The following is a 115,899-nucleotide window of genomic DNA, read 5'->3' on the forward strand; positions in this document are numbered from 1 at the left end:
GAATTTATTAAACTACTTCAAATGCAGTTGTAATTCTGCACCAAAATTATAAAGCAAACTTACATTTGACATTCTATTTATTTGATAATGTCAAATTTTAATCCGTGATCGGAGCAGTAGCTACTTACTGTCACTTGCTGTTGCGTTTAGTAAATTTCAGAGTTATTTCGTATGCTTTAAATGTTGAAGCACAGGTAAAGAACCCTGGACTCAATTGTAGTTATACAGTGATGAGCGCGCTGATAACCGGCAAAATAACGCAAAAGATGGAAAACATAATACATTGCGAAACAAAAAGAGATGAAACTAGTGGAGGTGGAAATTATCCTTATAAACGTATAAATTAACATTACATTACATAGTTTCCCACCTTTACAGGTATCAGAGGAGCATGACAACTGTCACCATGACAGTAAAATTTTATAAAATACTCCTGTCACAGACGTCTAGAGGTGGGAAACTATGTAATGTAATGTTAATTTATACGTTTATAACGATAATTTCCACCTCCACTAGATTCATCTCTTTTTGTTTCGCAATGTATTATGTTTTCCATCTTTTGCGTTATTTTGCCGATTATTAGCGCGCTCATCACTGTATACATTAGTGAAATTGGTTCCTTAAGATAGAATTCATTAAATTATTATTAAGTCATATATCCTGGGTACAGTGTGCACCGGTACTCAACAGGACGTGTTTCGAATCTCTTCAGGAGCACTAGACTAGGTGGAATGTTCAAACTGAAATGAAATGCAATGTCGTTTTGGTAGTTTTATAAATAAACTGACTTCAGTACACTAGGTACCATCTCTATATGAAATAACGAGAAGTAATTCTCTTTGGTAGCGACGAGAAATCTGAATTCAAGTTTAATACAAAGCTATATGAATCGATGTAACTTTTTGCCTGACAATACACCTACAATTCGCCGTTCAATGTTAACCATTCCGTCTCTTACGGGAGAATGCCGTAAAATAAGAAATAGACGATTGCATTTCATTTCTGTTCGAACCCCACCGGTGCTTAACAGAACGTGTTCCGATTAATATCAAACCTCGTCAGGAGCACTAGGTGAAATGTTTGAATTGAAATAAAATGTCGTTTAGGTAGTTAAAAGTTGCTATTTTGACCACAATAAGTGTCTCCCCCATTCTGCTTACGTGGTTATTCCATTCGTTTTTTCTATTTAGTATCCATTCGTTAATATAATGTACGTTATATTTTCTTCTAATGGTTTCACTCCTCTTTCGATCTCTCAGTGAATTTCCAGTCGCTTGCCAATTGTTTTAGTGCTAGTACGCCTCTTATACAGCGTTTTCCGTTCTCCGATAACAATATTGCTCAGCATACAAGGCGGGCTGAAAAGTTCGTAGGCTAACATAAAAATAATTTTTTTTTGATAGAATTTGATTTTATTATTCAAAATGTAATTATTCTTGACAACTATTTGAGGTTATATGTTTATTTGTTTTTAATTAAGCGTTAAATGAAGATATTAAGACAGCATTAAATTAATTAAGTATGCTGGATAATTTGTTAATAAATTATTTATTAGTTTCATATATATGTTGTTTTAGTTTTGACACAGTAAGTAGGTATGGTATATAACTAATGAAAATTCTATAATGTGAGGGCTGGTACAATCATGCAGAATAAATGTTGCTTCTTGCGCACAAGCGATCTTAAACAAGTGGTAGTATATCTTCGACACATGGGACGTACGTAAAAATAAAATATAAAATACGTAAAAAAACGTAGATACGATTACGTTTTAAAATCGTCACAATTATGACGTCAAATCGATGAGACAAATACACGTGATTTTCAACGTCAGTACTACGTCATAGAAACACGTCAATTGGTCATTTTTATGACGTGATATCTACGTTATATAAACGTCGTTTGGTTGCCTGGGTTACGTAGATACCTAAACATAGATTAGTGCACTAATTTACGATCAAGTGAACGAAAATATTTATTATTTAAAGGAGAGATACTCATTTTCTTCATGTATATTTGCGTGTTGCATATGAATTCGTGATCAAAAATAGATGCAGCTTATTTTAGTATTCAGAAAAGCTCCGAAAAGTCATCAGAAAACTAAAAAAGTGCGATAGAAAATGTGCTGCTAGCGCAACATAAGAATTATCATGTTTTTTTTTAATGCTTTACACTTACCCAATACCAGCATAGCTGCAGTTACGCCTTATCTTTTGAAAGCTACTGAACAGTGGCAGATCTACGGGGGAATAGGGAAATTCCACAAAGATGGTCCAGAGTTTAAAAAAAAGTGTTGAAACACAAAAAATACATTAGTTAACATGAAACTTAAACTAGAAACAGACAAATTTAAACTAATAAGTTAGAGAATTTAAGTTATTGTCATGTTTTTTTATATCGTTTGGGTTTATCTATTTTATGTCTTTTGGTTGGTGTTTTATTGGAAATCACCCCCCCCCCCCCAAGGCAAATGTTCCGATACTGCTACTCAAGCGCCTTCAGAAAACTGAAGAACAACCACAACAAGTGCCACTAGAGCAGCAAAAGACATCTCACGTTTTCCCGCATGCAGAATATAAACTTGATCTGAGCAACAGCACCATTAAATTTTCAAAAAAAATGCTGAATCATAATTAAAAAAAAATGAAGAACCGCGGCACTGACACTTGCTTTATCGACAATACCTAAAATATCACGTTATTACGTAGAGACTGCATATTATACAGAATTTCTTTTAAGATTTTTTTCGAAAAAAAAAACATCAAATACAAGGAGCTATGGCACAACTAGATTCGATCCCATGTTTTGCACAATAAACCTTATTTGAATGGGTGATGTTCTAACACGACATGGGCGCCCATATACAAATTTTTAGGGGTGACAGACGTGAAGGTGTTTCACATTACATTTTGTATACCTACTTTGGATGACAATATATAGGGTGAGGCAGATCAAGGGCCTATTAGAAATATCTCGAGAACTAAAGGCAACAGAATCACGAAAATTGGAATGAAGGGGTTTTGAAGAGTGATCTATTTAAGGCCGGCCGTTGTATGAAAGAGAGGTCCCCTACTTTCGGTGCAACAGAGAGAAAAGATTCTTTCCCGAGAGATGCTGCCTCTATCGGAGAAATAACGCACTAGATATCTAAGTGAGGCAGCATAGCCGGCCGATATATAGTTTAGTTTGGTTCTTAATCAGTACAGAGAGGTATGCACGTGCGGTCTCGCTAAGACGACTCGAAATCGTTTTATATATCAGGTGCGAACTTTTAGTTTTCTAGGTGGTCTCGCTGAAAATTTTACTCGGATAAATACTGTGCTCGTATCTCGTGGTAAAATCTAAACCAAAAGTATTGGAGAAATCTATTTCGCATATTGGTTCATCATAGTTTGTTACCTACTTCTCATGTCCCAATATTATAAAATTATACCAGGGAAGAACAATTATATCACTCAAATATGTCTTAATTGTCTATTTTAGAATGAAAATGTCTATGTATTTTAATGAAAGCTTATAACCAAGGATGGTACTAAAGATGAGAAATTTGACCAAGGATGTCTGTCCATCTGTCCCCCCAACCGCGAATGTAACTACTCCGTCATTATGCCAGGTAGAATGACAAATGAGGTGTCGAATGAATGGTTATAATCCAACGATGGTACTAAAGATAAGCAATTCCCACATAACAATTTCATGTTCTTAGTAGATTCATAAAACATACTTTTCAGAAAAAGTATATACTTAGAATATGCGTAATTACCATTGCGAATGTGCAGAGCATATACTGAGTATATACTACATTACAGTACTTAAACGTTCTATGTATATACTTAGAATGTACTACCGCACTTCTTTTCAGTATATACCAAGAACATACTTTTTAGAAGATTCTAAGGAGGTGCTATAAACCTTCTATTTATATACTTAGAATGTACTATCGCACATATTTTAGTATATGGGAAGAATATTCCAAGGAAGTGGCATACCTTCTAGTTATATACTTAGAATGTACTATCGCACATATTTTTAGTATATGGGAAGAATATTCCAAGGAAGTGCTATATACCTTCTATGTATATACTTAGAATGTACTATCGCACATATTTTTAGTATATGGGAAGAATATTCCAAGGATGTGCTGTATTTCTCAGAAGTATGTTTTCAACATATCACCCAATCTCATCCTATAGGTTCTACCAAAGAATACTAACACACCCACAGGGTGTGTTAGTATTCTTTGGTTCTACTAATATATTATATTTACATATTCTAATTGCATATGAGAATGTAGATATTACATTCTACAATATTACGTAAAAAGTAAGTATAAAATATATAAACTTTAGTTAGTTATATAGGTACCTATGTATAATAAATATTATATGGGTAAGTAGCCTATATATAAAATATAAGTAATATATTTAGTTATTATGTGCACATCAAAATAAAAATGCTGCTTATATAATTATATAATAGCCAAATATATTATAATATGTATGTAAATTACTAAAATTTATAGGTATCTATATACATTATACATACTTTTACTTACTAGGTATTTAGGAAATATTGAAGTACCAATATGAATTTATTATTTTCAAACTGCTTTTTATGTTCTTAAAAATGTTTTAGTCCTTGTAGCTAGAAATACTTGGTCCTACCTAACAGCGTAGACATAAATGCATAACTGTACTGGAAACTATTTTCATATTTTGCTCTTTTGTTACCTACCCCCTTCCCTTGTGCAGGTATAAAATGCAATGCAAGGGTCAGAATGACAATGAATGGCCGTTTCCGGATTCCCGAAAATTATTTTACTTATGGTATAAACTACTTAAATCAAAATGGTATATTCATTTCAACTGAAAACGAAACGAGAATTTCTCATTTTTCTTCACAATAGAATTAAGTTTTAAACTTTTTACCATAGAATTAAAACGGTTTAAAAAAAATGAATTAGATAGTTCAGTAGTACCTACTAAAATACATAAATTTTATTAATTATTCGAAGTTGATAATCTATAGGCTCACATTATTCTTCTTCCTATAGGTAGGTACATACAGTATATTATTTTTTAGATATTTTAAAAGTATATACAAGTAGGTATGTGTTAAGTATATACTTTTGCATATACTTACGCATATACTAAGAATATTCGATTAAGGTATATTCTAAGAATAAACTTTTACGAACATTCCGAGATACTACGTACCCGAATGTGCTCAGTATATTCGGTGCAAGAATATTCTTTGAGGCACATGCAAAGAACATGAAATTTAGAATGTTTTTTATGGTACATGCTATGCTTGTACTACGCATATACTAAAAAGGATATACTTCGACGAATGTTGGTAGGATATGCTTAGAACATGATGCGAACATCATTGTTATGTGGGTTAAACGTCGGTCTGCCTGACCGCGAATATAACTCCTCCGTCACTGTACCAGGTAGAATGGCAAATAAGGTGTCGAATGCAAGTTTATAACCGAGGATGGTACTAAAGATGAAAAATTTGAGCAAGGCTGTCTGTCCATCTGTCCGCCCGACCGCGAATGTAACTACTCCGTCATTATGCCAGGGAAAATGAGGTTTCGAATGAACGATTATAATCCAACGATGGTACTAAAGATCAGCAATTTGGTCCGTCGGTCTGCCTGACCGCGAATATAACTCCTCCGTCACTGTACCAGGTTGAATGACCAATAAGGTGTCGAATGAAAGCTTATAACCAAGGATGGTAGTAAACATGAGAAATTTGACCAAGGCTGTCAAGGCAATTAGCGCCATTTACTTTCGTACTTCTTATGTTGCACAGTAAAATATTCGTTGTCGAAGTAATCCAAAACAGGCGTATGTTCGTGGAATGGGCCATACCATCATTGGATTATAACCGTTCACTGTACACTCGTCACCTCATCTGTCATTCTGCCTGGCATAATGACGGAGTAGTTACATTCGCGGTCGGACGGACCGATGGACAGACAGCTTTGGTCTAATTTCTCATCGTTAGTACCATCCTTGGATTATAAGCTTTCATTCGACACTTCATTTGTCATTCTACCTGGTACAGTGACGAAGGAGTTATATTCGCGGTCAGGCAGACCGAAGGACCAAATTGCTCATCTTTAGTACCATCGTTGGATTATTGCCGTTCAATCGACACCTCATTTGCATTCTACCTGGCATATTAACGGAGTAGTTACATTGGCGGTCGGACGGACAGATAGATAGGCAGCCTTGGTTAAATTTCTCATCTTTAGTACCATCCCGAGTTATAAGCTTTCATTCGACACCTTATTTCTCATTCTACCTGGTACAGTGACGGAGGAGTTATATTCGAGGTCAAGCAGACCGACGTACCAAATTGCTTATCTTTAGTACCATCGTTGGAATATAACCGTTCATTCGATACCCCATTTGTCATTCTACCTTGCATAATGACGGAGTAGTTACATTCGCGGTCGGACGGACCGATGGACAGACAGCCTTCGTCTAATTTCTCATCTTTAGTACCATCCTTCGATTATAAGCTTTCATTCGACACCTCATTTGTCATTCTACCTGGTACAGTGACGGAGGAGTTATATTCGCGGTCAGGCAGACCGACGGACCAAATTGCTCATCTTTAGTACCATCGTTGGATTATAACCGTTCATTCGACACCTCATTTGTCATTCTACCTGGCCTAATGACGGAGTGGTTACATTCGCGGTCGGACGGACAGATGAACAGACAGCATTGGTCAAATTTCTCATCTTTAGTACCATCCTTGGTTATAAGCTTTCATTCGACACCTTATTGGTCATTCTACCTGGTACAGTGACGGAGGAGTTATATTCGCGGTCAGGCAGACCGACGTACCAAATTGCTTATCTTTAGTACCATCCTTGGATTACAAGCTTTCATTCGACACCTCATTTGTCATTCTATCTGGTACAGTGACGGAGGAGTTATATTCGCGGTCAGGCAGACCGACGGACCAAATTGCTTATCTTTAGTACCATCGTTGGATTATAACCGTTCATTCGACACCTCATTTGTCATTCTACCTGGCATAATGACGAGTAGTTATATGCGCGGTCGGACGTACCGACGGCCAGACAGTATAAATTTCTCATCTTTAGTAGCATTCTTGGATTATAAGCATTCATTTGATAACTTTATTCGGCAAAAATATTTCTTGGGGATTTTTTGTCCGAGATTCTTTGCGGGGATATTTTGCCAAAAAAAAAATTGTGGGGATTATGTGTCCGGGATTTTTTGTGGGGATTTTTTGTCCGGTATAATTTGAGGGGATTTTTTGTCCGGGATTATATTTGTCCGGACCCCTAGTAATCTTATATTCGTCAAATACCGAAATTTCCAAAGGAAAGTTTCAAACGGGCCATTACGCTCCTGAATTTTTTAGGTTTTTATAATTTTTTTCGTAGCGCCATCTTATACATAATGGCTACATTAACAGAGCTTAGATTCTTACAGATTCCTATACTCTTTTCGTATTATATGTCCAAGATTTACGTTTCACATGCCAATTTCTATTAATTGAAGAAATTTATTTTAAAAGTACACCACGCAAAAAGTACTTTATTACTTCACATTTTTTTAACATTACTTCCTTCCATTACATATATATTAGTGCTAGACGAAATTTTATCATGAAATTCATTTAAATACTTGAGTAATTTAGATATAAACGCTCTTATATTTATTGAGAAAAAAGCAAAACTTTCACATTTTTTTATAAACAGTACACAACAGGTAGGATAGCAAAAATATGGCTGTAATTAGCGAGATATATTGTTAGTAGGTTAAGCATTTTTCGGTATACATATATGCTCTAGATTATGAGTGGTGTACTTTATAAAGGTGATGGGATCGCCTATACTTATAACATTACCAATGGCCGGCCTTAATGAAAATATTTTCATCAATTTTCTACTTCCGGTTATACCGGAAGTTGCTTATAAGTTCGTTTTTTTAATTGGGACACCCTGTATATTTTGACATTTTTGGATTTTCCTCGATGTCTCCTTTCTTAATATATGAGGTTTTAGATTATTATACAGGGTAGTTTAAAAGATAAATACGTGTTTTTATTAATTTCGTAGCAACTTTCACACCCTGTAGAATTATAGTACTTTGACATCAAAAACTCTACTTACGTTCAGATGATTTTCATTATAGACTACTATTGTTAAACAATATTAGTATAGCCATATATTGAATTTTAGTATACAGGATTGGTCAAAACACGGAATGAATATTTTCTGAGTTTTCTTAAATGGAACACCCTGTATTTTAGTATTGTAATGAAATGATATTTTATGGTACTTTTTTTATTTTATAAGCATTCCCTATACCTAACTGCTTTAATTTGTGAGTTATTGGTAATTCAAGCCAAACATTAATTGCAACAAAAAATACGTGAAATTTTATTAGGTTGGCCTTGAAAATATTCAGTCACAAATAATTTTTCGGAAATAAATAGATATTAATCTAGACTGATCGTTAAAATTCCCAATATTGGTTGAGCTATCAAAATACTTGCGTAGTTAAGGTTGTTGGTGCGATTAACAATTAAGCACAAATTAAAGCAGTTAGGTATAGGGAATGCCTAAGAAATAAAAAAAGTAATATAAATATCATTTCATTACAATACTAAAATACAGGGTGTTCCATTTAAGAAAACTCAGAAAATACTCATTATGAGTTTCGACCAACCCTGTATACTAAAATTTAACAATTAGCTATACTAATAATTTCTGACAATAGTAGACTATATTAAAAATCATTTGAACATAAATAAAGTTTTTGATGTCAAACTACTCCAATTCTACAGGGTGTGAAAGTTGCTAGGAAATTAATAAAAAAACGTAATTATCTTTTAAACTACCCTACAATACAAAACCTCATATTTTAAGAAATAAGACTTCTAGTAGAATCCAAAAATGTAAAAATATACAGGGTGTCCCATTTAAAAAAACGAAGTTATAAGCAACTTCCGGTATAACCGGAAGTAGCAAATAGATGAAAATATTTTCATTAAATAGATCACTCTTCAAAACCCCTTCATGCCAATTTTCATGGATCTGTTGCCTTTATTTCTCGAGATATTTCTAATAGGCCCTTTATCTGCCTCACCCTGTATAGTTTAAAGCAACCGAAAAGCCAGTGGGGCCACGGCCCTCCTGTCCATGGACATGAGCGCCAATGTAACACGATCTACTATTGTACTAACAAATTGTTGCTATTACTGACTACCATATACTTTGGTCTTTTCGTATTAAGATCAAGTACATTTTCTCTACTTATAGCTGATCTGTGGGACATTAATCTTTGCAAACCATCTAATCTATTTGCAAAAACTACTGCTTCGTCGGCATATCTAATGTTTTTAGACGCACTGTCAGTTGTTTTCTAAAGATAAGGCGGAACTTTTTTAATCTACGCACTGAGAACTATCATTGACCGAACTGTCGTTAAATTTGATAGGAACCACTTTTCCATAAGAAGTGTTGCGGGGTCCTTTATCAGTCTTAATCCATTATCGCTAGTAATCTAGTAATGTTGTGTAGGGTATGCCTTCCTAGAGTGGGGATGAAAACTCACTCTCGTTATATCTTGTATTCTATACATACGTATACAGCAGTGGGATTACCAACACTCGATACGAATCGTATCCGCCATATTTTACCATAGTGCCTTATGGTAAAACATGGCGGATACGATTCGTATCGAGTGTTGATAGTCCCTATGCAGATATGAAATCCCAAAATTATATCTGGAAAATAAAAATGATCGATTTCGTATATTATTTAAGGCCAGGATAAATAAAACAAAATATTAATGTAGACAATTTTATACACTTATCGTCCTAAATATATTAAAACCACTTTCTGCTGTACTAATTATAACGCCGGGTATTTGGGGATGCCAATGTAATTCCTTAATATTGTTTTGACCTTGGTGAATAAAGAGCAATTGTGGTGGTACTCCCTAAAACAAACAAAATTTTTAAAAATGGTGATGGTAAATGGTTTCAATGGTGAAAGATAAAACGTGGAAAGAAAAAAAACATCATTTAGATAAATATAAAGGAAGAAACAGCGAAAACAGCTCTACAGACCTTACAGGTCTATGATTCAAATGTTTCAACTGCTTTCCTATTCGCCGTGTGCAAGTACTTGGAGGGGATACGAGAAACGATCGTGTGCGAATAGCGGAGAAATCTTGCAACTTTCTTAAATAATTCATTTTCAATTGAAATTGTCAAATTGACGTATATTTCATATCTACTGTCAGTGAAGAAGAAAAATTATATGTTGCTCCACAATATTGATATATGTGCAATTATTATATAAAAGTAAATTTAATTAATTGTATTTTGCTTGTAGTCGTGCATTTTAATAATTAATTTTATTTACTACATACACTAAGCATCAAAATTAACGCACCACTTTAAAAATGGGACTTTTTGACGTTTCGTATTTCCTAAACCTGTTGTCCGAAATGAGTGATTTTTTTAGTATGTTATAACTTTATTCTTCAACAATATCGATGTATTATTATTACTACCAAAGAGATAAGTGTCATTGTATACCGGGTGTAACAATGATAGTGTGTTTTTTCCTCAAAGTTTGGAACACCCTCTGGAATACTGTAGCGTATATAAAATATTGAAATTAAAACTCAACTGTAGCCTTAGGTTCCCTTAACATTTTGATTTTCGATTCATTTGATTATATTGGATAATAAAAAGTTAGGCACTTTAACAACTATCAATGTTATTCATCAATACAGGGTGTTTCTAAATTAGTGCGACAAACTTTAAGGGATAATTCTGCATAAAAAAATAATGACCTGAGCTTCACCGATGAGGCATAAGGATGCTGAAATAGCTATATGGAGATGGTGGTCCAACTCTGAATCAAATATAAACAAAACCTGCCTTGATCTTTTTTATCTTAATGACCTTTTGCTTTATAAACATATGTCTGCAAATGCTTTGTTTCCGAGATACGGGATGTTGAATTTCTTCCTACAAACTGACGATTTATTTATTGCTCTAAAACTGGTTGAGATGTGAAAATGAAATTTAGTAGGTTTTAAGGGGTAGTTATTGCGCATTTTTTGACATACAATTAAAAATTTTATATTCACCATTGGCGTGCATACGGGTATAAACATTTTAAATGCATCCCGTATGCACGCCAATGGTGAATATAAAACTCTTGATTGTATGTCAAAAAGTTCGCAATAACTACCCCTTAAAACGTACCAAATTTCATTTGCATTTCTCAACCAGTTTTAGAGCAATAAATAAATCGTCAGTTTGTAAAAAAAATTTAACATCCCGCATCTCGGAAACAAAGCATTTGCGGACATATTATTATAAAGCAAACGGTCATTGTTTTTTTCATGCAGAATTACCCCTTAAAGTTTGTCGCACTTATTTAGAAACATCCTGTATTGATGAATAACATGGCTAGTTGTTAAAGTACCTAACTTTTTTATTATCCCACATAAGCCAATGAATCAAAAAGCAAAATGTTAAGAAAGCCTAAGGCTACAGTTAACTTTTAATTTAAATATTTTATATACGCTAGAATATTCCACAGGGTGTTCCAAACTTTGAGGAAAAAACACCTATCATTGTTACACCCGGTATACAGTGACACTTACCTGTTTAGCAATAATATTATTACATCGATATTCTTGAAGAATAAAGATATAATATACTAAAAAAATCACTAAAATCGGATAACAGGTTTAGGAAATACGAGCCATCAAAAATGTCCCATTTTTAAGGTGGTGCGTTAATTTTGATGCTGAGTGTACATTTGTTTACCCTTTAATAACATAACCTTAATATTACTTTTTCTTCTTATAATTTTTTTTGGGCTATGGCCTTGACAATTGTCTACAGCTGTCTAAGCTGTACAGCTTAAGTATATGTTGCTCCACAATATTGATATGATATGCAATTATTATATAAAAGTAAATTTAATTAATTTTATTTTGCTTGTAGTAGTGCATTTTAATAATTAATTTTATTTACTACATACATTTGTTTACCCTTTAATAACATAACCTTAATATTACTTTTTCTTCTTATAATTTTTTTGGATTGTCCAGTAACCAGGACCAATATGATTGGCCAATATAATTAAAAGTGCGGATTTGTGTGATTAAAAGTGCCGAGCTATGAAACCAGGTGTCGCTTTTACGAACTTGCACGGTTTCGATACTTTATTCTGTCCTATTCTTATTTTCATTTTTCGTGGTTATTCTCTTCTCTTGTTCCCGTTGCCTCTCAGTAATGCTGGGGCCACACTAGCGTCTAATGCCGTTAATTATCGCATTATTTGCCATCTCTGTAATGCAAATAATGCGATAATTAACGGCATTAGACGTTAGTGTGCCCCCAGCATAAGGAATATTTGGTCCGATGCGATGTTTCTTTCCAGTTGTCTCCAAGTTTTCCGAATATTTGCCTTAAAAGCACTCCGCACGCAGATATTTTTTTCACACAATTTACAATATTAAAATGTGAAAACCTTAAATTATCCATACGCATTTGTCCGTCCGTGAAGACAACTTCTCCGTTATTTGAACAGACAGAATGACAAATAAGGAGTCGAATGAAAGCCTATAACCCAAAGATGGTATTCTTGCGAAATGCATATGAATAAACTAGCTAACGCGAGAAACTGTATATGTAGAGGAAATTTTGTTTTGGTAAAGTCAATCGGTAACGTCGCGAGATAAATTCGATATTACGGGCGCGGTATTTGAAACGTAAAATAACTTGTCTTCTTCGTCTTCCTGCTTCCTTAATAGGCTCGCTTCTGTTCCATCTTCGGATGCCTCCTCATCAGATATGCAGGTTGTCACTCCATCTCTTTCTTGGCCTTTCTATACTCCTTCGGCCGTTTGGTAATCTGTCTCGTGCTATCTTTACCAGTCTTCTTTCTCCCATTCTGCTTATATTGCTACATCATTCTTTTGTTCTTTTGAGTGTCCAGTGATTTATGTTCTCTATATTACAGCTTTGCCTGAGGTCTGTGCTACGTTGTCTATCCCATAATGATTTTCCTGTGATATCTCGGACTATTTTCATTTCACACGTTTCCATCACTATTTTTGTTCTTGTGGTATCAGGTCTTGTTTCCGCAGGGTGTCATAATTGGCCTAACTACTGTCCTATAAATCTTGACCTATGTTTCTGCCCGTAGATGCTCTTTTTATTTGTTGGGCAACTTCCGCTTCTGTATCTCCATAACTGTGCATTAGTACTCCCAGGTAGCTGATACTTAATAGCTTGTAATTAGATATAAAAATAACTTCTAATTAGATAAATTATATGTGTTAGTTTTAGAATATGTTTTAGTGTAATATAAATTATTGTAAATATTAAATAAACTAAATAACGAGTGTGTGTGTGTAAAAGAATGTAAATTAAGAGTTTTTATTTAAATGGACGGGATTCTACAGAAAGGAACCAAACCACAAATATGTATTTTTCCTATTAACAGTCTCATAGGTTGTAAAATACCCTGTAGATACTTGTGCAGAAAAGAACCAAGCCACATACGATATATACCGTCCTCCAAGAGCGAAAGAACCAACCAACATTATCGTTGCAGCATGACAGCGTTCTGCAGAAAAGATCCATGTGGGTTGGTTCCTTTATGCAAATTCACTTAAGTTGTTTTGCAGAAGGGAACCAAGCTACAAAAGTGGATTTTTTTTAAAGCAACAACTGTTTTCTTGAATTCACGGGACTTTTAGAACAAAAATGATTAAATCCCAGTAATTTCATATTAACATTTTTTTAGATTATACGCCTTATTATGTAACTCAATAATGGAAAATAAATGTTTGTTAACTTTGAATTCACTTAAAAGTTGTTTTACAGAAGGGAACCAAGCCACAAAAGTGATTTTTTTTAAAACAACTGTTTTCTTGAATTCACGGGACTTCCAGAACAAAAATGATTAAATCCCAGTAATTTCATATTAACAAGTTTTAAGATTATACGCCTGATTATGTAACTCAATAATTGAAGATAAATGTTTGTTGACTTTGAATTCACTTAAGTTATTTTGCAGAAGGGAACGAAGCTACAAAAGTGGATTTTTCTTAAAACAACAACTGTTTTATTGAATTCACAGGACTTCCAGAACAAAAATTATTAAATCCCAGTAATTTCATATTAACATTTTTTTAGATTATACGCCTTATTATGTAACTCAATAATGGAAAATAAATGTTTGTTAACTTTGAATTCACTTAAGTTGTTTTGCAGAAGGGAACCAAGCCACAAAAGTGAATTTTTTTAAAACAACTGTTTTCTTGAATTCACGGGACTTCCAGAACAAAAATGATTAAATCCCAGTAATTTCATATTAACATTTTTTTAGATTATACGCCTGATTATGTAACTCAATAATTGAAGATAAATGTTTGTTAACTTTGAATTCACTTAAGTTATTTTGCAGAAGGGAACGAAGCTACAAAAGTGGATTTTTCTTAAAACAACAACTGTTTTATTGAATTCACGGGACTTCCAGAACAAAAATTATTAAATCCCAGTAATTTCATATTAACATTTTTTTAGATTATACGCCTTATTATGTAACTCAATAATGGAAAATAAATGTTTGTTAACTTTGAATTCACTTAAGTTGTTTTGCAGAAGGGAACCAAGCCACAAAAGTGGATTTTTTTAAAACAAAACTGTTTTCTTGAATCAAACAGTGTGTGTTAAATCAAATCTAATGCATATATTGACGATTTTAATGTTAAACCATGATTATTTTTAAGTGAGAATTTTAAAATTTATCGTATTTAATAAGTTTTTGGCTAATACATATCTCAGTTTTAACAAAGTGTGGTTTGGATCCTTTCTGCAGAATCCCGTCCAAATACAAATATTAAAAATATAAATAAAGCAAAATTACATTAGAGTATTAAGAGCGTAGGTGCAAAATTTCGGGTCAATGCTTTTTAAATACATTCATTTTTTTCGAATCATGAAAAAACTAATAAATATTTGTGAAAAATTTAAACGCAGAATGAAAGATTGCATTATTGCCGAGGGCTGAAAGTCCCTTAGAATAAACAAAAAGTTTCTCTTGAATGAGATATTTGAAATTAAAAATCACACTCAATTTTCTCTTCCTTTTCACCCCTGTAACTTATTAAAATAAACATTATAGAAGTATTCAGGGACTTTCGGCCCTCGGTAATAAGGTAATAAATCACTCTGCGTTTAAACGTTTCAAAAATTAATATTTATTAGTTTTCTCAGGGTTCGAAAAAAAAAATGAATTTAAAAAGCATTGGCCGAAAGTTTTGCGCCTACTCTATTTAACGTGAGAAATTTGACCGGTAATCGGAAGTATTGTTTTAAAGCTGCCGAAATAGTGCAAGCGAAATATTATTCGACGCGTCCTAACAACACGAGAACAAATACATTATACTTCCGGTTAAAAAGTTGCAAACCGGAAGTGTCACATTATAGATGCAGAAATTGTACATGTGATATATCAATCGACTCGAATTAAAAAGTAGAGCTCGAATGTTTAGTTCCGCTTTTGATGTCATTACCGGTTAAAAAGGAATCGAAGTTTGGCAAAAATAACTCAAATTTAGTGAAATTGTATATCAATCGAAGCAAAGTTACAAGAAGAGTTCAATTATCGACTTCCGGTTCTCCTTCCGGTCATGTTAAGTGAAAACCTACGACTTTTTTTGTTTTTCTTCATAAACCAGGTTTCGCTGCCATAAAGGACCATATCACCACTGTTTGATATGCTAGATTTGTGCTAATGCACGATAACGCACGTCTTCATGTCGCTAGAATAGTGAATACTTACCTTGATGAGATTAAATATATTGGCCACCATGTAGCTCATATCAGATTTACATCCGATTACAGCATTTATATGATACTTTAAAACATATATTGCAATGTATGTTTGTGTACAACATGCAATATTTTTTTATGAAAAATGTATATATTGTGTGCAAGTAGGTATTCGGCAAAAGCCTTGCCAACGCTTTCGATTTTAAACCAAAATGGCGTAAGGGCAGAAATCGTTAACTTACTTTATGTTTTTCTATGCCCTAGCTGGAGGAGTTTCGCCATGCCCTCGCTATATAAGGAGATTCATAGCCAAATAATTGAGGCAGAAACTACAGGAGGCAAAGGCTAAATATGAATAACTAGCACCGTTGAAAAAGGAAAGGAAGCACGCAAAAAAGTTTGGCTGTGTATTCAGTTTAATTATTATACTAAGAAATTATTTTCGATACTTCGAAAAAAATTTCAATAAAACTCTTACCGTAACTTCTTCATTATTGCTCTCTGAATCTTTTTCTACTGATAAATCCCATAAAGCAATTTGATTATCCGCGCCCGCCGATGCAAAAACGGCTGAATCTGTATTGTGCCATTCTACACTAACAACAGGATCTGTATGATGTTTAAAGATGGCCAAAGGAGTATTGCTCTTAAATTTCCTTAGATCCCATATGTGTATAACACCATCATCTCCACCTAAAAATATTTTTAATATTTGATTATATTTATTAAATTTAAATTAAATATCTGATTTTGTTAATTGTAACAAAAACAAAACTTATCTGAAAATAATTTTTATCTGTGGCACTGACAGATATTTGTGAAATTTTGAATATAATAAATGTCGTAAATCTATATTTTTCGACCTTTGAAGGGAAAACACACCATATATTATATTACTTTCATGTAATTTTATAATGTATCACTTTAGAAGACCAAAAATAAGCATTTTTTCAAGATTTTTTTTCTCAGAACCTTTATTAGAAATGAACATAAAACTTTTTACATATTAATATCTAACTCTTGGAAAATACAAACAATATATCTTTTTTCATTTATGCACGTACACTAATATTGTATAGGGCGCCAAAGTCGAGGCCTCGAAAAAAAGTAAGTTCCGATGGCGGACAGTTAATCTCAGGATTGAGATCTCTGAAACAAAAAAATCGTACGGCATTTGAAAAAGGAAGGTTTCTTACGTGACAATTTACCACCGTTAGTGAAAAATTGCGCAAAGAAAAGATTTAACGGAAATTTGAAAAAATTTTCTGAAAAGATCGCCCGTTTTTCTTCAGTTTTCCATGGTTAAAAGATATTTATTTTTTATTTTTTGGTCAAATTGTGGTAAATTGTCACGTAAGAAACCTTCCTCTTTCAAATGCAGTACGATTTTTTTTTGTTTCAGATATCCCAATCCTGAGATTAACTGTCCGCCATCATTTTTCGAGGCCTCGACTTTTGCGCCCTCTGCAATATTAGTGTACGTGTATAAATGAAAAAATATATATTTTTTGTACTCTCTAAGAGTTAGATATTAATATGTAAAAAGTTTTATGTTCATTTCTAATAAAGGTTCTGAGAAAAAAATTCTTGAAAAAAAATGATTATTTTTGGTCTTCTAAAGTATACTAGTACCTTTTGGTCTTAATTTTTATGTTTGTAAATAAAATGTATATTATTTTTCTTATGTATTCACTTACCATACTATTAATTTACATAAAAATAATATTAATGTTACGGTTAAGCAAATAAACTTTATTATTAATATTTATGTATCTTACTGGAAAAAATTGATCAAAAAATCATGAACTATTTAGCATTAAAAATAAATAACAATAGTATACTTACCACTAACTATAAAAGGTTCATTTTTATTCCAATTAATAACATTCACATCACTTTCATGGGCATTTTCTGCAGTTAACATGCATGCTTTACTAGGTGCTGCTCGAACATCCCATATTCTTATACTTTTATCAACAGAACATGAAGCGAGAACATTTTTTTCATTGGGAGACCATTGAATGTCTTCTACTGAATCTGTGTGACCAAGTAAAGGTCTCTGATCTACAGTCCAGCTACCTGCACTAGTTGGTTTCCAAACGTGGATGTCCCTTTTACAGTCACCAGTAGCTAACATCTAAAATTAATTAGTATTATTGTACTCGATTTGAAAATACACGATAGAACAGTTTTTATAACGAAGACTACAACAGACTGTAAAGGGTGATTGATTAGTGTGATAAAGCTCAGTAGATCCGCTATAGTAATAGATAGCAATAAAAGTTACTAACAAAAATTGCAGCCAACTTTAAGCTTCACATTACAAAAGTAGTTAGAATGTTACAGGATGTTCGATAACATAGTGGCAGACCAAACTTATTTTTTTTTTAATGGGACACCCTGTATTTTATGTTATATTTGAAATCTTCTTAACTTCCCCATCACAAAAATATAAAAGGTTGTTATGTTATACAGGGTATTTACAAAGTTATATCCAATTTTCTGTGAATAGTGTGTATTTGGATTCCGAGCAGTAAAGACGTACCATATCGCTCTCGAGATCCAAGTTCCAAGTTTTTGTGCCGGTCTCGGCTATCGGCCGGGACTAGTTTATGGTAATTACTGAAATAATAATTAAAAAACGATTTGAGTGATTAATTCTAAATTACTATTTATGTGATTAATTTTTAACTCAGTGGCGTACTATATTAAGGAAATGTACCACCAAAATCAAGTGCCAAATGGGGGGTTGTATAATGTGCCCCAAATATATACACAGCCTCAACAACCTCCAGTAATATCGCCCCCATTTTATGGATTCCCGAGCAGCCAACAGACAACAAACCAATATATCCCGCCTACTCCATTCCCAAACAATAATCACCAATATAACCAAAACCTCCCTGCACCTCAAATGGATCAACCAAATACATCAAATGCTTCCCAATACATCCTCAGTGGAGAGGAACTTGTCATGGAAAACTCAAGCGATGAAGACGACGAAACCATAGAAAATGTCCATGATTGGCAAACAGTCAAAAAAATTACAAAAAAAAAAAGAAAAGCAAACCCCAAAGATGATAACACAACAACAATGCAAGTGAGTACAAACAACAGATTTGAACCATTAGAAAACCTAACTGATAATAATAACACACCAGTAACACCTAAACCTCCACCTATATTTATCTATGGGGTAAATGATATCAAAAAGATGACTGAAAACCTATCGACAGTCATTAAAGCAGAAGACTACCAGTCGAAAGCTCTCCCAAATGACACAATAAAAATAAACACAAAAACTATTGAGTCATACAGAAAACTTATACAGCATTTAAATAGTAGCAAAATAGTTCACCACACATACCAAGCAAAACAAGATAGAGCTTATAAGGTAGTTATAAGAAATTTACACCACTCGATGCCAGTTGAAGAAATAAAAAGTGAACTAGCTAAATCAGGGCATACTGTCCGTAATATCATTAACGTATTACACAGAGTCAATAAATCACCACTGTCAATGTTCTATGTGGACCTAGAACCGAAAGAAAACAACAAACACATCTATACACTGGATTCTATCGGCAATATGAAAGTCAGCTTTGAACCTCCTCACAGAAAGAAAAATATAACACAGTGTCAGCGCTGTCAACGTTATGGACACACAAAAGCGTATTGTACAAGACCTTACGCATGCGTGAAATGTGGAGGAAGTCATCCAACGCCAGAATGTACAAAACCCAGAAATACACCAGCAAAATGTGCCCTGTGTAACGGAGAACACACTGCAAACTATAAAGGCTGCGTAATTTACAAGGACTTGCAAAATGTAAGAAATAATAGACAACGCGGAAATCAGTCAACCCATAATAATCAGAACCCACATCAAAATGTTAACCCAGCACCAACTTCACAGTATCAGAGTCAACAATCACAGTACCAACAACAGAATGGAACCCAATCCTATGCCCAAGCAGTAAGAGCAGGAAATCAAGTAGCTGACATAGGGTCTCAGATGAACTTATTCTTAAACGAATTTAAAGCAATGTTCACCCAACTAATGAATCAAAACAGCATGATCCTTACCACGCTAACAACATTAATTAATAAAATTCATTAGATCTGTTCGAATAGCCGAATGGAACGCAAATGGTTTAGCAAACCATAAAGCAGAAGTAATCCAATTCCTAGAGGACAACATAATAGACATCCTCTTTGTATCAGAAACGCATTTCACAGAAAGAAGCGTAATTAAAATACCTCAATACTCAGTCTACCACACTAGTCACCCAGATGGAACAGCCCATGGAGGATCTGCAATAATTATAAGGAACAATATACAACATCATCAAATGCCGGAACATAAAACAGATAAGCTACAAGCAACAATACTTAATATAAATGCCAGGCCTTGGAACTTCGAAATTGCTGCAATATATAGCCCTCCTAGACATAGAATCACAACTGAAGAATACGAAGAACTATTCAACAAGCTAGGTAACAAATTCATTGTTGGAGGTGATTGGAATGCTAAGCATACGAATTGGGGTTCACGACTCATTACACCAAAAGGCAGAAGCCTACTAGATGCCATCAACAACACAAACTGCACCTACTTATCGACGGGACAACCAACGTACTGGCCGTCCGATACAAATAGACTACCAGATCTACTCGACTTCTTTATCCTAAAAGGAATTGCAGCAAACTACACAAACATAGAAGCAAGTTGGGATCTCTCGTCTGACCACACACCAATCATAGCAACAATCAGCACCCACATAATCAAACGACCTGAAATACCCAAGTTGACTTCCCCTAAAACTAATTGGTGTGAATTCAAGTACCAGCTTGACACGAATATAAATCTTGGAATCAGACTCAAAGAAAAAGATGACATAGATAAGGCTATAAACCACTTCACCTGTCAAATTCAGCAAGCTGCATATCGAGCTACACCATCAACTCCAAAGCAAGAAAACAAAAATACCACTTCGAATTATATTAGACAACTAATAGTCGAAAAACGAAGAGCAAGAGGTAGATGGCAAAGAAGCCGCAACATTAATGACAAACACGAATATAATCGATTAACCAGACAAGTAAAAACAGCGCTAAATGAAGCACGCAATGCCACATTTGAACACTACATTAGTACCTTGTCTAAAGAAGATCACTCAATATGGAAGGCAACAAAACACTTAAAGAGACCTACAGAACACAACTCGCCAATTAAGAAAGATGATGGTACTTGGGGAAGATCAGACGAGGAAAAAGCTTCAGCATTTGCAGAATACTTAGCCGGTATTTTTAAAGAACACCAAGTAGAGAATAATGATGATGGAAACTTAATAAGAGACTTCCTGGATAGTGCTTGCCCTATGACGCTTCCAATAACACCATTCAATACATCAGAAGTTAAACTAGAAATAGAAAAATGCAATAACCACAAAGCACCTGGATTTGACCTAATAACAGGATTAATACTGAAACATCTTCCGAGAAGAGCATTGGTCATGCTAACTACAATATACAATAGTGCAATCAGACTGACATATTTCCCAATCACATGGAAATTTGCGCAAATAATAATGATTCACAAACCGGGTAAACCTCCAAATAAAACATCATCCTATCGGCCAATCAGCTTGTTGCCGCTAATGTCTAAGATCTTCGAAAGACTACTACTTGGTAGAATGAAGAATGACATTAACCTAGATGTAGAAATACCCACACACCAGTTTGGTTTTAGAGAGAGACACTCCACAACACAACAGACTCATAGAATTATAACAAAAATCCTTACTGCTATTGAGGAAAAAAATATTGCACAGCGGCATTCTTAGATGTAGAAAAGGCATTTGATAGAGTATGGCATACTGGACTTTTATACAAACTCAAATGTATTCTTCCAACCCCCTACTACCTAATCATGAAATCCTACATTGAAGATCGTTACTTCCAAGTAAAATATAACACAGCAACTTCCACATATTTTCCCATTAAATCAGGTGTACCACAGGGTAGTGTCCTGGGCCCTCTCCTTTACCTATTATTTACCGCAGATATCCCAACCACTGAAACAACCCAAATCTCAACATTCGCTGATGACACCACCATAATCGCTGTCAATGAGGACCCTATTATCGCGTCTGCACAACTGCAAAACCACCTTGACCAATTGGGAACATGGCTCAACAAATGGAAGGTGAAAGTAAATGAAACGAAGTCAACCCAAGTTACATTTACAAACCGAAGAGATGTATGCCCAACAATAACACTAAATGATACACAATTACCAGTCAGCACACAAGTCAAATATTTGGGACTAACCCTTGACAAAAGATTAACATGGAAGCCGCACATCCAAGCCAAGAAAACCCAGATCAACATCAAAATACGACAAATGAGCTGGCTTATTGGTCGAAAATCAAAACTCAATATTGAAAATAAACTGCTCCTGTATAAAACTATGATAAAACCAATTTGGACCTATGGTGTTCAACTCTGGGGATGCTCAAAGCCATCAAATATCAAGATAATACAAAGAGTCCAATCAAAAATATTGAGGATGATATTCAACGCACCCTGGTATGTAAGCAATAAAACCCTACACGAGGACTCAGCTACACCCTTGGTAGAGGAAGAAATTCCAAGGATCACAAAGAGCTACCTTGATGGACTGAGAAGTCATCCAAATGATGAAGCAAGACTGCTGAACACTCATCCCGAATTCGCAAGACGACTGAAGAAACTATGGCCAACAGATTTAATAAATTAAATATATACATATTGTGATCAAATGTAAAAAATTATAATAGGAGGGTTGCCACAGGGCAGCTTCTCCCTCATGTATTTAACATTCAAACTATTTGCTTATAGCTTCGATGAAGCAGATTGTAAATGAAAATATGTAATAAAAAAAAAAAAATTTCTGTGAAAATCGTAACTAGTTCAACTCTCTGTATTCGCGGTGTGCAAGTACTTGGAAAGGGAAACGAGAAACGACCGTGCGCGAGTCGCGTAGAAATATTGCAACTATCTTAAATAATTCATATTGTCAATTGAAATTGTCAAATTGACGTATATTTCATACCTTCTGTCATTGACGTAGAAAAATTATATATTGCTCCACAATATTGATATGATATGCAATTATTATATAAAGGTAAATTTAATTAATTGTATTTTGCTTGCAGTACTGCATTTTAATAACTGATTTTATTTTCTACATACAATTGTTTACGTTTGCTAAACATAACCTGCATCTTATTTTTTCTTCTTATTATTTTTTTGGACTATGGTCTTGACAATTATCCAGCAACCAGGACTAATATAATTGGCCAATATAATTAAAAGTGCGAATAAAAGTACAGAGCGTAGAAATAGAGGTCGCTTTGCCGAACTTGCACGGTCCCAATAAATAAAAACAAGCAAAACAGCAATGGCTTATTGATGCCATATTTTTTATTGGTTGTCAGAATTTAAAAAAATGGTTGATATTGCTAATTTTCTTTATATCGAATACAGGGTGAGTCAAAACGCAAGTACATTATTTTTTCAGTAATTTTAAATGGAACACCTTGTATGTTATGCCACTATTGAAAAGTACCATTACTGTACTTTAATTTTTGTATAATATTCCCTATGTCTAAATCTATTAGTTTTTGAGATATTTTAATTTTTCAGAGCAAATTATTCATTTTTATCCTATTAAGAAATAAAGTAGCGTGCCAACCCAGATCACCAGATATACTTTCTTTAATCTAAATAATGTCTGCATAACAATTATGAAGTTTTTCAATAAAGGACACTTACTCCTTGTTCGGCAGAACACCAGTCTATTGCAAATCCTTCTTTCTGGTGTCCTGTAAATGTAAAAAGAGGTGTAACTGAATTTGCAGTATTTTCTTTATTATACTTTGTCAAGGCAGCTTCATTGTCTACAGCTTGTAACTGAGCAGAAAGGTTCCATATATTAACTCTGCCTAGTTCACTCCATGATGCAGCAATAGTATTTTCACCCATACAAGTAGCCTAAAACATGATATTTAACATAAGTACATAACTGATAAGCTAAATTTAAAATCATATACACAGTGCCGGATTAACCAATAGGTAAAGTAAGCAGTTGCCTAGGGACCTCGGCCCCAAAGGGGGCCTCGCAGGGCCCAAAATGAAAAAATAATAATTAGAATTAAATAAAAACTATAAATCATATTATGTTGAAAAATTCAAATATCGCGCAATACCATAAAAGTGATGGTAAACGTATAAAACTACATTAGAATGCATACTTTTGATCACATAGAAAGTCTATGTTGTGAGAATAAATCGCTAACGAATGCGCTTTGGCAGAAGGAACAGTACTAGATGGAAATAAGAAAAAATATTAGAGAGTGGAGCCGAAAAACACAAGAAAAATCAGGAGAAAGAAAAGATCCTTAAACAAAATCTAAAAGAGAACCAAAACTTATTTAAACTTAGTTTCACACTGAAATCCATAGCTAGTGAAGCTGCAACCAATGAAAATGCACGTAATGCCGTAACCGTAACTGAAGAATATGAAAAACATGTAACAGCAGCTCTATTCCAGTTCAAGAAGTTAAAAGAACTAGAAACCGAAACTAAGTTGGAAATTCAAGTTAATGATAAATTGAATATATTTTTACGAATTGGATTACGGAATACAATAACTGAAGAAGTTCGAAAATTTTAAATTGGCAAAGGTCTTTAGAATGTAAAAACCTTGATGGAAGTTTTTCAGCATCAAAAGGAATTTTTGTAGGCATTAGAAGATTTTTACACAATCTATGGTTTTTCGAAAACATATCAGTGGAACAAAAATTATAAGAGATTGGCTAACGTATTCTCCCTCAAATGGAATATCGTATTTTGGGTTTATTCAGTCCGTGTACAACTTTTTGAAGTTATACTTCTTTACGATCGAGAGTGAAATTTTATAACGCCGGGCGCATGCGCACACAGACAGTATGTAGTTCGTTGCTAATCTTTGCTCTTCGTAGCGCTGTCAGCGCAAATAAGTCATTAAAGGATATATTTGTGTTTTTAGTAAATGTATTATTTATTATAATTTTTGTGTCTTTGGATTTGTCTTCCTTTGGAATAATATATTTTATAATAATAGTAAGTATATTTAAAGTATTTTCACTTTTGGTCTATTAAATTTGTCAGTATGTATGAGAAATCTTGTAACCTCTGTGACCGGAGATCGAGAGGTCCCGGGTTCAAATTCCGGACGATTCATATTCTTTTTTTTTTTATTTTTGGTATCGTTTTAATAGCAAAATTTTTAAAAGTGATAGGTAAGAAAGTTAGTATAATATTTAAATAAAATACAAATAAGCTGTTAAGTATATTAATTTCATTGAAATCATAATCATAGAAGTATAACTTCTTACGTGCGTACAAAGTAGACACACATTCTTTTTTTTCAGCCTGTACCCACCGTTATGAGTCATGATCAAATGCTTAAATGAAACTCCACTAAGCGATCTCATTCACCACTATCTAAACCTTAAAAGAATAAGCAGCACAAAATGGACTGCAAGGACACATGCAACAAGACCTTTGTCTAAAGTCTAAAGGTTACAACGCTTTCAAATCTGCTCTTCATAATCTTGCTAAAGGCTCTAATCAGAAAGCTATAACAGTTCATGAAGCTAAGTGTTTTTTGAGAGAAATGCCAAAAAAAAGAAGCTTTCATAATTAATGAGGTTTGGTCAACAATGATAGAACGTATCAACGCTGTCTGTAAATCATTACAGAGAGAAGATATTGAACCTAAAACTGCAGTTCAGCTTCTAAATTCACTTTTGGAGTTCTTAAAATTCCTAAGAGATCATTTTGCTTACTACGAGCAGAAGGTCTGTGACCTACAATACTCTGCCGACGAGAGCAAACAAACGCGAGCAAGAAAACTACATTTTGATGATGCTAACTCCAATTAAGTTTTTCTACAGGGTGGAGAAAAATTAGAGGTTGAAACGAATCTACCAATTTTGGATAAGCTATAATTATGGAGCTGAGTCGTCAGTTGACAGCGTATGTCGTGTCAGTAACTCAGTATATGGTGTTTTGTGTGTTTTTCCAAAACTGAATGATACTCAAATAAAGGAATGTGCTTCAAGACTACATGAAAACTATACTGATTATATTGAACCTGAAATTCATGATGAACTATTGCAGTTCAAATATTTTATAGCCTCGAAACTAATATCATTTCTAAACAAAATTTAAAACCCACAGTATGGTGGAGATATGTAGATGATGTGTTTTCAATATGGCCTCGTAGATCAGAATTGTTGGATACATTCCTGAATATTATAAACGATCAAGAAGAGACAATAAAATTTACAATGGAAAAGGAATACAATAACACTTTGCCTTTCCTCGATGTTTTAGTCTCAAAGAAGGATACTGGATATGAGACTCAAGTGTATAGAAAACCAACACACACCAACAGATATCTCAATTACAAATCAAATCACAACATCAACGTTAAAAAGGGAATCATTAAATCCTTATATGATAGAGCCAAAATTACTTGTTCTAACGAAAATTCATTTTTAGAAGAAAAACAATTGTTAACATCTGTTTTATTAAAAAATGATTATCCTTTATCGTTTATAAATAAGGAATTGACAAGATTAGATCGAATGGAACAGAACAACTTAGAACGGGATCCTACAACATTCACAAGAAATAATACGAGGAAAATAACAATACCATATATAAAAGGACTATCCGAGAAACTTAAAACGATAGGAAATAAATTCAACATTTCAACAACATTCAAAACAACAAACACATTGAGATCTATTCTATCTAAAACTAAACCTAACAATCAACAAGAAAGAACAAAGAATTGCATTTATAGAATACCTTGTGAATGCGAACAATTTTATTTAGGTGAAACATCAAGACCATTAAACGTTAGAATAAGTGAACATCAGTCTTATATTAAAAACAGAGATTTTGATAGATCTCAGATATGTCAACACGCATGGGATAATGAACATAGAGTTCAGTGGAGAGATTCAAGTATAGTCCTGAAAGAATCATATAGTAAAAAGAGAAAAATCAAAGAAGCGGCTCTAATTATGCTAAATGAAACCAATTGTGTCGCAAATTCCTCGGTAGAATGCAGTAGGATGTGGTTACCCATACTGAAAGAGGAAGTCAATAGAAAGAAAATACCACGATTAGTAAGTCAATAACATATCGAGTTAGTACAAATTTTATATTTTAGTATTACTTATTGTATATCTATGTAATATTAATATTATTTATAATTTAAACATATTAAAGTCAGAATTTGGTATTAGTTTTTTGAAGGTAGATTAAATGTAAGACCAAATACTTACGATGTCGGGATAGTATCACGAGGTTTTTTCCTGGTTTTCCCTCGTGATTTACTATGGAATCTCTAACGCGAGAATTTTACTGTCATCGTTGCATTTGGTTGTCTTTTTAAAGACAGATCACATGCTATGATTTTTTTGCGACGGATATTCTTGAGTTGGGATTGATTTCATGTAATCGAATGAACTATCTTTTAGTAAAGTCGTCCCAGGAACGCAACTCATAAATATTGGCGATATCAGTTTAAAGTCTTCTACTTTAAAATGTATAATATACGTCTGAATTGCCAATATAAATGAGTCAGATTAAATAAATTTAGAAGAATTTTTTTACTTAGCAACAACATGTTTGTTTTATTTTAATAGTATTTTGTATTTTGACAACGAAACCCGATTTGGGCTTCGAAACGTTAATAAATTCATTTTTTAGTAAAATTGTGGCTTATTTCCCATAAAAAATACGTAATTTTATAGCCCATCTTCAAGTTCTTCAGGACTGGTAGCGAAAACAATTTATCCATGCTTCATAGTCTTTTTGGGTTCAAATCGAAGTTTCGAAATTTTTCAGTAGCTTGTAAGATTTATCTTACGCTAATGATTACAGATGCAACAGGCGAACGATCATTTAAACAAATGAAAATTATTAAAAACTAGCCGTTCGACAGTGGCACAAAATAGACTTAACACAGAAATACCTCTCGGAGATGGAGGGGTTATCCGAGGTTTTGGAGGGAAAGAAAAAGTTTCTTAAGGGCCTCCTAACTTGGGTTGCCTAGGGGCCTCAAGATTCTTAATCCGGGACTGCATATACATACATGTAACAATACTATTTCTTATTAGTACATACTCTCTATGAAAATAAAAAGTAATATATAAGGAAATACAAAAGAAATAATTCTATTCAAATTGACTTAAACAAATTAGTGGGGTTTTCCCCACTGACTTCAAATCAGTATACATGTACATATATTTAGGTTGTTCATCTAAAAATCAATATTACAGTGGTAAAAAGTACATATATGATCACAAACCCTTTTTTCAGCGCGTCATAGTTTGTTGAATTCACTCTAACGCATTAAAGTTGGAAGGGACAGAAAAACCGTGATTATCATAGGTACATAGAACTTCGAAAATTATGTATTCGTTGAAGGATATTTTTATATCTATAAGTATGTCTTAAGTATAAGTATTATAGATGTATAATTGGTTGACAATTACAATACTCTAAATACATGAACAATCCAAGATGCGAATAAAGATAATTTGAAACAAAAGTCATATATCGTGATAGTACTTTAAACATGTTTCACAATTTTAACAGATAAAATGACAATTTTGTAATTCTAGGTTAGAAATTTGTCAATGACATAAATATAAATAATTTATGTCATTGGTATATTCGGACATTGTATACGCTCTGAGCTTCGCTGGTGTCGCTCCTAGCGGTTACTAATTCAACTTTCACCGGTAATTTTTAAATTTATTATTTAATTGTTACCGCTTAATATTTACAACGCTAAAAAGTAATTAAATTGTAATAGATTTTTTTAAGATTTTGCTAATCATTTTGACGTTCTATAGATGAAATATTAATTTCTTACTTCGGATACTTTCACAATTATCATGCAGATGGCGCCAAGATTAATTTATAATTACATATTACAGAACATTAAAAAACGCAAATTCAGTATTTAAAACGTAAGTATATTTAAGGTAAAAATATAAACCACAGCTTTGATCAACTAATATTTTTTATAATTAATGTTTTTAATTTTAATTTAAAATTAATCACTTTGACATTTATGTCAAATTTCCGGTAAACGTTTACAGACTTGTCACTACTGGCGCTCACGAATTTATAAATATCCCCTCTACGTACGAGCTCACAGCGTATAGTAAAATTGTATTCTATATTTATTTATTTTTTTCTTAAAACATTTGAAATATTAACACATTGCCTGCCACGTCACCCAAAATGGACTGACAGAAATATTTTGCTGTAGGCATGTCGGTCATATATGAATGACAACGTTGTTTCACTGGGGGCCACAGGAATTTTCTCAGGGTTGAAAAAAAAACATTTTTTTTTCAATTTTATACAAAACACATGTTTTTTTTTTGTTTTAAACGTTTTTTTTTTGTTTTAAACATATTTTATTTTATTTTTAAATGTTATGTTTTAAACAAATAAAACATGTTTAAAACGCATGTTTTTTTTTATTTTAAATTGTACGTTTTGAACAAATAAAACTTAGAAAGAAACATTGTTTAAATCATATTTTCTTAAACATAATATTAATAATTTTGATTTTAACTTTTCCTTAACATAATAGATAAGAAAACCAATTGCAATTAGGAGCTATCGCCTGGGGAACCCCAGACTTACTATTTACAAATTCGCATTGCAAGTTAGCTATTATTGCAAGAACGCCCACTGTAAGTTATTTTGTGGTGTTTTTTTACACATTTTACACAATTTTTATACATGATACGAAGGAGCGTATGGAAATGGCTTTGACCCCAGCTCATTTTTTGTCAAATTTGCTTGATAAGCGCTTTAGTGGAAATAAACTTACCATCCATCCATTATAAATTAGGCAAAGTGTGTACCCTTTAAACCATATACGTTTTCTGAACATTTAATTGAGAATGTAATATGTACCAGAGACTTGGTGGCGTTCTATGAAAAATATAAATACTATAGCATTGGAACTTGCTCAACAGCTCCACACAGCTAATACATTGTCAGCCAACATAGAAAGACTCTTCTCCTCAACATACGGTTTGTCATTCCAAACTACGTAATCGGCTCGGCAATGTCAAAGCTGCTAAGTTAGTTTCAATTTTTAAAGAGCTTAATTGCATTAGTGATGACGTGACTGATCATATATCAGATTGACAATTTTAGATTACAAGATTACTATGAGACTGGAACAGTTTTGAGAAATTTATTAACTCTTGTATGCAAAATGTTTTAAGTTTTCCAATTTTTGTTAAGTTCCGCTTATAAATAAATAATATGTATGTTGAAAAGTTTTTATAATGTATTTGAGAATTTTTTTTTGCTATTTATTTATTGTTTTAATCAAGACAATGAGAAAAAACGCTTGTTTAATTTAAGTGTTTTAAACATGTTTTAAACAAAAAGCGTTTTAAACATATACACATGTTTAAAACAGTTGTTTAAAACAAAATGTTTAAAACGAAACAACCCTGCATTTTCCAATAAAGTTCGTGGAAGGCCACAGCAAAAAATAAGATATAGGAAAAGATTATCATGTTTTCAGCAAAAACTTATTGCATGATAAAAAACATTAGTTTTGTTTATTTAAAATCGTCATCCAATTGTGACTGACGTGGCCTGCCTGAAAACTTATTATGGTAGAGGCCATGTCATTCGCATTCACGTGACGATTTATCGTGACATATCTGACCAAATGTCTTCTCATGCGACAACTTTAAGAAAAGGGGTAAAGTGGTTCAGGAAGCTGGCCATGGAATATCTCCTTGGCATTAGTGTAGTCAATGCTTATCTGGTAATGAAATTGGTTTCAAAGAAAAATAAGATGCAAATACGAAGGTTCAGATAACAGCTGGTTCAACAAATGTTAAGAACCAAGAGAAAAACCCATGAAAAAACAGGACATGCATTGAACAAAGACAAAAAAATTCGACGTATTTGCAAGCCTTGTTACAGGCAATTTAATTGGTTCTCTAGGAAGATCGTAAGCCAGAAAGAAAGTGAAAAAGAAATGACTTGTTGCTGTGGTTGTCCTGATCAACCTTATGTCCATGGACCGCTTTAAAAATATTCATACGTAATAAATCTATATTTTCCTGTTTTTGTTTCACTTTTGAATGGCGAAAATAAAAACTATTTTTTTCTTTTAATTTTTCATTATTTTCTCTTAGAGCGCCAGCAATGTGTTAATGAAGCATCACTGGACGCCACAACAACAAAATTGCATATAAAAATCCATATACGCTGTGAGCTCGTACGTAGAGGGGATATTGACAAATTCGCGAGCGCCAGTAGTGGCAAGTCTGTAAACGTTTACCGGAAATTTGACATAAATGTCAAAGTGATTAATTTAAAATTAAAAACATTAATTATAAAAAATATTAGTTGGTCAAAGCTGTGGTATATATTTTTACCTTAAATATACTTACGTTTTAAATACTGAATTTAAGTTTTTTTAAAATTATCACTGTGGCGCAGTGGTAAGAGCGCCTACCTTTGAAACGAAAGGTCGGGAGTTCGAATCCTACCAGGGGCAGAAATTTTTCATTTATTATAAATTAATAAATGGAAAATAGTTTCTGTCCTTGTGGGATCGGTACTCACCGGAGGGACCGCAGACGTTCGGAAACAATTAGCGTCTCTTTGCAAAGACAATGACGTCGACTTTGCAAAGTAACAAGACACTTACTCAACACACACACTACACATTACTTCCCTGACTTAGTGATAAGTTTACAATTACGTGGCTAAAGGTTCTAGTTCTAAACCAAAGCCAGAATCAGAGAAAAAAAAAAGTTTTTTTAATGTTCCGTAATATGTAATTATAAATTAATCTATTAATCTTAGTGCCATCTACACGATAATTGTGAAAGTATCCGAAGTAAAAAATTTATATATTATCAATAGAACGTCAAAATGATTAGTAAAATCTTAAAAAAATCGATTACAATTTAATTACTTTTTTGCGTTGTAAATATTAAGCGATAATAATTAAATAATAAATTTAAAAATTACCGGTGAAAGTTGAATTAGTAGTCCGCTAGGAGCGACACCAGCGAAGCTCAGAGCGTATAATCTCACGTAATTTTGAGTGATAGAAGGGTATTCAAAAGCTATCGTGTCAGTAATATATGACTGACATGGCCTCACCGTAAAAAGTTCCGTCGGTCATATCTGTCCTCCTGACATGGCCTCCAAGAGTTGAAAAACTTTTTTGGTGCAGCGCCCCATGAAACTTTTTGAGAAAGGCATGTGGCAGGCAATGTGTTAATATTCTGGCAAATATTTATATAAATATTGATATTTATATCAACATAAATATAAATATTCTGACAACTGTCAGATTTAAATAAAATGTCATGCATTGATTCACGACACGCTTAAAATCTTATATGATATCAAAATTAATGACGCACTGAAAAAAAAAGGGTTTAGGATCAACTGTACCTAAATATAAAATTTTATAAACAAAATCTAATAAATATATAATAGTAGTGGAATATTTATAATATTTGAAAGCGAAATTTAATTATCCTTCATTGAGAAAAGTAGTGAAAAGTATGAAGGCTATTAACCTTTCAAGTAGTCACGTGGCATGTGACATATATGTTGAAACAATGGTAAAACAAACACAGTAACAGCAACATTAAAACATAGCCGGAGCAATAAAGGTAAGAATACCTATTCCATAATTTTTAAAATAGATTTTGACTTCAAATAAACCTTTATCGTTGGGTGGTCGTGTATGGAAAGATATCGTAATGGAAGTAATATTGGAAAAACTTAATAAGATGGATGAAAGAGTAGAAAAGGGTAGAAAGGGTAGAAAATTAAATAGATGCTATTTCGATTGAACTAAATAAGCTAAAATCAGAAAATGAAAACCTGGAAATAAATGCTGAGATGAAATTGCAAGAAAGAAGAATCGAGGCTCTAGAAAAAGAAACAAGAAGAAAAATATTGTGATACATGTTATAGATGAAACAGCAAATGAAAATATGGAACATACTAGAAAATAAAGTCAAAGAAAATACTAATAAAATGAATATTTCAATAAATGAAAACGAGGAATATTAAATATACATTGAGTAGGGAACCAAATTAATAGAAACAGCCCTATAAAAATAGAACTTAAACATGAGTCCAAAAAGATAGAAATTTTAAGCCGTACATGTATCCTCAAGGGCAGCAAAATATACATTAGAGAAGATTTATCAAAAGAAGAACGAACAGCAAAGGAAATTTTTAAGCCAGCAACTGAAATTAGCTAGAGAAAAAGGCTACAGGGCGTACCTAAACTATAAGTATTTTCAGATGAAGAGTGGATCAAGCATGGGTTGCTTGAGCCACTCATCTGAAAATACTTAAGTAAGGGATAACTTTAATGTAATAAAAGCATTTTGGTAAAATTGTGGGTTGTGGGTTAAGCTACTTTGCATCTCATAGCATCATATATACCCTCGAACAGTTGGGTTATAAAAAACATAACACTGGGGACACTCAATCAGTTAATAGAGCAGAGGAACAAAAAACAAAAGGGAGAAAAGCAAGTGAAAGATCCCCAGGAAGCGGAACACAGCAGATACCAAAAGCAATAAGAATGGGAGAAAGAGGAGTTATAATCCAATAAACTTATAACACAGGCACTAGTAATGTAACGAATGTCATTTTTTGAACATTCGCGAATACGAATGCGAATATCTTTTTTTTTTTTTTTTAAATTTGTGTCTATTTTTGACATGTTTTCTAAATTGTAGTGAAAAGTTAATTGATATTTAGTGTAAATCAATCTGAATCTTAGCTTTACTACATAATATATATATATATATATATATATATATATATATATATATATATATATATATATATATATATATATAATCTTTAGACCTTCTACCCTCTCGGGTGTAGGTATTACTACATAATACCAAATAATAAAATAAAGTGAAGGCTGATAATGTGATTATACAAGGTAAAGTTACCATTTCTTAATATAAAAAAAGATAAGAAATTAACAGATTTTGATTTTATCAACCTAAGATTATCTTCAAATTATTTTTTTTTCCTGATATTTATATTCGCAAAATATTCGCACAAATTTCTCGAAAGCGAATACGAATGCGAATATGCAAAAATATGCGAATATTCGCGAATGCGAATACGAATATTCGTTACATCACTACCAGGCACCAAAAACTACAAAGATAACTATAAGTACAACAACGCCAATGAAAAAGATCAATGGAAGTAATGGACAGGAAATAATATTAAGAGGAAACAGTAGCGATCAACAGGTAGCGAAAACGCGTTCCATGATTGCGACTGTAATTTTGAATATTTTTTCGAGATATTTGGCACACGTATTCGTAATATAATAAAGAATGGCGGTACAGAGCCCAATTTAAAAAATATATTAATATGTGGAAATTACTCTGTAATTAAATACAATATTAAAAAAACGAGCCTGTAACGCCATTAAGAAGAACAAAAAAATACACTTTCTTCAAATAAACTTTTTTATCCGATGCCTAGATTTTGTGTCATTTTGGAACTACTAATGAAATAAAAAATTTTAGTAGTTCCAAAATGACACAAATCTAGGCATCGGATAAAAAAGTTTATTTGAAAAAAGTGTATTTTTTTGTTCTTCTTAATGGCGGTACAGGCTCGTTTTTTAATATTGTATTTAATTACCGAGTAATTTCCACACATTAATATATTTTTCAAATTGGGCTCTTTACCGCCATTCTTTATTATATTACGAATATGTGTGCCAAATATCTCGAAAAAATATTCAAAATTACAGCCGCAATCTTGGAACGCAGTTTTGCTACCTGTTGATCGCTACTGTTTCCCCTTAAGAGCACACAGTAGCGATCAACAGGTAGCAACAAACGCGGTCCAAGACTGCGAAAGTTTTGCGAACTTTCAAAAGTGAGGCAACAGTGCGTCGGTAATTCGACACTGATAGTGACGTTTATACTATCAAAAACAATAATTTTTATACACATAGGCGCGAAACGTTGCCGTCAGTGACGTTCGATTTCTTGTTATAAAAAAATCGATTTTTAGTAGTTCCAATGTGACACAAACTCTAGGCACGGGATAAAAAAGTTTATTTGAAGAAAGTTTATTTTTTTGTCTTTCTTAATGGCGGTACAGGCTCCTTTTTGCAATATTCTATTTAGTTATAGATTAATTTCCACATATTAACATATTTCTGAAATTGGGCTCTGTACCGCCATTCTTTATTATATTACGAATATGTGTGCCAAATATCTCGACAAAATATTCAAAATTAGAGCCGCAATCTTGGAACGCGTTTGTTGCTACCTGTTGATTGCTACTGTTTACTCTTAATAGGTACTTTAAATATCACAAGTTTTTATGGTAAAGAATTCAAATTGACAGAGGAAGTGAAATGATCTGATGATATTTGCTTACTTTCAGTAAAAACACTTTAATTTCTGATTACTACAGTTTAAATATTTATTTACTGTAAATGTTATTGGACAACCTACATGCCAATAAATGACATAAAAGAGAAGTATAAAAATGTCCATTGTAATATCAGCCATTTTATAATTTTTATAATGAACATGCGTTTGGCTCACATATTTTGGTTTATTTCCTATAATACAAATGGAGACTATGTGCTAAGCTACAGTGGAAGAACTATATTCTTATACAGTAGACTCCCTCTAAAACGAGACCTGAAATGCCAGACTAATTACCTTGTTATAAGCATATCTCGTTATATCAGACAACAGTAATATTGTGCATGCATTTGCATATGAATTATGTAGTTTTCTAAGACAATAACTTCATATAGTGAAGCCATTCCGAGCATAAGATGCTAAATGTTGTTTGGATCAAGTTTTTTAAAAAGAATTGGTGAATAAACAGGAAGAAGTTGACAGGCGGTGGAGTTTATTACATCACTCACCTCTATAAACACACAGATTTTAGGCATTTCTGTATACAGGCAGATGGGCCATCTGCCATCATAGCTATCATAGCCATTACCGCGAAAAAATAGGTACAGAAACATGTTATTCGATCTTATTTTCTCTCGTTATACCAAATATGCCTCGTTATAGAGGGTTATAGTTCAATAGGAATTTCATGAGACACCTAATGTACCTTGTTATAAACGAAACGTCGTAATACCCATGTTTGTTATAGAGAGAGTAGGTATACTATATTTAATATTGTAGCAAACAGTATTTATTATCTATTGTGAGTGAGTAAATCGAGCAGTCCAAAGTCATTAAATAAAAATAAATAATTCACATTTTCAGATCAGTGTCCCTAATGCCTAGTTTGCACTATGCTCAGTGCACAGTTAGCTTAAGTTGTGCTCACTATGGAGAGCAATGGATTGTATCCTCGCTCCAACCATTGCTCCCTGGTATTTATATTCCTTATATTCGTGAATTCTCGCATTTAAAATAATGTATTTATTTTACATAGCGATTGATAATATAGTTTCGATCGCTATGTAAAATAAATACATTATTTTAAATGCGAGAATTCACGAATATAAATACCAGGGAGCAAGGGTCGGAGCGAGGATACAATCCATTGCTCTCCATAGTGAGCAAACCCTTAGGGACACAGTGGACAGCTGTAGCTCAGCAGCATGATACTGTATCAAGCGTTAGAATGCAAGAGTTCAATTCTCAGCAACAACAATCCATTTTCATTTCTAAAAATGATACGAACCATTCACTGTGCCTCGGAGAGTATGTTAAGCCGTCAGTCCCCCTGGGCTAATGATACATCAGCAATAGTTACTTTAAACAGGGTTAAAGATGCAATTGGCACCTGAACAATCCGAAAGGATCTCTCCGTCAAAACATGCCATACAATATTATTATTATTATTCACTATGCTATAGTGTAGGAAAAAAAGGTTGAACCTTGCAAAATGGACACAAGTCCGGTTTTATTTTTTTTCTGGTATATCAAGGGGTGCTTTTTATAAGACTAACTTTTTCTGAAAAAATTTCGCCCCGGAAGCCCCCTTTTCACCCCTTTAAAGGGGGTAATTTGTGGTTTTTGTGGAACGTAGCCCTTCCTGTACCTTTTACAAAAAATTTCTTTTATAGAAATATGAAGAGAACTATATTTTCTACGATTTATTTCCCGACAGCATCTGTCTATCATCCACCGTTTAGCGGGGGTGGCGCCTCAAAGTTGACAAGTTTTTAAAAAAGATGTTTTTAAAAAATATATATTTTTCCCTAACTGTAACGGAAATTAAGAAGAAATCCTGTGGTGATTATTCACAAATAATTGATTGATTTTTTGGTATAGGTTTCACTTAAGGGTAATTGACGTTTTTTTAATTACAGGGTGTTACATTTTAAAAAACCCCTTTTTATACCATCTGAACCGTTTATGCTAGAGTAAAAAGACTTTCAGCGATTACCCATGTACTGGTGCTATTTACAAATATGTATAATGCACCCCCATTTTTTCCCCGGAACCACCCCAAAAAAAAGAAGAATTAATAAATAAAGTGATTTTCTTAGAATCCTTTACACACAATGCCCTTTATTAATATGCTTCATATATCATCTTGTGCACGTTATTATTACCCATGCATGGACACCAAAAGCGATTTCCTAGTGCAACCCTTGTAGCCAAGAAAAAATAAATAAAATGGGGGGTTGAAATTTTTTTTTTGTTTTTTGCTTTTTGATCCATATGGGCATATGCTTCATCAATAGTGCTTTTCAAAAATATATATGGTTATTGCAACATCCCTGCGGAAACCACCCCTATCCTTGAAAATATACTGCAGAAACTACCCCTATCCCTTGGCGAGCATGTTTTTACGATTTTCTCATTACCTATGCATTCTTTTTAAACAAAACTTATACAAGGTTAAAGACCACTATTTACTCTAAAAATTAGGTCCTATTTATTTTTGTTGTATAAGCAACCGTTACGGCACAGTGGTGCCGTAAACCTCATATATGCTTTGGCGGGCTCCAGCTTTTGTTTTTTTCGTCATCTGTTCGTTTTATTGATAAAGTACTTATGTAAAATAAAACAACACAGTGTAACCTACAAATTATGACTTATGCACATTTTACAATCTTTGCGCCCCAAAATCAATTTTTTCATATTTTCGCCACCTACACGCATTTTATTGCATTAATGCTACCTTAATAGCACAATACTTACCCTTAGGTGGTCGCTAAGCAGTGGCGGATCTAGGCAGGGGTGATCACCTCCCCCCTCTCAAACCAAGTGATATTATATTCAAAGATTATAAAAATATTCTTTTATTTATATAGAAATTCAGCCAATTGGCACCCCCCTCTTAACGATGCTGGATCCTCCACTGTCGGTAAAGCATAAAAAGTATGCCATTCTTATAAAAATCATAATATAATATAAGTATTTCTATAAAAATAAATTAATATTTTTATAATCTTTGAATATAATATCACTTGTTTTGAGAGGGGGGGAGGTGATCACCCCCATTACCCCTCCCTGGATCCGCCACTGCTTAGCGACCACTTAAGGATAAATATTGTGCTATTAAGGTAGCATTAATGCAATAAAATGCATGTAGGTGGCGAAAATATGCAAAAATTGATTTTGGGCCACCACTGTGGCTTTGGGGCGCAAAGATTGTAAAATGTGCATAGGTCACAATTTGTAGGTTACACTGTGTTGTTTTATTTTACATAAGTACTTTATCAATAAAACGAACAGATGACGAAAAAAAAACAAAAACTGGAGCCTGCCAAAGCATATATGAGGTTTACGGCGCCACTGTGCCGTTACGGTTGCTTATACGAAAAAAATGAATAGGACCTAATTTTTAGAGTAAATAGTGGTCTTTAACCTTGTATAAGTTTTGTTTAAAAAGAATGTATAGGTAATGAGAAAATCGTAAAAACATCCTCGCCAAGGGATAGGGGTAGCTTCTGTAGTATATTTTCAAGGATAGGGGTGGTTTCCGCAGGGATGTTGCAATAACCATATATATTTTTGAAAAGCACTATTGATGAAGCATATGCCATATGGATCAAAAAGCAAAAAACAAAAAAAAAATTTCAACCCATTTTATTTATTTTTTTTTTTTGGCTACAGGGGTTACACTAGGAAATCGCTTTTGATGTCTATGCATGGGTAATAATAACGTGCACAAAATGATATATGAAGCATATTAATAAAGGGCATTGTGTGTGAAGGATCCGGGGAAAAAATGGGGGTGCATTATACAAATTTGTAAATAGCACCAGTACATGGGTAATCGCTGAAAGTCTTTTTACTCTAACATAAACGGTTTAGATGGTATAAAAAGGGGTTCTTTAAAATGTAACACCCTGTAATTAAAAATAGGGCAATTACCCTTAAGTGAAACCTATACCAAAAATAAGTCACTTATTTGTGAATAATTGCCGCAGGATTTCTTCTTAATTTCCGTTACAGTTAGGGAAAAATATATTTTTTTTAAAAACATCTTTTTTAAAAACTTGTCAACTTTGGGGCGCCACCCCCGCTAAACGGTGGATGATAGACATATACTGTCGGGAAATAAATCGTAGCAAATATAGTCCTCTTCATATTTCTATAAAAAAATTTTTTGTTAAAGGTACAGGAAGGGCTACGTTCCGCAAAAACCACAAATTACCCCCTTTAAAGGGGTGAAAAGGGGGGTTCCGGGGCGAAATTTTTTCAGAAAAAGTTAGTCTTATAATAAGCAACCCTTGATATAACGAAAAAAAATACAACCGGACTTGTGTCCATTTTGCAAGGTTCAACCTCTGTTTCCTACACTACTAGTATTTTAGTAAAGTAGCAAGTAATTTAGTAACTAAATGTATCTGAACAACAAAAAATTAGTCCAGTATATTAGTAATTTAGTCAAGTGTATCCATTTTATTTTATATTTTTGGGAGAGTAGTGCCTCAACCTCCCACTAAGTATCCATGCTCACTAATTCATTGCTTCTAACTTCTAAAACAGCTGTTATACTGAATTCACTCTATCAAGATTCACTTTGACACTGAGGTTAGTAATTTCTTTTTTGGGAAGTTCAGTTGTCAGAAGTGACTGGAAATTACTACACAACCAACACACCTGCTCATAGCCAATATTATTAATAGTAAACAGACATAAAAATAACATATGCCAATCAATAATTATTTATTTACACCATTATAATGTATTGATAACAAATGAGAAAATTATTTATTGTACAAAATACAAATATTTTGTAGAAATAAACTCCACAAAATTTTATGAGATTAGTAGACACTCCCACTATTTCTAATAGGTCTGTTCGTACAGGAATCTGAAACTATCACTGACTATCAGCAACTGCACGACGCATGCGTGTTTCAATATTAGCGTTTGCACAATTGAAACATGCATGCATCGTGCAATTACTGATAGTCAGTGATAGTTTCTGATTCCTGTACGAACAGACCTAATAATTCTTCTTTTTATAATGAAAGATTTAGTTGATTTTATCAGTTAATAGTGAGGTAGGAATTTTTGTGTTGTATGTTTCCTATTCCGAATGTGTCAAAGTGAATCTCGGTAGAGTGAATTCAGTATATGATTTATTTACTTTATTGCATTGTAGGTGCTTTATGGTGCAAAACACAACTTATTTGTGAACTATACTTAAACAGTGCGAGCGATTTTGGTTAGTAGTGTCTATTTTAGTTACTAAATTACTCACTACTTGACTAAAATACTAGCATATTGCGAACTGGGTATAAGTGTACCTTTGCCAGTCCACAAATATAGAATACAAATGTCTTGCATATTGAATGTACTAACCCTTATCCTATTAACTGTGCCTTGATGTTTAATTAATGCACCAGCCATTTTAGGACTCTGGTTGTTGTCCTCTTCATCATCATCTTCATCCGATTCATCTTCTTCCTCATCCTTACCAGTTTGATGCATGTTGGAAAGCTTCATAACAATCACATGGTTGGCGTGAGATTGTGGAGCCTGTGTTCCGGCTACTAAATAAGTTGTCAAGGGAAAAGTGTTCCTATCGTTTCCTAAATTATCTTTAATTATATCAAAACTTAGACATGGTGAGCTGGTTTGTGCTTGATGATACATTACATATACAGAGGGATCCATCACTAGTTCTTCTCCTTCTTCTAAAGGTTTCCCAGGTAAATACACTTCAGAATTTGAATTGTTCTGGGTTTCACTACTTTCTGCCATTTCACTGTCGTTAATTTCGTTGCTTTCCGCAACGTCCATTTCCTCAGACATTTTGTTTTAATTTTATGCCAATTTTTTCTTGTTTTTTGTGCAAAACATAACCTACACGTGTGTTCGTATAACCTAACTTTTTAGTTTTTATTTTGCCTCTTCTTTTTCCGCCTTTCTTATTTGTACTACTTTTTGTAAAGATTTTCAATTTTCAATTAGTCAACCTGCAAACAATCAAACAATAAAACCAAATTAACACAATATATATTAATAAAAACTAAATATAAAAATTAAGCAATGCATATAATCTTTAAAAGGTTTGTAGCTGCATCGAACAGCGAACATTGTTTTTGCATAATTATTTCTTCGGTTCTAAAGTTTAGTCTGTGGAAGTTAGATAATTCATCACTCACTAAAAATATTTGAAAAGAAGAGGAAGAGAACAATAAACTTCAACAAACTGACAGTGACAAATAGGTGATATTTTGTTATTAACAAAATCTATTTGATTTTTCTCTAATCTATTTTAAATGTTTTATGTACAGTTTAAGTAATTTACACTTTTTGAATGTTTATCTAAATTAAATCCGTCATTTATGCAATGAAAGTGTAATTACAAAATGTCAGGAATGTCACCATCAGAGGTATTTACTATTTGTAGTATAATGAAATATCATCTTTAATCTGTAGGTTTATTTAGTAGAACCGTATCTGAAAATAATTGATATCAAGTTACTTATTTGAATTCTCTTGCTGATTATATTCTGTTACAGGCTTTAACCTTACCAGAAATGATTTTCTACTCAATGTTCAATTAGTTCATAGTTCATTCTTGGTCTGCATGTTATTTTTCTGAATTTTGTTCAACAACACATATTGTTTCTTTAATGTTCAAACCACACATCCACATACTATTAAACATGATAAAATGAAGTATATTTTATGCCTATTTACAAAATTAACATATTTTATTATTTTACCCACTAACCATATGTGTACAAAATTTAGTTTCTTTTTAGGATTATTGCTTGAGTATTATCAGTCGTTATCTTTATTTTTGAGCCTCGATTGTGTTGAACTTTATAGCTATTGTCAATCCATTTTTTTGTTTTGTTTATTTTATTTTTGCATACTATTGTTTCTTAGCCTTAACCTTCATAGGACAAAGCTTAAAATTTTACAAAAAGTATGGACTGAAGTCCATGTGAACCCCAGGCTTAATAAGCGATATACTACACTATTTTTCGGATATATCATGCAAAAATAAGTTTACAGTTTTATTATTAGGATATTAAAATCCAAATAAACAAAACAAATGGCAATTATCTAAATAACTACAGTTATAAAGTTATAAATAACTACACTTATAAAGTTAGATCATAAAGGACAGACATGGGTCTAAACAGACCCCAACTCAAAATTATAAAGTTTGAACTTAAAACAGCTCCTAGATGTTAACATTTACTTCATGATTTATCAAAGAAATGAATAATATCTACTGCAATTGCCAGTTAACTTGGCGACAGAATACACACAACGTCACAGAGACTGATGACCATCCCCTAAGCCACTCTGCAATTTTGGGTTTGTGCGTCTCGCCAAGTTAACTGGCGATGACTATAGATAGATGAGAGGTCAACACTTAAAATTACACATAGGTAAAGATAGAGCTAGTAAAGTTATATGCACATATTATAAAGTTAGATCATAAAGGATGGATCGGGGTCTAAACAGTCTCCTTAAAAATATAAAATTTTAACTCAATCCAGTTCCTAGGCATGTTTACTTCATGATTCATCAAACAAATGAATAATGTGTAGATAGATGAGAGGTAAATGCTTAAAATTACACTTATGTAAAAATAAAACAATTATGTAATGGGGTCCAAAAGGACCTAATTCAGTCCTATGAAGGTTAAGAGACGAAAATCTCTACCAAAATGGTTTGTACAAATTTATGGCAATTACTGGTGACTTAATCAATCTGATACTGTATTCCAAGTTTGACTTGCCAGTATCATGAGCACCAGCAAGATTAACTATTGTTTGGAGAAAGTGATAATTTCCTACTGAACAATATTGCATGACTTTTGTTCACATGCTTCGAATTACTAGTTTAATATGACAGTTTGTTACAATATTCTCAGCATTAATATTACAAGAGAGTGAGAATAAATTGAAAATATTGCTACAATTTTTTGAAAACTTGTTGCAATAGGCATGAGAGCCGACAGGGCTTGAGTGACTATTGCCGAATGAAATCAAGTTTGAGCATTATTTTCTTATTTATTCTTACTATTGTGTGATATTCGACAGATTATTAACCCATTTACGGCCAAAGGTGCGTAAACGCAACCTTTATTGTTAATTTTTTTGGCCCAAGGATAATTTTTTTAATGTTTTCTTTTTGTTTAAATAACATCACAATAGATTGAGGTATATACTTAGTATCATTTTTCTTTTAACAAAAATATTACTTTTTAAATATTTTAAGATTATTATAATTTTACATAATAATTATTTATGCACTTCTTCCATACACAATTTTTTTCTGAAACTAATTATAAACATAATTCATATTTTGGATGCTATAGTTATAAATATATGTTGAAATTTTTATTATTCTAAAACTTATTCACTTATTCTTAAAAATAAGGCATATAATTCTGTACCGTAGAGGTAAAGGGTAGTAACTCCATTTTTTTCTAATTTGGACTTAATACTTTCATTGGCGTAAACAGGGGGGTTTGGGGGTTATAACCCCCTCCCATTTGGATGTACTTTGAGCTATATACGCTTAACACCATTACTATTCCATACCCCCCAGAGACCATCAATTAGTTGTAACCCCCCCTTAGGATCATCCTGGTTACACCTCTGAATAATTTTGCTAAACTTAACATGTTCCAATTTTAATTTGTGGCAAAAGATGGTATGCGAAGTATTACTGGTGGCCTATATATTCTTATAAGAAAAAGTAGTACAGTAGAGCGTCGATAATCCGAACCCTGGTAATCCGAATGATCGCTAATCCGAGCGCAAAAAAAATATAAAATTAAAAAATATGATCGTGGACTGAATTTTTGGATTTAATATGAAAATATGGGCAAAATATCACCGCGAATTTTTGTAATACATACAATATATTTGTTTATTATGCAGTTGTTTTATTCCTTGTAACTAAAACGTATGTACATATGTACTATGTTTATGAGCTTTGTATGTATTTTGAACATATGTTCGATAATCCGAACAATTTGATAATCCGAACTACCCCTGTACCAATTAGTTCGGATTATTGACGCTCTACTGTATATCCTTTGGAGAATGATATAAAGTGTGGTAACTCTATCAGCTGTCGGATTTGTTTATGGGGCACGCTATTTCGCACGTGGTAAACAGCAGTATCTCCATACAAGTGTAAGTCACTTTGACTGACAGAACAGTTACCACTACATTATGAAAAACCGAAAGGTATAACACGAAACGAAAAGGATCACATACTAATCCTTTTACAGTGGATCCCCAGTCAGTTTCATGAGTTTTATAGAAATTTAGTTGTTACCAAAAAAATGTTGATGTTGGCGATCATGAATAAAACATGTTTTTTATGATTTTTGTGTTTTTATTTGCGCTTTTTTATCTGTTGGTATATGCTGAGGCAAAAGATCTTAAGTTACAATATTATCCAATATATAAACAAATTTTTTATCACAGTAGGACAATATTGTTTAACTAATATACAACATTACAATTATATAAATACATAATTTCAATTGTCTTCAGACTAAGAGTGATTGCAATAATTATCTGGAATTCATCTTATTTTCCCATTGTCTCAAAACTTCACTAGATGGATATACCTCCTCTACTCTATATACTACCTCTACGGTACAGAATTGCATGTTTATATGATGGGTGCATATACGCATCTTTGGCCGAAACCATACTATATTTTTTTCGTTAGACGTCATTACGCTTTCACTATTTATAGAATTTCTGTGTGCTGTAAACGTTATATTTGTTTTCTTTTTATCTTGAATCAGTTTGACAGTTTTCTTGTGTTTATTTGTTTTACATTCCAAATAAATTAAAATGAGGTAAGCTAAATTATTATTATGTGGATGTGTGCATAGTAGTGTATTTTTTTGTTTCTTTTAGTAAATTCGCGAAATATGAAATGAAGAGGGCACTAACGACTAAAGGGTTAATGGCTTTGTTAGAAGACGATTGTAAAAATGCTGACTCACTTGAACTGGTTTATATGCAATGAGAAACAGATGAAATTTCTGATGTAGAAGACATTGATGATATAGACAAGGCGAAAACGGCGGGTTCGTTGGGAAGAATATTCCCATGAAATTTTTATAATAATGACAAAAATTTTTTTGGGATCTTGTAGGGGAGGCAATAAACTTTGATTTAGTCACTTTCTGACTTTCATAATAATAACTTTTAACCGAGTTATTAAGCCTTGAAAATCGCCATTTTTCGTTTTTTTTTTCAATTTTAAATTGCTTATAACTCGAAAACGATCAACTTTAGAGAAAAATTATAAGAGATCTTTTTTATCCAGAATGGTCCAAAAAACCTAAAAAAAAATTGTCCGGGCCAAAAATATCGATTTGTGCAATTTGATTAAAAAAAATTGTTAAAAAGCATTTGGCCCACTTTTCACGTGGGCGACTTCTTGAACCTTATTCTGGGATGTCTCATGAATGTAATTATGCAAAAAAATCTCATAGGAATATTTTCCCCAACGAACCCGCCGTTTTCGCCTTGTCTAATAATATTGTTGGTGAAGAAGGAATAAAAACAAATATTGCAGGCTTACATATGAAATGCAAATGAATGGGAATTCTGACGATTCTGATTATGATATTCCTCTGAACTACAGATCAAAAAGTCCAAAGAAAGAACCAGGCAAAAATAATACATAAATCCAAACTTGTCCAAAGTTGGGTAAAACCAGATACTGCTTCGTACTCAGCAGTAATTCAACATCAGTCTGATTGATATTAAAAAATATAAAAGCTAAACATGGAGGCAAGTCACCCATAAGTTTTTTCACTCTTTTTTTGAAAGAGAACTAGTTGAGAGCATTTGATATTTTACAAAAAATATTTCTGCATCGCAGAATGACCGTCAGGATTTTGAAATGAATAGAATAGAATAGAATACTTTATTGGTATAGCTTTACAGCTGCCATCATAAAGATGGATATACACGTCAGATATACAACACAATATAGTCACAGACACATAATCAAATACCTATACATACACTTAAATTTTAGATTTAACATAATGTACATTGATAAATATGAAAATTATTAATATTAGACAGAACTCATAACAGCAATCTAGTTGCTAAGTATTCTTCTACACTGTAGAATGCATGTTTACATAGTATACTTTTCACAACTCTTTTGAATTTCACCGGATGCAAAGATCTAACTTCATTTGGAAGATGATTATATAGCCTGACCCCCACATAATCTGTGGACTTCTCAAATTTGGATAGTTTGTGACCAACAGTAACAAACTGATTGGCATTCCTAGTTGAGTATGCATGCAAATCAGAATTTCTCTTGAATGAATGTAAATTATGCTTAATATACAATATGGATTTCAAGATATATATGGAAGGCAACGGTAAGATATTGTTATTAATGAAAACTTGCTTACAAGTATGCCCAAAAGGAATATTGAAGATAAGTCTAATAATTCTCTTCTGTTTAATAAACACTGTGTCTGATTTTGTGGAATTACCCCATAACGTAACATTATAAGTAAGGTGACAATAAACCAAAGAATAATATACATTAATGAGAGTTTTAATACTGAGTGTTCTCTTCAACTGTACTAAAGCATAGAATGAACAATTTAGTTTCTTATTAACATATTCAACGTGAACATCCCAACTCATAAACTGGTCCAAGAATACACCTAAAAATTTTATGTTTGGAATATTTACAATTTCAGGAATAGACACAACTGGCATATTTCGTTTGCATCTAAAATGTATATACGATGTTTTATCAATATTCAGTTGTAGCAAGTTTTGTGTACACCATGTTTGGAATAATCTGATAACCCTTGACACTCTATTTTGAAGCTCTACGTATGTATGTGCTGATACAATCACAGATGAGTCATCTGCGTACATTACAATGTGGTCATGAGTAATATGATCGGGTAGGTCATTGACAAAAATAAGAAATAGCAGTGGTCCCAACACAGATCCCTGCGGCACTCCTACATCTACACTGAAGATGTCTGACCTTTCCTTGTTTAATTCAACATAGAATTTCCTCTCCAGAAGATATGAGTTCAATAAATTTAACATGTTACCTCTTATTCCGTGGACATACAATTTGTTAAGGACAAATTCAAATTTAAGACTGTCGAATGCTCTGGAAAGATCAAAGAAGATACCCACTACAAGAAGACCATCATCAAGATGCCTATAGACAGATTCCATAAATACTTCAGTAGCCCCCTCTGTTGATCTTCCGGATCGAAAGCCATGCTGTTCTGAACACAGTGCATTATTTTTGTCCAAAAACTGTATGATCCTAGTGTAGTAAGCTCGTTCAAAAATTTTTGAAATTACATTTAACAAAGAAATAGGTCTATAATTATCAATACAAGTGTGATCGGATTTTTTATATACTGGAACAATTTTACTTAATTTTAGGTTTTCAGGAAATTCACCTGTGTTGTATACTAGGTTAATTAAATATGCCAGCGGTTCTGATATAACATCCTTGATGTGTTTGATCATTCTTGTGTTTAATTCATCATTTCCAAAAGAATGTTTATTTTTAAGACCACAAATAATATCAAGAACTTCATCAGATGTTACTGGAAAATAAACAAAACTGTCTATAGTCCACCTATGTGATAAAGTACAGTTTTGAGGGTTATTGTCAAGCCTATTTTTTAGTGCATTATTTTTGTCATTGAAATGGCATGCAAAATATTGAGCTAAATTTTTATCATCTGATATTAGTTTGTCTTCAATTTTGAGTTTAATTTTATTAGTACTTTGCTTTCTCCCTATAGTTTTATTTACTATACTCCACATAGTTTTTTGTTTATTATTACTACTTATAATTTGAAGATAATTGAATTCCCTTTTCTTTTCAGCAATAAGATTATTGTATTCCTTCTTGGTAGCTTTATACTCATTCCAGATGTTACTATTATTAGAGTTTTTAGCTTCATTAAATAGGTTTTTTAATGGTTTACTCCTAGCATATACGTCATGATCAACCCAACCTTTACTTTTATGCACGTCCCTACCTATTTTACTTTTAAGGGGACAGTTTGAAGTAATAGCAAAGTTTAAAGTATCCATAAATTCGATAAAAGCGTTATTAATATTACTTTCATTGTATACCTCGCAAAAACCAATCCTCATTAAGTCTTGTTTCAGGATGTCTAAATTATTATCATTTAAACACCTAAAACACTGCTGTTTTATATTAGATTCCATCCTATCCTGATTACGACTTACAACAATGTCAAAAATAATGGCAAGATGGTCACCCATATTGGGTTGATTGACTTGACAAGTATGATTCATAGTGATATTATTAGTAGCAATGTAGTCAATTTTTGTTTTAGTTACTTTATTGTTATTCATGAAAATACGTGTTGGTATATTTGGGATATTAAGAGACAAACCAAACGATTGAAAAAGATCATCTAATCGAAGTTTTTCATTGCTCTGAATTAAGTAGTTGATATTAAAGTCTCCACAGAGATAAATTTTATCAACACGGTTGTGAAAATGACCTAAAATATTAAAACAATTATTTATAAAAGAATCTAGATTGCTGTTAGGCGTTCTGTACACATTAATGACTAGAAATTTACAGTTACTGATTAAAATAGTCACAGCACAACATTCAAAGCTTTCTTCCTCAGAGAATTTACGGCAATCAACGACTGAGACTGCATACTTGTCTGTCCCAGATTTAGATAAAATAAGAGTTCCACCATGTATTTTATTTTTTCTAGTAAAATGGGTTACTAAAGTGTACCCTGGGATATAAATAAGATTAATATTATCCTCATTACACCAGTGCTCCTGAATACATAGAATGTCAGGTTTTTCAGCATTAGAAAAAAGCTCAAGATTTAAAAGTTTGTTTGTTAAACATTGTACATTAACCGAGATTAACTTCAATTTAAAGTCATTTACTATACGTGAAATAGTTGTATTGCTTGAGGACCCACCTAATGCGACAGCGTCCTCCTCATCTTGAAAAACGAGACTAATGCTCCGCTGGGCCAGATTTCTCGCTTCCATGCATTCTTAATTAAGTCTCGTCTAATGGTCACTTTCATGGATGCATATATGTCAGGTTTTTTGGACTGATGGATTTCGCATTTTACGCCATCTAAATGATTTTCCAGGAACTTTTCTAATTGCTCCGGTTTTGTGTCAGGCTTTAGGCGAGTCACATGTAGGTTGATCATTTGTGGAACAGCCTCAATGTTGCAAGGTGACTCGGTACTTCCAACTAAGAACTTCCTCTTTTTTCTATGAGCTACCTGTGTCCACGCACCGTTGCTTGAAGACTCTGAAAGAACCGGAGCATTATTTTCAGTGTTCAACAGATTATGTAAAACAGTTTGAGTTTTGGCTTCTTGCATTGCGGCACTCATTTGTCTTGATGTAATGTATTTTTTTTCATTTGGCACTTCATTTCCAAAGTTTGTCGATGTTGAGGATCGCGCTAGCGTTCCGTCTGCAGGATTTTTAGTCACTACTAATTCAGTTTGTTTACTATTAGTAAGGTCATTAACATTTTGTAGTTGTTTATCATCTTTACCAGGGGAAGTCCAGTTTTTTCTTTTGTCAACGTTAATTACCTTGAATTCAGGTTCTTTAGTTTTTTGTTTTACTTTTTCTTCAAGGAGCTCGTTAGTTCTTTTTAACAATTGATTATTATCAAATAAAATTTTATATTTTTCCTCTTTTTCACTTAAAATTGTTTTTAGAAAATCAATTTCCAACTGTAGGATATGTGCATTTACCTCTTGAGTATGACTTACTGAGTTTCCTTTGGGATTTTCAGATTGTTCACATGTCTCACATACAATTCTAGTATCACATAACTTTATACATTTCTGCTTTTTTCTTGATGAACAAGATAAATGAAAAATACTTCCACATTTTATGCACACTATAACGTTAGTAGTTTTCTGGCAACATTTGAATGCTTTTTCCTTAAAATTCTCATCATTTACAGAGAGGAGTAATTTCACGTGCGCATCGTTCGGCGCCATCTTGATATATATGTCAATAACATATATTTAAAAAAATTGATTGGCATATGTATATTATCTGGTTATGACACTCAAGTTGATATGTATTGGTCGAAGGATGAGGATAAAGAAGCATGAGCATTATAAGAGAAAGCATGAGCCGACATAGATGGAAAATTTTTAAAGTTGAGAATGATTCTAAAATTTTCCAATTGGAGTTTCTTTCGAGATTGGTTCTTAACTTATTAAAATATAGTGCACATGCAGAGAATAATGAAGAAACCGCTACATCAGTGTCAAACTCAGTAAATGGATGTATATCAACAATTTGCTTTACCAGATGACACTAGGTTCTACAACATTGGCCATATTATAAAAAAATATGATAATAGCACAAGAAAAAAATGTAGGATGTATAAAAGTAATACTATTTATTTAAGTAAATAGAGTGAATGTTTCGAAAATTTTCATCCTAAAATTTAATTTACATTTAAGATACAATATGTTCCTTTATTAAAAATTGTACCCGTATTCCACCAAAAGAAAAACAAATTTTTTTGGTTGTAAATTAGTCTTAATTTATGTGTTTTTAATCCATTCTAATAAATAAATTGTCCAATTTCTCTTTGTTTACTGCCTCGGCCGTTAATGGGTTAATGCTTACATACAAAATTCAAGTCTTTGTAAATAAACATTCAGTGACATTAATAATTGTAAGAAATTTTATATTCCTATTAATATATGAAATTTGTATTGTATTCAAAACTTTTTGTTTGATTTCTATTTTAGAGGAGATTGCAGAAGGAATTGATGTCTCTCATCAAAGAACCCCCACCAGGAGTCTCAGTAGATACTGACATAACCGAAAAGAATTTACTACAGTATGTATTTTTAGAATAAGTAAAGTAAATTTAAAAATAGTTGTCTATGGTTCAAGTATAATAAAATACAATAGAAGATACTAGTGCCTGAAGGGTATATTATGCAAAATTTACTAAAGTTTGTTTTGTAAACCAGGAGGAGTAAACTAAAAAGACAGATTCACACTCAAGAAAGTCATTAGAAAAATCACCAAATACATCTTCTTTTTTAGTTGATCCGTGTCAGCTTTCGATAATAATCCATAAATATTATATGTATTATACTAATGCGTTGCTAAAGAGTTCTAAAAACAACTGTTTTTTTATATAAAAGCAGACTAAAAATCTAAAAATTAAAGGAATAACGCAGAAAACAAAAAAAAATTGCAGACATAACTTAATTAACCTATGAAATGTATTTGTCAAAATATGAGTGTCAAAATTTCATAAATGTCATAAGTGTCAAAATTTGATAACAGTGGAGTAAACTTGTCTGAGGTTGGACCAATTACAAACAAACATTACGGCACGGTAAATTTGAATTACTCCTCTTGGGTTACAGACAGATAGTAAAGTTTTTTATTACAAATCTTTTGTATTAAAAAATTTACAAATACCAAATTTACAGGATCTATATACATGCTTAAAACTAATATCTTGTAAATTATATCCTTAAAAAATATTTTATTAGATGAAGATATTGAATTTTAAGAGCGTAGGCGCAAAATTTCGAGCCAATGCTTTTTAATGCATTAATTTTTTTCGAATTCTGAGAAAAGTAATAAATATTTAAAAAAAATGTAAATACAGAATGAAAGATTACATTATTGCCGAGGGCCGAAATTCCCTTAAAATAAACAAAAAATTTCTTTTGAATGAGATATTTGAAATTAAAAATCACACTCTCTCTTTGACTTCCGGTTCTACTTTCGGTCACTTTGGTTGAAAACCTAGGACTTACGAAGTCCAATTACTTGTTAATATTTAGATTTTTGAATTGGATTAAACTACAATTAATTATCGTTTCAATTTCGGTAGGAAGATTCTTAGAACCAGAGGCTTTATTTGTTAGTTTTGAAATTACTTATTTAACTTATGCTTCAGTCGGAAGTGAATTTTTAGCGTTTATAGTTACTTCCACTATAGTAACCTCTCTCGAGTCTATCTTATGATTACCATTTAGCAGTTCTTCAAAATGATTTAGCCATCTGTTTAATATCTGCCCTTTCTCACAATTTATAAGCTCATCTTTGTCCATACAGGCTGTTATTCGAGGCTTAAACTCTTTTCTACAGCTACTTTATCTGTTGATAGAATTTCCATGGGTTCTTTTTCTGTTGTTATAACTGGTTGAACTGAAGCTACTTGGCTTATTGTACATCTTCCACTCGTGTAACCTTCTGGCTTAGGTTTTTTAGTCTTAACGACTACTTACGTAGCTGGACTGGCAGCTTTACGTGCCCGCTGAAGTACGGTGTCGGCTTAGTTAAATAAAAAATGAAATATCTGCCAGTATTGAACTCTGTTTCTCCGGTTTGACAAGTTAGGACGTAGCTACTGCGCTTATTGATTATGGTTTGACTCAGAGCGTTTTTGTACTGCTGCTTTTTCCTTTGAGCGTTCTCTTTTCTGTTCGCCCAAGATTTTCGCAATCTTCCAGAGTTGATGGCGTTTTACGCTACTGACGTTTCTTGTGAACTGAACCCTCTTGAGCCTAGACAAGCTCAAATAGAAAAAACAAGGGACGAGAAGAAATCTGACTAGTGTGGATCTTTCAGTTAAACCAATAATAATTATTATCAACCTGAATACTGATAATCGCAATAATAGTGGTCCATTATCTGACAAATTTTTTTCAAAAAATAATTAACATTTTAACTTCCTGAGGATGTTAAAATACTTTATCAATATTGCTTTCATATCAATATAGGGAAGTGCATTTTATTATTTTATACATAGACCAGGACGGATCTGTTTTGAGGTGGATGTGAGAGGTGGCATTCGGATCTTTGCAGAAAAAGTTAGGTGATAACTTCAATAATAATAATTGACTTATGCTTCTTCTCAAATATGCCCGGAGAATGATTTAAAAAAATTAAAATTAATAAACATAAAAAAATTATTGATATTTCTTGTATTGTTCCCGCGAATTCATATGTCTGCAAATTTTTATTCATTTGCATTGAAGAAAAGACAATCAAATTAACGTCTAAAGATTTGACCCAAACAATTGAACTAAAGAAACGCGTTTAACAATTCATTTTGGAGCAACGCCGTACGGAAAGAAAATAAAGATAGGTAATTAAATTTTATATGATATAAGATTGTTTAAAAATTTCTTAATTTATTATGCTTGCTGCAAAATTGCAATAAATACAAATCAGGGGGAAACAAGCCTGTTTTTATTCAGTGTTTTTCAACAACTTAGGTTGCACTTAGGACCTTCGTAATTCACTTAGGAAATTTTTAGAATATATTTAAACTCTTCACTAAATTTCATTAAAATCTACTTAATAGATTTTGCATAATAATTTTGTAATATAATTCTTTGCACTTAACAGAATTGAAATCGGATTATTTCGACGGCCTCAGCAATGTTTTAAAGTTAAAACAATTTTTGGCTTATAAACAAATAGAATATCTCGGTAGCTATTATACCAAATTAAATTTAGAAAACAGTAATGGAAAAGATTCGTCAAGAGGCTTCTTTTAAAAGAAAAAAAGTTGAATGGTCAAAAGTAGTCCCTGAGATACAACCGGTCAAACTTGAATAGGATGGTAATCTTTGAACCATTACCTTATTATTTCAGTCCTTTTTCTCCATACAAATTTTCATATGTTCAAGACACTCATAACATATATGATAATAATAAAAACGATCAATATTGCGCGATTATTTCGTATTAAACAACAAAAATACCAAAAGATATAGTAATAATATATAAAAGATATAATAATAACAATAATGTTGAAGAAAGTTGAATTTTAAAGTTCAAAATCGGTATACGTTTAATCCGAAGTAACTCGAATAGAGCCACCTAAATCATTTAGTATCAAATCCTAAGTATGATTCAGTTTTGTTTTAATAAATTAATTTATTTGTAACAAAATAAAACAACATATATTTTTTCCTATGTTGTAGACTTTTTTTAGAAAAACTTACCACACGTGTACCTGTTAACCTTCTAAATACATATATTCTCATTTGAATGCTGTATAATTGTTTAAACAGTCTCTGTTTAAACAAATTAAAATTTTTTGTTAATTTTTTTTTACCGGACGGCGCACTGTTGTTCCAAATGCTGAAAACGTCATGAGGCGAAAAAAATGTCCCTATCTAGGGATTTTCATGTTGACAGTTATTTTCTCATACTATCGTAGAGTCGTAATACCCAGGTATAAGGATTAGACTGGATGTATTCTGGTTCAAAGCTCAGGAACAAGTGAGCCATGTCCGAGGTTATTTTGGCCGACAGAGAAAGTGAAAAAGAACGCGTATATTGAAACGCTGTAAAACGTTTTGTAGTTTATCAATTCTATTGCTGTAAAGCAGATTCTTCTTTTTTCAGTATGTAGTAATGTAAGATGTACAGTAACTTAAGATTTAGTAACAATAAATGCCTTAAATTTGTTAATGCATAAATAGTGAAAATATATTTGAAATAATCAAAATTTTGTAAAGATACATTTAAAAAGTATAAAATTCTGCAAAATTCTGCTACTAATGTTTATTAATCTTAAAATATATAGTTTAAAATATATAGTAAGAATATACAGAATCACTTTGATTTAGCTACCTACGCATTGCTGGCAGTTGTTTGAATACAAAAGTGGGAAATTACGTATATTACATGATTCTGGCGATTGTTGAGTATGTCTGGGCGGTTGTACACAAGTAACAGGTTCTGAATATTGTACTTCATAAATAGAATGTATTGGTAATCAGCAATTTCAAAAGTCCCTTGTAATATAAAATTTTAAACAAATGCGTTTAAAATAAAATTTTCGAATTTCTTTCGGCCATATTGGATCCGCCATTTTCTTTAAAAAAAATTAATGGTAGATTTTTAATCAGCTACCTTAAACTACCAAATTTGACAAAAAAATGCGTTTTCATTGATATTTTCAATTTATTTCCGCCATGTTGGATCCGCCATTTTGTTTTTCAGAAAATATATTGTCAGATTCGTAATCAGCGGTGCAAAAACCCTTAAGAACGAAAGTAATTCCGAATTGTGTAAACAATCAGCCCTGTGATGGATGACCGAAGTTATTTTTAACATAAAGTTATCCTGTTATAATCCTCGAATTCATGTGATGTATCATATTTAACTTAACTACTTTAACGTACGCGACGTTAAACCTCAAGTTATGAGATAACTCTGTAGTTATGTAAGGTTAGGTTCATGTTTTGACGTGTTTTTAGATAGAAATCAAGTGAATATTCAACGAAGAACGCTGCTTCAGGTTGTCCTAGGATGTTGTGCAGCGTGTTATTAATTTAATATCAAATATAAAACAGTACAAAATTAAAAATATAAAAAAATAGACCTCAAATAACAATTCAAAGCACGTAGGTAATAATAAGATTAAAACAATAATTAATAATAAAAAGTAAAGCTAATAATTTAAGAATGGAAGGGTAATACAATTTTAAAAATTATACAAAAATCTAATCGAGATATAATTGTTGATTATAAGTTGAAATTTATAAACATATGCAGTGTTGCCAGAGAAATTTTTGTAAATGCACTCGAATGACTGAAATAGTGACACAAAATGTACTAAACCAACACATTTTGTACAAAAACTTAAAAAACGTCGTTTAATGTTATTTGAAGCAAATTTCTTATATCACAAAATTTGAGGTCTTTACATTAAGATACTTTAGTATCAAAAGTTTGGTTGTTAATTGTATTAAATTGGTACAATTGTACCAACTCTGGCAACGCTGCTTTTATGATTATCTTCCCATCCTGTCAAGTCTGTGCCATGTTCCGATCAATCTCTCGCACTCACTCCAACTTGTACTATTTCTACATAAGGTTCTCTTTGTTACTTCAAACTTTGTTGCTCAAATGTTATTTCTCTTTTTTTTAAGAAATAACTATCTCGGAGCGGTAACGGATACATCACACCGAATTTAAGTAAATAGTTATGGGCATCGTTATCCTTGAGAGTTCGTCATCATCATCAATGGTGCTACAGCTCTATGAAAGAGCCTCAACCTTCCCAAGTGTATTACGCCAGTCAGTCCTATCCATTGCCAACCGTTTTTAGGTTTGCTGCGCCTATTTTTCTCCCATCCTCATCTACACCATCCTTAGATCTGAGTTTTGGCCTACCCCTATTTCTATTTCCCACAGGTTGTGACATAAGGATTCTTCTATAAGGGTTGTTCTGCTGTGACCTTGCTAGATGTCCTGCCCATCTTAGTCTTCCTATTCTTATAAGAGATACTACATCTTTACCACCAAATTTTTGTTTATATCTGTGGTATACGTCGTAGTTGTACCTCCTCCTCCAAACACCATTTTCACAGATACCACAGAATATTCCTCTCAGGATCCTTTGTTCAAATATAAGCAGAAGGTTTTCATCTGCCTTGGAGATGGTCCATGCCTCGGATCCATATGTCAACACTGGTTGTATGAGGGTTTTGTATATGGTTATTTTTGTTTTTTGGCTTAAGTTTCTGCTTTTCATATGTCTACTCAGTCCAAAATAGCATTTGTTTGCTAGGATTATCCTTCGCTTGATTTCTTCCGTCATGACGTTCTCCTTGGTGATCAGGGAGCCTAAGTATGTGATCCCTGAGAGTTATCGTAACTTTAACTCAAACGTTAAAGATAACTTCGGTCATCCATCACAGGACTGATTATACGCTTTTAAAAGTTCATGACCACGTTTTCGGCATTTGGAACCACAGTGCGGCGTACTAAACAGTTTCATTCAACGGCCCTGATTTCGCTTCAGTACAATATCAATCTTAGAATACGTTTTGCACTTGCCTTTGCGAGAGGCGACATGTTACATTGCAAATGTAAAATGGGAAATATGTGTTTTCTCTTTATCTCTTGTAGCTAACATATTTCGTATACACTCAAGAGAACTAAAATTCTTTCTAGCAAAAGGTACAGCTTGTCCGAAAAGATTTAAAAAGGAATATTTACAAAAATGTGAACTAAATAAAATTAAATGTTGTTTTCACAACAGTAGATTTGTTAAAAACTTAATATTAATGATATATTTTAATTTTTTAGTTGGGTTATAAACATGGACGGAGCCGCCGGTACCCTGTATGAGGGTGAACACTTTCAACTTCAATTTAAATTTAGTAATAAATATCCATTTGATTCTCCCGAGGTAAGTGCTAAATGTTTTATGAACTTATATGTTTTATCATACAATTATGAGTTTTCTTTTTACTCCCCCTCCCCTCACTCGTGACGTACTAGCATCACAGGTCTCTAGCGGCACTGAAGTTTTAAAGGCAAGCGTCCACAGGGCCGCATCGGATGCATCGTACGCAATGGATTTTAGTTTGCCTTGTACAAAAACTTATGTAACTGCGTCCACTGATCCGCATCGTACGGATCGCATCATCGACAACGCCGAAGCGATGCCTCCAGAGTCAACTTTTGCGATAGCCCGGGAGGTAGTGTCAAATTTAACGGAGCATTTTAGCATGGCTGTTTTCTTTTTATTCAGTTAGGTGTTCCAAAGCTTATTAACAAATCATGTGTCAGCTGGCCCAAAACCGGGAATTTTAGACAAGAAAAGGTAAAATGTGAAACTTGATGGAAATACGCTACAACTTATATGTCAAATATTTATCTCCGTGACTTACGTGTATAATAGCCAAGAATACCTAGCTACTGGCTTTCACCCAGACGACTTGGGTTCAAATCTTGGCCCTAAAATCTTTTTTGTTTTTAAAATTGACATTTTGATTTGAAAAATAATTATTTTTTGATAATACCACGTTTTTATTATTTATACGACCCAATATAAAAAAGTCTGTATGTCTTATAGAATCGTAAACTTTGCATTTGATCATATATATTCAGCTGACGATTTTTTCTTACAATCTAAAATTATTCATAAATAAATGATTTATACTTTTTAGTCTTTGTCAAACTACATAGTTCAAGAATATTTTTTTAATATTAACTAGTTGACCCGGCAAACTTCGTACCGCCTTAGAACTAAAAAATAATGTTTAAAAGTTAAATAGGTACTTAAAAATTACCAGAAAGCCAAAAAATACTCAAAAATATTGCATATACTTTTTTCTAATAAACAATATTGCTTTTGTGGTGTCTGCGTAAATAATAATCGCTTATATTGGTCGTATTTACTCAGAAACCATCCCGGTTTCATGTACAACAACTTTGTTAGAGGTCATCATAACTATGATCAAATGCATAGTTTACGATTCGATAAGGGGCATACAGACAAACATTCATTTTTATAAGTATATTATAGAGAACAAGGAAATATTTAGATTAATAAGGGGTTGGTGATAGAAAGTGAAAAATTATGGTCCAATAAAAACAAGAACGTCGGGGGGGGGGGGGCAACATCCTTTTTCACTTAGATTGGTCGTACTAACTAAGGAAGCTTTAGGGGATTATGTACAACAACTTTGTTTATTAAGGAGCTCAATCATAATAATATTATGATATTATCATAATATGATCAAATGCATAGTTTACGTTTCTATAAAATAATAATAATAATAATAATAATAATAATAAAGGACTTAAGCGCGATAAGGACTTTATTTTTAAGGCATATAATGAGAGATTGGAAGACTAAAATCCACCTCCAAATACCTGGTGAAAACAATATCGAAACCGATAATATCGCAATCAACCGGGGCCTGTTTCAAGGAGACTCGTTGAGTCCATTGTGGTTCTGTTTAGCTTTGAACGCCCTTTCCCAGCTATTAAACTCCACTGACTCAGGTTTTAGCATTAAAAACAATAATACTGTGGTAGCGAAGCTCAATCGTCTGTTGTATATGGATGATTTGAAATTAATGGCTTCCACTGGAGAACACCTAGAAAAGATGCTAATAACTGTAGAAACATTCCCTAATGATATTAGTATGCAGTTCGGTCTAGACAAGTGCCGTGTTTTGAATATAGTCAGAGGAAAGGTAAAGCCCGGTGGATTCGATATGCAAAATGGCCAGAACATCGAGGCCGTGGGCGATAACGATATGTACAAATATCTTGGAGTAAAGCAGGCGCGGAAAATTGAGCATAAGCAAATGAAAACTGAGATAACTACTGAGTTTATAAGAAGGGTAAAACAGCTGCTTCGTTCACAGCTTAACAGTAAAAATTTGTTTAAGGCACTAAACACCTACGCTTGTTCCGCGCGTAGCTATTCATTTGGTATTGTTAAGTGGACAAAAACGGATATAGAAAATCTTCAGCGAAAAGTACGAACACACCTCACAAAGGCACAAAAACACCACCCTAAAAGTGCAGTAGAACGAACGACATTACCCCGGTATTTAGGAGGAAGAGGACTTATGGATATAGGTGAGCAATTAGATAAACAGATTGCTAATTTACTTTTAGACGCAGGCTGAGACATCTACTCTACACCGCGCAATTTGCGCAGTAGATGACACAACACCGATCAAACTGAGGGAACCAGAAATACGCATAAACCACCTTACTAAGGACGAAAAACTGCGCACCTGGATGGGTAAACCTCTGCACGAGCGACATCCCAATGAGGTCAGAAAGACTATATCGACAATACAGCGTCGAACTATTGGTTGACATCAGGAAAGATGTTCCCTGAAAACGGAGGGTTCGTTACTGGCCATTCAGGATCAGGTTGTACCAACCAGAAATTACCTGAAATATATCGTCAAAGACCCTCAGGTTCAAAACGACAGATGCCGATATGGATGTCAAGCCCAAGAAACCATCCAACATATTACAGGGGGCTGCCAGGCATTTTCTGCAACTGAATACAAGGAACGGCATGACGCAGTGGGAAAAATCCTTCATCAGGAGATATCTATCAAGCTTGGCCTTCTCCAAACGGACCATCTCCCATATTATCAATACGTTCCTGAAAGTATGCTTGAGGATGGCAACTACAAGCTATACTGGGACCGCACTGTACTCACAAACCAAACAGTGACACATAATAGACCAGATCTCGTACTATTTAATAAATTAACAAGACAAACAACACTAATTGATGTGGCGATACCTAACAACAATAATCTACGTAGTAAATTTACTGAAAAGATCGCCAAGTATAGAGATCTGGAAATTCAAATACGGAGACAATGGAGAATGTAAGGTACCCAGACAATACCGATTATTATGTCTACTACTGGAGTCATTCCGAAGACACTCCTCGAAAGCATAAAAAAGCTGGGTCTCAATGAACATCTTTATAAGACCATGCAGAAAGCTGTACTACTCGCGACGGCCAGAAGTGTACGAAAATTTTTGGGAGATACACCTGCATTACAAGTCACCTAGGGCTCGATAACGCGGAAAGAGTTCCACCAGAGCTCAATCCTTTTGATACCGTAGGTATCTGGGATGAGTCAATTTTCCCCTTAGAGGGAGTGTGAGCCGTATGGCTAAATCTGGATAAGGATTTTATTTAAGGGAAAAAAAATTACAATCAGTTACAATAAAAAAAATGTTCCCTATCATGTCCTGGTTTGGCGCAAGTCTAGCTCAAGGCTACTCAACTGAACCAAACCAGAACCCTAATACATTTCTATAAAGCCTCATAAAAGACATACAGACTTTTTTATATTGTGTCCTATAAATAATAAAAACGTGGTATAATCAAAAAATAATTGTTTTCCTCGTAATATTGTAAAATCCGGAGATACGGGATGCAGCCAGAAAGCAGTTTATTAACGAAAAGTCTTAGATTTAAAATATTGTTTATTATATTTTTATTTCAATTATTCTAATTGTTTAAAATGTAGTAAACTTTGTATCTGGGGCTTTTCGTTGTTTTCCTCGTAATACGAGAGATGTCGCTAAATTGCATCTCAAAAGGTGGGTTCATTGAATTGCGATGGTTTGCCTTAAAATAGGCAGAATGTTTGTATTTCCTTCAGAGTTGTGACTGCATAAACTTCACTGATGATGCATAAGGATGCTGAAATAGCTATATGGAGATGGTAGTCCAACTCTGAATCAAATATAAACAAAACCTGCCTTGATCTTTTTTATCAAAAAATAATTATTTTTCAAATCAAAATGTCAGTTTTAAACACAAAAAAGATTTTTAGGGCCAGGATTTGAACCCTAGTCGTCTGGGTGAAAGCCAGTAGCTAGGTATTCTTGGCTATTATACACGTAAGTCACTGAGATAAATATTTGACATATAAGTTGTAGCGCATTTCGATCATGTTTCACATTTTACCTTTTCTTGCCTAAAATCCCCGGTTTTGGGCCAGCTGACACATCATTTGTTAATAAGCTTTGGAACACCTAACTAAATAAAAAGAAAACAGCCTTGCTAAAATGCTCCGGTTAAATTTGACACTACCTCCCGGGCTACGATGCGTGCCGATGAGTCATACGGAATGCCGATCAGTGAACGCACCCCGCGCGTTTAATATTTTTAATATTACGTACAAAAAGTCATATCTTGTTTTTAATACAGTACACTCCCTCTATAACAAGAACTGAAATGGCGGACTAATTACCTTGTTATATGCGGATCTCGTTATATCAGTTAACAATAATATTGTGCATACCACCACCACTGAAATCTTTTGATGCCTCATACGTAGTTTATTAGGTGTTAATGTTCGACCTCAACAATGAAATTTGGCCATCGTAAATTGCAAATTTCCTACAATATTTAATATTGGTCGATAGATAAACAAGAAGGAAGAAGTTTATTACCAGCGGTGGAATTTATTACAGCACTGGTCTCAATAAACACACAGATGTTGGGCATTCCTGTATACAGGCAGTTATGGTATTTATGTATGGCCATCACCACGCCAAAAACAGGTAAAGAAACATATTCTTCGGCTTCATTTTTTCTCGTTATAACCAAATATGCCTCATTAGAGAGGTGTTATAGTTCAATAGGATTTTCATGGGACATCTGTGTACCTCGTTATAAGCGAAACCTCATAATACCCGTGTTCGTTATAGAGAGAGTACTGTATATAACTTTTTGTACGTAGTCAAACAAATAAACTCAGTTTTAACTTTTATTTTATATGTATTATATACGTATATTCAGAAAAATATCACCGGCCATGATAAGTTGCTTATGGGGAATAAAATATCATAAATATTACCCATTCTAAGACGTTTTTATATACTTGGCTTCGTCTTTGTCACTATCTCCGCAAATTTTGTAATCCATTTTAAACAGAGTTCTAGGCTACCTAGTCACCTGAAATTTTCAAAATAGCTCAGAACTGGCTAACAATGCAATATTTAACTGCTATTATATGGATTAATCTTCTTCTTCGTGCGACTAGGATTACTCCTGTTTGTCTGCCTCTTCTGTTTCAGTTGTTGTTGACTGTACATTGTCTTTCCACCTTTTCGGCGGCCTTCCAACGGGTCTTCTGCTGTACGGCTTGTTGTTTTTACAGATGTTCGCTATTCTATCTGGTTCCATTCGGTTTACATGTTCGTTCCAGTTTTCATTATGGATAAATCGATTTTTTTAATTTCAAACTACACACACCGCCAAAATTAGCCGAACACCTTAAAAATGGGACATGTTTGATGTATCAAATTTCCTAAACCTGTTGTCCGATTTGAGTGATTCTTTTAGTATGTTATAGCCTAATTATTTAAGAATATCGGTGTAATAATGTTGTTGCTAGACAGGTAAATATAATTTTATGCCGGGTGTAACAATCATACTGTGTTTTTTTCTTAAAGTTCGAAACACCCTGTGGAATATTCTAGCATATATAAAATATTGAAATTAAAATTCAATTATAGCCTTAGGCTTTCTTAAAATTTTCTTTTTTAATTCATTGGCTTATGTTGGAAAATAAAAAAGTTATGTGCTTTAACAACTAGCCATGTTTTTCATCAATAAATCCTCATAGTAGTGGAGGAAAGTATGCGAAATTTGCAGTTACTTGAGTGTTAAGAGGACCTATTGGATTGTGAAGAGTGGGTGCTAAAACCAAAAAAAGTTAAGTTAAGTTTTCCATACAGTGTGGGACTCTCAATTTTTTAATTTAATTTTACATTTCCACCAATCGTTTTTTCCGATTATAGCGCCATCTATCCATAATTTAAAAAAATGTTGCGAATAAAAGTTGCTTATTTTTACGTCAAGAATCCAAATCTGCATTAAAAATTGGGGGCTCCTATTTAAGATTTTAAAGTAACCCCCCACCCCACCTCCGTCGGGGGTCGTGTTTGGTGCCAATCGATAGATTTTTGAAAAATATTGAATACGTGTATTTTGCAGTTTTACGATCTGATGTTCATTTCGCGAAATATCGCAGGGTTCGTATTTAAAATTTTTAATTTACCCCCCACCCCTCTCCGTGGGGTGTCGTGTTTAGTATTATTCGATAGATTTTTGAAAAAATTTAAACAAGTTGTTTTTTAGTTTTTCGATCTGACGTTTATTTCGCGAAATATTCGCTTTTTTTTATGAAACTTTGTGACTCGCTCATTCCCTTATGCCCCGCTCAAATCGTCAGATTTTTGAAATATACACTATTTTGCATGTACTTAACTTACCTTATTTAATCTGACGATTTCGAGTTTTTCTAAGAACAGATTTTTTTCGGTCCTTCATTAATGAATTTCCCGGTGTTAAGAAACAATATATGGTATAGTTACCTATAGGGTATGGTATAGGTACCTACATTTACAGGGTACAATGTTTCTCCCCATGTGATAATCTGACTTGATAATATCATTTAAGTTCAAATTGTACAATAAAGTTAATGTTTTAATTTAAGGTTTTTTCGTCTTTCGCGTCGTCAGTTTTTTGTCCCCCCGGAATCCTTGGGTCAGACTGATAGATTAATGTGAGATTTTCGATTTCTCGCTATCATGTAATTATATATATAACAGCACTACAGGCCTAGAGGCCCTTGACTTATCTTATCACGTAGTTACTTTTATAAAAAAATAATGTAATGTGTTTTGGTATGAACAATAAGAAATTAACAAAATCATAATTGTTGCACTTTTAAATATAATTGGTACCTAATCGCTATTAAAAAAAATGATGTAATGTTTATAGGTAACCTTCGTAGGAACAAACATTCCAGTTCATCCACATGTATATAGTAATGGGCATATTTGCTTATCAATTTTAACGGATGATTGGTCGCCTGCCTTGTCCGTTCAGTCAGTTTGCCTGTCAATAGTATCTATGCTAAGTAGCTGTAAAGAAAAAGTAAGTAATTAATGATTAATTGATAATGTAAATGTCAAGGTTAATATTGTTGTAGTTCAATTATAGTCATTTTTTATTTGAATAGGAGATGATTCATTATGAATGAACATTGTCTATATATGCAATCTGGAGACAACTATCATCAAATTATAATGTTTCAATGTTTTAAATACACTTGCAAGAAGATCGACTAACATGTAAAATAAGTTATAATATTTTTTGACTACGCTGCCGCTGTTTGGCAAAAGTGTCTATCCACATATACAGGGTGAGGCAAATAAAGGGCCTATTAGAAATATCTTGAGAACTAAAGGCAACAGAATCATGAAAATTGGAATAAAGGGGTTTTGAAGGACGATCTATTAAATGAGAATATTTTCATCTCTTTGCAACTTATATAACTTCGTTTTTTTAAATGGGACACCCTGTATATTTTTACATTTTTGGATTCTCTTCGATGTTTTCTTTCTTAAAATATGAGGTTTTGAAATGTTATACAGGGTATTTTAAAAGATAATTAAGTTTTTTTATTAATTTCGTAGCAATATTCACACCCTTTAGAATTGTAGTAGTTTGACATCTGAAACTCTACTTACGTTCAAATGATTTTTAATATAGTCTACTATTGTTAAGAATCATTAGTATAGCTAAATTTTTTTAGTATACAGGGTTGGTCGAGACTCGGAATGAGTATTTTCTGAGTTTTCTTAAATGGAACACCCTGTATTTTAGTATATATATATATATATTATATATATATATATATTATATATATATTATATATATATATATATATATATATATATATATATATATATATATATATATATACCCCACCATGTTTCACTCTTCCATTCATTGACATTTTTCATATGTTAGGTCGTCCGACCGACATAGCTCCACAGTATATTGAGGAGCGAAAGAAATCAATGTAAATCGATTTAATTTATCATATTTCACCTTTCTACAACTTTTTAGAGGGACGACTTATTATGGTTTTTTTAACATTTTGTATAATTTAGTTTGAGACATGACCGAGAGTTGCGGCGGCGCCACCTCTCTACGTATATTGACTGCAGTATACGAAATGTAGGTATTTCCGATGGTAGGTCTTCCGCTGAATATATGTTTATATTTTTACATAGCATAGGTATTCCGCAAATCGGGCAACACTGCATGCAATTAAATCTACGTTAGGAATATTCGACTGTTGGTCTCTCGCGTCGTGTATCGCCTAATATCTTGAAGTATTAGCACCGTTTATTTATGACTACCTATATAGTGGTTTCATAAATAAATGCGTGTATAATTTTTCAGTGTTTTTCTATTTTTAATGTTTTTTGTTTCTGTTTTTTTTTGTTTTGTTATTTTTTTCCATTGTTTATTAAACTATGTTTATTTGTGTGTTCATTCTAGTTTTTTAGTGGATTTAGTAGTTATTTTTTATATTTGTTTTATTTTGTTTAATCTTACATTTGATTTAGATGTGTGTACATATAATTCTATAATATAGATCAAAACATACATTTCGCTATTCTTACTATTATATTAATTAAAATTAATATAGTGAGTTTTAGTCCACGACAAACGCATGGGCATTTTAATTCCAATTATATTTATGTAATGTATTATCGTTTATTAGTAAATATACCTGTATTTTAATAATTAATACATACATACATAATCGATTGCCTCTTATACCCAAGGTTATATGCTGCTCTCTGCAAATTTCCCACTTCTTCCTATCTGCTGCTAAAACTTTTGCTTCTTTCCACGATGTTCCTCTTTTCTCCAGTATTTCGTTTACATTAGTGTTCCAGCTTTTGCTTGGTGTACCCCTCGTGCTTTTATCCACTGCTTTGGCCTCCCATGCCATTTTCACTTCTATGTAACCAGTCATTCTTATCATGTGTCCAGCCCATTTAACGGCTTTTCTTCAATTTTTTCGTTGAACGATTTTACCTGTAGTTCATGTCTTATATCTTCGTTTCTTCTTTTGTCTAATCTTCTTGCTCCCAAAACTATTCTAAACTATCTCATTTTTGTAGCTTGTAATCTTTTTCTTTGTCTGTCGTTCAGTACCAAGTTTTCTGCCCCGTATATTTTAATTGTCTGTATAATTAATAATATTAAATATAGCGTGTATATTTATCTATCAACGGTATTATTTATATTATTTTAAAGTGCGCATGCTCTACTTGTCGTGGACTAGTCCTTGACTGTCTCCGCGAACACACTTAGGGCCGGTTGTTCGAAAGCTAATCAACAATGATCATTATCAAACATTTAATTACTGCCACCAACTGTCAATGTCAACTTTGTTTGGGTTGGTGAAAACATAATATGAAATTACTTAATCAATTATGTTAATAATTGTTATTTTAATTGATTAACTAATCTCATAATTTTAATCAATTATGTTTTCAGCAACACAATAAAAGTTGACATTGACAGTTTTGGTGACAGTAATTAAATATTTGATAGTGATCATTGTTGATTAGCGTTCGAACAACCGGCCCTTAATAGTACGGGATCCGAATAGGAGGTCGAAATGTACCCATCTGCTTGCCGGATGAAACATTTTTGTTTTTTGTTTTTTATTGTTTTTTATTAAATTTCATACATAGACAAACACTACCAGCATGGGTTGCCTATCAAAATCGTGTCATAGCTATCCTTAAGGGGGGCCGTAGGGGTTGAAATCAACATTTTAAGCACATTTTTTTGAATTTTTTTTTTGAAAGTATGAGAGAATAATTTTATTTTTAAATTAAATAAGCATATTAAGTATAATTCGAAAACTATTTAAAAAAAAATTCAAGAAAAAATATTGAAAAATAAGCCAACGGTGGACATCAGAATTTATGTTGTTCTGAAGCTATTTCCTTGTGGCATTTTTATAATTAACTATTTTCTATGGGAAATAAGCCACAATTTTACTAAAAAAATGAATTTATTAACGTTTCGAAGCCCAAATCGGGTTTCGTTGTCAAAATACAAAATACTTCTAAAATAAACAAAAATGTTTTTGCTAAGTAAAAAAATTCTTCTAATAATTTATTTAATCTGACTCATTTATATTGGCAATTCAGACGTATATTATACATTTTAAAGTAGAAGACTTTAAAATGATATCGCCAATATTTATGAGTTGCGTTCCTGGGACGACTTTACTAAAAGATAGTTGATTCGATAAATAGGGATTGATTTCATGTAATCGAATGAACTATCTTTTAGTAAAGTTGTCCCAGGAACGCAACTCATAAATATTGGCGATATCATTTTAAAGTCTTCTACTTTAAAATGTATAATATACGTCTGAATCGCCAATATAAATGAGTCAGATTAAATAAATTATTAGAAGAATTTTTTTACTTAGCAAAAACATTTTTGTTTATTTTAGAAGTATTTTGTATTTTGACAACGAAACCCGATTTGGGCTTCGAAACGTTAATAAATTCATTTTTTTAGTAAAATTGTGGCTTATTTCCCATAGAAAATAGTTAATCAGAATTTATCATTGGATCATGGTAGACAAAAAATTCAAAAAGATTTTATTAGCTTATGACTTCTCGAGGTAACGCTGTCAAGTTTATTTTAGTTTTAATGATCTTTGACTTTTTAGTATCACTCAGAAATCAAAACAATGAAATTTTTTACAGAAAAAAGGGTGAAAATCAACATATTCATTATTGTTAAACAAAATATAAACATAAAACAAAGTGTATTACGATATCTCGACAGTGTTACCTAAAGGAATGTCTAACGAAAATATGTACAAAATTCCAGTTGAGTTGGTCAAGTGGTTTTTGAGTTACAATGTCTAAAGTCTTTAAAAATAGCAGTTTTGAGAAAAACGCTTTTAAAGTATTGTCAACTTTTATTTTCATTTTTTTTTTGTCTGTCAAATCATAAAGTGATGCAAACCGGAATGTTTTTGAATCGCGGGGTAATTTACAAAAGAAAATGAGAACAGTTGTTGACCGTTTCACACTAAGCTCAAGCGCGCTGGCGCGAAGATACTGCAAACCGAGTCGAAGGTAGGAAGATAGTGTTGAATATCCTCGCTTTGCAGCAGGTTCGCGTCAGCACGCTTGAACGTAGGAACAACGGTCAGCAGCTGTTCTCATTTTCTTTTGTAAATTACTCCGCGATTCAAAAAGATATTCCGGTGTACATCATTTGACGATTTGACAGACAAAAAAGAAATTGAAAATAAAAGTTGACAATACTTTAAACGCCTTTTCCTCAAAACTGCTTTTTTCAAAGGCTGTAGACATTGCAACTCAAGAACTACTTGACCGACCCACCTGGAATTGCGTATATATTTTCTTTAGACATTCCTTGAGGTAACGCTGTCGACATTTTTTGCTTTATGCTTATTATTTACCAATAATAAATATGTTGATTTTCGCCCTTTTTTGTGCAAAAAACTACGCCCTCCCCCTTAGGGATTGCTATGACACGATTTTGATAGACAACTAATGCTGGTCGAGTTTGTCTATGTATGAAATTTAATAAAAAAAAATGTTTCATCCGGCAATCAGATGGGTACATTTCTACCTCCTATTCGGATCTTAGACTATATGTCTGTATAACAAATTTAATCAAAAATGGCAAATAAATATTACATATTAACGTCAAATATTTCAAATGTGTATATGTTTAATGCCAAATTGTGGAGTCATGCACGGAGCGAATAGTTAATTTAATGTATATTTTTTTTCGGCGAGTACCTACTCAAATCTAAGCGTTCAAGCTTAAATAACGAGAAAACGGTGCATTTTATAACATACACTTACTTAGCACTTGTCAAAGTACTTTGAAATACCTATTAACTGAGCTACAGAAGAAGTTATAGCATCCAAATTTATGTTCCAAACATTTTTCCAAGCAAATGTTATTGTTTTTTTTTCATAACTCCGTTAATTTTTATTATATCAGGTTGATCCAAAAACCATTTGAAAGGCAATTTTAATAGCTATAAAATTTTATTAAATTTAAATACTTTTTTAAGATAAAAGGATTAATTAAAAGGTCCCGGTTACATGGTTTTCGCAGTAAAATTTAGGCTTCAAGTGTTTTTGTATCCTTCAAAAATAAAAAAAGACAAGTAAAATCTTTGCTAACAAAGAAACATAAATTTCGTTCTGTGTCAAAAAAAACTCTATAAACAGGTCAAAATTTATGATGTCATTACTTATGCCAAAAATAAAAAAGTCGCATAGGGATTACTAAATATTTTAATTTTTGTGGAAATGGCGTCTGTTTTATTTTTCACTTTTTCCTAAAAAATCGAAAGGTTATTCTATTAAAAGTTTTTTCAAGTAAGGAATTTATTAGATGTTTAATAATTAATTTTATTCATTTTAAGTTCAATTCTCTCTTAAGGCTGGAAGATGAGTAGGTTTTCTTGAGAGGGAGTTGTAGTTCAATAATCAAAATGCGCGAATTTTAAGAGTTTAATCTTATACTTTATATGCTATACGAATTATATCTGCGGTACGATAAATATTTTAATCTTTTTCGACGTTTTTCTCTTTCTTGAATCAATTAAAGGGTTGTTTGGGGGGTTAAGACAACGATGACAAGACTACGATGATATCTGTTACATGACAAGAAAGCTAATAGAGGAATATAGGAAATGGAGACTAGAGATCAAAGAGACAAATATATGAATATCGATGGAACGCAGCAGGACTTGCTACTAGACGGAGGAGAAACAATTAGTAAATGTAACGATTATAAATACCTGGAGCTAAAACCACGAAAATCACGAACACTGGACGGAACCATTAAAAACGGAATATTCAGGGCAGGAAAGCAATTACGCTTTTAAACTCAGTACTCTGGGACAAGCAGATAAACAATCAAAACAAGAAATAGATCTATAACGCCACAGTATAAAGCATTATAACGTACAGCTGCACAGTATGGCATATGAAGGAAAAATCAAAACAAATGTTAGAGATCACCGAAATGGATTTCTGGAAGATCAAGAAGAGAACATGTCACCAATGAACGGATACGAGAAATAATGAAGGTCACACATACAATAAATGAGGAAATCAACTAAATATAACTAAGATGGTTTGGTCACGTACAAAGAATGGATGAGGATAGAATCCAAAAACAAGTACAAAACTCTCATATATAGCTCGTAATTTATCGTAGTTGTTTTTTAATTTGTGCAAAGTGGGGGGACCAGCCCAATAGGGGTATGACAAATACCTACCACAAGAATAAAGAGAACTTATGAATAAAAAACTGATGATGTTTTCTAATAGAATCTTACGAGCTTCCAGGATCTGATTATAATACACATATTTATAAATAGAATAGATGCCTACATTCTTTATAAGTATGGATTTTTCTAGTTGAAGAATTAATGTTTTATCAATAACTTTAAGATTCCAAACTCGTTTTAGGACAAATGCTGAAGTAAAACATAATTTACTAAAATATCTTTGTTATGTTGATTCAAATTTACGGAACCCGAGTTAAATAACAAAAGAATAAACTAAATTTACACCTTACAGACATTAATATTATTTTAGAAATCGACTTTTTCATTAACGAAAGTAGGTACATAACGCAATTAAACTAATACAAAATATACCTATAACATTTTAAAAACAGATAATAATATATTTATAATAATTATTATCAGATTCACCACAAGTATTAATTTCATATAAATGTTAAAAACCACAAAACAAAACCAAATTAAAGCAAAGGTATAACATCAAAAATAAAACTTAAACAAACGTATCACTATGAATAAACAGGTGATTTCATGACGTCACGGTTCCTTTAAAATTTTGCCATGGCGAGACAAACGTCTAAATCTGGCAACACAGGTTGGTTAATCTATTAAATGCATTTTGTAACAAAAATATACTCAGGAAGACCGAAACCTGTTATAAATGGATAATGCAATTATACACGTGGAAGATTCAACCATTGCACAATGTAAGGAGGAGAGAAAAATAGTAGATTAAAAAAATAAGAAAAAAAATGATTTATATTTTTCCACACTGCATATCATAAAGGTGTTTCAAGCGATATACTCAAATCGAAAAGTACATATACTCACTCCTTCTGGGAGACGACTTATAGCTGCTTTCCGAAAGGAGGAGTTAAACATACTGGGGTGTATATATATATATATATATATATATATATATATATTAGAGCGGAGTAATTTTTTTTGTCATCGGGTCACAATCAGTTTCTGATTCTACAATGAATTCTGTGAAAAAAAAACTTTACACCATAGGTATCTGATGAATTTCGAGGCGCCACATTTTTCATTTTAGTTTTGAGGTACATCAGAACTCGTTATTTTACGACTTCTGATGTACATTGAGGTTGATTGCGGACAAAATTTCAACTTTTTTTATTACGGAAAAGTGTATTTTTGTAGCTTTTGAGACGAGAAATCCATTTTTGATATCTATTTGTACCAAAAACACTCAGCAGGGGGCGCTACAATGCAATTTTATGAACATCAGAATTTGTCATTTTATGACTTCTGATGTACATTGCGGTTCACTGGGGACATATTTAAACTTTTTTTACGGAAAAGTGTATTTTCGTAGCTTTTGAGACAAGGAATTTATTTTTGATATCTATTTGTCCCAAAAGTATTCACTAGGGGGCGCTACAGTGCAATTTTTGTCATTTTACGACTACTTTTTTTTTGAATAAAACAGTGTTAATATTATTTTTTCAACGTTTTTATTTAATAGGCCCTGATTTTATGTTACAAAAAATAGATAATATTAATTAGTTTATTATAAACTTTACTAAACAATATTTTGCTTAATTAAATTTATTTGAAATATAAGAAATTAGATGTTTTTGAGTAACCAAACCACTCAATTTTGGATCAAACAAATTTTGGATCTTCGATTTTTCTAAAACTTGATGTATAGCTTCTGAGGAACGCAAAAATAAGCTCGAGCTGAAACATTTAAGCCCGAACAGTCTGCTTCTTTTTTTCTCAATTTGTATATTTTATCATAAAGTATCAATGGAAAAATATAAGGTATTAATAGGAGGGACTCAAAAATGTCATTATATGGCATTATAACAAATTATTATGATTCAAAACGAGGTTTTGGTCAAATTTTGGCGTAGAAAACGTTAGAATGCCGTTTCTTACATTTTCCTCCATTCCCAAAATATTGTATACTTCGATTTTGCTGATCATCTTGGCAATATTTTGCCAAGCATAATTCCTGTCCTTTGACATGTTCTACGTGTCGGACTTATGACTCATTAAAATGTCCAGTTGGTGATAAATAGCAGTCTGATTTTCGCAAATGTGTGAGTGTTTAATGAAAGGGTAACCAATCAATTGGAAGTTTTGCCTGACAAAATATATGGGACGTTTTCGTAGTCTGACGTTCCAAACTTTAACCTGTTTCACAAAAACTTCCCCTGTTCCAGTGTTCCCAAATCAAAGTTTGTCCGACTAGACACCGCTAAGATATTAACAAATTTTCAGCTTGCTATTAATCAACTATTTTTTTGTACGCGGGATCCAGGCCTATATACTTTTAGAGCGCTCACTTCCGCCTTCATCTTAATTGTAAGAATTTTATACCTTTTTTGTTTTGGAGTTATATGACTGCGGGCTCTTAAATCTCCTTCGCTGATTTTTATAACTTATAATTATACATAATAATTGTTTAAAACGATTTTAGACAATATTTGTTACATCGCAAACCGCTACAAGTAATATTAAAATTGGTTGAAGTTTTTATCAATTTCCGCGTCCAAATCATAAAAATCTCACAAACATATCACCGGGGATTACGGCTTTTAGATATGACATTGGTGAAGCAAGTTGTAAACCTTTAGAGATGTTTCTATGTAATCTCGTGAAATATTTATGGGCAAACGTTGGAAATTATAAGTCTTTTAGCGTGGGTTACTAGTCTTCTTACTAGTACTTCAACAGTAGTTTTGTAATCGTAGGATATTCAGTTATAATTTGGTCCGCAAGTTTAGAGTTTATTAGGTAGATGCATATTCTGTTATTGGAGATTCTTGAGGCTAAGCAAATGTTTGTGGGACTAACAATGTTACCTATGTACTTGACATATTCGAGTAGTAGTAAATTTGGTTCTGCATTGATTAGTACCTATGGTTTGCTCTTTTTTGGATAGGTATTTAGGTTTCGGCTTTGACATAGTAACAGTTGCATGTGAACTAGAAATGTTACTGGTAGAGTTGAGTTCAGACATGTTGTTGCTATCTGTTCTCTGTAATCTAGCATCTCTGTAACACTATAACATAGAATATTATTAGGTAAACATCTATTACTGATCGAGGTTACAGTTTTCTCTTGATGATTAACACTTTACACAACATTTAATACTTACTATCTGATGAGTAAATAGTATTATAAACTAGTATTTAAGGTAATAATAGCAAAAATCGACACTAATTTTAAGATCGATACGTAAACGATCTGACGCTTATTTGACAGTCAAATTAAAATTTGAATTGGTTAATTGAACTAAAGCTAATACCAAACCCTTCTTTCTGTGCATCATAGTTTGTCAAATTCTCTCGATCGTGATTATTATAGATAGAAGTCAGAAAATTATGTATTCGTTGAAGAATAGTTACATACTTTCACAATGTCAATAGGTGATAGTATATTTCGACATTTTATCGTTGACGCACTGAAAGAAGGGTTTGGAATGAACTGTATGTATTTTTAGTATGTAATACGTTCGTATTAGTAGGGGAGGCAGGTGCGCTAAATTTGCAGTTACTCGAGCTTATGGAGACCTATTGGATTGTGAAAATTAAGTCCGAAAACCAAAGTCAACTTTTCCATTTTACTGGAGACTTTCCATTTTTTTAATTTAAATTCCAAAAATCATTTTTTCCGATTACAGTGCCATCTATCCATAATTCGAAAAAATGTCTCGAATAAAAGTTTTTTTACCTAAGAAATCCAAATCTGCAATAACAAAAATGGGGAATCCTATTTTAAGGTTTTAAAGTAACCCCCCACCCTACCACCGTGGGTGGTCGTGTTTGATGTCATTTGATAGATTTTTAAAAAAATATTGAACACGTATTCTTTAGTTTTTTGATCTCATATTCATTTCGCGAATTATCGCGGGGTTCCTATTTAAAATTTTAAAGTTACACTCCACCTCTGTCCGTGGGGTGTCGTGTTTGGTATCATTTGATAGATTTGTGAAAAATATGGAACACGTAGTTTTCAGTTTTTCGATCTGACGTTCATTTCCGACGATCAAAGTTGTGAAACTTTGTGACTCATCCATTTCCTTACGGATCCGCTCAAATCGCAAGATTTTTTAAATATACTGCATGTACTTAACTTATCTTAATCTGATGATTTCGAGATTTTCTAAGGATAAATTCTTTCGGACCCCCCTTAACGAAATCCCCTGTAGTTAGAGTCCATATATGGTAGGAGTACATTTACAGGGTACAATGTTTCTCCCCATGTGATATTCTGACGTGCTCGAGTAACTGCAGAAATCCCCGCTTGGGCTCCCCTACCTAATATAAAAGTAATTGCTTAAGGTCTAGTTAATTATTATATTTTAATTAATTTCATTAACAGAATTATTAATTTTTTAAAATTTTATAATTATCAAGTTAATGTTAAATATTTTTAGAAACACAGAATTAATATCTACTAAATAAAAATAAAAGAAAAAATAATAATATTAACATTGTTTTATTCACAAAATGACGCAAATTGCACTGTAGCTCCCCCTGGTGAGTATTTTTGGTACAAATAGATAAAAAAATGAATTCCTCGTCTCAAAAACTACTAAAATACACTTTTTCGTAAAAAAAATGTTTAAAATTTGTACACAATCACCCGCAACCTACATCAGTAGTCAGAAAATGACAACTTCCGATGTTCATAAAATTGCAATTTAGCGCCCCCTGGTGAGCGTTTTTGGTAGAAATACATATCAAAAATGGATTAATCGTCTCAAAAACTACTAAAATACACTTTTTCGTAAAAAAATGTTTAAAATTTGTACACAATCACCCGCAATCTACATCAGTAGTCATAAAATGACAACTTCTGATGCTCATAAAATTGCATTGTAGCGCCCCCTGGTGAGTGTTTTTGGTAGAAATAGATATCAAAAATGGATTGCTCGTCTCAAAAACTACTAAAATACACTTTTGCGTAAAAAATGTTTAAAATTTGTCCACAATCAAACGCCATGTACATCAGAAGTCATAAAATGACAACTTCTGATCATCATAAAATTGCAATGTAGCGCCCACTGGTGGGTGGTTTTGGTACAAATAGATATCAAAAATGGATTCCTCGTCTCAAAAGCTACTAAAATACACTTTTCCGTAAAAAAAAGTTTAAAATGTGTCCACAATCAACTGCAATGTAGATTAGAAGTCATAAAATGACAATTTCTAATATTCATATAAATGTATTGTAGCGCCCCCTAGTGAGTGTTTTTGGTAGAAAAAGATATTAAATTTAAATTTCTCGTCTCAAGAAATACTAAAATTTACTTTTCCGCAAACAAAGTTTAAAACTTGTCCACAATTAATCGCAATGAACATCAGTAGTCATAAAATGACAACTTCTGACGTTCACAAAATTGCATTGTAGCGCCCCCTGGTGAGTAATTTTGGTAAAAATAGATAACAAAAATGGATTCCTCGTCTCAAAAGCTACTAAAATAAACTTTTCCGTAATAAAAAAAGTTGAAATTTTGTCCACAATCAACCTCAATGTACATCAGAAGTCGTAAAATGACGAGTTCTGATGTACCTCAAAACTAAAATGAAAAATGTGGCGCCTCGAAATTCATCAGATAGCTATGGTGTAATGTTTTTTTTTCACAGAATTCATTGTAGAATCAGAAACTGATTGTGACCCGATGACTTTTTTTTTTGTCATATAAATTACTCCGCTCTAATATATATATATATATATATATATATATATATATATATATATGAGTTAGTTAGAAGCAACCTACCTTGCTCGTTTCGGTACGAAACCGATCTGTGCCTCTACTTTGAGGCCACGAGATGTCACCTGGTATTTATTGAAAAATACCTACGGCGTCAAACAAGCAGGAAATAATCGCAACTTTCTACTTTTTAAAAAGTATGAAAATAATATGTAAAATATTATACGGGAAATAAATATTCTACCTTCGTCTGTGAGCTTGGCTGATGAGCTGTAGACAGCGAAAACGTTCCCAAGATGGCAGCACAGACGAAGGTAGAATATTTATTTCCCGTATAATATTATATATATATATATATATATATATATATATATATATATATATATATATATATATATATATATATATATATTCGGTTTTATAACGTCTTACGACGTTGTCCGACTCCCAAGCGCCACTGTATTCTGTCCTGAGTTAGGTCTTCATTTAGATTTCGAGCGCTAATCGCTTTCCTAACTCCCAGATTCCAGCTCTGTGGTGGTCGTCCTCGTTTTTCTTCTCTGGGGGTTGCCACATCATAGTTTTTTTAGGCAATCTTTCGTCCCCCATTCGGCTCACATGCCCATACCATATGAGCTGTTTTCTTTCAATATCCTCAACTATAGTGCCCTCTATACCCATTTGTTGTTTTATTACTTCATTCCTTATTCTTTCGGCTCTTGATATTCTCATCGATCTTCTGATGGCATCCATTTTCGTGGCTTCGACTTTTTCTTATATTTCTCGATTATTCTCCATGTCTCGGCTCCATAAAGTAGGCTAGTTTTAACCATTGTCTCATATATGTTCCATTTTTTTTTTCTTTGATATTTCTTTACTCCATAGAACTCCGTTTAGACATGCTATAGCTCTTCGGGCTTGTATGATTCGATGTTCAATTTCTCGTTCGTCTTTTCCACTACGGTCGAAGATGACGCCCAGGTATTTATATTCGTCACATGGATTTATTTTTTGATTGTCTTCGATATCGAGTTGTTCTGCTTCAGCGCCAATTGAGAGGTATTTTGTCTTTTCTAAATTGATATTTAATCCCCATTTCTGGTATTCTTCAATTAGTTTTCTAAGCATATATTCCATGTCGTCTTTGTCATTTGAGATCACCACCTGATCATCTGCAAACTGTAAAGTATATATACAATCCTGATCGTTCAATTGTATACCCATTCCTTTGACTTTCCTTTCCATTGTTTCAGAGCTGCAGAGATATAAATCTTAAACAAAGCCGGAGAGATACAACATCCCTGTCTGAGACTCTTAGTAACTGCAAATTTTTCAGCTAAGAGGTTTCCGAATTTCATTTGGGAGTTTGAGCCGTAATATAGATCTTTGAGAGCACTAACCAATGTTTGATGTATGTTTGATGTGCCCAGGACTTCCCATAGTTTATTTAGCGGGACTGTGTTATATGCCTTCTCAAGATCTACAAAAGTCATATGTAACTCTCTATTTGTCACAACTTTCTTTTCTATAATTTGTTTAAGACAAAAGATGTTATCTGTACATGAACGACCTGCTCTAAATCCTCCTTGTTCTTCGTCTTCAGACGGTTGATAATCTTCCTCTATCAGGTCCCGTAATATTCGACCATATAGCCGACTCATTGAACTTGTGACCGATATCCCTCTATAGTTTTTACAATTTCTCCTGTCACCTTTTTTATATATTGGAGTCATATATGCTGTTTTCCATTTATCTGGTGTTGGATGGCCATTAATGTATTCGTTAAATTGGATGGCCATTAATGTATTTTAGTATTGTAATGAAATGATATTTTATGGTACTTTTTTATTTATTAAGCATTCCCTATACCTAACTGCTTTAATTTGTGCTTAATTGTTAATCGCACCAACAATATTAACTACGTAAGTATTTTGATAGCTAAGCCATTATTGGTAATTTTAAGGATCATTCTGGATTAATATGTATTTATTTCTGAAAAATTATTTGTGATTGGATATTTTCACGGCCAACCTAATAAAATTTTACGGATTTTTTGTTGCAATTAATGTTTAGCTTGAATCACCAATAACTCACAAATTAAAGCGTTAGGTATAGGGAATACTTATAAAATAAAAAAGTACCATGAAATATCATTTCATTACAATAGTAAAATACAGTTCCATTTAAGAAAACTCAGTATTCATTCCGAGTTTTGACCAACCCTGTATACTAAAATTTCAAAATTAGCTATACTAATGATTCTTGACAATAGTAGACTATATTAAAAATCACGAAAAAGAAGTACGCCACTGTGCTGATAAACAAAGCAATTTTGAGTGCTCTGATATTTCATCCGAATTTCGGAAATATCGAGAATTAGAAATTTTAAGAGTGAACTGTGAGCAAATAATATACTACAACAAAGTGCTGAGAGTGTTAGTGACACAATAGGACTAATAATATTCGAGGTAGGCTGAAATCAAAATAACGTGGCGTCTTATCTGTTGGTAGCGATTTATCTATCCGCAAGGTTGAATTGTAGATGATCGTTGGCGCTAGCAGATAGGCAACACATATTACACATGTCCATAGGCGTATCAGAGGAATACGGAATGGATGAAATGAGCGAGATGGTTAAAGAAGTAACAAACGGAATGAGAGACATAGCAAATGAAATGAAAGAAATGAGAACTGAGCGTAAAGAATTAATAAAAATTGTCAAAGATTTGACAAGTGAATGGAAGCAGAGTTTGGAAGAAGTAAAAGAGGTTAGGAGAGACATGAAGTAATGAAAACTAAAATCAGGGTGCTAGAATATAAACTTGAAACCATGGAAAAGAAAGAACGTCGAAATAACATTATTATCACCGGATTTGAAACTGCAGGAGATACTATAGAGCTAAAAGAAGATATAGAGAATCAGTTGCAAACTTTTCTTGGAACAAAGTGTGAGATAAAAGAGATAACGAAACTGAATAAGAGAATGTGCAAGTTAGAATTGAGTACATATGGTGATAAAGCAGACATAATGAAAAATAAGAACAAGTTAAGACATATTAAAGGAAGAAAACTTTTTATTGATGATGACTATACGATCCAAGAAAGAGAGATTCAAAAACAACTAAGAGAATATGCAAATGAACAGAGACAAAAAGGTAATGTTGTAAAAGTTAAATACCAGAAGATCATTATAAATGATGAAATATGGAAATGGAATATGGAAACTGGCACAATTGAAAAAGAGAGCAACATAGCTAATCCAAAAAACTAATAAAAGCAGAGGCGGAGAAAATGATGACTAATTCGGCAATGAAAACGGAAAAAGAAATGGAACTGAAAGTTATAGATAAGAAAGGAGAGGTATGGAGAACAGCGACATGGAATGTTAGAGGAATAAGTGGAAAAGAGTTAGAATTAGTAGAAACCCTTAGCAACACAAACTATGCTGCAATAGCCATTACTGAGACAAAAAAAAAAGGGAGCTGGGACACAAATAATAGGAGATGGAAATATATTAATATACAGTGGTGTAAAGGAAACTGAATGGGCCAGAGCAGGAGTAGCCTGTTTGATACCCAAAGATAAAGTAAAAGGTATAAGAAATTGGGAGTTCATCAATGAGAGACTATTGAAAGTATCAATGAATTGTAGTAAAAGCGATATTATAACTTTGATTGTAATATACGCACCTGGAGAAAGTGACAAATGAGGAAACACTCATAATATTGGGAGACTTCAATGCTAGAGTGGGAAACGAAAACATGAAATGGCAAGGAGCTATAGGTAGGCACGGAGAACACACAATTAATAAAAACGGGAAAAGATTGCTAGAGTTTTGTATAGATAATGATTTAGTTATAGCCAACACTTTCTTTGAACACAAAGAAATACACAAGATAACAAGAGAAATGCCCCAGCGAAATGAGAAATCAATAATAGACTTCATAATTGTTCCTCGAGAAAAAATGAGTAAAGTTAAAGATGTCAGAGTGAAAAGAAGCTATGATATAGGTAGTGACCATTATCTACTAGAAGGAGTATTCAAGAATAACAACAAAGTCGAGGACCGAAAACGGATACAAAACAAAAACTATAGCGGAAGAATAAGAACCTATAAGCTGAGAAACTTGCAAACAAGAAATGATTATATAGAAAAAACAGAAAAACAGTTTGCAAGGATTGAAAAGAGAAGACAAAGTAGAAATGTGGAAGAAAATTGGATCAGATTTAAGGCAATCCTATTAGAAACAGCAGGGCAAGTTTGCGGGTATACCAGAAGAAATAATCATAAAAAGCAGACAAGCTGGTGGAACAACGATATTAAAAAAGAAGTCAGAGAAAAGAAAAGGCTATGGAAAATGTACATACAAAAAAGAAATCAAGAGGCATACGATAAATACAAGGAACAGCGCAACAAAGTTAAAGTAAGGATAAAACAAGAAAAGCAGAACGCCTGGGAAGAATTTGGAAGAACTATGGAAGAAAATAGTACCCAAAATACAAAATTATTTTATAGAGTATTAAAAGAATATGAGAAGTAAAACGGAAATTAAACTACAGCAGATAAAAGATAGAAACGGAAATATAATAACTGAGGATGAGCCCATTATAGAAAGGTGGAGAGAATATTTCAAGGAACTTTTAAACAATGAAAATACAACAGCAGAGAATCGCACACAGATAACAGATGAAACACCTGAAAGAGGGCAAGAAGTCGTTTATGAAACTATAATAAAGATGGAAGAAGTTGAAGATGCACTAGAAAAACTAAAAGTTGGTAAAGCAGCAGGGATCGACGGAATAGATGCTGAATTATTGAAATATCTTGGACAACAGGGTAAACAAGAATTACATGACCTACTAAATTTAGCGTGGACAAACAAAAAAATCCCAGAGGATTGGAACATTTCAATAATACTGCCTATACACAAAAAGGGAGACACGAAAGAGTGCAGTAATTATAGGGGTATATCACTTCTCTGCTTAGCGTTGAAAATCTACGAAATTATCCTAGAAAAGAAACTACGAGAAATAGTTGAGCCTCGACTGGCGGATATACAAAGTGGATTTAGACCATCACACAGCGTACAAGATCATATATTCACACTACAGCAAATTACAGAAAAAACACTGTTAAAAAACGATACACTGTACCTGGCGTTTTTAGATATGAAAAAGGCGTTTGACATGGTCAGTAGAGAAGGAATATGGCAAAGCCTGATAAACAAGGAAGTAGATGAAGAACTTGTAAGTGTAATAAAGAGTTTGTATGTCAACACAAAAAACCAGGTCAGGACAAGTAACTTAATCTCCGGCGAATTTTCTAATAACGACGGGGTTAGACAAGGTGGAGTGTTGAGCCCACTGTTATTTATTTCCGTTATGGATGAAGTTATTAAAAAGTGATGGAAAAAAACTAAAAAATGCGCTATAGGGTATAGAAATTTGCAACAAATAAAAATTGAAGCCTGTGCATTTGCTGATGACATTGTATTAGTTGCAAGAACTGAAAAGGCTCTCGCAGATAACATTAGAATCTGGGCTGAAGAACTAAAAAACTACAACTTAATAATAAATATGGAGAAAACTAAAGTAATGACAATAGCCAACAAAGAAGCAACTGTAAATGAAGGGCAAAAAATCGAGCAAGTAGACCTCTTTAAGTATTTGGAAATAATGTTAAACAACAAAGGTACACAAAAAGATGAAATTGGAAACAGAATAAAATTGGCAACGAGAACTTATTATTCACTGTATAAAAATTTCCTAAACAAAAAAGAAATATCGAGGAAAACCAAAATGACAGTATATAAAACTGTATATATGCCAATTACATTATATGGGGCAGAAAACTGGGTACTTAATGACAGACAAAGAAAAAGAAATGCCGAACTGGACAGAGCCCAGAGCGGGGACTCGGCGCCCGAGCAAGCAAAACAGATCGAAGATAAGTCACTAGAGATAGCGGGAATAGAGCGCCTCACGCTGGCCTGCATTGATCGGGGTAGGATTTCATATGGGAGTCCGTGTACCCAAGACTCCCATATGATAAGCACTTTGCTGATTGAGAGCCTCTATAGCGCATCAGAGTGCTATCGGGGGGTAAGTGGATGGTCTGGAGCATTGAAGCGGGGTGGAGTGATTCCTGCTTACGGGAGTTAATCCTCCTCGCCCCAATGAATTGTATCACCCGAATGTCATTCTCTAGGGGTGAGCAAGTCTCTCAGGCTGGGTTAAATCACTATGCTTGCTTGCTAGAAAAAGATTACAAGCTACAGAAATGAGATACTTAAGAAAAGTGGTGTGAGCAAGAAGATTAGACAAAAGAAGAAACGAAGATATAAGACATGAATTACAGGTAAAATCGCTCAACGAAAAAGTTGAAGAAAAGAAGTTAAAATGGGCTGGACACATGATAAGAATGAGTGGTGAGAGACAAGTGAAAATGACATGGGAGGCCAAAGCAGTGGGTAAAAGCACGAGGGGCAGACCAAGGAAAAGCTGGAACACTAGTGTAAACGAAATACTCAAGAAAAGAGGAACATCGTGGCAAGAAGCAAAAGTTTTAGCAGCAGATAGGAAGAAGTGGCGGAAATTTGCAGCGAATATTATATAAAGGAGGAATCCTCGACACCTAATGGTAAAAGAGGCAACCGATTATGTATGTATGTATGTATTAAAAATCACTTGAACGTAAGCAGAGTTTTTAATGTCAAACTATTACAATTCTACAGGTGAATGTTGCTACGAAATTCATAAAAAAACGTAAATATCTCTTAAAATACCCTGTATAATATTACAAAACCTTATATTTTAAGAAAGAAGATATTATGGAGAATCCAAAAATATAAAAATATATAGGGTGTTCTATTTAAAAAAACGAAGGTATAAGCAACTTCCGATATAACCGGAAGTTGCAAAGTGATGAAAATATCTTCATTTAATAGATCATCCTTCAAAACCCCTTTAGTCCAATTTTCATGATTCTGTTGCCTTTAGTTCTCGAGATATTTCTAATAGGCCAGTTATCTGCCTCACCCTATATATGAAAAATTAGAAGTAAAATTTTGTGAACAGAATACACACACCCAGACTTATATGGAATCACCATGTATTTCAAAGCAATATTTATTTCTTTTGAAAAATCTTGTTATTGTTGCGAAGAATAAAGGTTTTTATTGAAAATAAACAAATCGATAAGACAGTCAGATAGTACAGCTCGGTACGGTATAGGTTATTTGCTTGAGTTTCAAATTGAATGAAAATAAATAAACTAACTTTTGCGTCCAAAAACGAAAATATGCCTCATGTGGGGTTATAGAACTTACAACGGGGAAAGATATTGGTCTTGTGGAGAAAGTAATGTTCTCAGAGGGACATAGCTGTAGAGCTATGCGTAACACAGGGCGTTCTATCCAAAACCTATGCTAGGTAACAGGAACTAGGAAAGCTTAAAAATAAAGCAAGGGAAAGTCGCCAGAAAGTAATAACGGCTCGCCACGATCGTTTAATTGTCCAATCAGCTGGAAAACACCCAACCATTTCTCACCTGCAGCTCAAAAGGCAGTTTTTGGAAGCTACAGGTGTAACTTTTTCAGTTGAAACGATAAGAAGAAGAGTTCGTGCCAAGAAGTATACAGCGGGAGACAGTTACGAGTTCCCGAGTTATCCAGGCAGCACAAGATTGGTCGCCTAAATTGATGTCTTCACTACCAAAACTGGAACATTGGGAATTGATAAAATGTGCTATTTTCAGAAAAAGTCACGATTGGTGTAAAATCAAATGACCCACGAAATCGTGTACTTAGAGGTCGAAAAAGACAAGCAGGAACGAAAACTGTCAGATCTGTTCACAAATATACAAGAGGAAATATAATGTTCTGGAGATTAATTGCGATTCGTAAAAAAACTTTAATTTTCATCCAATCAACTTTAACTACTCACAGGTATGTTGATAACCTGTAGTTAGGCTCTGGAGAGATGCAACAGGAGAAAATTTAATTTTCATTCGTGATAATGGACCTCCCATACCATTAGAGTGACTAGAGACATCATTGAAGCAGAAGGCATCCCTTATTTGGAGTGGACTGCTTGCTCACCCCCAGCTTAAAACCCTATGGAGTATTCGTGGTATATGCTTAAAAGAAAAACTAGAGCTCGCCGCGATAATCCACAAAACACCGCGCGGCTAGTATAAGCTGCTTTTGAAGAATGGAGCAACCTACCATAACAAAATGTTGAAATTTGATTAGGAGCGTGCCCACGCAAACTGAAGCTTGCATAGGACTAGAGGTGATAACACTGACTACCAAAAAAAATAAAAATAAATAAATAAATAGAAACAATTTAAACATTATTAGTTTTACATTGAAATTTTTTATTTTATTGACTTTAAAACAACTAGTTTTAATTTGTTTGTTAAATACTTTATTATTATTAAATTGCTTTAATTATGCTAAAATTATGTTTGACTTCGTGTGTTCGTTTTTTTTTTTAATTCGCACGAAATAATAAGAAATATAAGATGATTCAATATACATAAGTTTGGGTGTGTGTATTTATTTCTAAATCCTGACCCACTACTTTGTGCCGTGTAATTTGGGTTGCCTATATGAACTTGAATCGGCGAATTGGGCATATAAATAATAAAGTTTTGCTGTATGTAACCACTTTAAAAATTCACATTGTAAGGCATGAATGAATCAAATATGTAGTACCTTTTTTGTAGATGTATTTAAAAATGCAACTGAAAAGTTATTACTATAAAGAGTGATCTGTAGGTACCTATAACTGTGGCTATGCTTGACTTAAATAAAACAATTAGATATAAAAAATCACAAATTTTTGTGAATTTGGGAAAGTATCATAAATACAAATACCGATGTTGAAACGGATAAATACTAAAAATGTACCTACCCAAGTTTTTGGGTAAATTTGTATCTTAATTATTCACGCTTTTTGTACATATTTCATATTTTTAACTTGGTATCGGAGCTAATGGGCCGTATTTAAAAATTTAAATACTTATTTGTAGGTATTTAAATACTTTAGACTTTAGAGCATTTAAATACCAAGTACTTATTTATAATTTAGTAGAGTATTTAAATACTTGTCATTTAAATACTTACCTACTCTAAAGTCCAAAGTTTTAAATACATATGTACTTAGAAAAAGTATTTAAGTTTTGAAATACTGGCCATCAGCTCTGATACCAAGTTAAAAATATAAAATGTACAAAAAGAGTGGATGATTAAGAAAAAAATTACCCAAAAACTTTGCCAAATTTAATAAAATTTGTGATTTTTTTTATATCTAATCGTTGTTTTATTTTAGTCAAGCCACAGTATATGTACATATCACTCTTTGTAGTAATAACTTTTCAGTTTCATTTTTAAGTACTACAAAAAAGTACTACATATTTGATTCATGCATGCCTTACATACAATGTGAATTTTTAAAGGGGTTAATATGTACATGGTTAATACAGCAAAACTTTATTATTTATTATGCCCATTTCGTCGATTCTAGTTCATATAGGCAACCCAAATTCATCATCATCATCACGTAGCGCTACAACCCTGGGTGGGTCGTGGCTGACTGTACAACTTTCTTCCAATTTGTTCGGTCTTCCATCAACCTAGGGTCAAATGGAATGTTCATTTTTCGGAGATCTGCTGGGATGTTATCTCTCCATCGCATTCTGGGACGTCCGAGTGGTCTTTTGCCTGCAGGAATCTCCTCCCATACCAGTCTTACAAGTTTCTCGTTATGAAGTCTGTGCACGTGGCCTGCCCATCTTAGTCGCTGTGATTTAATTTCTTGGACAATATCGGTGTCATTGTAGAGTGCTTTTAATTCGAAGTTGGTTCTGATTCTGATCCTATACTGGTTTGTGTTACTGTCGTGGTGAGGTCCGAAAATTTTTCCAAGTATTTTTCGTTCAAAACGTCATGAGCTTTTCTTCGTTTAATTTGGTCATGGTCCACGTTTGGCAACCATATGTTAGTACAGGTCTGACTATGGATTTATAGATTTTGATCTTGGAACTTCTTGTAAGATTTTTTGATTTTATAAGCTTATTCAGTGCGAATAGACAGCGATTTGCTGATTGGATTCTGTCTTTTATTTCTTTAGTAACATCGTTGTCAGCTGTGATTACGGTCCCCAGATACTTAAAACGTTGTACTCTTTCGAAATTGAAGGTGTTGACCGTCACATTTTGTCCTATCCTGTCTCTTTGTGTCTTTCTATACACATATATTTCGTCTTCTCTTCATTAATCCTCAGCCCTACTTCGCTTGTTGCTCCTTCCACCTTGTTGAAAATGGCTTTTGTGGATAGGATGGAGTCTCCAACAAGATCAATGCCATCTGCGTATGCTTGTAATAACTTGGGACCCAAATTACACGGCACCAAGTAGTGGGTCAGGATTTAGACAGAATTGTATTTTTAAAGTTAGTAACTAAAGAACATAACAAAAATAACTTAATATTGTATGTGAGAAAACATGTTATGAATGAAAGTCATTATGTAATGAATATAAAAGTAAATTAACATAAAAAATCAAAATTAATACTGAGTATTTCCTCCTCGGTGTTGTATTACACTTTCCATGTGAGATCTGAAGAACCTTATTAAGTTTCTGACTGATTCGCACTCTTCATCTAATGTAGTTTTTATCTCCGCCACTTTTGCTGGTGCTATTTTGACACTGCAGTACTGGGCAAATGGTTCTCCGGGACACCAATAGACGCGTCGTCTTCTGTCATTGCTATACAAGCACATACGACTCTCATCAGAGAATAAAAATCTGCTCCGTTGACCAAGGTCCCAGTTGATGTGTTCTCGGACAAACTGAACTCGCGCTTGTTTCTGTCGTGCTTTCAAGTTGGGCTTTGTATTAGCTTGTCTACGAGTCAAAATTGTAGTCTTAAGTCTTCTCCTAACTATCCACTGAGTGATGGTGACACCTCAAACATGATTGTTGAAGCTCAATTCCTTTCGCGTGCCGATTCCGCAAGACACTCAAAACAATGAATCGATCATCCCTCTCTAGCATTACAGGCCGCCGACCCCAACCTTGTCGTAGAATATAGATATAGGTCTCCTGGTATCGACGGTAAGCCCTTGGAACTACGGACTGCGTCGTAAGATGGCGACGGGCGACAGTTGTCTATCTGCTGTGAGCTCGTAGGTAGAGGGGATAATTAAAAATTCGCGAGCGCCAGTAGTGACAAGTAAGTGAACTTTAACTGGAAATTTGACGTTCTACATTAAGAGGTTGAAAAGACCGAAAGTTCCTTAGAATAAACAAAAAGTTTCCTTTGAACGAGATATTTAAAATCAAAGATCACACTAAATTTTCTCTTTTTTTTTTCACCCCTGTAACTGATTAAAATAAACAGAAATTTTCAGGGACGACTTTTGACCCTCGATAATAATGTAGTCTTTCATTCTGTGTTTAAATTTTTCAAATATACTTATTGGTTCTCTCAGGATTCGAAAAAAGGAATGCATTTAAAAAGAATTGGTGCGAAATTTTACGTTTACGCTCTTAATTAATTATTTAAGTGCAATAAATGCATAATTTAATATTTAAGAAGTATTATATTATAATTATATTAAATTATTATACTTTTTTGCAGAATAAATTTTTTCTAATATTATCTGTCGGCATAAAATTCAAAACGATAAGCAAAATCTTAAAAATAATCATAATGAATAATAAATTCTGTACTTACTGATTGATATTAACTATCGATTACAATCCAATTACTTCTTTACGTTGTAAATATTACACGGTAAGAATTAAGTAATAAGTTTGAAACAATTATTATTTGCTTTTCTCCTTTCCTCTTTAAATTTCCGGCCAAAACAGTAAGTCAACCGCTAGATGGCGGTACCAGCCATACCAGCGAAACTCACAGAGGATAGGCAACACTTTTCTCTTTCCAGCAAAATTTCCAACGAAAGTTGTACTAGTAATCCGCTAAGTAGGTGGCGATACCAGCGAAGCTCAGGGCGTATAGCGCTCTCCTGATTATGCAATTATACTGAATTCGCTCTATCGAGATTCACTTTGACATTGACGTTAGTTAATTTCTTTTTTGGGAAGTTCAGTTGTCAGAAGTGACTGGAAATTACTACACAAAAAACGCACCTGCTCATAGCCAATATTATTAATAGTAAACAGACATAAAAATAACATAAACCTTACTCCAATCAATAATTATTTATTTACACCCTTATAATGTATTGATAACAAATGAGAAAATTATTTATTGTACAAAATAAAAATATTTGGTAGAAATAAACTCCACATAAGTTTATGGGATTAGTAGACGCTCCCACTATTTCTAATAATTCTTCTTTTTTTAATGAAAGATTAAGTTGATTTTAGCAGTTAATAGTGTGAGGTATGAATTTTTGTGTTGTATGTTTCCTATTCCGAATATGTCAAAGTGAATCTCGGTAGAACGAATTCAGTATACTAAGAAAATTGAACAATAGATCTCTTAAAATACGGAGGATCAACAGGAACTAAGTAACTTTTGAAGCTAATTCAGATAATCGTAGATCACAATGGAATATCGCAAGAATTGAAATCAATTATTTTAACGGCCCTCTTAGAAAAAGGAAATAGAGGAAACCCCAAAATCTATAGGGATATTAACTTATCAAACAGAATACTGAAACTAACAATAATGTTAACAAGTAACTTAATTGAACATATAACATAAGCGAAGGCAGATAATTGAAAGAAAAAACTCTATAATACACAAGCATACCTATGTTTTTTGGACCTGAAAAAGACCTTCAATAGGGCCATTCCACTCACTTCATCCCATCAGCTCCATTCAGTTATTGCATACCAGAAACGTATCTACCACTAAACTTAATCAACACAATCATGGGATAAATCGAATGATCTTTGAGTTCACTACTGCTGAACCACAGTATAAAGAGGGACAGTAAAACATCTTCCATATCGGCACTTTGATCTCAAGAAGTAATACCGGCAGCACGCAATTGGTAATTCACCAGTGGTGGATGCGGGGTTTCCTTGTTAAAATCCGCACGTTTCTACGCGACTAGAGTGCTTCTACTGTCCCTCTTTATACTGTGGCTGAACGGTATGCTGAACAAACATATAAATATGTATTCGCTCCGTGCGCGACCATGGTGGGGGTGCCTTGAAACAGTGCCAGGTCAGCTACACGCATAGCAGATTATTTTAAGTTGTTTTTCTCCCATTTGGTATCCTTTTTTAGTTCTTACTTTTTATTATTATTTCATCCATGATCAAGTTGAAAGGACTCAAGAAATCCTCCTGTCGTATCCCATTGTCAGCTTCAATTGCGTCAGTTAGTTCTTCTTCTACTTGGTAGATATTTTCGATCGTTTTAATTATTCTCATACTTTGTTTCGCGTTAAGAATAGAACGTTACGCTTACGGAGATCAATGTTGCCAAACCTCTCGCGCACGGGTGGATACTCGACTGCCGATACACGATTCATTCTAGTCAGTACGGCGTGGCATCGGCGCGCTTCTATCGTCCATAAGAAATATATGGGGCTATCTCCGCAATGTTTTATTCTCAACATGAAATACTCTATAGAGTAAGTTTACTTGTAGCAAAATATATACATACGTATGTATATAAAAGATAATTTATTGAGATATCTTGAAGCTCAACCTAGAATTGCATTACTAATATTGTTTTAAAAATAATAAATTTTCAATTGATCGACATCTTATATTTTTGCAGTGCTAATGTTAAATATTTTTGTATATTTCAGCAACGACCACCGGATAACTCCTTTTATATAAAAACTTGCAGTAAAAATCCTAAGAAAACCAAATGGTGGTATCATGGTAAGTATTTAGACATTTGTCACGTCATTAAAAGTTTTTCTGAACATTACCGTTAATAATCTACAAAGATGATAAAAACTGATGACAAAATCTTCTAATATCGTCTTATATTAACCTTTCCACCTTTATTGCTACTACTGTTGTACGGAGTTAAGTCGTGGACTCTCATAGATGCCACCTGCAAGAAAATTAAGGTTTTTGAAATGTGGCTGCACAGACGTACACTAAAAAATACCATGGACGGCTATGCTGACAAATGTGGCAGTCCTTAAGAGAACAAATGCTACTCGCGAGCTGCTTGATAATATGTAGTAAGATGGCCTATTTTGGACAAGTAGGCAGAGCAACTATTTAGAATATCTTGAGACAGTTTCGCCATGTTAATCGCCAAAGTCAAGGGGACTTAATAGGGCACGTTAAGAAGGAGAAGGCTTTATCATCAAATCCTGAAGATATCTTATATCGACCAAGTTACTAATCAGGACGTTTTGTTAAGAGTGCAAAAGGAAGAAGAGCTTGCAAAAGGAAGAAGAGCTTTTAAACACAATAAAAACAGCAGAAATCGAATACCTCGTTCAATCAATCATGAGGAACAGAGAGAGATATGGACTGCTGCAAGTAATTTTACAAGGGAAAAGTAGAAGGAAAACGAGGACCAGAACGGCGAAGCATTTCCTGGTTGAATAATCTACGAACGTGATTCAACACAACAACCACAAATCTTTTCTGAGCAGCAGTGTGCAAAACACAGATTGCCATGTTGGTCGCCAATATCCGAAACGGACAGGCACTACAAGAAGAAGTTCTTTTTTGGTTGTGGCTTTAAAATTTAACAAATAAAGGGCACGATATGAAATTATGATTCAAATAAAACACTGCTTATATTTTTGGTGGCAAACTTCTGATGATACAGTGCTTATATTGTCGGTCTCTTGAATTCCATCATTTGTGTATAATGACTCAATTCCGTATCAGCACTATCGCTATATACAATCATTCTCAAGCCATATTTGCAAATTCGATTGACAAACCATACACAATTTTATACCATAGTGGGCGCCTTTATAGATTGGCCTACTATTACTACTACATGTCGGTTTATAACGTTCTCCGACTTCCAATCGCCACTTCGTCCGGTTGTTCCATAGCTCATCTTCTACGTTTCGTTTTTTCAGCTCTTCGTATATTAAAATAAGAAAATCTACGGTTTTGTTTTGATTTAAATCTGTCTCCCTCCATCCTCCGATAGTACTATTTCTAGGTCTACCTGTTGTCAAGGAGGCTCTGAGGAAGACAAATTTACACCAACACGACCGTAGTTTCTCGATATAAATTAAAACTATATCGCAGTATGGTTAGAACGCCCTCTAACGGGGAATAAGTGAACTGAATTTCGACTCGATTTAAGTTCTATGTTTAACCCAGGTATGACAATACCAAAAGGTACCGTTAGGAAAATATTCCAATTTACAGTTCAGAGAACCTGTATGAAACGAGTCTGTGTAGGTACTCTAATACAGAGTATGGCATTAGTAAAATAAGAAAATCTACGGTTTCGTTATGATTTAAATCTGTCTCCCTCCATCCTCCGATAGTACTATTTCTAGGTTTACCTGTTGTCAAGGAGGCTCTGAGATTTAAATCAAAACGAAACCGTAGATTTTCTTATTTTACTAATGCCATACTCTGTATTAGAGTACACAGACTCGTTCCATACAGGTTCTCTGAACTGTAAATTGGAATATTTTCCTAACGGTGCCTTTTGGTATTGTCATACTTGGGTTAAACAGAGAACTTGAATCGAGTCGAAATTCAGTTCACTTATTCCCCGTTAGAGGGCGTTCTAACCATACTGCGATATAGTTTTAATTTATATCGGGAAACTACGGTCGTGTTGGTGTAAATTTCTCTTCCTCAGAGCCTCCTTGACAACAGGTAGATCTAGAAATAGTACTATCGAAAGATGGAGGGAGACAGATTTAAATCAAAACGAAACCGTAGATTTTCTTATTTTACTAATGCCATACTCTGTATAAGAGTACACAGACTCGTTTCATACAGGTTCTCTGAACTGTAAATTGGAATATTTTCCTAACGGTGCCTTTTGGTATTGTCATACCTGGGTTAAACAGAGAACTTGAATCGAGTCGAAATTCAGTTCTCTTCGTATATTCCTTCGCTCCAACTCTTTCTCGGTCTACCTCGCTTTCTCTGTCCTTCTAGATTGACCTACGATCCCTTAAAAAATAAATTTGCCTTACAATAAAACTAGTGACATTAAGCATGATTCGTTGGTGATTTTATTTATCTGATTGAGGCCGTATAGAACAGACCCAAAAAAAAATTTAATTTTTTATCTTCTCGGAACGAGCTGATACTCTTTTTCGCTCTGTTGCACTAAGTGTATCTGATAATTAGGTCATGAAATTGGTTATTTAATGGCACTGAGAAGAAGCAATATATACTCCTAGCTGGTGTAGATTGTGATTTTTATATTCCATCTAAAAAGATAGAAACAAACTTTTCCATAGTAACTCATTTTCCATATTTTGTGCTGAATCTATGAGACCTGTGAAGCTCTAATTTACGGAAGGTTACCATTTTGATTCTGGAGTAATCTTATCATAAATCATGTATTATATCATGAAATATCTTAATATTCAGAAAGAATACTAGCTGCGATATTCATTTTATATACTTCCACACATATTCCCGTATACAAATACAAAAAAAAATGTTATTCGTCATAAAACCAAGGGAAAAATTGTATAATGTATGTGATGAGAATGTTGTATCTTTTTGTTATATTCTCTAGTTTTCTGAGTCTTTAAATGCAACAGCCAGACTAATTTTGTCCTCTAGGCTTATTTTGAATGTTTATCAATCCAACCTTTTATTAGTTACAGGTGCGTAGTTGTTCCTTTTGATGACCTAATCATGGTTCACCTTTTTGTTCTTTAACAGTAGTTAATAATAAACTCAGTTCAGTAATGACAGTCCTTTCTCTTATAAGTTAGCCATGAACTTCAGCTCGTATTATTTGCATAAAAATCACCACTGATGGATACGATGATTTATCTTGCGCCCAGGGCCTGAGTATTAACAAATTCCATAAATTTATCTTTGTTAACACTCGAGCGGTCGCTCTTTTAAAAATCACAAGAGCGGGCGCGTGGCAGTACCTTATGCCGAAAACAGAAAAACGTATAAATTAAATTCAAAAGATATAGGAAAAGTCAAACAATAAGGAATGCACGTAATTTTCCCCTTGAATTCTAAATTTCAAAAAATATATAGGCAATAATCAGATTTTTTTGACATGCCCTTCCTATTACAGCGAGAGTCCTATTACATTGGCTACAATAATTAGTGAAGAGTTTATATGACGTCATTATTATATTTTATGAGATTGTAAGTGGTAACTGACGTCTGTCATAATATTGGAGGTTAAATAATATATTGTCAAATTATTGTTTTCAAATTATATTTTATTTATTTAGTTTATATTTTAACGACAGTTTATTTTTTAACCAACTTCACATCCCCTTCCCTATCCTTGATTGGTCGGTAAGATTTGGAATAGTCGTGTTGTATGATACGTTTAGTTACATAAAACAAAGGCCATAAAAGAAGAAGAAAATAAACAAACAAAAATCTTACATAACCTTCTATATGACAATGTCAGTTTGACACTTATAGTACAGATAGTTATCTTTTTTTCACACTTTTAAAGCCAAAGAGAAACAGTGTAGCCAGTAGCTGCTTTAATAAATACATGATTTATTGTTGTCCTATCTCTCGTTGTCCTTACTACTCTATTTGTTGTCATTCGGCTTATGTGGTCATTCCATTCTACTCTTCTCTTTTTTACCCAGTTATTAAATGTTGTACACCATGTATCTCCGTCGTATATATGTACTTCTAGCTCTGTCCAATAGAGTCTTACTATCTATTTTTCGAAAGGTTTTAATCTCCGCTGTTTCGAGCAATCTTTTTGTCCTCTCTGTGTCAGGTCGTGTTTTTGCCGCCTATGTTGTCATTATTGGTCTGATGACTGTTTTGTAAATTCTGCCTCTCATTTCTTTTCTGATGTTTTTATTTCTCCATATTGTGTCATTCAGGCAGCCTGCGGCTTTGTTTGCTCTATTCACTTGATCTTCCACTTCTGTTTCGAGCTTTCCGTAGCTAGATGTGTGATGCCTAGATATTTAAACTCCATCACTTGAGTTTTTTAGATGCAAAACCGGACATTTCCACTTTTTGGTCAAAATAAGGTGAATACACGTCTGAAATCTGTGATTAAAGAGCTATATATTAACAATTTGATAAAGAGCAAAATTTGACAGTTCCTAGTAGTAATTTGGTGTGAAAGAATTGATTCAGATGCAAAACTGGACTTTTCCTTCAATTTGAGATAGGGAACAGAAAAGTTGTAAATTGTTTTTTAAGTTTACTCGGAATGACATAAAGTGGAAATGTCCGGTTTTGAATCTAGACCCTTCACTTGTTCTATTATCTGACCCTCTAGCTCCAATTTACATCTTATTGGATTTGCTGTTATAACCATACAAGTTGTCTTTTTTTGGGAAAATTAACATGTTAAATTTTCTGGCAGTTATATTAAATTGGTGCAGCATACGTTGTAAATCATCTTCACTTTGAGAGATTAGTATTGCATCGGCTGCATAGCAAATTATTTTAAGTTATTTTTCTCCCATTTGTTATTCTTTTTTAGTTCTTACTTTTTTTATTATTTCATCTATGATCAGGTTGAACAATAAAGGACTTAAGGAATCAACCTGTCTTATCCCATTGCCAGCTTCAATTGGGTCAGTTAGTCCATCTTCTACTTTTACTTTTATTGTGTTGTTCTGGTAGATATTTTCGATTGTTTTAATTATTCCTAGAGGTACCTCTCTTGAGTATATCAAATGGATAATATCCTTTAATTTGACACTGTCAAATGCTTTCTTAAGTTCCACGAAAAATAAATATGCCAGTTTGTTTTATTCTAACGATTTTTCTTGAACATAACGTCGGTGCATGATCTTCCCGACCTATAATTTGATTCAGTTTGTTTGTTATCACTATCACTTTGTTAATTTTAATGTTGTGTTTAATTAGTTAAATTCCTCTGTAATTCTTCGGTTCCGATTTGTCTCCATTTTTGAAGAGATGATGCCTGATCTTCATTCTTGTGGTATTCTGTTTTGTTATATTATTTTTTGTATTAGTTTTAATAGTTGTTTAGTCAGATCTTGTCCTCCATACTTTAGGAGTTCGTTCGATATTCTGTCCTCTCCTGTAGATTTTCCATTTTTTAATTTACTTAAAGCTTCCTTTACCTCTCCCTCCTCAATGTTTACTTTTTCGTTTGTCGTAACTTCAGGTGTTGGTGGTTCATTATCGGCGCCTTTAGCAAATAGAGATCGGAAGTAGTCTGCCCATGTTTCCTTCTGAATGTTTTTTGTTTTTATTATTTCGATCATCTCTTTTCTTTGTCCTCTGATCATTCTCCATACTTCTTTTTGTGTTGCGTAGAATTCGTGTTCCATCTGTTTTGAAAAACTCTGCCAGTGTTCACTTTTTATTTTTCTGGCTAAAGTATTTGTTTCGTTTCTGATTCGTTTGTAGTGGTTGTATGCCTGTTGTGTTTGTTTTGTTCTGTATTGTAAAAAGGCTTTCTTCTTTTCTTCACATTTTATCTTCCCTTCCTCTCTAAACCATGGTGTTTTCTTTTCTGATATGTTAGTATTCGTTACTTTCCTCTCTCTCTCTCCAAGTGATTCTTTTGCAGCGTTGATTATGTTATCCTTGAGTTTTTACCAGCTTTCCTCGATGATATCGTTTTTTAGTATTCTATTCTCGGCAATCTTCTCTGATATTCTTAAAAAATGTATATATAAATTAAATTAATAAAATGTGGAGGGTGATTGGCAAGGTTAGCAACCTACCAATTGTAAAAACGAATACTGCTCAAAGAAACAATGTGAAGTCTCGGAACCGGATTGATAATATGAAGACGACCATGGCAAGAAAAATAAATTAATATTCTACATAATAAGTCAATATCCTATTTCGAATTTAGTCGAGATATCTTTTGCTGATCTTTTGGATCCATGACGAAGTTTTAGTATATTTTTGCTTTGATTTTACCTGATGTTGCTGGAGTACTCTTCCAAATTTCGTTATCTTGGGCAATGCAGAATGGATAATCAGACTCCTGTATTTCCATAAAATACGGATTGTGGAAATCTTCATCATCATCATCACTGGCTCGACAACCCTTTCTGGGTCTTGGCCTGTTCCAGGATTCTTCTCCATTCTGATCTGTTTCGTGCTTTTTTTCTCCAGTTTTTTATTTTTAAGGTTATTATATCATTTTCTATTTGTTCTAAATATCTCAGCTTCGGTCTTCCTCTTGTTCTTTTTCCTACTGGCATCTGTTTGAATATTTTGTTTGGTATTTCGCCTTCTTCCATTCTTTCTACATGTCCCATCCAACGCAGCCGTCCTATTTTAATGAATGTTATGATATCCGGATCCTGGTATATTTTGTATAGTTCAAAGTTGTACCTTCTTCGCCAAATTCCGTTTTCTTTTGTGCCCTTACATTATGTGTCGCAAGATTTTTCTTTCAAAGGTGGCTAGCAATGTTTCCTCTCTTTTAGTGAGTGTCCAGGTTTCTGAGCCGTATGTGAGTACCGGTCTTATTAAGGTTTTGTATATTTGGCATTTTGTTTTTCTTGCGACGTTATCTGATCTTAGTTGCCGGGTTAAGCCATGGTAACTTTTATTGGCAATAAATATTCGCCTCTTCACTTCCTCCGCAACGTTATTATCAGATGTTTCTAGGGATCCCAAGTATGTAAAGTTTTTTACCCCCTCAATGTTGTATTCTCATATTGTTATATTTTGTGGATGCCTTATTTCTGCGTTTTTTCTTACCTGCATATATTTTTTTTTGTTCTGATTGATTTTAAGGCCACTATTTTGTGCAGCTCGTTCTATTTGATTGAATGCCTCTATCATTTCTCTTCTTGATCTTGCGATTATGTCCACATCATCTGCAAATGCTAGTATTTGCACGCTTTTATTAATGATTGTTCCTCGAGTATTGACTGTTGTGTCCCTCATTATTTTCTCGAGTACTATGTTGAACAAGATGCATGATAGAGCGTCTCCCTGGCGTACTCCCTTTTTCACATCTATTGTTTCCGTTAGTTCGTTTTGTATCCGGATTTTACTTTCTACTTTTAGAGATTCTTTTATCAGTTCTATTAGTTGTGTAGGTATATTAAATTCTTTCATTGCTTTTATTAAGAATTCTCGGTTTATATTGTCATATGCGCTTTCGAAGTCTATAAAGAGATGATGTGTGTCGATGTTATATTCACTTGTTTTTTCGAGGATCTGTCGCAGAACAAATATCTGGTCTATTGTTGACTTCTGTCTACAGAAGCCACTTTGGTATTTGCCAACTATTTTTTTAGCGTGTGGTCTAAGTCTTTCATAAATGACGTTGGACATTATTTTGTATGCTGCATTCAACAGCGTGATTCCGCGGTAGTTTCCACATTCTAACTGATTTCCTTTTTTATGTAATGGTACAATAATACCGCTATTCCACTCCGCTGGTAGCTGTTTATTTGACTATATCTTTGTTATTAATTCATGTATTGTTTTCTGTAGTACGTCTCCTCCTTCCTTCAGTAATTCCGATGCTACTTGATCCGATCCCGGTGATTTATTGTTCTTTAATTTGTCTACTGCTGTTCTAATCTCGGCTATTGTTGGTGGACTCTTTTCTCTGTTGTCTGCTTGGTCTAATGGTATATCAGGGTTCGTCTCACTCCCATCTCCTTCAAGCTTTTCCGTAAAATGTTCTGTCCATCTTCTTAGTATCTCTTGCTGTTCTGTCAATATATTACCTTCCTTATCTCTACATATCGTTGTTCCCGGTTTGAAGTCCTTTCTGCTTTTGTTCAGTTTTTGATAAAATTTTCTTGTCTCTGTTGATTTACTTAGTTCTTGCAGTTCTTTGTTCATATATTCTCTCTTTTTTCTTCGGTGAGTTTTCTTTTCTTCTTTGCGTAGTTGTTTATATTCTTCCTCTGCTTGTCGGGTTCTGTGCCTCTGTTGCATCAGTAAATATGCTCTGTTATTCTGTCTATTATAATCTGACAATCTTCGTCAAACCAGCCATTCGTTCTTGTTCTTCTTTCTTTACCTTCTATGCCTAATACTTCTTTAGCTGTCTCTTTTATGATTTCTCTGCACTCTTCCCACTACTTATTTGGGCTTTCATGTTTTAGTCTGTTTTCTAGTTTGATGCTTATCTTTTCTTTATATTCTTTAGTTTTATTTGTTTCTTTGAGTCCTTCTACCTTGTATCGTTCATGTTTAGAGCCTCTTTCCTTTTTGATGTTTGAAATTCTAGCCCTTACCCTACTTTCGACCAGTACCGTCAGTCCATCTGGGGATTTCCAGGTACCTTTGTGTATATCTTTGCGAGCGAAGTATGTGCTGGTAATCACTATGTTAAGTGATCCTGCTAGGTTTATTAACCTATTGCTATTGTCATTTGATTGCTCATGGAGACTGTGCCTGCCTATTGTGGGTTGGAATTGCTGTTTTCTTCCAACTTTGGCGTTTAGGTCTCCATAGATTATTTTTATATCATTTTTTGGGCATGACTGATATGCGGACTCTAGTTCATCACAAAACTCTTCTTTAATTTCATCTTCTTTTTCTTCTGTCGGGGCATGCGCATTAATTAGACTGTAATTAAAGGAACGTCCTTTAACTCTTAAAATGCACATTCTGGGACTAATGGCTATGAAATCTCTTATAGTATGTTTTACTCTCTTGTTTACTATGAATCCAGGAAATCTTCGACTCCGGATTATTCTGAGTCGCTGTTATCTTCTAAATTAATTTCTTTACCTTCACAAACAATGCCTTCACCTTCGTTTTCATCGCTAAAGTTCACTATATCCTCGATATCTGCCAAATTCTTAGCCGATTCTTTTAGCTCTATGGACGTCAAATATTTTATAGAATTTTTATTCCTCAAATGAAAAAATGGAACTCAAAAATAAAAAACAAACATCATCGGGCGCGCTAGTACACGGAATGCCAACAATTCAACACCTATTACTTCATCCTCCTAATGACAACTAAACAAATCATATATGGAGGCGGTATGTGCGTAGTAAATTACCTAATATGAGTCATTTGAGAATAGCTAGACGGATAAGTCGAAGTAATTAATGATATTTTACGGAATCTTGAAATTAGTAAAAAGGTGGCATAGATAGAGGACCGATAGCGCGCCAGCCGGAGGGTGAATGGAGTTTCTAGGATGACAGTATAACGAGATTATGTTTATGAGTTTTAAAGTTAACACAGACTGTTGCAGCTCATAGCAAAAATAATAATGTTGTATTTTTATTGCAGATGATTCCGTGTAATGGCTGGTCCACAGTGAATGGAACTTAAAAGTTATGTGATTATAATAATATATTATTGTTTATTGATAGATTGAAAATTTTATATTTAAATAATAGATTTTCTGAATTATTGAAATTTTCATGTGTTAGACTCTAAACAATAAATATATAATTTGTCTAGTGCCTACCATAAAGTTGTATTATGCTTTTCTTTAAACTTAAAATTATAATAGACGTTTAACTTGTTGCTAATAAATATATGCAAAAAGCACAACGTACGTTATTCATTAATTGCCTGAAAAGCTTTTTTCTACAGCCGCGCTAAAAGCTACTTTCCCGCACGCATTTCCTTTCCGAATATTATAATACATGCAAAAAACTAACATTTGATATTATTTACTAATATATTTCAAATTTATTTTATTGTGTTCATGTTTTAATGAAATTAACGCGATAATTCGTTGAAATAGAATTATTTTGACATAATATTCAAAAGTTAAATCAGTAGACAATAACAGTCGTTTTGAATCATCGTCATGGCAACTAATTTTATTTGATTGAACATTTGGTTTTGACAACCTTGTCAGAGAATGTAATGAACAGTTCAAGGATCAGCTTGCATCAGTAATACATTTGCAAAATTCCACGTATTGCTCGTTTACATTTAATATTACTAAGCAATCAGTAAAGACATTCTTGTTTTTCCAAATTATTAAATTTGCATACATTTTTATATTACGTATTGTTGTACGTTGTATTTATTCGTAAATAAAAATTGATATAACTCTCTTTGTTGTGGCTTTTTTCCAAACGTACGGCCGTAATAGCTATTTGTATAACAATGGTGGAAAATGCTACTTTTCCTCTCGAGAATGAAGTTTACTGCCCGACGCGTAGCGGAGGGCAGTAATCATTCAAGGGAGGAAAAGGCACTTTACTCCCATGTTATACATATGGTTTTTCCACCTTCCTCAAATAACAAGTAATTTTTTCATTTTTACTTAATTTATTTATGTAACTAACCAACAAAATTTATTAGAACTAAAACTAACAAGTAGGTACAATATACTGTCAACTGTCAAATATAAGACAAATTATTAATGTAAACATTGTTAAATCAAAATAACAATTTACTGTTTTTTACCATTCTGCAAAATACAGGGTGTTTTATAAATAAACGTTAAAATGTGTAGATACTTACGTAATAGAAAATACATGTTGTACAGGGCGTCAATAAGTTATATTTCATGAATGATATACCCTGACGTCACTTTTACTTTTCCTCCCTAGGGAGGAAAAGTACAACTTTGCTCCCTACAATCAGGTCCGGAAAAGTATACTTTCGGTAGAGGTAGGTGGAAAAAAATATTGTTCCTAACGCATGCGGAAAGTATCACTTTCCGCACTAGTTAAGAATAGTACCTATATTGTACAACAAGTGATAAAAAAAGACATATTTCTCACGAGCGCAGAAGTTTGTCACAACCAAGCGAAGAAGAAATATGTCATTTTTTCACGTGTTGTACACTGTACTTTTTCTATGGATGCGGTTTTGTCAAGAATTCAAACTTCAAAATTAAATAATTTAGGTGCTTTTAGGTTAGAGAAGAAAAATATGAAGTAAATATGAGTTTAATGAAGAATTATGAAAAATGATATGAATATATTGAAGGAAGAAATTATATGATATATGAAGTAAATGATAATGAAGAAGAAGAAGGAATATGTTTAATAGTACACTATGAAGAAAGTCCTAAGTATAAAGAAAATGAAAATATGTATTGGTAAAGTACCGGACAAGAAGAAGAGGAATAAAAAAGGAGAAATTTTCAACAGAAGAATATGTAAAAGGTCAGAAAATCAAAATAACTGTTTTAAAAGTGAAAGAAGTATAATTATAATTATAAAGTATAATTAAAGTTCAAATGTAAGAGTTAAAGTTATAATTTTTTTTTTAAATCTGAAAAAGGTAAAATATAGATTACAATTTCTGAGTGTAGAAATTCGCGAGATATAAAGAAAAGGAATAAGTAAGAATAGACGATGTTTGATGACAATTTTTATAGTGTAATAAGTTGTATATTTGTATATTTCGTATTTGTATTGTGTATTGTTATATTGTGTTTGTATTTTGTATTTGTATAAATCATTAAAACACAGTAATCAGTTAGTGACGTCTAGAAAAATTTTCTTCTTTGTGGGAAGGACAGAGGAAATAATGTACATCTCTCAGAAAATTTTTCTTGTAAGGCTGAGGATGTACAGGAATTATATTAGCATTCCAAAATAAGAGCAATTCATATCCATTTAATTTTTAAAGATGTAAAAACAAACATTACTATTTGTTATAAAATATCTAAGTGACACAGATTTCTCAATAAAATGCACTTGTTTCAAGAACGCTTTTGTCAGCTATTTTTGATATGAATATTTCACGGTCGAATCGTGTCAGCAATCATAATAAAAACAATCACAAGTACATACGGAGAAAGTATTACAGATCATTCGTTAATCATTCGTTAATCAATCTTTATTCATTCAATATTGAGACATCAAGTTAGTGAGAAGATAGACGTTGCCCACCAACTCGTTACTGATATATTTAGTAGTGAACAAATAAATATAGTATGAGCAAATAGTGTCTTCAAGTTAATCAACCCCATCATTAGGGTAGTCCACTCATTTTATTTTATTATAAACACATTTTGTTTGACAACATTAATCGTGTTTGTATTGTGCATGTTACCATGGAAACGGCGATCATATGTAGGAAAACCGGTGGAGAACCCGTGAGAAAAAATATTTCTCACTGCAATGGCCAACTTTTCTCACTGCGTGAGAAATTGTTCGTTTTGAATGTATGAAGTAGTGAGAAAATTTGCACATTGTATAGCATCCATAGAAAAAATAACTACTTACATTTCATTATCAAGATTAATTTGAGCTGGGTGCGAATTTCTCACGCCCCATATGGACAAAAGTGGAAAATCCTGAAACGCTATCAACCTGCAAGTGATTTCAATTGCTGTAATATGTAGGTGTGTAATTCGAAATTTTTGCCATTCCCACACCTTCCACTTAAATAGTGTCGCAACCCCTAAGACACTACCAGAAAGCCAGAATACAAAGTCGTCAAGAATAAATAAAATAAAATTTTAACTTTGACATCCTGTATTTCGGTTATTATTAACTTTCGTACTAAGGTAAGTTGTTTAAAGCGACCTATTTTAAACTCAGGAATCTAGAGTTTAGCTATGACCCATTTTTTAACAAACACCCTGTATAAATAATCATAAACATTTCAATATTCTAATAAAAATGTGTACCATTTTTTATTCGGCTGCAATACGAAGGAAAAACAATCTTACTCTTTAATTAGAATAAGGAGTGCAGCCAGTCCCTTTAACTGCAGTTTTCTGCTCTTATTGGAGCGTCATCAGAAGGAACGTAGGCACTGTTCTCCTTAATCCAATCAAATTGCATCGAAAGGTTTTCCCAAATATTGCAGCCAAAGTGATGGTAATGGGTGGCTAGCGCCATCTGGCCGTAAAAATACGAAGCAAGTTTTCAATCCTAATAGCAAATAATTAATATTGAAAAATATCAAAAATCACTAAAAGATTTTTAAATTGAAAACTTACTGGTACATCCCCATGTATATGCCTCCAAGACTTCTACAATTTGCAAGTCATATGGATGCTGCAGTAAAGACGATAGGGAAGGAATTCTAAACCTTGCAATTCAAATCCCCCGTCTGCAGCCGGCTAGGAACTGAAAGATGCACCATAGTTACTCTACTGAGTAATACGAAAATAAAATAATAAAAATGTGTACCATTTTTATTCGGCTGCAATACGAAGGAAAAACAATCTTACTCTTTAATTAGAATAAGGAGTGCAGCCAGTCCCTTTAACTGCAGTTTTCTGCTCTTATTGGAGCGTCATCAGAAGGAACGTAGGCACTGTTCTCCTTAATCCAATCAAATTGCATCGAAAGGTTTTCCCAAATATTGCAGCCAAAGTGATGGTAATGGGTGGCTAGCGCCATCTGGCCGTAAAAATACGAAGCAAGTTTTCAATCCTAATAGCAAATAATTAATATTGAAAAATATCAAAAATCACTAAAAGATTTTTAAATTGAAAACTTACTGGTACATCCCCATGTATACGCCTCCAAGACTTCTACAATTTGCAAGTCATATGGATGCTGCAGTAAAGACGATAGGGAATGAATTCTAAACCTTGCAATTCAAATCCCCCGTCTGCAGCCGGCTAGGAACTGAAAGATGCACCATAGTTACTCTACTGAGTAATACGAAAATAAAATAATAAAAATGTGTACCATTTTTATTCGGCTGCAATACGAAGGAAAAACAATCTTACTCTTTAATTAGAATAAGGAGTGCAGCCAGTCCCTTTAACTGCAGTTTTCTGCTCTTATTGGAGCGTCATCAGAACATCTCCTTATTCTAATTAAAGAGTAAGATTGTTTTTCCTTCGTATTGCAGCCGAATAAAAATGGTACACATTTTTATTATTTTATTTTCGTATTACTCAGTAGAGTAACTATGGTGCATCTTTCAGTTCCTAGCCGGCTGCAGACGGGGGATTTGAATTGCAAGGTTTAGAATTCCTTCCCTATCGTCTTTACTGCAGCATCCATATGACTTGCAAATTGTAGAAGTCTTGGAGGCGTATACATGGGGATGTACCAGTAAGTTTTCAATTTAAAAATCTTTTAGTGATTTTTGATATTTTTCAATATTAATTATTTGCTATTAGGATTGAAAACTTGCTTCGTATTTTTACGGCCAGATGGCGCTAGCCACCCATTACCATCACTTTGGCTGCAATATTTGGGAAAACCTTTCGATGCAATTTGATTGGATTAAGGAGAACAGTGCCTACGTTCCTTCTGATGACGCTCCAATAAGAGCAGAAAACTGCAGTTAAAGGGACTGGCTGCACTCCTTATTCTAATTAAAGAGTAAGATTGTTTTTCCTTCGTATTGCAGCCGAATAAAAATGGTACACATTTTTATTATTTTATTTTCGTATTACTCAGTAGAGTAACTATGGTGCATCTTTCAGTTCCTAGCCGGCTGCAGACGGGGGATTTGAATTGCAAGGTTTAGAATTCCTTCCCTATCGTCTTTACTGCAGCATCCATATGACTTGCAAATTGTAGAAGTCTTGGAGACGTATACATGGGGATGTACCAGTAAGTTTTCAATTTAAAAATCTTTTAGTGATTTTTGATATTTTTCAATATTAATTATTTGCTATTAGGATTGAAAACTTGCTTCGTATAAATTTCAATATTCATTTTATAGTAGAGGAGGAAAGTATGCTAAATTTGCAGTTACTCGAGCGTTATGGGGACCTATTGGGTTGTGAAGATTAGGTCCTAAAACCAAAACAATTAAGTTAAGTTTTCCATTTAAGTGGGGACTTGAGTGTGTTAGGTCTGGATCCCGCGTATGAAAAAAAATTTGATTAATAGCAAGCTGAAAATTTGTTAATCACTTAAGGGTGTATAGTTGGATAAACTTTGATATATGGGAACACTGGAATAGGGGCAGTTTTAATTGTGGAACAGATTAAAAATTTGGAACGGTCAGACCACGAAAACGGCACATTTATTTTGTCCGACAGAACAGACTTAAACTCTCCGAACAGAGATTAAACTCTCATGCAAAAATTAGACTGCTATTTATCACCTGTCATAATTCCTGTCATTCGACATATTCTACATGTTCCACTCATTAAAACGCCCATTTGGTGATAAATAGCAGTCTGATTTTTGCATGAGAGTTTAATCTCTGTTCGGAGAGTTTAAGTCTGTTCTGTCGGACAAAATACATGTGCCGTTTTCGTGGTCTGGCCGTTCCAAATTTTTAACCTGTTCCACAATTAAAACTGCCCCTGTTCCAGTGTTCCCATATAGCAAATTTTTAAGGACTAGACACCCTTAAGCTATTAACAAATTTTCAGCTTGCTATTAATCAACTTTTTTTTCATACGCGGGATCCAGACCTATGTAAACAATTATCAAAAATGTAAAAAAAAAACAGTCACATGGAAATACTCGAGCGCGTCAGATATTCATAGAGTATACCCACTATGTCTTTCTGATAACCGAAAGACATTAATCTGACGAGTAGTGAGGGGAACGTAGACGTAAAAAGAGGTAGAAAAAAAGTTATTCGAGCGTGTCAGATATTCAGAGTGGGTGTTAAGTGAACTCAAAAAAGTATCTTATTCAAATATCTGACGATTTGGACGGGGCCAAAAGTCATGGCCGATTTTTAAAGATGTAAAAAAATGCGACCTTGAAATACTCGAGCGTGTCAGATTTTCATACAGTTGGTCCAACTTGATGTCCTAATCGTCCTTAATAATAATCTGACAATTATATCTTCTTCTTCTTCATGTACCATCTCCTCTAAGAAGGTTGGCAACCATCACGGCAATTCGCACTTTCGATACCGCTGCTCTTATATGGAGGACAATAATTGTTAATCTGACAATTTGATAAATTTTATTTTTGTTTTTTTTATTACTGGATGTTGAAAATAATATACATATATATGTACAATTATATAATTTATTGATATAAAACTAGGTAAAGAAATGTTAAAATTAAGTATTTTATTCTTCCTCCTCATTGGATTCGTCTTCGAAGTTGGTTTCCATTCGGTCACTTTCTTCGTCATCTCGTGTTTCTGTAATCAGGAATGTTTATGAACTTATGAATAATTTTTTATTTATTTTATTGTTGTACGTCGCCGAACTCTGGGAAATATACCAAAGAAACAAATTAAAAATTAAGACCATGGAAATGAATTATTGTAGACGATGTTCCGGCTCACTAGACTTGATAGGGTGAGAAACGAAGATATTACGAAAAAAATGGAAATTGATCTAGATAATATAATAGACACGATCGAAGCCAAAAGACTTAATTGGTATGGATCCCTTCAGATAATGCCTGAAAATAGTATACAAAAAATGGACTCCGCCCACTAGAAGACAACGAGGTAGACCAAGACGATCCCCGAGGAGAACATTGCATAAAAACAAGAGGAGAAAGTAAAAACTAGAAAGAGCATACTCAGAAAGCTAACGGAAAGTAAATGGAGTGCATGTCCTGGCGTCTTAAGAACAACGACACAGGCACTGTTTTGCGTGAACTACTGAATATGCGTGCCCAATTCGAGGCAGGCCTGCCCACCCCAAACAAGTTGATGTTTTAACGATACTCCAAAATAGTTACCTATACATTTTTTTAAAGTTTTCGATGTAATTTTCTGAAATTTTTCACACGTTTCTTCTCCACAAAATACATATTTCACACCTACATCACTCATTATTGTAATGCATATAAAACTTACGGCATTAAATTCACAAACTTGTGTTAATAGACAACAATCAAATTTATTGAATTCTCCCGGACGACGCATTAAGTTAACAGAAAAAAAAGCTGTCCATGATTATTATAAGTACATAGAAATTTTATGTAGGTATTCGATGACGGGTAGTTTTATATTAAAACTACTTTAACTTATGGATGTATAATGGCTTGACGTTTATAATACGCTGAATAAACAACCAATAAATGATACAAATAAAGATAATTTAATGCAACAGTACTTTCCAGGAGACGCAGAATGGAAAATACAGTTCTCGGCAGCTGTACGCTCCCCTTTATTTATTGTTTTAGCTACATTGCCCCATGAAAATCGTCAGAATATATTTTTTTCCTAATCCTTAAAGGGTTTCCTTCAAAATAAAAAAAAATCCATCGCGCTTGAGTATTTCAAGTTGACGTTTTTTTTACAACTTTGTTAGACCAGGGCATTTAGCACAAAATAAATAATTTTTTAAATACAGCACCTAGAGACTTGCAGTTTTTTGCATTATGTTCAGGATGACGTCAGGAAAAAAGTCTACTATTCAAAAATGGGTAGAAATGCATAACTGCACTGTAAAGTGCATAAAATGCGTCCAAAATTGCATAAATATAAAAATAAAGTTAAAATCAGTATACTAAGGAACAAAATTTATTATCTGGGGGGTTTTTGGGGTCACTGAATACGATTACGCCATCAGAACTGACCTCTGGATCACCTGGTGCTCAAGGTCATGGCAAGAGACGTCATCCTCTGGAGTTTCGATGATTTTCGGCATTAAATCGATGCAAACGGATTAACTACTCACGAGTTTTAGGGGTCGCTAAATACGAATATGCCATGAGAATTGACCTCCGGAGTACCTAGTGCCCAGGGTCGCTACCAAGGCACGTCATCTTCTGGAGTTTCGAGGGATTTCGGCACTAAATTGATGCAACTGGACTATTCAGGGGGTTTTTGAGGTGGTTAAACACGAATATGCCATCAGAGCAGACCTCTTGATCACGTGGTGCCCAAGGTCACTGCAAGGGACGTCATCTTCTGGAGTTTCGAGGGTTTTCGGTATCAAATTGATGCAAACGGATTACTTACAGGTTTTTGAGGTCATTAAACACGAATATGCCATCAAAACCGACTCCCTGTGCACCTGGAGCCCAAGTTCACTACAAGGGGCGTCCTCTTCTAGAGTTTGAGAGATTTCGGCATTACATTGATAAAAATGGATTTATTGGGGGGTTTTTGAGTCGTTAAACACGAATATGCCATCGTAACAGACCACCGGATCACCCGGTGCTCAAGGTCACTGCAATGGACGTCATCTTCTGGATTTTCGAGGGTTTTCGGCTTAAAATGGATGCAAATGATTTACTCGGGGGGTTTTTGAGGTCGCTAAACACGAATATGCCATTAGAACAGACCCATGGGGCACCTGGTGACCATGGTCACTGCAAGGGACTGACTGTGCTATTCAATTTTCTTACTTATGTATATATAAAATTTATATAAACTTTATTTATATCTGACAATATTTTTTCTTTATTTATTTCCAGATCGATTTACTATATTCTATTATGACAATGTTTTTATGCGTTAGCGTTATTATTGATCATCATAATCACTAGATATTCCAGAATCCTTCATCTAAGTCATACTCGTGTTCACCAACCCCAAAAACCCAAAAGTAATTTGTTTGTATGAGTTTGGTACCGAAAACTCACGCAACTTCAGAAGATAACGTGCCTTGGGCACCGGGTGCTCCAGTGTGTGTTCTAACGGCATATTCGTATTCAGCAACCCCAAAAAGCCATTAGAAATCCGTTTGAATTCATTTAGTACCGAAAACTTTCGAAACTCAAGAAGATGGCGTGCCCTAGGTACCAGCTGGTCCGGTGTCTGTTCTGATCGTATATTCGTGTTCAGCAACCCCAAAAACCTATAAGTAATCGGTTTGCGTCAATATAGTACCGAAAAACCTCGCCCAGAGGATGACGCCCCTTGCAGTGACCGCGGGTACCAGGTGCTACGATGGTCTGTTTTGATCGCATGTTCATGTTAACGACTTTAAAAAACCCCGAGTAATCCATTTTTATCAATTTAATGCCGAAATCCCTCAAAACTTCAGAAGATGACGTCTCTTGCAGTGACCTTGGGCACCAGGTGCACAAGGTGTCGATTCTGATGGCATATTCGTGTTTAGCAACCTCAAAAACCCTCCAGTAATCCATTTGCATCAATTAAATGCCGAAAATCTTCGAAACCCCAGAAGATGACGTATCCTAGTAGCGATTCTCGGCACCAGGTACTCCGGAGCTCAGTTTTGATGACATATTCGTGTTTACCGACCCCAAAAAACCAGTGAGTAATCCGTTTACATCAATTTATTGCCGCAAACAGTTGAAACTCCAAAAGATTACGTGCCTTAGTAGCGATCTTGGGCACCAGCTTCTCCGGAGTTCAATTCTGATCGCATATTCGTGTTTAGCGACCCCAAAAACCCGTAACTAATCCATTTGCATTAATTTAATACCGAAAGCCCTCTAAACTCCAGAAGATGACGTCCCTTGCAGTGACATTGCGCACCAGGTAATCCGGTGGTCTATTCTGATGGTATATTCGTGTTTAGCGACCTCAAAAACCCCCCGAGTAATCCGTTTGCACCAATTTGATACCGAAAACCCTCGAAACCCCAGAAGATGACGTCCCTTGCCGTGACCTTGGGCACCAGGTGATCCAGTGGTCTGTTCTGATGGCAGATTCGTGTTTAACCACCTTAAAAACCCCCGAATAGTCCAGTTGCATCAAATTAGTGCCGAAATCCCTTGAAACTCCAGAAGATGACGTGCCTTGCAGTGACCTTGGGCACCAGGTGATCAAGAGGTCTGCTCTGATGGCATATTCGTGTTTAACCACCTCAAAAACCCCCTGAATAGTCCAGTTGCATCAATTTAGTGCCGAAATCCCTCGAAACTCCAGAAGATGACGTGCCTTAGTAGCGACTCTGGGCACCAGGTACTCCGGAGGTCAATTCTGATGGCATATTCGTACTTAGCGACCCCTAAAACCGGCGAGTAACGCGTTTGCATCGATTTAATGCCAAAAACCATCGAAACTCCAGAAGATGACGTCTCTTACAGTGACTTTGGGAACCAGGTGATCCGGAGGTCAGTTCTGATGGCGTAATCGTATTCAGTGACCCCAAAAACCCGCCAAATTATAAATTTTGTTCCTTAGTATACTGATTTTGACTTTATTTTCGTATTTATGCAATTTTGGATGCATTTTATGCACTTTACAGTGCAATTATGCATTTCCACCCATTTTTGAATTGTAGACTTTTTTCCTGGCGTCATCCTGAACGCAATGCAAAAAACTGCAGGTCTCTGGGTGCTGTATTTAAAAAATTATTTATTCGGGTGTTTTTAGTGCTAAATGCCCTGGTCTATGTGACTCGCCCATTTCGTTAGGTCCAGCTCAAATCGTCAGATATTGAAATATACACTGTTCTACATGTACTTAACTTACCTTGTCTTAATCTGACGCGCTCGAATATTTCGGAGGATAAATTTTTTTTACTAATCTGACGGACTGCCCTCAACTTAGTCCCCTGTATTAAGAGTCCATATATGGTAGGGGTACAAGGTTTCTCCCATATGATAATCTGACTCGCTCGAGTAACTGCAGAAATCCCCGCTTGGGATCCCCTACCATTAGTATTGTTTATTTTGCCGCATGGGTACTGTAATAAAAACTTGTCAGTGTTGAACGGCAGTGTTGTGAAAATCCAACAGTGCATTTGAGTTATTTTATCATATGATGCTCTCAAAGTTAAAAGAGAGTTATTGTCTTTTTATTGTTCTATCAAAAATCTGCATGAAGATGGAAAGAAGCAAATGTATGATTCAGCTATTAATAAATATAAACAGTATGTAACATGTATGTACAGCAACATGTTTGCTGAACAAACATACTTACGAGGTAAGTGTGATTGTTTTTTGATATTTGGCTTTTAGAGTTCATCTCCCGAAGGAAAAATTAGACACAAAGTGGCACCCGTTTTGGTAATTTGTTGTTAACTTCCCTAATAGCACACGACGTCCAAAATAGGTCCATTTTTGGTCCTACCGTCCATGGACTATAAACGGACGTCCGGCGTTGGACGTCCTTCGGACGTCCGACATTGGACATCCTTCGGTTGACTAAATATGTACGTCCTTCGGACGTTTGATGTTGGACGTCCTTCGGGTGGAATAAATATGAACGTCCGTACTGGACGAAATACGGACGTTTTCTGATTGTCCATATTGGACATAATATACGAATTACGGGATCAAATAGCAAAATAATTCAATAAAATATTAACTTAATTATGTTAATAAAATAGTTTAAATCAAAAAGATAATTATATTTAATTCCAAATTGTACAGTTTAATATTCAAAACATGTTTTTGTTTTTTTGTAAAGTGTGAAAATCTTATTTGTAAAATATTTGTTACAATGTTTTATTATTCTAGTTACCAAGATGACATAATTGCTAATTAATTCTAATAAGCAAAAATATAATTTTTATCAATGTATCCGTACTACAAATGAATCTTAAGAGCATCTTTTTGAAGTTGAATATACGTGCCCAAAATAGGTCCAGTTTTAATTCTAATGTCTATGGACTATAAATGGATGTCCTTTGGACGTTCGACGTTGGACGTACTTCGGGTGGAATAAATATGAACGTCCTTTGGACGTCCGACATCCTTCGGTGGACTAAATATGTACGTCCTTCGGACGTCCGATGTTGGACGTCCTTCGGGTGGAATAAATATGAACGTCCTTTGGACGTCCGTACTGGACAAAATACGGACTTTTTCTGGACGTCTGAAAATAACCCCCACTACTTGGTTTCTCTGTTCAAAAACTATAACGATAGGCGATAGATTTTCGTTTCACCCACCGATTCCGATATCAGTTCGAAGTTGGAGAGTTGGTCTCTCAATCGCTGTCGTCGTTAGGGCTCTCGTCTAGAGTTTTATTCATCAACCACTGATTTTCATACTGTAAGAAATTATATTATATACGAATTAAAGTATAATATACTTAAGTTATACATATACTACATATTATGTAAAACTATGAAGACGCTGTTTCACAACATAACACAGAGTCCGACCACCTCATCGGGCCATTTAGAGCATCAATGCATAGGTCCATCCAATGGATTATTATGTGCCCCTTTGACATAGGCGCACAACATTTTAATCTACTATCCTGAGGACTCTTGCTCCTGGAGATTTTCTGAAGTGCCGAAGCAGTCTATGTTTCTGATTCCTCGATCAGAATGAGGAGTTTTCGGAGCCATCAACCACAGACAGCTACTGGAGCTCCACGTTGCAGCCAGTCACTTCTTGGTAAGTGAACGTCAAAGAGGAAGCATTCAGACTCTGCTACCACCGTCTGGACATAGCATATCGATTCCTGATGGTCTAGAGGACAATCTCGCCGAGAAGGATGGACAAAACCACCAGCCAGGACAACTGGTATCCAAACATTGGTATTATTTACGTTTTTTATTACATTTACATATTTTTTCATGCTCTTTGGTATATTTCTTATGCTTTCTGGTATATTTTTCATACATTTTTCAATCTTATGGGTGTTTGGTAAAGAATGGGCCATAGCTTAACCTTGGATTCCTGAGCTTAAAATAGGTCGATTTAAGCTAACTTACTTTAGTACGAAAGTTGATAATAACCGAAATACAAGGTGTCAAATTTAAACTTGTATTTTATTTATTCTTGATTATTTCCTGACAGGCATGGGATAACAACACGAAATTTGGTAAGCGGGGGTTTTTTGGGGATGAGAAATATAAATTCGCGCCAAAGATGGCGCCATTAGCCAGAGGGCGCCACATACGTCTTTTGGCGCTCATTTAATACGTTGAATTTTTTTTATCCCCCACTCTACATACTTTATGAACCAAAACTTTTATTCTAAACATTCAACATATTTTCACCTAAAAAAGGTGTCTGTACAACATTAATCTCGCTAAACTTAACTGTTTTCAAGATAAACGCATTTAAATCTGCGATACAACATAATTTTTTGCATATCATTATTGTAGTTACACCCGAAAAATAAACATGAAACCATAATAATTGTGTCAGTTCTTATATTTATGTTAATGTATCGTACATTTTTGGAAACTTTTATGGTTTTAAGTTATTTTTCGGGCATATAACTACAATGATATGCAAAAAATTATGTTGCCTCGCAGATTTAAAATGTGTTTATCACGATAACGGTTGAGTTTCGCGAGATGAATGTAGTATCCCTTTTTAAAGTAAAAAATATTAAGAGAATAAAAGTTTTGACTCAAAAAGTGTGAGGAGTGAGTAATAAAATAAATTGAACCTATGAAATGATGAGTGCTAACAGGCGTATGTGGCGTCCTCTGGGCAATACATCATTTTTCCCAAATGTTATTCCCATCATTTACCCATCTCAGTGATTTTTTTTTATAATATAGCCTAGGCTACAGGTTACCTCCTTAAGCTGGTCATGCACGGGGAGCTATACTGTAATATACAGGGTGTCCCGAAAAGATTGGTCATAAATTATACCACACATTCTGGGGTCAAAAATAGTTCGATTGAACCTGACTTATCTTAGTACAAATGTGCTCATAAAAAAAGTTACAGCCTTTTGAAGTTACAAAATGAAAATCGATTTTTTTCAATATATCGAAAACTATTAGAGATTTTTTATTGAAAATGGACATGTATCGTTCTTATGGCAGGAACATCTTAAAACAAAATTATACTGAAATTTGCCCACCCCATAAAAAATGTATGGGGATTTTGTTCCCTTAAACCCTCCCAAACTTTTGTGTACGTTCCAATTAATTCATTATTGTGGTACCATTAGTTAAACACAACGTTTTTAAAACTTTTTTGCCTCATAGTATTTTTCCGATAAGCCATTTTTATCGAGATGCGGCTTCTTTTTCAATATATTTACGTAAAAATTTAATGGGGGTTTTGTTCCTTTAAACCCCCCAAATGTTTGTGTACGTTCCAATTAAACTATTATTGTGGTACCATTAGTTAAACACAGTGTTTTTAAAACTTTTGCCTCTTAGTATTTTTTTCATAAGTCAACTTTTATCGAGATGTAGCTTCTTTTTCAAAATATACCTAAAAATGTAAATTATAAATAAATTTTCAGATTATTAACAGGTCTCTATAATCGTACTTAACCATATACAAATATGTGGTGGATTCGACAAATATTCAAAATATCTCGATAAACACTGGCTTATTGAAAAAGTAATAAGAGGCAAAAAAGTTTTAAAAAACATTGTGTTTAACTAATGGCGCCACAATAATAATTTAATTGGAACGTACCCAAAAGTTTGGGGGGGGGGGGGGTTTAAGGGAACAAAACCCCCATAAAATTTTTATGGGGTGCACAAATTTCACTTTAATTTTTTTGTAAGATGTTGCTGCCATAAAAATGCCACATGTCCAGTTTCAATAAAAAATCTCTTGAGAGTTTTCGATATATGAAAAAAAATCGATTTTCATTTTGTAACTTCAAAGGGCTGTAACTTTTTTTGTGTGCACTATTGTATATAGGTAAGTGAGGTTCAATCAACCTATTTTTGACCACAGAATCTGTGGTATAATTTATGACCAATCTTTTCGGGACACCCTGTATATTATATCACATCGCTCTCTATAGTAATGAGTGAGCCTACACACACGGAACCATTAGTTCCGTGTCTGAAGGCTCACTCATTACTATAGAGAGCGATATGATATAATATACGTAATATATTACAATATAGCTCCCCGTGCATGACCAGCTTAAGGAGGTAACCTGTAGCCTAGGCTATATTATAAAAAAAATCACTGAGATGGGACAACAGGTTTAGGAAATTCGAGACATCAAAAATGCCCCATTTTTGAGGTGGTGCGTTAATTTCTTGGAGAAGTATAATTGTAATTTAATGTAAATAATGTAATATCCAATAATTGTAATTTAATATAAGATGTAATATTAAGTTCCTTAAAAAATATATTTTTTATTTCCCACAATACATTCTCCACAGGTCTAAATTCCGGCACAGCACACATTGGACCAAACTGGGACGTCCTATGAAGGTCCACTTGACGTCCACCGAACGTCTCCTCGGACTTAAGTGGACGTTTGGCAACGTGGCATTTGGACCAAACTTAGACGTCCTATTAAGGTCCAATTTACGTGCCCTAGGACGTCCAATTAAGGTCCAATTTACGTCCCCTCGGACGTTAGGTGGACGTCCATTGGACGTTTGGCAATGTGGCTTTGGACCAAACTAGGACATCCTGTTAAGGTCCAATTTACGTCCCCTCGGACCTTAGATGGACGTCCAATGGACGTTCGGTAGCGCGACATTTGGACCAAAATATTA

The 115,899-nt window shown here is 33.6% G+C and overlaps 2 protein-coding genes across 3 annotated transcripts; one reads left to right on the top strand and one right to left on the bottom strand.

Annotated features, from left to right (window-relative positions):
* Positions 1-9,848: 9,848 nt before the first annotated feature.
* LOC114337354 (glutamate-rich WD repeat-containing protein 1) lies at positions 9,849-41,416 on the bottom strand. The gene is made up of 5 exons (XM_028287763.2): positions 40,815-41,416; positions 23,695-23,913; positions 17,722-18,013; positions 16,355-16,569; positions 9,849-10,001 (listed from the first exon to the last, which is right to left on the bottom strand). Exons 1-5 carry the CDS (start codon positions 41,265-41,267, stop codon positions 9,864-9,866), a joined length of 1,317 nt encoding a protein of 438 aa, XP_028143564.1. The 5' UTR covers positions 41,268-41,416; the 3' UTR covers positions 9,849-9,863.
* A 238-nt stretch (positions 41,417-41,654) lies between these two features.
* LOC114337355 (ubiquitin-conjugating enzyme E2 W) lies at positions 41,655-100,316 on the top strand. 2 transcript variants are annotated; one of them, XM_028287764.2, is made up of 6 exons: positions 41,655-41,851; positions 51,277-51,368; positions 57,611-57,713; positions 64,602-64,757; positions 90,515-90,590; positions 100,050-100,316. In XM_028287764.2, the coding sequence occupies exons 1-6, from the start codon at positions 41,828-41,830 to the stop codon at positions 100,061-100,063; spliced, it is 465 nt and encodes a 154-aa protein (XP_028143565.1). In that variant the 5' UTR covers positions 41,655-41,827; the 3' UTR covers positions 100,064-100,316. The 2 variants fall into 2 exon arrangements, with proteins under 2 accessions (XP_028143565.1, XP_028143566.1); XM_028287765.2 differs by having other exon boundaries at positions 41,660-41,684.
* Positions 100,317-115,899: the final 15,583 nt, after the last annotated feature.

Source organism: Diabrotica virgifera, chromosome 6 (assembly GCF_917563875.1).
Source record: "Diabrotica virgifera virgifera chromosome 6, PGI_DIABVI_V3a".
NCBI classification, from domain to species: Eukaryota; Metazoa; Arthropoda; class Insecta; order Coleoptera; family Chrysomelidae; genus Diabrotica; species Diabrotica virgifera.

What these genes read in the sequence shown, in the direction of transcription:
- LOC114337354 (XM_028287763.2), bottom strand. Translation starts at nt 41,267, where the DNA reads ATGTCTGAGGAAATGGACGTTGCGGAAAGCAACGAAATTAACGACAGT. An exon ending in GGTGTTCTGCCGAACAAGGA is followed by an intron (nt 18,014 to 23,694) that starts GTAAGTGTCCTT and finishes AATTAATTTTAG; the next exon opens with ATGTTAGCTACTGGTGACTG. An exon ending in GCAATAATGAAGAAGTTACG is followed by an intron (nt 10,002 to 16,354) that starts GTAAGAGTTTTA and finishes TGTTTGTTTTAG; the next exon opens with GGAGTACCACCACAATTGCT.
- LOC114337355 (XM_028287764.2), top strand. Translation starts at nt 41,828, where the DNA reads ATGTCAGGAATGTCACCATCAGAG. An exon ending in CAGGAATGTCACCATCAGAG is followed by an intron (nt 41,852 to 51,276) that starts GTATTTACTATT and finishes TTTCTATTTTAG; the next exon opens with AGGAGATTGCAGAAGGAATT. An exon ending in ATCCATTTGATTCTCCCGAG is followed by an intron (nt 57,714 to 64,601) that starts GTAAGTGCTAAA and finishes TAATGTTTATAG; the next exon opens with GTAACCTTCGTAGGAACAAA.